The following is a 143492-nucleotide window of genomic DNA, read 5'->3' as shown; positions in this document are numbered from 1 at the left end:
ATATTTGTTTAATAGCGTAAGATATTAAATTTAATTTGAAAATTTTGTAAATGTAAATTATCTGAAGAATAACTTCAAGATTTTTTTTTATTTGAAGAATTAGTTTCTGTGTGGATATTTTGTGCATTTTTTATTAATAGCGAAAGAAATATGATAATTTGTCTTGAAGATATTCCAAATTTTTATTTAATTGCAGCATGAGTTTCTGATTAACAATAAATTCAAATTTAAAATAAAGCACATATTCTAGTTTTATTGCAGACCGTTTAAAGAGAATTTAAGCAAAAAATCTAAAAAATAATCGAATTTTAATTAATAGAACATTAGCAAACGTTTTTAATTTCACTCAAAATAGGGAAAAATAGATAAACCTAAGAAATATTCTATTAATTTTAATAATAAAAAACTGCTTTTCAACATTGTTATAGTACAATATTAATAATATAATATACTATAATATATACTAAAATATACTAAAATATGTCGAAGTCTATATTCGGTATATTGATATATTAAAGTATTTATAATATACCGCAGAGTACAACAAAAATATCAATTATCAAATCGAATATACTCGTATTATGTTTCTAATAGGAAAGTTTCTTTTCAATCTTTTCATTTTCTATTTCAATTTTTAGTTTGAATTTGAAATGTTAGTGTTAAAAAAAACCCCAACAAAATTTCGCAGCAAAGATTTTGAAAAATATATCCCAATTAGCCAAACTCTGAGAAGTCTGGGAAATTGGAGTTATGGTGAAAGAAAGACAAGTGTACGTTTGGAAGTCGATTCGAAGAGAGAGAGGGAGGGAGATATGGAAAGATAGAGAAAGAGAGGAAGAAGCGGCTAACTGAGCTGGCCAGCTGGCCCAATCCCAAGCAAAGTATTTTATTTTTTGGCCAATCTGTGCCGCAGCCAAAACAACTTTCTCCCAGGCAGCGAGACAACGAGGCAACTGCAGCATCGTGCCGCATGCTGCATGCATCGTGCTGTGGCATCAAGCGACTGGCGCTGGGGATGTCACATAATCAGCGCGCGACGTCGCGTTTGCCTGTGTGGCATCCTGCGCCAATCCTATTTAGATAGAAAGTGATGTGTCCAGGCGGCAGACGAGACGCACACACACACACACACATACTGAGATAAATTGGGAAACGAGTTCCGAAAACAAATTCTAAAAATACTATAAAAAAAATAAAAGAGAAGAGAAGAGAAAAAGAGGAACAAATTTGCATGCATAGTTGGGGACAGGAGACGTGATTTGGAGCGTCCAACAACGGGCGATGCTTGCCACAGGCCATGAATACCAACGAGACTGGGGACGAAGAAGAAGAAGAGACTGCAAAGAAAGGTGGCGGAGGAGGAGAGAGAGAGGCAGATGAAAGATGTGGGCAAAGTGAGAGACGCACGAGACTTTGGTTTCATTTCGATTTTAGATTTTTTTGATGTGCGCGTGATCCGGTTTCGCAATGTTCGAATAGAACGCACTAAAGAGAGGGGGCGGGGAGGGGAAGGGGGGAGAGGCCGATGGACAGTCTCTCAAAGGTGTGGTGGCAGAGTGGACCAGCCAGCTAGCCAGCTAGCCAGTTCCTTCTGGCTGGCTCGGTGTGTGCCGCATTAAATGCTCGAAATGTGTGCCAAGTTTTCCTTTTCCTTGCCTCGCACTCGACGTGCAACAAATCGTGAGTTGCTTTTTGTTGTTGCAAGCGCCAGCTGCTAATGCGACAACAAATGATGCGGCAGCCGGAGCTGGAGACGGAACCAAAAGCTACACAGCTCACAACCTGATGCCGGCTGTTGTTGTTGTTGTCGTTGTGGTTGTCGTTGTGGTTGCTGTTGTCGTTGTGGTTGCTGCTTCATCTTGACCTCGACCAATGCTGAAATGTCGAGTTGCTGTCTGGCTCGGCAGTCTGCGTCTGCCTCGCTGTTGCAGCTCGAGTCGCGAGTCTCGAGTCTCGACTCTCGAGTCTGGCAGCGCACCAAATCGAGAGAAAGTAAACGCGAAATAAAGAGTCGACAATAGCAACAACAACGGCAACAACAACACCAACAACAGCAACCACAGCCGACAGCTTCTCTCTAACCAGAGAATGCGAACAATTTTTTCTTTTATTTTTTTTTTTTTTTGGCAAGCAGACAAAAGCTGGCCAAGATCTGTTTGAGAGTTCAAAGGTGAACCCAAAAGATGCGAGAAAAAAAAAGGAAGAGTTTTGCAGCAGTTGCTGTTGCTGGCATTGTTATTGTTGCTGTTGCTGATGCTGCTGCTGCTGTTGTCGTGCAGCCAAGGAAAGGGAAATCATCTTTGAGCACATTGGAAAATTGTGTCATAGCTGAGGAACGTGAGACGCCCACATGCTAAAATACAAAAAAAAAAGCAAGCAAGCTAGCAGGAAAAACATAAAGCAAGCAGCTAATTGACGACTTTCTAACAAACAACGCTGACAAAGACATTCTTTTGTGGCATCCATCATAGATCATTATTACAATTATGATGCGACCTCAAATAGTAGTTGCCTATTGTAATAGAAGTGCGACCATTATCTATTATCTATTATCTATTCAATTCAATTGCTTGCTAAATGCTTGCAGAGGAATCTAAAAACTTTTGAGGTAGCTCCTTTAAAATATACAATTTTATAGTTTACTTTTTCAATTAAATATAGTAATTCTTTTTAAGAAACTATTTGATAAACTGTTTGATTTCTTGATAGCATATTCGATTAAGTATTAAATATTATAATTTTGTTGCTGTCATTTAAAATAAATTTGAAGTTTCTACATTAATTGTCTAACATATCTAATATTATCTAATCTGATCAAATGAAATACTGTAATTAATAATAATAAGTATACTTAATATTAATACATTTAAAGAGCGAGTTAGACCCTAGTCTAAGGCCTTTAACTATTTACTTGCTCATTTCAAACTTATTTGTATAGAGTTCTGATTTCGGGAATCAAATTTATACTTCTATTATTGAATAGCTGACTATTTAAAAAAAAAAAAAGTAGTTTCTTTCCGAAAAGAAAAAGACTTTTTTTTCATTGAAAAGATTTTTTTTTTTCAAGTAAACATGTCTGAGAATTTTTTTTAATTTCCATCTTTTAATCTAATATCTTACTCATGCGATTCCCATTCTATAAATGATATACTACAAAAATCTTACTCGACTTCTAAGTTCAAAACAGTTGAAAATATTAAATATAAATACTTAAGATTATTTTTGAAGTATTTTTTTTGGATTCCCATTATTCCCCTCTATTCTTTGCCTTAATATGTTATATCACAAACTCTTATTTGATTTCAAAGTTCGCTCAAGTTCAAAATGTTAAGCACTTAAGTTTATTTGTTTCCTAGCCAAAATTTTCCTACAGTATTATTTAAGTTTCCATTATTTCAACTCTAAAATGAAATTCATTGTCTAAATACTATAAAGAAAACTTATTCGCTTTTGTTTCAAAGTTCGCAAAAGTTCAAAATAGAAAAGACTATCATAAAAACTGTAAAAGAAACTGCAGTTATTCGTGTTATACAGCTGCGTATAACAGTTTTTGGCTGATATAAGACAGCAAAAGCTTCGTATAACAGTTGCTGGCTCAGCAACGAAATTGCAATATTTAGCAGTCAATTGTCGGTATTTGTGAATTGAGCTGCTAATATCGTAATGATCATAACAATAGCAATAACAATAATAATAATAATGCAATGGATAATCGAAAACGAAAATAATCGACTTATAATCTGTTAGCGGATGCGTGTTAATTCGTCTTGAAAGCTCTTTCACTTGCCGTCGATATCGATAATTATCGAAGAGATGCGTTCGAAATGAAGCTTAAATGAATTTTAATTACATGGCGAGTGTGTGTGTGTGTAAGTGTGATTGTGTTTGTGATTGTGTGAAGATGAAAAGCTTTAAGCTGCTAAGTTGTTAAGTTGTTAGATTGTTTCGCTTGTTGTGTTGTGTTGTTGTTTGTTGTGTTGTTGTTTGTTGCTCACCTGCAGTGAAAGGAAGGCAACGATAAGCGGCAGCCAAATCTGTTTGATCCCAAGACGATGACGACGATGATGGCGATAACTTTGTTGTTGTTGTTGTTGTGATGGTTGTTGTTGCTGCTCTTTGATATTTGGCTGTTGATGTTTGTGTTGCTGTTGCCGATGCATGTTGCTGCTGTTGTTGTTGTTGTTGTTACTGTTGGTGTTGTTGTTGCTCGAGTATGTAGAAATTGCAATTAATTTATTGCTTTTGTTGTTGTTGTCATGTGCGCGCTTTTGTTGTAACCTGCAAATGAATTGTTGTTGTTATTGGAAAAGCAAATGAAATGTGGCAAGAGTAGAAGCTAGACTCTGCAGCAGCCAAACAACTGGAGATGGAGTTCGGAGAAGAAGTTGGAACACTAGAAAGTGTTTGCTTTGTGGCTTTTACATGCACTCAACATGTGATTATTATTAATGTTGTTGTCGTTGTTGTTGTTGTTGTTGTTGCTGTTGTTGTTGCTGTTGCTGTTAGCATTATTATTTATTGTTGTCGTTTTCGCTTTCAGGTGTGTCCGGTTTCTATGTATCTGTCAGTTAATTATAATTTATTGCTCATTTCTGCAGTTAAATTGCTGCTTGGCTGACTGATTGACTGCCTGACTGCCTGATGGACTGATTGACCCATTCAACTGATTGATTTGCCACGCCCACCCACACATTCCAAGCAACCCACCCGCATCAGCCACGCCCCACGACAGCGACAGCAAAAAAGTGACAGTGGCCACAAAAGAAATGTCTGCAAATGAAGCAAAAGCAGAAGCAGAAGAAGAAGGAGAAGAAGGAGAAGCAGCAGCACTTTAATGACAACTTATTCACCTGTTTTGCCGGCAGGTGAAATGTGTTAATAGGTTCCATAAGCCAAATGTGGGTCAACGTCAACATGCCCAAGACAAATAGCGAGTCGAGCAATTAGAAGACAACACTCTGCAGCTCTTCTCTCCACACTGATCACTTGCAATAGGACAAGAAAAAGTGACACAAGAAAAATGACACAGAGCAGCGAGGAAAGAAAGAGACACCCTAAGAGAAAGAGAGAGCGCGAAGAAAACACTTGTTGAGCAAGGGAAAAGATAAGCCAAAGAGGTGCTTTAAATTATGCTCCAAGAAATTAAATGAAACTATAAAAAGCAGATGCAAACCAAGTTTGCAATAAAATTAAAATTAGCTTCACAAAAAAAAAAAAGATTAAATCAATTTTGCTTAGCAAAAGAAACTTTCAATTCATTAAAGTAATTTCTTAAAATAAAAGCTTTAATTGTTTAATGGTTTTATTGAAAAATAAATATATATTAATATATCTACCGCAAAAAAAGATTGATATATCGTATAAAATATATCCGGCAATTTTAAAGAAAATAATTAAAGTTTATCTAATTAAATGTTATAAAAATTTGTGAAATTTTTATGGATAATAATAAAACCATTGTAAATAATAAACTTTTTTTTGAAATTTAAAAAAAATGGTCAAATTTAAGAGATGAGAATTTTGCATATTTTCTTAATACATTAACAAAAAGAAGTAAAAGCAAGTTGAATTATTAAAAATATTGCGACAAATTGGTTAAATTTGATAATAAATAATAATAAATCTAATCAGAAAACATTTTTTTCTTTTACGTAATGTATGTTTAAATGATTTTGTTTAAATTAATTCGATAAATTGTTCAAATTTGAACTGTGACAATCATAGAAAAATGTTTGATAAAAAAATTTAATGTTTTTTTTTTGTTTTTGTAAATAGAATTTTACTTGCAATTTTAAGCAAGTATATTTTCTGAGCATGAAAATAATGAACTTTCAAAGAACCTAATTTTTGCTATTAGTTGCCTGAATAGTATTGAAATTAATTTTATTTGATTACAAAAAAAATATTCTTGGTTCCTAACCAAAAGTTTTTCAAAGTAAAATCCATTTCATCTTTTTAAACTCCAATCTTAAATGCCATTGCAAATCTGAATATTATTCTATAAATATATTATTTGCTTTTGCTTTTATAAAGTTTTCAAAAACAAAAGAACAGTTGATTAAACGAATAAAATAAAATATATATAGAAAGTATGACGAAAAATCTAAAGTTATGAAACATTATAATTGCGTCTCGAGAATTTTTTTGAATTTCCATAATTTTAATCCTAATTCATAAATGCAAGTCGTAGTCTAAACATGTTAGTATAGTGTATAACTTAGATCCATGGGGCTTATTTTGGAATAATTTAGAAAGAAATCAATAATGTATTTAAAAGTATCTTTCGGAGTTGATGTTAGAATGCTGAAGTAGGGTAAACGATAAAGAACGAAAATAAATTGAAATAAAGTAATTTCTGCTTAGGATAATAATCCTTTGCAAAGAGTTCTATAGTTTCTGTCTCTTCATCCCTTTCTCCCTCACTCTCTCCTTCTGTTTTGTTCTCTCATTTGCATTCCCTTTCGACTGTCCGTTCGTCATCCCCATTCGCCCCAAATTGTTTGCCTTGGCTCAGCTGCTGCTGCTTCTTCTTTCTTGTAGCGGGACTTACCTTCGCCTCGGACCAATTCCGCAAGCTCCGCAATTCGAGCGCAATTTTGATGCAATGCTGACAAACAGGATGTGTTTGTGAGTGTGTTTGACTTTCGAAAGCACTTGCTGTTAAAGTTGTTCACTTCAGTTGTTGTTGTTGTTGTTTTTGTTGTTGTTGTCGTTTGTCGTTTGGTTGTTCGTTGATAGTTGATTTGTTGACAATGCAACACGCGGTGCCAATTAACGAGTTTGCGGCACACAACAATAAAAAAAAGTTACCAAAAAAAAAAGACAAATGTCGAACAATCAAAAAAAAAAAAAAAAAAAAACAAGTACACAAAACGCAGACGCGACAAAAAGGACACTTGTTGTTTGTGGCACTCACGCACACACGCACATGCAACAAAAATTGCACTTGGCCAACACACACACACAAACACACACAAATACAGAGAAAATGTGGCTTATTTTGTTGCTTCAATTGTTGTTGTGATTTGTATTATTTTTGGTTTTTCTTTGTTGTTGTTTTGTATTTTGTTGTTTTTTTTGTTTCTATTATGGCGAGAAGGCGATTTGAAGGCGCAACTGAAGTTGGCAGTTGGCAACTAGCAACTAGCAAGTGGCAAGTGGCAAGCGAAGTGGTTGAAAACGCGTCTGGTCCGCGCCGTGGGTAAGCGCCGAATGCTGCATCCACCTGCTTTCTCGTAGCGAAACACTTCGCATGCGCAACGGCGCCGACAACCACGAGGCGCGCAGCGCAGTCGACGTCGACGTCGACGTCACCGTCGCAGTCGCTGTTGCCGCGTCGACGGCGAAATTTCTTCTTTTCATTGATAGGCAGCAAAAACACAGCAGCAACAACAGCAGATGAAGAAGAAGCAGAAAACAACAACAAGAGTAAAAAGTGAGACACGAATACAAATACGGCGGCAAGCTGCCAAGTTCGGGTATCGGTAACTTGGCTATCGCTATCGCTATCGGTATCGCTATCGCAATGGTATCGCTATCGGTGGCTTCTTCTTCTGCTCCTCTTCTTCTTCCTCCCCATCTTCACTTCGACTCGCGGTTTGTTTACACTGTGGCAACAGACGGCACAAAACTTTCAGTTGCAGTTGGTCAACAAGGCAGACGACGACGACGACGACGACGCGACAAGTCCTCAAACTGTTTGCACTTTCTATGCAACACTGACCCTCTTGCCACTTGCCACTTGCCACACACACACACACAAGCGCACACACTTTTTATTAACTCGCGATCAATCAAGTTCAGACCGCGTTAATATCTTTGCGTTGGTGTTCGCCATTGATACCTTGCAAGTTGCAACCGCCTCCAATTATTGCTGCTGCCACATGCAGCGCCCTAATGTCCGCCACAATTCCAATTCCAATTGCAATTCTTCTTCTTTTGCTGCTGCTGCTCCGATTGCTCTGTTTTTTTTTTTTTTTTTACGGCATCGTCGTAATGCTTAATCGATTGTTCCACTTTTCCATAAAATATTTTTCGCCAAGTGCCGCGTCGCATTTGGTTTTGCTTTGGCCAGCCAGCGACAATGGCGCGATGACGCTGTAGCTGCTGCCCCCCTCTGCCCCTCCCCTTTCGCCTTTCCACATGCAACTGCCATTGCCACTTCATTTCCCTCGATGACTTCGAGCTGCACTTGCTCTGGTTGCGTTAGCTGACTGCACACTGGAAACCAAACTGTGCTAACATCTAACATCTCGGACAATATTCTTTTCCAAAATAGTATTGCAAAACTTTTCGAGAAATTCATTCGAATTTATATTTTATATTTAGCATTTCATATATTTGCTTTATTTGCTTTATCGTTTCTTTTATCTTCTCATAAAGAAAGAAAGACTTTTCCGTTTAACTGTATTAAATTGAATTAAATTTCATATTGATTGTAAAACCATTTTTAATATTAATCATTGTTGACCTTTGGGTTTATTCTTTTTTTTTTAATTTTTCTTTATCATTTCTTTCCAAGTAACTGTATTGAATTGAATTCTATTTTATATTGATTATAAAATCATTTAAATTTAATAATACGACTTATTTTATTTATATTTTACTTTGAACATTGTTTACATTTGCTTTATTTTATTGCTCTTTATCATTTCTTTTAGCTTCTCAAAAATTTTGCCGTTTAATTTAATTGAATTTTTTTATTATGTACCATTATTATTTATAATTCATTCAAACTTTTTATTACAAAGGTTTAGTTTAGAAATTTGAGTATCAACTGAATGTTAATTATTTTTATTTGAATTTCATTAGTTTATATTTTATGTCATTTGGTGTAATTTGTCATATTTTTATTATCTCATTACGAAAGATGAAGTTAAAAATAATTAACCACTGTTTTTTGTATTTTATTTTACATGTAATTTATTTGATTTTTAACCCGCTCAAGTTTTATCCGCATCTTTTGTTAATTATTTGAATTTTTTATAATTTATGTTCACTTTTTAATACAAACATTTTGTAATTAACTAACTTTGTTAAGTTATAAAATTCATTTTATTTTCCTTTAATAAATATATTTAAAATGTAATTTATTATTTGCTACTTTCCTTTAATAAATGTATTTAAAACATAATTTATTTTTTGCTATTCTTCTTTATTAAATGCATTTAAAGTGTAATGTTCTATTTGTTATTTTCCTTCAATACATGTATTTGAAATTTAATTTGTTCAATTCATTGTTTTCAACATTAATTTTCCAGCATACACAGTTTTCCATTTAATACTATAATTTCTATATTTGCAACTTTCTTTGTATGTTCAATTTTATATGCATTATTATGATACTTTAAATAATTTGAATTTTATTTTTGTAAATTACTTCACTTATTTATTTATGTCAGCCTTTATTAGGTATTACTTTTAGTTATTTGATATTTTTCTTATTTATAAACTCTTATTATTTATATTATTGACTCGCGACCCAAATTGGTGTAATGTTCAATAGATTATAAGAACAATAAATGAATACAAATATTACGTATACGCAGCAGCTGTGCTCTGTCTATTATCTATTAGCAGAGTTCAGCATCATATTCATTAAATATTAATATACATAAAAAAAGAGGAATTACTTACCAATTTGCAGATGATTGCAATGAATTGACCACTGACCACTGTGCATTGGGTGGGCAGCGATTTCATCGCCATTTCAAGTCCAGTTGGCAGTTGGCAGATTTAGGAGCAGTGCCTGAGATTCCTGTTTGCTAAATATGACCAAAATGACTTGTCTCGAAATTGGAGTAATTTCATCGCATCGCATCGCATCGCAAAGCTGGTTGTGCCAATCGACTTGGTTCCGCCTGAAGTTGGCCAACGTTGTTGTTGGTTGCTGTTGCTGTGGTTGCTGTTGTTGTGGTTGCTGTTGTTGCTGCAGCTTGTCTATCGTTGCAAACACACATTAAGTAACACGCGGACGCGATGTGCGACGCGCCACAAAGTCTGCCACAGTCTGCTTGATCAATTATTTGCTGATCTGCTTTGCATGCTCATTGATCCAATGACTTGGCTAGTCACAGTTTTTTTCCTAAGCGCCGCCGCAACTTCATTTCCCAATCTCGCATATCAAAAGAAGGGCTGCTGAGGCAAGTTCCCAAGTTGTTGCTGCCCCGCTTAATAGCTGGGCGCACGCCGTGCGCATCTTAAGTAAACGCTGCCTCCCCTCCTTCCCCTTTTCTCTCCCCACCCCTCTCTGCGCTTCACCTTACGCGACTCTCTGCTCAGATGTCTTATTAAAAGTATCTTGTTACTTTCACCGGCCGCAGACTCGAATTGCGCTTCAATTTCACACACATGGCTGCTGCCCAAGCCAGAAAGAGACAGCAGCCACACACAGAGAGAGAGAGAGAGAGAGAGGGGAGAGGAGAGGAGAGACTATGGGGAGGTTGGTCAGTTGAGTCGCACCAAATTTGGTGCTGCGCTGCGCTGCCCCAAAGCGAAGGTCTCTCCCGATTGTCGTCAACTCCATCATCTTTCATCTGCCGGCGAGCTGAAAGAAGTCGGGTTAATTATACATGAGTATTTTTTTCTCAGTTTCTTTGTGGCACGTCAAGCAGGAAGTATATGATATACATTGTATGCTCGCTGCAAATAATATTAATATTCATTTCATTTGAATTACACAAATTTCGATAATCACAAATATTTTTGAAGACAAAGATTCTCAAGTTACAAAAGCAAGTAGAGCAAGTGAGAAAATTCCAGCCGAATGAGCTCGACTGCATTTTGAAAAAGACCAAAACACTCCCAAAATATATCAAAATAATATACCGCATAAATACTGAAATATACGAAAAGCTTTATTTTATATACCTATATAGTGCTACATCCAAAATATACCATAGACTACAAAAAATACCAGATGGTACCCATAAGAACTAAGACCCAATTGCAGTTGGGGTATTTTCCCATGCAAACGTTCTTCTTCAATAACTTCTACAATTCTCTAACCCATTAGAACCAAATTCTCAGGAACCATAAATACTATAGTTATTGTCTGTATCAAAATTCGCAACTATAGCTTCAAAATTACGCATATTAATCGAGTTTTGACGATTTACAGGGGCGGAAGTGGGCGTGGCAAACATTTGAAATAAACTTAATCTACATACAAAAATAACAAATGCTGTCAAAGAAAAATTATATCTCTATTTCGTATAGTCTCTGAGATCTAGGTATTCGTACAGACGGACGGACAGACAGACGGACATGGTTAGATTGTCTCTGCTGTTGACGCTGTCAAGAATATACATATATGGGGTCGGAGATGACTCCTTCTTAGGTAAATTCTACAATAATTTCATTCACTCATAATCTAGTTAATTTCAAAGTGAGTAAATATTTAAATAAAGTAAGTTCCCAAATTATTTCATTCACTCATAATCCACTCCAGTTCAAAGTAAGTAACTAAATAAATAAGAATACTACATTTTTCAACTTTTATTTTCCGCTAAAATAAATGTATTCAAATTCCACCCAAATTGAAATTAATTAATTAAATAAAGTAAGTTGCTTACATCGTGTGCTGACTGTAGCAAAGCGCAACAGAACAGCAACAACAACAAATCAAATATAAATAAATAAATAGTAATAAATATGAGTGTAGGGCATCTCTTCATTTGTGATTCACAAGACGAACCCATTTCAGTTGGAGTTGAACATTTCATTTTGATGCGTTCGGTCAGTTTTTGATGACTTCATTTGCATAGCGCGTTGAAGTCGAAGAATTTGGAAGACCGATTGAGATGCGGCGTTAGTAGAAGATGTCAATGTTGTTTTTCGGCTCCCACAGTTTGCAACGCCCTCGACCACGCCCCCAACGAACAAACAAACAAACACGTAGCGTTAAGAGTTGTAGTTGTAGTTGAAGTCGGAACAGAGCGCGATCGTCGTCATCATCCATCTATCCATCTATCCATCCATCCATCGCCCAGTAAATCCTCTTTGCACGCCAGTTTCTAGCCAGCTATTTGGGTCGCTCTCACAATTTATTAGTTTAGTTTTCATTGCATTGACACTCCATCATCGAGTGGCTTGTCGTTTGTCATCTGCCGCATTCAGCGTTGACGTTGCCCAAGTTGCAGTTGCAGTTGCTCTTGCTGTGAATGTTGTTGCTGCTGTTGTTGTTGCTGCTGTTGATGTTGGTGTTGCAATAACCTTTGCGCTGGCTGCAATCGGTCGCATGTGTCCATTATTGTTTGGGTTACAAGGTGGCAATGGCATTGGCAACTCCAACTTCAACTCCCAACACCAAGTGCAACCAAAGTGAAAACGCCACAAACAAGAAACAAACTAACAACAGCAACAGCAACAACAAGAGAGACAACAATGAAACAGTAGCAACGTCTGCCATTAAGCAATGAGAAGACACTTTTTTCTTTTTTTCATCATTTTTTTGTATTTTTTTGTTTTGTACCACAGCGAGAGGTTTTTTGGACGCTTGTGTCGCTTGGGAGTCGCTCTTTTGGGCCCTTTGGAGAAGTTCAGTGGCAATGCGGCGGAAATGCAGCCAAAGAATTGGGTTAAAGCTGTTGCTGTTACTGTTGCCAACAACCGCCAAGAGAGATGCCACCATTGTTATTGTTGCCGCTGATATTTGCTCGTTTCTTTTCGTTTCGTTTCGTTTCGCTTTTAACTGTCGCCGGGGCATGCGTGGTAAAAGCTGAAGCTGCAAACTCATGCAACTCATCCCAGCAGCAGCAGCCGCATCATCGCATCACTCGCTAAGATGCGGCTTAGAAAGCGGCAGCAGCGACCCCAACTTTAGTTGTTGCTGCTGCCACGGCTGCTGTTGCAACAGCTTTTGCGGCAGTGACAACAACTCCTTAGAATCCCTGTGGATTGGTATGCGGAATGTGCAAATCTCTGGCTCTCACACAGCCTCATAAATCACCAAAAGCGAAACAAAATAAATGCTTGTCTCGGCGCATGAGCCAAATGCCACTTGCCGTGCGATCAATTTCACTTTCTCAGCAGCAACAGCAACACCAACAGCAGCAGCAGCAACAACCCAAACACTGAAAGTCAATTAGCAGCTGTCCAAAAGATTCTTCGGAAAGAGAGTGCTAGAGGGGCATCAATTATGGCTATTGTTATGCTCCTAATTTATCTATACACTCATACACTTATACTCACACTTATATTTACACTTTAACTCTCACATACCAATTACACATACTTATAATAACACTTATACTCGCACATACATTTATATAGGTAAAAATAAAAAACATTAAATATAGTCTTATTTCCTAATTTAATTTATATCCTAATTTTTCTGTATACACTGATTCTCGCATTTATAGTTATACTTATCCACACACCAATTACGCACACTTATAATTAGACTTATATTCACACATACTCATCAAACACTGTCATGTATGTTTTCACACTTATACACGCACTTATACTCGCACTTACATAGGTAAAAATAAGAAACATTCTATTTAGTTTTATTTTCGAATTTAGTTTTTCTTAAATTGCTGGACGAATTGATATTCCTAGAACACACCTTTAAGACTCTTAAAAGTTAAATATTGTTTAATAAATTTACCAAGTTATTTAAGCGATTCTTTCATATTAAAATTATTTTGAAATTGAATGCAGCGAATGTTGAATGAAAACTGACCTGATATTTATAGTTGTACCTCTACTTATACAAACACTTATATTCACTTTTATACTCAGCCTACAATTACACATATCTTATATTTTATCTCTAACTCTGTCACTAGCACAAACTGATTCCCACACTTCTTTTCTGACTACTATTCTTACTTATACTACCACTTATACTCTTACTTACTCTGTTACTTATACACCCAAGCTGATTTTCACACATATCCCATACTTTAAACAAATACTATCTTCGAAGTTATACACACATATGTATGTATATTAACACTCTTACCTCCAATCACACTCTTCTACTCTCACTTCTACCCTAGCATAGACTCTCAATTATACACATACTTATACATACACTTATACAAACACTTATACTTTCGCTTATATCCCCCTTTACCGTTGTATATATCTTATACCGTATCCCTGACTTCTAGGGATAAACTGATTCCCACACTTCTACCACCACTTATACTCTCACTTATAATCTTACTTATACACTCAAACTGATTTTCACACCTTAACCCATACTTACGCAAACACTTATACTCCACTCGCATTTATACATATATTTACACTTTGGCATTCAATCATATTTCTACTCTCACTTCTTCTGCCGCTTCTACTCCCGCATAAACTCTCAATTATATGCACACTTATACTCGTACTTCTACTATACCTATGGGTATATTCACACTTATTCTCACACTTTAAGTGCCGCACATGCAAGCTCACGTTCTCTCTTATTTGCCGCACTCAAGTGCCACTTTTGCATTGATCCCACAAATAAACGCCACTTGAGTTGCGTTCAACGCTTGCAACGCAAGTTTCCTTACCCTTTTGACCCACTTTGCATACACGCATCGCAGTTCCCACTTCACTTCCAAACATCATTAGACGGTGTTCCGGATTCGGATCCCGAGGCAAATGTTGTGATCATCTGCGATCGAAAGTGAGTTTTTTGATTTAACCAGTTTACGAACGCGTTAAGAAATTATCTTTTCTTAATGATCGATCTACATTTGATCATAATTTGGATGTTTGATAATTTTATAACATTAACTTATGATATTGATAACTACGTTCCTTTTTTTAGAACTACATTGAAAATTAAATCCGTTCTCTATGTTTAACCAGACCTTGGACTAGAGTGTCTTTGCAAAACTTTCCTGGCTTCAAAAATTTCTCCTTCAGTTTGAACACAAAAATAATATATTGTTTGCAAAACAAAACCAAAAAAAAAAGGCAAGAATAATAATAATACGCACTTTCGAAATGAAAACAAAACTCGTAGATCAGCAAATAACATCACGAAGTGAAATATTTGAAACGCTGCAAGCGTTCCAGACTCCAGGCCCAACCCCAAATCTCAATGTCAGTCGCAGTCGCAGTCGCAGCAAAAGCCGCAGCCGCAGCCCAATATCCAATATCCCAATCCCAGACTCCGTCTTCGACTTTGGCTTAGACTGAGTGTCAGACGAGACGTCAATAAATGTGAAATATTCAAGCTGAAATGTGCCACGCATGCGCAAGCAAATGAAATCGACTCGTGCTGCACGATGTTGTTGTGGCAAGCAACAAAGATGAATGGTGCAACAGGTAGGGCACACACACGAGACCAATGAATGTGTGTCTGCGCATAATTTAGTTGCAACTCGGCAACAAAACAAAACAATAACACTGCACTAACAAAACGTGTGCAACTGCATGAACACATGGATTCAACACACACACACACACACACACAAGAGACAACTTAACCTAACATATGTTATATATGCACAAACACTCAACAGTCAATCAATCATATTTACCTAACTGACACACAAAGATGATATATACGCAGTTTCTATTACCCGCTGTCTCTTCAGACATAGGATCAACACTCTCTCTTAAGATTCAAAACTTCGTATCTCTCAGATACTTTATATTGAAGAACAAATCTATAACAAAATAAATAATAATGTAGTAAAAGAAATATGAATCAAAAAATATATATTTTATATATATATATATTTTATATATATATTATATTATATATATTTTAAAACAAATAAAAATAAGAAAAAGCTTGAGTATATCATTGAAAATGTATGATTGAATTTTTAAGTAAGTATTAAAAATGTAAATTCCAAAATAATATCTTTAAAATCAGAATAGTTAATTTAAAAATATAACTTCATTACTAAAATCGTTGAACTCAGTTAATAGCTATGGTATGTTATGTATTCTACTCAGATAAGAAAATTAATATTTCCGATTTAAGTACTGAGAATTTTGATCTCAAATGTGCGTCAAGAACATGACGATTCCAATGTTAGAAAACACAACTTGAAAAAAATTTAATATAAGAAACAAGTTCCAAAAAATAAGAAGAAAGAATCGTATCATTTTAAGAACATAAATCTTATTATAAGATTAAAAATCTGCAGATGTAGATACGATAGATACGAATATTTGCTATAGACACGAAAATATTTTATAAATTTAAAAAATACTTAAAACAAACCATACAGAAGACTCTGAATAAGAATAGGCATAATATTTAAATCATAATAAATATGAATATTTCTTTTACACGAATCTGAATATTTATTTGTTGCAGAATTGAACATATTTTTGATCGATGACAACAATAAAGTATAATAAATTCAATGATTTTTATTCATTTGTATAGCTATGACTCTCCTTCAATTGAGGCATTAATTTAAAGTCAAAGTTTCCCAACAACAACAACAACTACAAAGGCAAAAATTGGCTAGAAAGGCCTTCAAATGGCAGTCTGTGAAGACAGTGAGCAAAAAAAAAAATTTTTGGAATATTTGGCAGCGTCGAGACATGGAAATTGAAAAGAAATGAATGAGAGGCACAATTATGATTATTGAAGAAACAATTTGAATAGAGTTGCAGGCAAACTCATGAGTCTATTCACACACACACAGACACAGAGAGACGTTGGCAGTTAACAAATACTTGTACAAATGCCGATGGCGGTCAAAGATGATGATGATGATGATCAATGTGCTGCTGTTGCTGTTGCTGCTGCACAGTGAGCGATGTCCAGCCGCGACTTCGACGGCGACTGAGACTTTTGGCTTTACATTTGCCGCCTGCCAGCCAAACATCAATCAATTGCAAATAGAAAACAAATCTCCAATCAGACGAATTGATCTTTCGGATTGCTCTTGGGGGCCCCCGAGTTCGAGTGCGAGTCCGAGTCCGGGTATGGCTATTGGGTATTCAATATTCAATATTCACTATTCAGTATTCACTTTTTCAGTATTCACTCTTCAGTATTGGTTATTGGGTATGCTTATGCTCAATGGCCAGCGGCTGTTGGTGGGGCATGCAACATTGCGCTTGCGGGTGGGCCCCACCTGCAAAACGTTAGAGCGAGAGTGAAAGAGTTGAAGAGTGTGAGAGAGCGAGGGAGACAACATCTGGGGATCTGCTGTGGATCGAGAGAAGAAAGTGTTAAGTCCAATTCCAAAAATTTCTTGGTGAAATTTAAATCATTTTCAAATTTAATTACCGACAAATAAACGTTTGACATTCCGGGCGAGCCGCTGCCACCTGTTGCTGTTGTTGTAGTTGTTGTTGTTGCTGCTGGGCGTGGCGCATTTCAAGCATTCAAGTGTAGCATCTCAAAATCACCAATGATCATAACAACATCTACAGCATCATGATCATTTACTTATTCTACGAATACGCACGACTTTTTCTCTTTTATGTCTGCAAGCTCTTCTCTTTGTTGTTGTTGCTGCTGTTGTTGTTGTTGTTGTTGTTGTCGAAGTGATTGCTGTTGTCATTGCAGTCTTGGCATGTCCAAAACTTTAATGACAAACTCTTTTGGCTCCATGATGTTCATTGAGAAATCGGTGCACACAACTCTGCACAGTGGTTATCATCTACTCAATGCAATTGTTAAGTGCACTATGCACAGTGGTCATCAGCTGCACTTAATTGCAGCTCTTGTGCTCCGTAATGAATGTCGTGCTTCTTTTTAATTGCAATCAACTAATTCAATTCAGACAAATTTGTTTGATATTTCACAAGATTTTGATTTATTTTTTTTTTGTTTAATTCAAATTTTCTTTGCAAGATTTTGATTTAATTTTTATATAAACAATTCTTATTTTTTTTTATTGATGATTTATAAAATAGCAAAATATATTTCTACTTCTACTTTAATAATTATTCTTATGTGGAAAAACTGTTTTTTTAAATTTAAAAATACAAGTTTATTTCGATTTCGCTTCCTTTCCCGATATTCAATTTCTTAAAGCTTACTATTATATATAAGCTCATTTCTTTGAATCCTCAACAATTTTAATTTAAACTGAACCTACTTCTAACTTTAATCAATATCTCTGCACTTCATCTAATAATATTATCAGCTACTCTTATTATCAGCTAGTATTGCAGCTCTTACTATTATATTATTATTATACTATGGATCAACATTATACATCCATTTTCTAACACTCTACATAAACACTAAAGCCCACTCACACAAATCATAGTCAAGCAGTCGTTAATGGCAGACATTTATGTATTATGTTAGGTCGTTTGTTAAATAGTCTTTCTGAAGAGGAAGAAGCTCAAGTCTGAAGTAGACTCGTGCTCGTGTTCGTGTCACGAGACGCGCCCATCTGCAACGAGCGACTTGAATGTGGAATATGGGTTAGTAAGCGACTCGGCTGGGTTGGTCTACGCCCTTGGCGCATGCTTCAATTGCCCGTCATTTTCATTCATCTCCGACAACTAAGTGTGTATACACAAATACACACAAAGAGCTACCCAGTGAACCAAGAAAACGAAAATTAATCGTTTTACGGTGGCTTACACGCAATACTTTGGTGAATCATTTGCAAAGTTTTTATATATCGAAAGCGAATGTTTATTTTTTTACATCTATTATCTAAAGATTTGAAATAACTTTGCTAATAATGGCATCATGTGTGTGTATTAATTATCGATATTATATTTGAAATCAAACTATCGTCGATTGAACGAAGCTTGCTGGTGTGCTGGGCAAAGACATAAACCCACACACATGTATACATGTATGCATGTATGCATGTGTGTGTGTAAGTGTGCAAGATCAGGAGACATTTCTCGTTGGTCGTTTTCTCGCCTTTTTTGCACTGGCCGCTCATTTCTTTTCTTTCTTTCTTTTTTTTTCTTGTCTGTTTTATTTTATTTTTTTTTTAGGCGCACATAAAAAGCGGCTTTTCGTTTACTCGTAAGTGCGTCGCGCCTGGATGAGAGAGATGTCCATCTCGGTCTCGGTCTCGCTGCCTCTGCTGGTTCTGCTGGCTGCAAAGTTTTATGGTGGAGATGACCGCTAAAGCCGGAACTAGCCATGGCCATGGCCAAGTAGTGATGTTGTCGCAGCGGCAGCGACGGCGACAGCGACGACGAAAGTTTGCGCCGTTTTTGGGCTGGCCAACTGACTGACTGACTAACTGGCTAACTGGCTGGCCAAACGCAGACGCAGACGGAGATGGAGATGGAGACACAACAGCAACACACAACGCAAGGCGGAAGAAGGAAAGTGAAGACAGCACAGTGCGCGTTACGTTAGCATTGACATTTACGTTAACGTTAGCGTTTGCGTTAGCGACTTGTCGCTTACGTTACGTTGTGGATGTCAATGCTTGTCGCTGTGGATGTCGTTTGTCGTTGTGAATGTGGATGCCGAATGGCAACGGCGATGGCTGCGTGAAAATGCCGCCCAACGAGTTTCGCAATAAAGAGAAAGTGTCCAAAGCCAGGCTGTTCTCGCGATCGTAAAGAATAAATTTGTGTTTCCTGTTTGCTGCATACCTTTTTTTCTTTTCTTTTCTTTTTCATGTTGCTTCTCTCTCCATCTCCATCTCCATCTCTCTCTCGCTCTTTCACTCTCGCACAAGTCTGGATAAAAATTTCATCTTTATCAACACATCAAGGCCCAGCAAATGCCGCGAGAAAGTTATATACGTTCGCTCGCTTACGCTTACGCTTTTGTTATTGCTTTTCAGGCTGCTGCTGCTGGTTGCCTGGCAGGCAGGGCTTGGAATCCACTTGCCGAGTTCCACTTTTGGGGTTGGGGGCATGGGAACCCATAAAGGGATCGCATTGCAAACGCATGGAACCGGACTGAGATCAATGTGCGACAGCGTCAAGTGAAAACTGACTAAATTGAAAAGTGCTGCAAAATAAAAATAAAATAAAAACGCAACTTGCTAAAACTCTCAACTCCAAATGAATCCAAAAATACAACTTGTCGCCGTCTCTGCGCGGCATCCAACATATTGTCGCACAGTGGTTCAAGCATTGCACTAAATGTCACACACACGCACATATTTGTTGGCATGTTTATGTGGGTGGCTGATAAGACTGATTACTTTATGCACACTGCACTTATTTTCATTGACAGTCCACTCACATTTCAATATCATTATAACGCATATGTTGAAAGAGACAACAACGCACAGTGGTCACTGTGCGCAACTGATTCGCAAATATTCTACTAGCTCAACAGACAGGTCTATAATTAAGATATTCTTTAAGGCAAATATAGCTTAAAATTAGCTAAAATGTGTTTTAGTAGAATTTATGCATTTCATATTAAATCATTTAATTTTTTCTTTAAATATCTAAAAGAACAATTTAAATTCCAATTATTATTTTTAATTATTATTATTTCAACGCAAAATTGTATAACCGAGCTACTTTGTAATATAGCTCATCTTTTAAATTTATTTGTTATTTTTTTCCTTTTTTAATTCGAATTTTATTTAATGTTTTAAATCAAAATATTGCTTGATGAAAAATATTTTTAAAAAATCGGCTGGGATTCTACTAGATCAACAGGAAGTAAGAGTAATTTTAGGATGTAAATCTAGCTTGAAAGCAGCTAAAAAGCTTTAAGAATGTGTGCGTTTCAATTTTAATTATTCTAATTATAAATTAACTTTATTTACATATAAATGTTAATATTATTAATATAGTATTATCTTTCAAACAGAATAAGAATTAAATGAGGAATGCGAAACTACAACAACGAAAGGCTGAATGGAAAGCTGAGGAAACTCAATAATTTAATCTAACTATAAAACAGCCAGCTACTCAACACTAGCCTTGCAATACTGTGTGCGATTGTGTGTGCGCTTTTATTTTCAGCTACGATAATGAATAAGCGGCGACAGCAGCAGAAAAGAGCGACAACAACGCACAACGTTTTAATGAAATACACAACATCTATGCATATTCTGTGTAATAAATATACATACTTGTATTTCAATATCTGTATGTGTGTGCGTATTAATGTACTTAGTATAAGGCGCCTTATCCGCTAAAAGTCAAACTGTTGCTTGCGGCATCCGTTCGAGCAACTGAATGTGGCAGCCTCAGTAAGAGGCCAAGCAACGAGACGAGTGTGCGCGTTCGATTCACGGCTAAATACAGCATTCCTTATCCTTATCCGTATCCGTATCCGCATCCATATCCGTATCCGCTTTATCTGTAACGATGAATTCGCTGTGGCATTGGGCGGCAATGTTGCTCTTTATCCTGTTGCTTCAACTGTCGAATGCCTGGATGAAGTACAACAGCTACACGGCAACGAGCAAAAAGCGCACGGATCTTCGGCGGAAGTGTCCAAATGTAAGTTCACATTCCTCCCACAGGATAACAAAGTGTATTGTTAGGGGAACATTCTTTTTGAAATACTCAATTTATTGGGTTGCGACACACATTGATAACCGATGGAATGCATCACCAAAGCGGATATTACAGATAAAATAAATAACTTTTCAAATTGGATGATTCTTCTTCCCGAAACATTTTTTAAATTGCTCAAATTTAACTATTATTTTATATCATAGAATGCTCTTTAGATTCTATTTCTACAAATCGTACATTTCCGAAATCTCCCTTTCGCGCTAATGATATCGGTATAAATAGTATGACTAATCATTGCTTGATGTACAATGATTTAATGCTTATGGTACACTGTAAAAAGAACCGAGCAAAAATGTACCGCTTTCCAAGCTAGAATTTTATGTGGTTCAAACTATTTAGTGTGAAAAGTAGTAGAAGTACCATGCCTTGTAAAAATGGACCAAAGTGCACAAGCTTTACTGCTACTTAAAAACTAATTAGGTACAAATTCAAATATGGTACATTGTAATGCTCTACAAAGGTGTACCGTTTTTCAAATAATTTGTACAAATTGCTTAGAATTAAAATTATGGTACACAATCATGGTACGACTTGCAAAAAGTACCATTGCGATATATGTAGATATGCATATATGTTCATATACAAACACGTGTACCAAGATTTGAATTGGGTTCAAATGTGAATAATAGTGCAACCTTGATAATCAAACTCACCTTGCTTTCATCCACTTTTATTTTGTTTGATCGTCACGTGCTCAACGAGAGCTTCTCACATAGATCGTGAACCAATTCCATTTCAAATTTTCGGTTTCAATTGTAACTGGAATTCACCAAAAAAAAAAACTTTGTCGCATCTTTGCCTCAGATTTGGAAATGTTTTTGAGTGTGTGTGTGATCTCATTAATATGCAAGTCACTTAGGCGCACATTCAGAACGTCTGGGGCCAAAGAAATGTGCGCACACTGAACTGATGCCAAAATCAATCACACTTTCTAAGTGTCTGCTCGCATAGAATGCTGGCGTCGCTGCCAGCGTCGCGCAGTCGCCGTCGCCGTTGACGCATCGTTGACAGCGGTCAAGTAAAACTGTAAAACGCACAGCCAAAAGCCACAAAACAAATTGAACAAATGCACAAAGTTGACACACGCAACTAGGCTTTACATCAAGTGTGTATGTGTGTGTGTTTTAATTTCGTTTAGCACGCATCCGTGTCTATGTCTGTTTGTGTCTCTCCTATTATTTACATATGTATGCTCATGTCAACTTTCTAATACAATTGCATTATTCTCATTACACCAAAAACACAAAACAAAAAAACAAAAAATAGGTGCGCGCCATAAGGAACTTTGATGTGGAGCTAATGATGGGCAACTGGCACGTGGTGGAATATTATGCATCTACCGAGGAGCTGCCTGAATACGCTTGCATGCGCAGCAATTTTGCCTTCTCGAGCGAAGATCAGCATGTAATATTTAATAACTATTTAAAACACGGATATGTTTCTTTTTTTTGTGCTGCCATTATCCCGTATTTTTTAGCGCGATAAATTGGCAGCATTGCATGTACCGTGCTCCGCCATTACTAAACCTATCGAAGAGTAATAACTATTTATCGATTGCAGATTACGATGAATTTTAGTTACATTTTCGCAGAGGATCCACTACGCGAAAAGCTGCAAGGCAATATTACGTGGTTAATACCGGACTTTGGCACACCGGGTCATTGGATGCATACGGAAGATATATGTATTTTAATTGTCAAATGCACAGAAGACATTTTAATAGCACTGTGTTTAATTTGCAGATGAGGGCATTTATAACACCTATGTGCTGGATACGGATTATCACAATTGGGGTCTTATTATGCACTGTGCCGAGAAGAAGAAGCATCCGCGTTATTTATCCGCATTGTTGCTCTCACGGGAAGCGACGCTGGGCGTCAATGTGGTAACCTTTTTGAAGTAATTTATTGCAATTGCTTGGCTGATTTTCGTTGTACGCTAATAATCGTAAATATTTATAGAGAGAAATTGCCGCGGTACGATATTGATTTATCATTCATGTTTCCCATAAATCAAACATCTTGCGAGCATCTGATGGAGTCGAGTAAAGATGACCCGCTAGCTTATATTGTGAACGAACAGCAGCACACCCAAGATTCCTTTAAAGTAATCAATAAACTTGAAGATAATTAATTCAATAATCAATACATTTGCTTAATTTACTTTGAGGCGCCAAGATACAATTTGAATGTATTCTCAATTTTCGTTACGTTACGTATGCTTTACGTATTGCGCGACGTACCGCAGAAAGAGCTACGTAACGCAAGTTGCGCAACGCAGAAATAAAAGATTTGTAAAAGAAAAAGCAACCCTGGTCGGCTGCAAAGTTACTATTTTTGGTACATTGGGTACACAAATACCGAAACTTGGAGTAGAGTAAAATTAGCTATTGTGCACTTGTAATTTATCATTGCCAAAAAGAGCTATTCAAGGTGACACATTACATGTCAAAAAATGTGTTTACATTTACTTTAAAGAATAAAAATTAAACTTAATAGGAAATTCAAAATATTGCGCTACGTAAAACTAGTATATTTTCATAATGTTTTCTTACGAAACAGAGATAAATAATAAATTCTTGTATCTGAAATAGGCGGTCACACTGAGTGGCAGGCTGAACAACGCAAACAAAATTCGGTCACTCTAAAATCGTAGTTGCGAAGAAAAATTTAATATTTTTGTGTGTGTTTTTAACCGATTCAATTGGATTTGCATACGGCAAATGTGCATTATGAGCGTATTTATGAACTTGTGTTCGCTATGCACATGAATTTCACGTTTCCCACACGCAATCATTTATTTGTATGTATATAATTTAGTAGCTGTTGTTGGTACCTGATTCTCGTTTGCGATTTTCTGCTTCTGCTTCGTTAAAAGTGGTGGAAAATGTGTGCAACAAAAAACATGCAGTTGCTACTACCTATACTATGCACATACAGCGAGCAGCAACAGCAACAACAACAAAAACAACAACAGCAACAAGAAAAGCAACATCAACCGCCAGTGGCAATAGTGCGTTAGTTAATTATAATATTAATTGTACAAACAGTGCTGTGTGTGTTCGTTCGTTCGTTCGCCAAACACCAACAACAACAAAACGTATAGCCCAAAAGGTAAAGGCTAAGAATTCGCGCGTGTAACACAAAATTGCGCCAATAAGCAAACGGACGACGACGTTGCTGTCTTCTGTTTTATTGCATTCCTACTCGCACGCATACATACAGAGCAGCAACAGAGATTTGACCATACACACACACAAACAAACATATGTATGCATGTGTGCACACATACACATATATCCACATGCATTCACGCAATAAACGGAGCACAACAACAACAAACCAGAATCAACATCGTCCTCTTCAACTCAAATGTTTTGATACAGGTGAGCAGTGTATATTAAATAAACTAAAATAAATGGCAAATATGCAACAAATGAATATGGATGTTGCATTGATAGTGAAATAATAATACAAACTACACACACAAAAAATGGAAGCAAACGAAAACAGAAATAATAAATTGCTCGCGCTCTATGCGTGGAACGCAATGCGACTATATTGTGTGCTCGCTCGCACGCACGCTGCCGTTATGGGAGTTCGTTTGTTGTGCTTTGTTGTTGTTGCGTTTTTGACATTTCAGTGCTGGTGCTGCTGCTGAGACTCCTCTTTGAGTTGTTTTTCTTTGCTGGTCAAAGGAGTAAAGCACAATACTCTTAATTGCTAACTGTAATTAACATGTGTTCTAATTCTCTGTCTCTCTCCCTTGCAGTGTAATTATTGCAAAATAAACAAGACGCGCTAAAAGAGAACAACAACAAGAAGATCAATCAAGATGTCACGCTGGGGCAAAAACATCGTTGTCCCGTTGGACTCGCTCTGCAAGGAGAAGGAGAACACAAATCGCCCCACTGTCGCCCGTTCCGTTGGCACCGTGGGCAAATGGGGCAAAATGGGTTTCACCTCAACGCGCACCTACACATTGTCTGCTGCCGCCATAGCGGCTGCCACAGCCGCCGCAGCAGCCGCCAGTCCCGCCCAGAGTCCAGCGTCAACGCACGATCATGACCCGAATGATATGTCGGTGTCGGTGCCGGAGCCACCAAAGCCTAAAAAATTCTTCAAATCGCGCAATGCTGCGCCACCTGAGGTGATTGCCCAGATCATCCAACAGCTGCCCCATTGCGGTGGTGGCACATCGCCAATGCGTGGCGAGCAGGCGCCACCGATGACGCCGACGCGTCAGGAGCCCATCAAGCTCAAACTGGCGAAGGGCAGCAACTCCGCAGAGCGGAAACGCAAATCGCCCAAAAAGAAAGCAGCATCGGCGGCGGCAGCAGCGGCAACGGCAGCGACAACGCCAGGTGCGTTTAGTGGCGCCGCGGATCGTTCAGCGGATAGTTTCCTCGGTCTGGATGCGGATCAGCAACATTTGGAAGGTGATGCAGCGTCGCCGCCCATCGCCGAGCCAAAGGGCAAAAAGTCCAAGAAGGCGAAGGAGGAAAAGAAACTGAAACCAGAGGCGCCGCCATCACGAATATTGGGACGTGCCCGCAAAGCGGTCAACTATTGCGAGGTGGACGAGGATGAGAGCTATCGCTCGTCCAGCAAAGATCTGATCATTCCCAAGACGGCGCGTGTCGCCGATGCCACAGATCCCTCCTCTCCAGCAGCCGCAGCAACCGATGCCAACAGTCCAGCGCTTCCACCACCAACAACGGCTCCAAGTGCCGCCGCCGCAGCTGCAACTGCGGCAGCCGGATTGGCGTCATCAACGGCAGCGGCAATTGGTGCAGCAACCGGTGGCAATGTGCCGCCATCTGCGTCCGCCTCGTCGAGTGCTTCGCGCACACCTGAGCACCCGCCAATTGTTCTTCGTATTTCCAAAGTGAGTGTTTTCGACAAAGTGTTGGGATTAGCTTTAGTTTTTCAATTTCTTGCGTTTTTTGAGAACTGATTTCTAGCTCTTATCTTTTGAATTGTGCGTTAAAAGTTGAGATCGTCAGCAGATAGTGTTAGATGTAAAATATACAATATTAAATTCAAGTTGAACTGAACACATTGTAAAAGCGTTAGTTTCTAAAAGAAGGAAAGTTTCGAGTTCTTAAAATTATCGTCGATTTTATTAATGAAACAAATTTGGACTTTTGAACTTTTCAATCAAGAATTAATCGTGATATTCTTTGCCTTATAAAGGCACCAGTCGGATTTAAGCGATTGTTTTGCTGATCAAAATTTGTATTAAATTTCTAATTAAATTTGTTAAATGTGATATAAAATTATAATTGTAATTAAAATTTATGTTTCGAATTCACTAGAGTATTTTGCTATGTAGTAATTATTTATTTATTATTATTTTATTCAAATTTGTATTCAACTTGAATTTTATGTGTTACATCATTTTTAAAGTTATTGAAATTCAATCATAATATTAAATTATTAGTACATTTTGCACTTTATAAACGGTATAGTTTAAACTCTGCAAATTATTATCGCTATCTTAATAAATTTAGGATGAATATTGAACATTTCCAGATAGTCTGCCAATCTTTTAGCAAATTTACTGATTTCAAAAATAACCTTTTTTTAGAGAGTTCTGTCAAAGCAAATAATTTCTCAATATCAACCAAAGAATTAGTCAAAAACAATTGTTAAATTTTGTTCTTCCCGTTTCACTGCTTCTGCCCACTGTGCGTTGGCTGAACTGAGCGCACAGCTCAACAGTAGTAGGCAGCGACAGAAGTTAGAAACGCGTGCTCACTGAGAGAGTGTGTCGATCACCCCTTTGCGCCTCTCTCTCTCTCGCTCTCTCTGGTGCACGCTCTCTCTGCAGTGGCTGTCTCTGTCTGTTTTGGTAGCGCTCTTTGCGTGTCTCGCGTGTGGGAAAGAGAAAGCGACAACAACAATAACAACAACAGGGCAGTGTTAAATTACGCGCGCTTTTACATTAAACGGAGTTTTTTTTTTCTTCTCTTCTTTCGTTCGTTCTGCTTCTTCAGTGCGTTGTTGTTGTTGTTGACTGTTTTTTCTTTCATACTGATACTTTTTTTCTTCATTTTCACTTTGCTGTGTGCGGCACAGTTGCTGTTTGTTACTGTTCCACGACAGTTTTGTCGCACAGCTCAGCGAGTTTGTTTAGTTTGTTGTTGTCCAAGTGTTAATTACGGCTGAGAAAATAGGCTGATCATTTTCCACAACACGCCACATCACACAAATTCTACAATGGCATTATCTGTGCATTTCCATTCCATTTCCACAGGGCACCTCACGCTTGGTCAGCACGGACAGCGAGGAGCCGCCAAATAGTTCGCCTGCCCAGCTGCAACATCAACAGCAGTATCAAGAGGCGACAACAGCAACAAGCGGAGCAACAGCAGCAGCAGCGGAAGATGATGATGAAGAGGATGCGGATGCCACAGTGGTGCCAAGTACGCCGAAAATAACCGTAAAACCGTTGCGACCACCAGAAACGAGTCTGCCACAAGCTGAGGCAACCGCAGCAATAACGACGACAGCGGCAGCAGCTGCAAGCAACGAGGTGACGTCACAGGGCAACAGCAACAACAACAATAACAGTGCGTTAAGCAACGACGAGGAGGATCAGGAGGAGGAAGAAGGCGAGGAGGAAGAGGAGGAGGAGGACGAACCACCGGAAATCAATTATTGTACGGTGAAAATTTCACCGGATAAACCGCCAAAGGAGCGACTGAAGCTGATCATTAAAACGGACGTAATACGCAACGCCATCGCCAAAGCGGAAAAGAAATCCAAAAGCAAAAAGCACAAGCACACAAAGCATTCACTAGTCGAGCAACAGCAACAGCAACAGCAGCAAGCGGCAGCAGCAACAACAGCTGGAGCAACACCTGCAACAGCAGCAGCAGCAGTAGCAGCTGCAGCAACCACCACAACAGTGCAACCCGAAGGGGCAGTAACTGGTTCCGAGTTCAAGACGCCATCGCCGCACTTGGCGCTAAGTGAACCACAGCAGCAGCAACAGCTGCAGCATCCGCCACAACTGCAACGCGGCTCAGTCATCTCGCCCACAACACGCTCGGATCACGACTTTGACTCGCAGTCCTCGGTGCTGGGCAGCATCTCCTCCAAGGGCAACAGCACACCGCAGCTGCTCGCCCAGGCGGTGCAGGAGGACAGCTGTGTGATACGCAGTCGCGGCTCCAGTGTGATCACCAGCGATCTGGAGACCAGTCAACACTCGTCACTTGTGGCGCCGCCCTCCGACATTGAATCCCGTCTGGAATCGATGCTGATGACCATGGATGGCAATAGTGCAACGGTCGCTACGGCGGCGGTGGAGGAACCGTTGCGGGAGGACATCTTGGCGGTGCTGCGCGGCGATGTGGAGCCGCGTCTCAATGGCGCCACCACAGCTGTGACAGCCACTGAGGAGGCGGTGGCGGCGGCGGCGGACGAGGAGCCGGAGGAGACGACGGCCGCCAAGCAGCAGACGAAGCGTGCAACACGCGGCCGAGGGCGCAAGGCGAATAATAACAACAACAATAATAATGTCGAAGCTGCTGCGCCGCCTGTGGAGCAACGTGCCACAAGAACAAGGGGCAAGCCAGCAGCAGTAGAGACATCGCCCACAACAACAACAACAACGGCAGCAGCAACAACCACAACAACCGGGACAACCAAGCGTGCAACACGTGGACGCGGCGCCAAGCGGACGGGCGTCGAAGACATGGAAGTGGATGAATCACCCGAGAAGTCAGCCGTAGAGTCAACAACGACAACAACTGTTGCAGCTGCAGCAGTAGTTGCAACAGCAACAACAGAGGCCAGCGAAACGTTGCCACGTCGCGGACGCGCTGCAGCACGGGCCAACAACAACAATGTGGCAAGCAGCAATAACAACAACAACAGCAGCAACAATAACAATATCAACAAAATCGCCGCAAATCTCTCGGCCAAAGCGGAGGCGAGTCGTGCCGCAGACAACGGGGCAGGCGGCGCTGCCACACGCAGCTACGGCCGCAAGCGGAAGAATCAGCAGGTGACGCAAGTGTTGCAACAGACAAAAGAACCCGATGCGGAGGATGAGCAGCTGAAACTGAAGCTGCTCGGTCAGCTGGAGCAGCACGATGAGGATGCCCAGCTGGATGCCGACGAGGTGCAACCGCCGCCCGCCAAAGTGCCGCACACCGAGCTCGAGTCGGACGCCATGGAGCACGCGATGGACGAGTTGTCGAACACGTCGAATGGTTCGTCGATGCAACACGATGGTTCATCATCGTCGCCGCCGCCGCGTGACTACAAGTTCAAGGATAAGTTTAAGCGCACGCTGACGCTGGACACCCAAGTGGCGGCGGGTGGAGCAGCTGCCGTTGCCGCAGCCGCCGCTGCAGCCGCCGCCGCAGCAGCAGCAAGTGCAGCGACAGCAGCGGCAACAACAGGTGCAGCGGGAGCAACATCTGCGGCCAATGAAGACACGCAACGTGGCGCCGTCAAGCTGGTGATCTCGAAGAAGAAGGGCAGCATCTTCAAGAGCCGTGCGCTGGTGCCATCCGATCAGGCCGAGCAGGCGACGGTGGCCAAGCGGCATCTGTACAAGCACAGCTGGGATGCGGCGCTCGAGGCGAATGGCGGCGGGACGGGCAGCGATGCCAGCAATGCGTCCGCATCCACGACGGCGGGCAGCGGCGGCGGTGGAGTCAACAAGGCCGATGGCTTGGCCGCCGGCAAGAGCGGCAATGCCATCGATGCCATCTACAGTGATTTCGGTGATAGCAATTCCAATCATAACAATACCTGCAGCAGTGCCGCATTGCGTGGCGAAAGTCCAGCGATGGGCAAACTGATGGCGCGCCAAACGAAGCCGCAGCACAGTGCTCAATCCTCGCTTGGTGGCGCCGCCTCAGCGGATTCCTTTGATCTCGATCTCGAGCCCAGTGCGGACGAAGGCGGAGGAGGCGGCGTAAGCAGTGGAGGAGGCGGTGGCGGTAGCGGAGGTGGAAGTGGAGCAGGAGGAGCTGGCGGTGTCACTGGAGTTGGTGGCAACGCGACTGGATTGCGTGTGGATCGCAAGACAAAGGAGTACTATACGGTGGTGCGCAATGTGAAGACGGCGCATCAGATTCAGGAGATTGGCGAGTACCAGGAGATGTACGACGATGTCGAGTACATACTGGATGCACTGCAGCCCCACAATCCGCCGCCCACACGTTGTCTCTCCGCCCTGCAGCTGGCCACCAAGTGCATGACACCCGCATTCCGGATGCATGTGCGTGCTCACGGAGTGGTCACCAAGTTCTTTAAGGTGAGTAAAGTTGTGTTGAAAGACTTGCAATTATCTGCAATATGCAATTAAAGTACAGAACATTTTAAGTTCATTTAATTTACATTGTCTAAGAAATGTTCGTTTAACTTTTCATTCCACAAAATGGAATGTCTCTAAAATGATGCATTAATCTCTAAATAACAATTATGTGCAATGCAGTTAACTTAAATGCAGTTATCGACATTACTAACATTCAAATCATGCCTAGTTTTGTGATCTTTTGATATATAATTAAGTAACTGATAAATGTTGCACCTTGAGAGCTGTTGTGTAAGTTTTCAATTAAAAGAAAATTTAATGACTTCGTAAATAACATTTATATGCAATGCAATTAAGTGAAATGAAGCAGTTATCGACATTATTAGCATTCAAACCTTGCCTGATTTTATAATCTTTCGATTTTTTGCGTTTTCAAGAACGTTTATCGTAATTTCAAAGGAATTTAATCATTGGTTTTGTATTCGTTTGAAAATTAAATTTATGAATCAATGCATTCGTCAATATTATTTCATGGCCCCGTAAAAGGGTGACAAAACAACATCTCAGGTTTAAAATTTCTGCACTAGTTTCATGGGCTTAAAAAGAGTAATAATCGCCTAAGATTTACTAAATATAATTAGTATAATATAACTTTTCATCATCTTCTGTAGGCACTCTCCGATGCCAACAAGGACCTGAGCTTGGGTCTGTGCACCTCAGCCATTATGTATATACTGTCGCAGGAGGGTCTCAACATGGATCTGGATCGCGATTCGCTCGAACTGATGATCAATCTGCTGGAGGCGGAAGGTGTGGGCGTAGGCGTGGCAGCGCCCACAGATCGCGCCAACTACGAACGCAACAAGGTGAAAGTGCGCGAACTGTGCGAGGAGATCAAGGCCCAGGGCAAGGGCACGCATCTGAATGTGGAATCGATAACGGTCGGCACACTGGCGATGGAAACGCTGCTCTCGCTGACATCGAAGCGTGCGGGCGAATGGTTCAAGGAGGATCTGCGTAAACTCGGCGGCTTGGAGCACATCATCAAGACAATATCGGACTTTTGCCAGCCCATCATCTCAACGTCGTCCTCAGCGAGAGACATGGAGCTGATCAATTGGCAGCCCGCGTTGTTGGACAACATGCAAACAGTGGCGCGTTGTTTGCGCGTCCTCGAGAATGTGACGCAACACAACGAGGCGAATCAGCGTTATATGCTCACCTTTGCCAAGGGTCGGGCGGTGGACACGCTGTGCCTACTGTATCGCCTGTGTGATCGGCAGTTGGTGCTGCATCCGACGACAACGGAGGCGAGTAACAGCAAAGAGCATCCGGGTGTCGCGATGCGTGAACTGCTCATCCCTGTGATGAAGGTGCTCATCAATCTGACGCACACGTTCAACGAGGCGCAGCCATCGCTTGGCGCCGAGCTGCTCGGCAAGCGCAGCGATGTCATCGAGACGAGCTTCCATCTGCTGCTGCTCGCCTCCAACTACATTCCCGATCGCTGCGTCTTTGAGCTGAGCATACTGGTGAGTAGCAGATGGATTATAAGCTTCTATTCTTTTTGATTTATCTTCACGAAAATCGTAGATCCCTTGGTAGGGTTTAAAAGTTAACAGATAGATTATAAGCTTCTATTCTTTTTGATTTCTTTTGAAAGATCGTAGATCCTTTAGTAGATTTTAAAAGTTAAGAGATGGATTATAAGCTTCTATTCTTTTTGATTTCATTTGAAAGATCGTAGAACCTTTAGTAGATTTTAAAAGTACTTACTAGTAATCTGTTCATAATCACTTTGATCACTTGTTATTTTCTAGTTTAATTTAGAAATCTACTAAAGAAATGAATTTTTATTTGAGCCAACTTTTTAGATTGACCAATTTATACTAACTCAAATTTGAAATTTACTTTAACATACTTTTTTTTTTATTATACTCTTTGAAGTTTTAATTTATTGGTTTTGCATTGATTATGTATGCTACTTTAATTGTATTTTGTAATGTACTTTTCTCTTCCACTTACATTAATGGTATAATTCTCCTTTTCAGGTGCTGACGCTGCTGATCAATCTGTGCATGCACACGCCTCCGAATCGTGCCACGCTGATGCAGGCGCATGCGCCGGGCGAATATGTGGCCGACAATCCACCAGCCGGCGATCAGGCAGTCACTGCAGTCCAGGCTCTGCTCGAGTACTTCTACAAATGCGAGGAGCTAGCCAAGTAAGCCAATACTGAGCTCATCTCGCCAGAATGAGACACATCATTAACCAATTTGTATGCTTGTTTTGCAGACTTGTGGAAAAGAATACGGATGCGTTCCTCGAGAACAACGAGAAGGGCAAAAAGAAGCAGGAGGAGGTCGAGGAGACTGTCAATAATCGTAAGTTAAATAAGAAAAGGCACTGTTATTATATCGAATGTAAACGAAAAGCTAAGCTAGTTTATTGATAAACATTCTACCTTTTAAGTAATGAATGCTAATGTGAAGCTAAACTACCTTGTTTACAAACAAATTAATAGCAAATATTTGCAACTTGATACATCGATTTCACGATTAATTTGTGTGCTGTGTTTATTTTGCAGTTGTGCAACGCGCTGGCCACCACATGGAGCACACGCTAAAGGGCAGCTATGCGGCTATATTGATTGGCAACCTGATCACCGACAACGAGCAGTACGAGACAATCGTGCGACGGCAGCTGCGCGGCAATAGCTTTAAGGAGATCGTTGGTGTGCTGGAGAAATATCACACATTCATGAATCTAACGTCCAGCGTGAGTATCACGATATTCAATTGCAAATGCAATAAAGTATTTTAACTAACTCAACTCCTTCTTTGACAGTTGGAGGCAGCGTTTGTGGCGCATATGAAGTCGACAAAGAAGATCATTGACAACTTTAAGAAGCGCGACTATATCTATGAGCATGCCGATGATCATGCGATGCCCATGCCACTGAATCTGGAGACGACAACGCATCATCATCACCATCAGAACGATGCTGGGCAATCGGAGGGAATGCGCAGCAGTGGCAACAACACTAGCAGCAGCAGCAGCAGCAGTGGTAGCAGTATGCCACGTGTCTTTAAGACATACAGCAGTCACAGATAATTGCATGAGCAGCAGCAGGACAATTAATCAATGCTGTAGTAAGGATTGTCTGCCACCACATCACCACACGCTCCTCGTGCGCCGCCGTCGCCAAATAAAATAAACTCACAAACTGAAAGCCTGCCACCAAAATGAAACTATGTAAAAATTGTAATTGCAAATATGTAGGAGAGACAATTGCATAATGTGTAATATTTGTTAATTTTCCTATGTATGTATGAATGTGTTTTGTATATCGATGCGTAATCTATATAATCACTCACACAGACACACACACAAACACTGGATATAGTTATTAATATTATATAGTGCTCTGCCTCTGTTTGGCTTTGGTTTATACATATAGCTTAGCGTTTTTGTATTCTAATGAAGAAGAAGAACAACAACAACAAGAAAAGTGATAGCAAATTTCATGAGCATGGTCAGCGTTTGATACTACATACCGCCAACACTATAAAGAAAACAACCAACCAACCACTCAATGATCCAAATTACTACTGATATGTGTACGTTATATAGTCATAAGCAATATTAGCAACTATTATTCTATTTACACACAACAAACAAACAAAACACACACATATACAAAATAATCAATTGTACATATTGTTTATTCAACGATTTTATGAAGCGCAACTTAGGTTTTATTTAATGTTTCTATTTCTTTATTATTAACTAATTATTATATTATAATATAAAGTATATATATATATATATGAATGTATATGTATATTTACACTTGAACCATATATATTTTTTTTTAATAATTATAGAACGCTCTTTATAAGCACACACACACACACAACACATGTAAAAAGATATGAGGGTGAACAATGAATGAAGTGCAGAAAATAAGGAAAATATATAGTTATTTTATTGCAAATACTACATTTTAAGCGAAACAGAAATCTATCCATAAACAAATATGTATGTATATGTATGTATTGTGTATGTTTAACAAAGAAATGTCATATTTAGGCTTACAACTGAGATATAAACACAGAGAAAAAAACAATTTCGGGAACAAAAATATATATGTATTTATTTTTTGTTTTAAAATTGTCGATAATGTGAAAAATTATTATAAGGATACTATTACACACTATAATTATAAATATTGTTCTTGCAGAAAAAAAAACAGAAAATATTAAATAAAATTCAAGTGAAATGAATTTCGATTACGACTATTTCAAATTGGTTCAAAGGCCTTTTTACTTCGGTTTGGAAATGGATACTCATTGTAAAAAAAAGTTAATAATGACTTCAAATGGTTTCATTTGCTTTAATTAATTTATAAAAGTATATATTTAGATTGCGGGGAATCAAAAAATCCAACTAAATTCGCTATTGCCTTTAATAAATAAAATATAATATTTTCAGAACATTTTCTGAACTTTCAAGAGTGCATATTCAAATTGTATGTTTTTTTTTTATTGTATAATGTAAAAAAGACAATTGGAATAATGCGACTGAAATTGTCTCAATTTCAATTTAAGCTTTTCAAATGACGCGCCTTTTCTACATATTTTGCAAATATACCAAAAGTGGCATAAAAGGTGAATATTATTTTTCTATATTTTGGTATACTTTGAGAAATTTAGCTTGTGGTCACACTTTAACATAGGTGGACAAAGCTGCAGCTTCAAAGTTGAGAAGCTAATGCTCATAGTTCGTTTAAAAGACTAATTTGTACGATGATAAATAATTCGTATTAATTATATTGTTTGGCTGCCAACAACACCAATGTTTGCTATAAAAACATCGATTTTAAAGTTTCAAATTATCGAATCATCGATAGTGAATGTCATCGATGTTGCTCCACCACTAGCTATCTAATGCGAGAATAAAAGTACAAAAGTTTATTTTGTTTGTTTTTTTTTGTTGTGCACAAACTAAATCGAGTGTGACGACAGTCGGGTGTCAAAATTTCTGTCAAGCTAAATAAGTTTAAGAAAACTAATAAAAAAAAGCGGCAAACCGAAAAGCACGTATGAAAGAATAAAATAAAAAGCAGGGGACAACAACAAATAAAGCATAAACAAAAACACAGACGCTGCGAGCGAGACGCGAGTGTTAAGCGTAGACTGAGAGTGAATAGCATAGCAATAACATCCAAGTGTAAATAATACATTGAGGAAGTGTGTGTGTGTGTGAGGGTAAGGGGCGAATAGCGAAGGCGCCATGTCCAAGGTGCTTAGCCCACACAAGCAGGAGACTGTGTCGCGTCAACGCCCACAACGTTCATGCCCACCGCGGCACAACAACAACAGCGCAGCAAGTGTGACCAGTGCAGTCAGTGTGACCAGCATGGAGGTGGTGTCCAGCATGGATTTGGACGCTCTTGACTACACCAGCGGCAGCTCGATCATTGAGTTTCTCGCCAAGGAACAGGACTGCAACATTGAACCAGCCGACCCGGATAGCATTTTCCAGGAGGTCAGTCGCCTCTCCGACAACACAGACATGCGCTCCGTGGACGAGCTGCTGCTGGAGGCCGAACGTCTCATCCAACAGCAACTGCGTTTAGGCGGCGCCGGCGATGGCGATGCAACTGTTGTTGCATCTCCAGCTACAGCTATGGCACCTGCTGCTGCTGTGCAGCTAAAGCCATGTTCGCCATCATCCTCATCGCCGCAATCGTTGTCATCGCCACAGAATAGCATTAGGCTAAACACACGCTACACACGCTCCATAGAGCATGTGACGACCAAGCCAACATTCGCTTCTCCAAAGCAGGCCAAAGTGGAGCAAGAGGAGTCGCCAACATCAGCAGCAGCAGCAGCTGGAGTTACCCGGGCTCAGACACCACAAACGGATGGCACTTTTGTGGCATTCGTTGATAATCTGCCCTCGGAATCGGTCATCTCCGAGGAGTCCACGCCCAAGGATATGCTGCATCACACACACAATGGCAATGGCAACGAGCTACTCGCCCAGCAGCTGCAGTTGGAACAGCTCGACAATACGGACGACGACGAGGATACGGTGAGTGGATTTTTTTTTAAAGTTTCATTTACAATTCAGTTAGTGTTGCATCCTTGACTGCTGATACTTTTATACACCGTATTCATTGTACTATTCAGTACATTTAAAATTCTATCTCCTCACTCCAAACTCTAAAAGTTTTGAGTCTTTCTTTTTATATTCCTCTTAACTAAATGAAATCAATGATTAAAATTTGGCTGGCAAGCCTCGAAAAAGCAGCAAAGCTAGTGTTGTAGCTGTTAGCTTTTGTTTGCTAGCTTCGACTGTACACCTTGACCTACACCAATGGCCTATTGTATTTCTACCTTTTAGAATTTGATTGAATAGGATTCTTGTTAGAATTTTTAATTTTAATGGATCCCACTGAGCTGTGCCCTTGTATTAGAAATTGTGCAGCAAATTAAATTATATAGTGATGTAATGCTTATCAAATTCTCGTTTCCTATGCTATGCAGAGAGAGTACAGATATCTTTATATGTTGTTCAGAGTTCCAATTGGCCTTTCGATGAGCCCATTTGAATTATATGGTGTTTGAAATATCAATTTATGGTTGAAACTTCTAAATAACATAGTCTCGATATTTCATTGTACAGTAAATGAATTTTCCCTCAAATTTTCGAATAAACTGCAGTTCGAATTGTTTTAAAACGTTCCTTCACCGATAATTATTAAGTAATTTAAGTAATTGTATTTATATTTTAATTTTTTTGCGCTCAAAATAAAACTCAAGTGCTAATAATTTAATAAAAGTAACAATTTTCTATTATTGAACAATTCGGAACTTGATGTTCAAAGTGAAATTTCCATTCAAGTTTTATTTTAAGCGAAAAACCAATCATCGGGCAGCTTTTGTTTTAGTAATTTCACTTGCAATAAAAAGACTTTGAAATTAAACAATTAATTTATATAATTTATTTACTTTACATATGTACAATGTACACGCATACATAAATAGACATTCACTCTGAGACAGACATACACACACGTATATAATAAGGGACATCATACTATACAATGTATCTCATGTCCTAGGCAATGGCCTGGGCCACCGCATCGGCCACAATCCAACCCTCAAGCGCCGTATCCTTGATGTACTTCGGTGGCAGAACAAAGCCATAGGTGCCGCGATCACGCAACTCAATCGTGTACACATACTGGACACCCAAAGCGGCACGACTCCAATCGTCGGAGCCGCCGCCAGCAATGCCGAGCACCTCGTGCGTCACCGAGGCACGATACGAGGTGCCGGTCTTTTGGGCAATCCGATCGACAGCTGTGTTGGCCACACGTTGCAACACGTTCGCATCCTTAACCTTGACCGCCTTGTAGGCCCAGGGATAGACAACCATTTGACCGTAGCTGTGATACGTCAGATATGCATCCAAGTTGTGTTTGCGTTTCGCCAGAAATTCGGCAACCACTTTCGTCTCCTGTTCGGAGGCGGGCGAAGTGCCGCGATACGTGTCACTGCAGGGATTCGTCGAGGAGCCATATCCATTCCAGCCGATATCAAAGTTGCGATTCAAATCGACGCCAAAGCAGTTGGCACGTCGCGATGGCGAACGATTCTTGCGCCACAGACGATTCACCGTGCGACTGTAGACATAACCGTCGGGATTCATCACGCACAAAAAGTACCAGGTCTTTTCGCGCAAATACTTCGGTTGCGTCTCCCATTTGCTCATCAGGTGGTACAGGATGTAGGTGACGGTAGCGGGACTGATCCATTCGCGGGCGTGGATGCCGCCATCGATCCAAATCTTTTTGTACTCGCGTGGGTTCTCAGAAATGCTGTTGAATAAAAATGTTGCATACTTTTAGGAGGCGATCGACAACAAAATATGTTTAAAATAACTGCTGCATACTTTCGAGCTGCAGCTTAGAAGTGAACTGTTTGCTCGAGTTGCAAAAAAGTGTAGCATAGTTTTAGGCTGGATCAGTCAGTTAATTTACACCTACCGCAAGACTTTAATGTCACGTCCCTCGGCCGTCTGTCCGATGGTGTAGAGTCGGGCAATGTCCGGAAACTTGGCACGCACCTCGCGCATAAAAGCATAGATCGTCTCGAGATCATGATAATCCTTCCAGTGCATGCCGCTGCTGCCACTGCGCGATGCCTTCTCTATAAAGAAGAATTCGAAAATTACTTTTCGCTTTCTTTGCAACATCTTTGCAACTTACTTATGCGACTGCCCGGCAACGAGAGGGTGCTATTGATGCCATCCAGCTGCTCGGCATCGATCAGCTCCTGGACATTGCCCGACAGCACTTCGGACTCAAGGCGATGGGCATCGAGAAAACTGCGCGCCGCCTTCACATGCTCCTTGCCAATGGAGATGTCGAGAAATTTGGAATTCTCCTTCCAGATGTTGCCGCCAAACTTTTGCTCCATCACCTGGCCAACGGGAATGCTCTGTTGCATGGCGTCCGTAATGTTGTAGATGCGCCACAGCTGCGTCTCATCGAAACGCTCCGGTATGCCATTGCCATACTCGATGCCAGCCAGGGGCAGCGAGGAGCTGCCATTCAGTGCTGTCATTGTGCCGCTGACCGTGGCACACAGCAACGTTGCCGCCATCAGCAGTCCAAGTTCCATTCGCATTGACATTGCTAAAATGTTTTGTGCTATGGAATAATTTCTTATCAGTTATCTATTGTGTCTGTCGGTTAATTAAGTTAAGAGCTTCGCCCGAAAAAGTTGCCTTTAAATTGGTTTTCTAGTTATGGTTGCAAGTTGGTTATTTCTATTAAGTCTTAATTAGTTATTTAGTTTTGATCGACGTATATGCATTTTTATGATGTCAGCGTTGTAATTGAACTTTCTTTACATATTTTTGTTCGAGCAATGCTCGATTTTTCAATTGAATGTAAAATTTACAATTTGGCCAATTTAAGAGTCTCGCATGTGTTGCACGAGTTGTGTGTGTGTGTATGTGTGTGTGTGTGTGTGTGTGTGTGTGTGTGTATGTGTGTGTGTGTCGAGTGAGTCGAGTATTTGTTGGCCTTGGCCAAGAGCTGGCAGCAAAACGGCCAAGTTCAATGTTACAATATCAAGTCGCAAATCTCGCGAGTGAATTGCCATTGCCTCGAGTGCAGCATTTGCGTGCTTTGAGTGCTTTGTTTGGTTGTCTGGCGCCGATTGATTTCGTTTCTTTAATTTTTTTTTTTTCTGATATACAAAAAAATGTTGACTTGTGCCGCTTTTTATACTACATACATACATATATATACATATTTTACTTCCCCTCGTGTGTATAATAAATTCATTTGCAACATTTGTATGCATCAGGCAATCGCGTAATACCGATGCAAATGATAATGCCTTGGCTTCTTTTTATTATTATTATTTTTTATTTTTATTATTTTGGAAATTATTTCGTCAACAGAATCCGAATTACGAGTGGTCTAAATCTCGCATTTTTTTTTTTAAGCTGGATTTTTATTATTGTCTGACTAACACGACAGTCAGTCAGTTGGTTGGTTGTGGCTATGAAAATAGAAAACGTTCAATTTCGAAACTGTTGTCGCTTTTGGTTAGCACGCAATTGTGCTAATTTTCCCCAACGACCCGTTTAGATTTGTTAGTTTTGTTGTGTCGTCGTTTATTTGGTTCACTTTTTCGTACAGAGTGCAGAGAAATAGTGGAGTGGAGTGAGAACTGGTTCTAAGACTAAACAAACATACAGCATGATGCGATGCGGTGCGATGCGTGTGATTGATAGATTGATGTAGATATCGTATCGTAATTGCCCCCGACCTTCGTGCCAATCACGTGTCGTCCCCGTTGTTGCCAGCAGCAACTCTCGCTATATTAATGTATTTTTTCGTTTTTTACGTTTTTTCATTTTTTGGAAACTGGAGCGAATGCATAGTTTGCCTTGAGGTGAGTTGTAAAACTCGAAAACTTGTTGCAACCCGCTGTTGCAGTTTTTTGTTTTTTTGTTTTTTGAGAGTGAATGAGTGAGAATTTCGTGCGTGTTTTGTTCCACAGTGAAATGTTAATGCGAAATCAGAGACTGAGATGTCGAAAGGTAAACCAAGTTCACTTTAAATGCAGACAGATGCAAACGCAGACGCATCCGCATTAACTTTCTCACACACCAATACACATTTCATTTCCATTCATTTCATTTCATTTGTTTTCTTTTATGTTCGCTTACATTTTGTCTCCTTGTTGTTGTTGTTGTTCTTGTTGTTGATGCGCGTTCTGCTGCTGCAATTGCCGGTCACTTGCTGTTGTTGCTGACACACCTCTTGTTCTCTGCGTGCGTGTGTGTGTGTGTGTGTTTGTGTTGATGTTGATGTGACTGTGACTGTGACACTGGACAGGCCAGTGACTGTGCCAGACTAAATGCTGCCTTTGTGTGCGCTTCAATTTTTATATGAAGCCAAAGCCAGCCAGGCAGCAATGCGAGGGCCGTTTCCCGATAAAAAAAAATACAAAAAAAAAACCAAAATACCAAACCAAACAAAACCAAGAAAAAAAATGGAAATAAATAAAAAAAAATCACACACGCTCACAAATCAGAGAAAAAGACAAAAAAAAAAGAGACCGAATCAAGCGTTATACAGAATTACAACAGAAAGTGAAAAAAAAACAAATTTTGGAATAAAAAAATTGCGCTACTGGCTGACGACCGATCTTGGAGCGATCGGCGCGTACTGAATGAAATGACAAGCGCACCGCAGCTGCGTCGCTGTAGTCGCAGTCGCAGCGGCAGCAGCAGCGGCGTCGCCAGCAGCAGCGCTGCGACGTCGCAGTGCGAGAGAGTCACGCTTGGTAAGATTAAAGCTTACACACAAAAACAAAAAAAAAAAAATAGACAACAATAAACTTTTTAACATTATTTGTTGCTGTTGCTCTGTCTTGCACATGTCCCACGTTCACATGTGCATGTGCATATGCATGCCTTACTCTCTCTCTCTCTCTCTCCCCCCGTGTGAGTGTCTGTGTGAGAGAGCGGAGCGAGAGCGTGAGTGAGTGAGAGGTGGGTGGGATGCTAGCTGCGATGCTTCTTCGCCTACAACGACATTGACTCTCTGTTATCGTCTTTTGCATTGTGCTTCTTGGAAGCGTGAGCAGCACAGCTGCATGCACTTTGCACCTTGCACTCCCCATATCTCGGATTCACACACAGTTTGGCAGTCACAATGACAGCAAACACGCTTTAAAGTTTCCTAACATAAAATTAACACATTTATTTTTGGCGTCAATACAATCATTATTTGCTAGATTGATTATCACATCTGCACGAAGCTAGCTATTATGGAAATTTCATTGTCACCATTGATTTATGAAAAGTTTCCAACGAAATTGCATTTGGCATGCAATGAAATTAATGCCTTTTTTATAGTAATACGGGTTAAATCTAAAATTGCACTTTGTTTCAAAGCGACCTTTACTCTTCTTACATATTATTTTTTTTTGTTTTTGTTTTTTATTGTTTCGTTCTGATAACGCTTCTAATTACGCGACTAATAACCTCCAAGTATTATTCAAAATACGTGAGTATATGAAATCTATTTAGAGTGATTAACAATAGCATTCTATTATATGTTTTTTTAATACGAATAAAAAAGAAAAATCAAACAAAAAACTATCAAGCTGGTCCACTTGTTGGAGTCGACTTAAAAATACCCTATTTTAGTATTTAGTATAATAAGTATTGAAATTAAAAATTCCTGTAGTATTTAAATTATTATTATCTCTTAAACACTCTTTTCTTATAGAGTGAAGTAATTTAATCAATTGTTCATATGAAATGTGTATTATTCATTGCAAATTTCAACATAATCCGTTGGTGTGGGGAAATACCTGATGATCTGCTAACCGGTGATTGGGAATTGACCCAACAGATAACTTTAGGCATGAGACACACAACGTGCTAAGTCGAGATAGAGATAGAAATAGAGAGAGAGACGAGCTTTGTTTTCAATTGTTTAATTGACTTGATTCGTTTGCGATGCACATTGAGCACTGCGAGAACTGCGCGTCGCAACACGTCACGACACGTTGCGACTTGTCCTCTCGTGAAAGTTTTGGCATTTCTCCTGTCGCATCGAATCTTCTGATTCGTTTCACTTCAATTCACATATGAATAACATTGTGTTCTCTCAGGATGTTATTATTAAGTGTTAACAGTTAATCTGTTGATCATGGTATACAATTATGAGATTTTATGTAAATATATGCTTTTGTATCGATGTATTTGTGTACGCTCATATGACGGCGCAATTTTTGACCCACTTGTCATATTTTTACTTTCTTTTGCCTTTAATGATGATAAACATGCCCCTCTTCAATTTGGTTTATTTTTTTGTTGTTGGTATTTTTTTTGTTCATCTCTTCTCTTCGACTTCGACTTCGACTTTGGCTTCTGCTTCTGCTTCTTCTCTGCTCTTCTACTGCTTCTTGTTGTTGTATTTTGCGTATTGTTGTTTGTTGTTGAGCTCATTTAAAAGATTTTCACTTTTGTGCGTTACCCTTTTGAAACCGCAAACTGCGAACTGCTGCAGCCGCAGTTTATTGTCGGCCTAAACAATATATAATAACAATTTAAACAACAATCGGTCAGCATCTTGAAAACTTGATTGTGGCTTTTATTCTTAACAAAAATCTATACAAAAGTTAAGCATCGTTTTTGTTTTTTGTGTATTGTAGGGTATGCGTTAGTCGAGCATCGGTTGGTTAGTTGATTGGCGGGCGTCGAGTTCTCACCTGTTTTTGGGGTAACGCGTTCGACGTCTAAATCACTTTCTTTGGGGGCTTTGAGCTTTTTGCTGCAAGCAATAAGCAAGCAAGCAAGTTGCGACGCCTTTCGCCTTTCGCCTGCCCCGCATAATTTCTATATGCATGTAAAACTAAATGAATATACATATACGATTTTAAACATACATACATCCACACTGTTGTTATTCGCCCGTCGCGGCATTTGTCTTTTACTGGTTTTCAAAACGCGATTGAAAGTGAAAGTTTCACTAGCTGCCAGCTACCAGCTGCTTGCTGCTCACTGCTTGCTCTCCATCTCGCTCGCACTCGCACTCACACTCACAACTCCCACTCTCGCATGCTCTCACATTGATGATATTCTCTTGAAGTCTGTCTTGTGGTGTACTGCTTTCTATTTGTGGTCTGGTTTACATAACTCGATTGACAGTTTCGCATTACGACTATTAGCCAAAATCGATACATTGAAATCGACAATTTTTGATTGAGAAAATTGCATAGCTCACTCCTGCACTTTACTTACTAACTACAAAGTGTTTGCTGTCTGCTAAGCTGAGCTTTCCACTATGCATGTGGCGCCTAAAAGCATGCAACACTTTTTTGTTGTAGGCATCAAGCAGTGCAAATTGCTGAATTACCAAAGCAGGCGCACTTCTTCATTACGATGATGACGATGAGCATTATCTTCAATGCAATGACTAAAGGGTTTTTTCGCCCTATTATTATTATGTCACACATTTAGCACACGTTCGATAGACTGAAAGTTAAACGCTTGCATAATATCAATACATTATCTATGTATATTGCTTTCCCAGTTACGACAACAAAAGTCTCACAAATTTCCAGTTTTATGTCGCTTTTTATGGCCATCATTAATTTGCAAAATTTGCATACATGAATTCAATTAATGAACTGACAAATGAAATGCCAATCAAATTGCAAATTTACAAATATTCTGCACCGCACAAATGCAATTTGCTTTACATACATTGTGTGATGATTGTAAAGCTTAACACACACTTGAGTGTGTTGCTTAAGCTGAGCTATGTAAAAAATAATCAAAACAATTTGCTATTTAAAATGTAATGAAACCAATTTATTATTTAAAATGTGGAATATGAAACAAGCACATCACTCTCGTCTCGTTTTTTGTTTATTATGATACGCAAAAAAAAAGGCAAAATAAATAATATTAAATTATTAATGAGTAGTGAATTAAATTAGCTACTGCAGCTGTTGAGCTATTGTGCGTAGAAATTCGAATGCTTCCTCACCCGATTCGAGTATGTACTGCGGTGGCATCAGATAGCCATAACGACCCTGATCCTTGAGGAACACATTGTACACGAAATGCGGCTCAATGCGATCCTGCACCCAATCCGCCGAGTTGCCCGGCCTGGCAAGCTTCTGGCGATAGCTGCTGCCCAAACTGTATTCGGCATGGTTCAGTCGACGGAAATTGAGCATCGCCTGGCGTGCGGTGAATCGCAATTCCCGCTGATTGGGCGTCACATAGTCGGCATCGCCCCACGGATATGTGATCGTTTGGCCATAGCCACCAAACGAAACGTATGCCCCGAGATAGTCACGCATGCCCAGTAGGAAATTTCGCATCGCTCGCGTCTCGGCTTCCGAGAAACTCTTGGCGCCCTGATACAGATTCTTGCAGGGATTTGTGGTGGCTCCCGCCTGACCCCAGGCATACTCAAAGTTGCGATCCAAATTGACGCCATAGCAACCGCTGTCGCTGTCATAGTTGCGATTCTTTGTCCACAGTCGATCGGTGAGCCGCGAGTACTGATAGCCATCGGGATTGGCCAGCGGCAGAAAGTACCAATCGATGTGACGCATCGTCTTCTCCGCTCTGCCCTGGCTCCACAACCACGTTAGCTTCGAGATGGCGTAGGTGAGTGCCGCAGGACTCAACCAGTCGCGAGCCTGCATGCCAGCGTCCACAAAGACGGCCCAGTTCTTGGGATTGCCATTGGAGACTCTGCGTGGCAGAAACATTGGGGAGTATAAGCAAATTGTTTTAGTAGTGAGCAAATGATTAGTTGCAGTAATAATTGGCATAATAATGATTGATTGAAGTATTGTAATACTTCAGCATGACCTGAAAATGTTATTATTTGCTGCGCTGTTAAGTTAACAGTACTATCATTGAGTTTAGAATGTTCGGAATAGTTGTGGGAAGAAGAAAGATTTAACAGTAGGAATAGTTGGAGTAATAATAATGAAATTACAATTTATAATATTTTAAGATAACATATTCATCAACTGTTGAACTGCTTTTGCACACAAATGCTATTATTTTATGCTCTGTTCATTTGACAGCATAGGCATTTAGTTTAGTAATGTTAAAGATTTAAGAGAAACATAGATAGTTACTATCGGATAGTAAGATAGATAAATAGTTAAGTCGGAATAATAATAATGAAATTACAAATTCCAATATTTGAAGACATTCCTTAACTGTTAAACTGTTGTTGCACAAAAATGTTATTCATTTGTTGCGTTGTTTAGTTAATAGTATTAGCGCAGAGTTTTGTAATTATTGATGTGGCTATGAAATTAGCAGTAATATAGTGTGAAAGATAACAACATTTGAAATAAGAGTTATTAAATTACAAATTATGATATTAGGTGACAGAAATATATAATTAAGTTGTAGACATTCACATACCACTTCGATTTCAACATCATTTAGATTGTTCGCTTTTATGTTATTATTGCAAAATTAACTCTAAACTGTTCAAGATCGTCTTTAAACGGTTTATTATAATTTCTTGTTTATATCGATAAAATGTTTATGTACATGTGTTATGTACAGCTCTAGTAACACTGCAAGAATTTATTTTATTAGGTCAGGAGTTAGGTTAAATATTTTTTTTTTTAATTTTTCAAGAACGGTATTTTATGCTAAGTTCCTTCTTGAACTTTTATTTACATTCCAATAAGCTGCTAACACAATAAATAAAATTTCGTTAGTTTCACACATGAGAAGATTAATGTACAAATGCGAAACCAATAAATCAGATATTATAAAAAGCTTTTTAAAGGCGGTTTTGGGTACTAGTGTGTTTAGAGCAAAAATTTTGTTAAGAATTTTAATGCTTTCGATATAGGAGTAAAAATTATAAGTGACATACAAGTATTAACAGCGATAGCATTTAAAACGTTTACGAAAATTAATCAATCATTCAAATCACTTAATCAATCATTCAATCAATCACTAAATAAATCAATCAATTCTTTAGTTTACTTGGTTTATTTGCGATGCACATTGAGCACTGCGAGCACATTTACACATTAACCAATCAATCAATCAATCACTTAATCAATCAATCAATCACTCACTCAATCATTTATTCAAGTATCAATCGATCAATCAATCATACGCACCTTATCACTTCAAACACTAACGCATTAACCAATCAATTAATCAATCACTTAATCAACCAATCAATCATATATTCAATTATCAATCAATCAATCATACGCACCTTATCACTTCCAACACTAACACATTAACCAATTAATTAATCAATCACTTAATCAATCAATCAATCACTCAATCAATCACTCAATCAATCAATCATTTATTCAATTCTCAATCAATCAATCATACGCACCTTATCACTTCCAACAGTAACACATTAACCAATCATTCACTCAATCACTCAATCAATCATTTATTCAATTATCAATCACTCAATCAATCATACGCACCTTATCACTTCCAATGGCCGCTTGTTGCGCGTCAGACCGATTTGAATGATCTCGGTGAGATCGGAGTGCGTTTCGAGGATGTTCTGCATGAACTGCTGAATATCGCCCTGATCGTGATAACGACGCCAAGTCAAGAGCGATCCCTCGCGATTGAGCCAAGGCAGCGAATAGTTGGCACTCGTGCTTGGATTATCCGTTTCGCTATCAACGACATCGGTGTAGGTATCATCGATGGCCGTTTCGATGTCATCGATCATGATGTTGTAGCTGAAGCCTGTTTTCTCCATGTACTGCTGGGCAGCCTCGACATTCTTGTGTTCGACAAGTATATCGATGCCATCCTGATTGACATTCCACACTTCGCTGCCTACAAAGCAAGTTAAAAGAAGATTATGAGAGAATTATGTTTGAATACTAATGAAGAACTCGCTACCAAAATGTCGTATGAAGGCGCGTAACTTAGGCGAACCGAGACGTGTCTCGTGCAGCTTCCACAGCTGATAGCCGTAGTAGCGACGCACCGAGGCATCGTTGCGATAACGTCGATTGATCTGATACGTTGAGCCCGGCGATATGAAATCGAAACGTCGCAAGTCCGTGGGCACAAGCCACTGCAACTGCTCAAACGTTGCCTCATACAGCTCGGTGCTGTTGAGCATCCAGATTTCGGGTAGATTACCCCATCCTGGCACTTGGACGCTGCGCAAGAGCAACAAATGTGACTCCACTGAGCCCCCACCGAGTAGTTGACCTAATAGCAGAGTTAAGCATATTCTGAACATCATGCTGATCGTGCTACGCAAACAGAACTGACTCGTTGCTCTCGACAGAAGGTCAAACGCAGCTCAACATAATTTTTGACTGAATATTTCTTTTGCCTGCTGTCCAAGTTGATGTTGCCTCTCACTGTTCTTGCTGTTGTTCTTCACGTTGTTGTTGTTGCTCCATTGATTAATGCCAAATTTATGCGTAAAGACCTGGTTCTCAAGTTGCCTAGCTGACTGACTGACTGGCTGGCTGGCTGGCGCTGTGCGCTGTGTGAGTTGGCTCGCTGCCAGTGGCTGGGCGTTAAATATGCTTGACATATTCCACTATTTTGTGGTGCTACTTAGCTTGTTGTTCCCTATTGGCCTAATCACTGGCCAACAAGTCACTCGGCCAAGAGGTCAACAGCCCAAAGCACGCACTTCACCGACTGCTGACCGGCATTTTTGCATACAAATGTCGTTAGAACGCCGAGCAAAGTTGTTGCTTTGCTATACGCGGTAGCGAAACAGCTAGAAAGGTGTTTACTTAATTGCAAATCGCAAGTTGTAGGTATTATAATAAGTGCTTTACACTTCTAGTGTAATGAGTATTGCTTTCAACATAAATATAAATTAGCCAAATTAGTCTAAAAGTCAGTTTTGGCGGTTCTTATTCTTTAATATATATCAAATTAATCATTAATTGTAGCTATTCTCTATCATTATGATTTATCATGATTTTAAATCATTGAATTAATATTCAATCTAATTCTGTAAAATATAAATTTGGTTGCACACTTTTTAAAACACCTAAAACAATTTGGACGTTAGATGTAAAATTTAAGGGAGAAAGCTTTGCTTTTTGTTGCACACGAACCAAATTTATGACACGCCCACTTTTGACCATGTTAAAGTCTTAACATCAAGGCAAATAGAGCAAACTTTTGTTTTGTATATTGTCTACCCGGTATATCATAGTTTATCACACTTGGTTGACAGCTTTTCTAGGTGCTGTTGATTGCTTTATAATCGCTATTAAGAACGTCGCCGCAGGGACTTACCGAACTCTTCGACAAACTGATTGAACTGTGCATCCGGTGAGCTGTCGGCACGCCTGCGTGTCCCATTGAAATTGAGCTTCCACAACTGATCGCCCCGATAGCTAACGTAGTTCTCGTCCAGCGCCGATCGCACTGCCGATCGCCGACCTTTGCCCGCCTGTCGATCCATCGGTCGCAGGTAGCGCAAAAGCTGCGTCACACCGCCGCCAAAGAACGGCAAACGCACTAAATTATCGCGAGTGCGTGGCTGCGTAGCATTTGCTTGTATTGCCAAACACATGCATATTGCAGCCCACGTGACGTATGCGTAATGCATGCTGCTGTTGCTTCCACTTGTGTTTGCTCTGTTTGTTTATCCTCTCGAGTTGATGATGGGGCCCCACACTCGAGATTCGTCGAGATGTCTTCGAGTACCTGTTGCTCGTGTGGCCGTTGGATTCAGTTTGGCTGGCGATGCGCTGAGAGACCGGCAAATAACGGCCAAATTTCTTCTTGACCATCGTGTTCTCAATTCTCCAATTTTTCTGGGCCATACAATGGGCCAAAATTAGCATAGCTTAAATATATCACTCATGTTGCTGTTGCTTTTGTTTTTTTTCTGTTGTATATTTGTGTTGTCTGCTCTTGGGTTTGTTTTTTTTTTTGGCAAAACTTTTACTTTGCCGCGACTGTTATACGCATCGCATTGGCATAAACGATTCTGTTATATGGTCTGCAAAGTGGAATCTCTTTCGCTGTTTTGCCCTTTCTCCATGCTTCACTGCGATGGTTGACGTTGTAAGTTAGGCTTTTAAATGGGTAATGAATATCAAAATATCAAGATTTTGGCAAATGCATAATTAAGATTTGAATTTATAGATCGCAAATAGATGCACTATTATCTTCTTAAGATGTTATCTACTGATATGTGATGGAATTTCGATATAATATTCATAGGCTCTGCTAAGAATTTTTCATTTCTGGATTTCATATGTATAAATTAAGAGTGACAATCAGTACAGTATTTTAACTCCTAATTTATATCGAAGAATTGTTCTTCAGTAATTCCCCGTTTGCTTTCGCAACTAAAAGAAAAAAAAAGAACACATTTGCATTTGATTTTTGTCAATAAACATGTCTCAGTCTATTCTTTGAATGTTCAATTTGTCTAGTTACAAATAAATAAATAAATAAATAGTTTCGTATAAATAACATTAAAAAAAAATGAGTGAGTTTGGACGCGTAATAAAAAAAAAAAAAAAAAGTATTGAACTAAAGTCTAGTTGTGTGTGCGTGTGGAAAACGCAACAACTAATGGAAGCGACGGCGACTGCCAAAGCTCCTGCTTGTGTCGGTTCCATTGCGGAATTCCTGGTGGATAGCACGGGCAACGGTATCGACGAACGTGAAGCCATCCTTGCCATTGTAATCAATGAACTGGGCGGGCAGCACGAAGCCGTAGCGTCCCGTGTCACCCATCTCAATGGTGTAGGCATACTTGATGCCCGCAATGCCCTTGGCCCAATCATCGGAGCCACCGGCGGCGGGATAAAGTGTTGTGGCCGATGAGCCAACCGTATACTTGACGCCCGACGACTTGGTGATGATCTGTAAATGAAAAAAGGAAGAAGTGAGTAAAGATAAATCATTAGATAGAGAGTTGACATTGCTTACCGAGCCAGCTTGGCGTGCAACACGATCCAGATCGGCGCGATCCTTGGTTAGATGATAGTCATAGCCCCATGGGTAGAGAATGTATTGGCCATAGCTGTGGAACGAGAGGTACGCCTGGAAAGTGTTGCGTGGGAATCCGCTGATGAATTTCGAAATGTAGAATGTCTCGGGCTCAGAGAAGGCTTTGCTGCCGCGGTACGTCTGAGAGCAGGGACTGGCCGAGGTGCCCTTGCCGCCCCACTTGTAGCCAAAGTTGCGATTCAGATCGACACCGGGACACTGACGACCGTGGGCACGCATATTCTTGCGCCACAAACGATCCGTGGTGTGGGAGTATTCATAGCCATCGGGATTGGCAACAATGTGGAAATAGTAATTGACATTCTGCAAGTATGGTGGCAATTCATCGTTGCCCTCGGCTATCTGATTGGCAATGTAACTGACAGTTGCCGGACTGATCCATTCACGTGCATGCATGCCACCATCGATCCAGATGCTTGGGTTGTTCGGTTTGCCATTCGATATTCTAGAGAGAGAGAGACAATGAAAGAAAATTTACAGTCGAGAGTTGTCAGCACTTACTTGAGTATCTTCAGGGGTCGCTTCTCCACGGAGTAGCCAATGATTTCGGTAGAGCAAATGTCCGGATAGGTTTTGGCCAGGTAATCGATGAAGCCGTAAATGTCCTCGAGACGATGATAGGCCTGCCACGTGAGACGATGACCTGTCGATGGCAGAGAAGGCGGAGCGAGCATTTCGTTAGCAAAACCAAAAAAAAAAACACACACACACACACTATGGCAACCCCAAATCCAAAAGAATGCAAGCGGTTCATTCAACCCCAAAGTAGCAGGAGAAATAAAAGCGATTCTCGTGTCAAGTGGTAGGTGAAGAAATGTTGCACGCGGCGCCACGTTGCAAAGTTGCCGCTGCAACGGCTCAATTGCCCTTCCGGGCAAAGGAAATTGCGTGTCTGTCTTGCTGTCTGTCTGTTATTGATTAAACAAGTGTCTTGCAAGTCGCGGCCCCTGCCACACTTTTTCCCTACTTTCCCGTCTTGTCTGGGTGCGTGGCCATTCAAGTTCATGTGCCGCGCTTGTGTGCTTGTTGAGTGCAGTGCTCGCTGCACAGGAGCATGCAACCTGGCCTGGTGGCAAGAGAATGTCAAAACTGTCACTCAATTGCCGTCTCGATGTCTCTTTTCTTATGTGGCCCTTTCTTCCTCATTATCTGCAGTCGTGTGTCCTGTCACTTTGCTTTATGACTTTTCACACGCCCTCGCCATTAGCTGCATTAAAAGCTCGTTTATGGCAACACCCTTTGCGACAAGTTGCCGCTCCTGGTTCTTGCCCCTTTTTATTTTTATTTTTTTTTTTTTATTGCTTCCAACCCTTGTGCTGTTTTTAACCCTCTCACTGTTTCTTTCCTTCGGCTGCTGTCCCAAATCTATTCCCCTTGCAACTACTCACCCTTGCGGTTCTGCAACTCGGCGATTTTCTCCGCTGGCGGATTCTCCACTTCGATCACCTGCTGCAAGTTATCGATCAGCACAATGCGCGACAAGTTTGCGGCACGAATGTGACGCTCTGCGGCAGCCAACATCTGAGGTTTCAGCAGATAGTCCACCTCCTGTTTGACTTCCTTCCACAGTTGACCATCGTATTTCGATTGCAGCTCATCGGCCAGCTTCTTATCCTTGTCGGTTTGCACCACAATACGCCACACCTGAGCGCCATCATAACGACGCAGATTTGAGTTCACTGCAGATTCCTCAGCATCGATCTTTTGCAGTTCCTGTTCCTGGTTGTGCATAAACGAGGCATTCACATAGTTAAGCACACTGTCGAGCACCTGGATTGGCTCCGGTTTGTGTGGCACAACCGCGGGAATAATTGTCGTCAATATGGATTGTTCCGCTGGCTTCACTGCCTCGGGTTCTGGCTGGGATTGTGCCTCAGGCTGAATGGCGGCCACTTCAGGTGTTTCATCGGCTTGGATCTCAGGCTGCTTTTCCGCTTCGGGTTGCTGCTCTACAATGGGCTGCTTTTCAAACAATTCGGTTTCTTTGGGCACTTCGTTATTGATTGCGGCAGGAATAATAGCTTCCTCGGCATCGTTCTGTGTTTCCTTCTCGACGGTTGCTGGTTGAGCTTCAATCTCTGCTTGAGCTTCAGGCTCTTGTTGCGCCTCAGACTCGATTTCGGGTTGAGTTTGAGGTGCAGGCTCAGCTTCAGCTTGGGGTTGAGCTTCTGGTTCAGCTTCAGGTTGTGTTTCTGGTTCGGCTTCAGGTTGAGCTTCGGCTTCTGGTTGTGCTTCAGCTTCAGGTTGAACCTCAGCTGCGGGTTGGACCTCAGCTGCAGGCTGAGCATCTTGTTGAATCTCAGCTGCTGGCTCAGGTTGAGCTTCAGCTTCCGGTTGAGTCTCAATTTCAGGCTCGGATTCAGCTTCAGGCTGGACGATAACTTCGGGTTGAGCTACAATTTGTGGTTGAGCTTCGGCTTCAGTTTGAACCTCAGCATCCTGCTGAATTTCGGGTTGAACGTCAGCTTCAGGTTGAGCTACAGTTTCTGGCTGAGCTACAGCTTCAGGCTGAACCTCAGCTTCGGGTTGAATCTCGGCATCTTGTTGAATTTCAGCTTCAGATTGCACCTCAGTTTCTGGCTGAACCTCAGCTTCGGGTTGAATCTCAGCTTCGGGCTGAATCTCGGCCTCAGGTTGAGCTACAGCTTCGGGTTGAGCTTCGGTATCATGTTGTACTTCAGCTTCGGGTTGAGTTTCAGCTGCGGGTTGAGCTACAGCTTCGGGTTGCACTTCAGCTTCGTGTTCCACCTCAGCTTCGGGAGCAATCTCAGCATCTTGTTGCACCTCAGCGTTAGGTTCAGGTTGCACCTCGGCATTGTTCTCGATTGCAGGTTCCGATTCGGCTTGAGGTTCAACTTGGTTGTCCGCTTCGCTTTCGATTGGCTCAGCTTGAGCAACTTCTGCTTCGGTTTCTTCAGCAGCATCGTGCTGCACTGGCTGAACGGTTTCTTCAATGTTGTTGTCCTCTTGCTGCAGCAGCTGCTGCTCGGTGACGGACTCGACATCGATCTCGGGCAGCGCTGTCTGTGGCACAAACTCACTTGGCTGCTGCTCAGGCTCAGCGGCAGCGTCATCCTCTTGCTGTTGGTTGGCACTCGCCCCCAACTCCTCCTCGGGCAGCAGATCACTTATGACGGCGCTCAAACCTTCCTCGATGCCATGGGCCATGGACTCCAGCACAGATGCTTCAGTGGTGTCCACTTCGTTGTCGGCAATCGGCTCATTTTCCACCTTGGGTTCTTCTTCAACAGCCGCTTGGACTGGTGCTGTCTCCTGTTCGGTTTCCTTTTGTTCCTCCTGTTCGGTTTCCAACTTCAGAGCCTCTTCTGTGGCCGCGGCAAAGTCCTGCTGTTGTTCCTCAGCCTCATCGGCTTGCAATTCCTGCTGTGACTCCGACTCCGCGTTGGGTGCAATTGGTGCCTCTTCCGTGACTGTTTCCACCACATTCTCGGCGTTCTCTAGCTGCGCCTCCTGGCTCGTTGCCTGGTTCTGGATTTGTTCCGCCGACTGCTGCTCCACACCCTCGACTGGATGCTCGACCACATGCTCCTCGATGAGTTCCGGCGAGGCAACCGCAGCCTCGGACTCTGGCTCCGGTTCCGACATCAATTCCGATTCGGTTTGCGCTTCGGGTGCCAGTTCGGCCAAGGTAATGTCACTGGGCAGCTCCACCAATTGCATGGCGGGCGTATCATCGCTCTCCAGCATCAGCATATCAGCGTTCTCATCGGCATCGTTGTCGCTGTCGTTGGTATCGATGGTATTGCGATTCACATGCTCCGTATCGTCCAGTTGACTGGCCACCGACTCAGGGACCAGCATATACATATCCGTGTTGCCATTAGCCGGCACTGCGGCCATCTTCATGTCATCCACAACCACAGCTGAGGGCGAGGCAGCTGTCGGCTCCGCTGCAGGCAATTCGTTGCGTTCGAGCGCCAAGCGATCCAGCGACATGGACGCTGTCTGGCTGATGAAGAGCAGCAACAGTAGCAGTGGCATCCCTGTTGTTGTTGTTGTTGTTGCTGCTGTTGTGATTGTTGATGATGATTTGTTGTTGGTGTTGTTGTTGTTGGCTGTTTGCCTTGCTCTTAATCTCGCGTCGTACATCTTGGCGAGATCTAACACTAAACCGTAATGAGACATGTCCCATTGGTGGAGTGGCGCTTTTATACCAACGCTGGGAAAGTATTGCCATTTCATTTTCGATATTTTTCTCTGTGGCTGCCGTTGACAGCGCTGTCGACGTTGCTGTCCCCAGTGGCTAGCTAAAGCTTTTTACACTCTATGTGTGTGTGAGTGTATGGGTGTGTCTCTCGATGTGTGTGTGTGTGTGCGGCAATCGTGTTATGTATGTAAATGCGACGATGCCGTTGCTTATTTCTTATGGTCACACAAACAGCGACAAGTCCATCGCTGTCGCTGACTGCGATCGCTGCTGCTGCTGCGACGACGGCAGCAGCGACAACGATTGTGGCAGTGACGTTGACAGCGACGCCGACGGCGACTGCGACGCTCTCTTCCTTGTGAGCGGACAGCGTTGCCAGCTTATCGGTTGCATGAATCTTCATAAATGCGACGGACGTTGTTGCTATTGCTTTTGTTGTTGTTGTTGTTTTGGTTTTTGTTGTAATTGTTGTCATTGTTGCCGCAGCTGCTGTTGTTGTCGAATCTTTTATGTTAATTTTCAAATCTGATCGCAACAACAACAACAACAACTACTACTCAAAACAACAGCAACTCCAACGCCGCCCGCTCTCGCTTTCTTTCAGGGATTGTATTACAATAACTTTTTCTGCCGCCGCGTCTCTAAATGATAACACAATACGTAATCCCCCCTCTTTTTTTTTTTTGATTATGCCAAGAATTTCTATGCCCAAAAACGTTTTCCATTTCAACGACTATTTACTAAAAATAGATTCGTTAACGACTTCAAAATTGTATCAAAGAAATTTAGTATTCAGTGTAAGATTCCAAAAAACCTAACGCCGATGACGTTAAAAAAGTTTCATAATAACAATATTGTTATGAAGTATGGATTTATTAAAATGTTTACATTATTATTTATTGTTATAGCTGCATAGGTTCATTTTAGTTAAATTTAAAGATTCAATTTATTTTAATTTAATTACAAAGAATCTTAAACCACTAATTATTATTGCTCAATATAATTGAAAATAAAAAATAAATATAAAGTAATATTAATTCTTATTCTTATTTATAAAAACACATTTCGTTTAAAATTGGGGACATATTTTTGGTGATCGTATGAGTAATAATAACATTCGTATACTTAATATTGATTTATTCTTGTTGATTAATATAACACATATTATGAACAACTATAGCAACTTATTATTAAAGACAGAAATTGAAATTGAGTGCTGGTTAAATAATTATGCATAATTGCGAATAACTTTCTCGACATTTTACGTCAGAACTTTGCATAAATGAGCTGTGCATAACGTAAATATAATATTTGCCATCTGACATGAATATTGAATGCCAGGCAGTTAATAATATTGCTCGACTTTCTATCTATCTATGTATGTACATATGTATGTGCAACACAAAAGCCTGCCCCCAATTTGTGGCTCCTGCGATCGCAATCAATCGATCGTTTGGTGCACAGCATCAATTAGTCGAATCTTGTTATCGATAAATGGAATCGATGTCAAATCGAAAAGTGTTAATTGCCGCGTGCCAGTTGTTGTAAATGCTAACAAGATTTAACTGTTGACTGTTTACGCTTAACTGTTAAATGTGGCACATTGTTGTTTGCTATTGTTTGACTCTTGCTGTTGCACTCACTGAGGACGCACCCAAAAGGCACACGAGTGACACATTTCAGAGTTCTTGACGTGTGATGATCCATGATCAATGCGGCCCCCGCATTCACCTCTGCGATCCCCCTCGCCACGCTTGGCAACTGTGAAAAGTTTCCAATTTGTACGCATTGACATGATTACTGAAGAAATACACACAGTGAGAGCAAAAGCAACTGAGCTGTGGTTGTTGTTGCTGCTGTTGTTGCTGCTGTTGTTGTTGGTGTTGTTGTTGTAGCTGCCATTACCCACACTCTGATCTGCTCTCGCTCTCTAATCAATTGCCGCTCCTTTCACTTTACATACACACACACACTGGCACACTCATACACACGCATACTTCTGTGTTTATCAAATGACAATTGAGGAAGAAGCGAGAGTTCAAGTAATTGCAAAGCGCCAATCGACTTAAACATTACTCTGAATATCTCAAGTGATCCAAAGTGGAGCAGCAAAGCCGTCAAGTAGTGAAATTGTCCTTAATACGCGAGTACTCATCGCACTACATACACTCATTCATCAACACTCACATTTATTCATAAGCCATGAGTAGCCATTTAAGAGCCATCGCGCCTCGATTATCAAGTATGTAATTGCAAATGGAGCACACAAACCATGTGATCCAAAGATTTCTTATACTCGAGAGATTCAAATCTCAACATGCAAAAGTTGTCCTTCAAATAGAAAGCGATAAATGCTCGAAAACATCGCCAAGAACAGCAGATCTATAATCTATATATTAACTTGTATGCTCTTTGATGATTTCAAGATGAAATTAGGAATCTTTATAAATGAGAATTTAAGAAAAAAAAAAAAAACAATTCGGATATAGATATTATCTATAAAATACATTTACTATTAATGAAAAATAGAGGATATTTTTATTCTTGGAAAGTGTTTTTATATATATACATTTTATACTTTATTTTTATTTATTTCATATTTATATATCTCACATTTATATACTTCTTATTTATATTTTCATATTTCATATTTATTTTTCAAATACTTTTTTCTCAATTGTTTAAATATAATTTCATAGCAGATATTATGTTTTCTTTTCGATATAGTCTTCTATGTGTGTGTGTCTGTTTTTTAGTCCCATCAACTTTCTCATAAGTGCATTCCAAATTACGCATAATTCAGCGAATCATTGTGAATTCGCTGGCATCGCTCTGGCGAGAACTTGTCCAGTGACTATGCAAATAACGCAGAGCCAGAGCAGTGAAGTGATCACAAATTAAGTAATTATGATAAAAAAAAAGAAAGAAAGACGATAAAAAACATTGTAACGATCTCGTGGTAACCATTTAGATTTAATGTCGAGTCAGTTGACTGACAGGCTTTAGCTTTTAAATATGCTAGTTTAAAGACAAGACATGGATGATCGATTACAGCAGCAGCAGCGTGTTTGCTGCTGTTGCTTCTTGGCCCAAAAATACGAAATATCGCAAGGGAATAACTTTAAATATTTATTGCATTGCTCTTCATACTATGGTAATAACAACACACATCTTTCTAGTTGTTTTGTTTTGTTTTTTTCCATTGCTCCAGCTGTTGCTAGTAGTTGCTTTCTTGTTTCTTCGAGTGGTAAATGAAATGGAAAGTGGGGATTAGTGTTGGCGGCAAAACAGAAACTAAGCACGTACATAAAGATCATTAACATACGTGTAAATACCAGTAAATGCCAAAATAAATACCAGTTGGGAGTAGACAATAAAAAACCGAAACCGAAACAGAAACAAAAAAAAAAATAAAAACTGGGCTAGTAGTTAAGTAGTGTGTGTGTGTGTGGGGGGAGTTCCCAATTCGAGGGGCTTGACAGATGCCTTCCAGGTAGAATCTATTATTGAGCTGAGCGATGAAAGCGAGAGTGCTGTGTGAGAGTGTTTCGAGTGAACTACACACAAAAAAGATGAAATACAACGTAAAAAACACAACGGCTTTTGTAATGAGACTTGAAAAGTAATGCACACACACACACACTCACACACACACTCACACACACACTCGCATACACACACATGGATAGAGCTTGGACAAAAGGCGATGCCGGAGATGGTGAAGAGAGATGTTGGCGTGGGTGGAAACAAAGTTGGGGACAGAGCCACGAACTTTCTTCTTCAATGTTTCCGCTCTTTCAATGAGTGCATTGTTGTTGTTGTTGTTGCTGTAGTTGTTGCTGTTGCTGTTGCTATTGCTATTATTGTTATTGCTTTTGCTGTTGCTGCACACCCACATCATCGTAATTATCTTTGTCGCGCTCTTCATCGTCATCGCTTACCCTTGTTAAATACTTACTTACACGCATACAAGCACAAACACACACACTGGCAAACACACATGTCCGCATATGTGAAGCATGCTATGTGTTGGGTGTGTATGCGAGGAAAGAAGACGGTCGCACAGTGATTCCAAAGCATGCAAACGCAATTTATTGCAAATAGTTATTTTAAATCACTTCGATGGTGAGATTTGTGTGATTTCATATTATGAATAGACTCTAGAATGTACATTCATGTATTTATAAATTATTTTAAGCAGTTAGTTGCTCATAAATCATGTGTTACATTAATAATTTTTCGACTTTTCTTTTATTTTCTAACCGATCATTAGTTTTTTTGGTTGATGTGTGTATAATTGCAGATAAAGTTTTCTATATTCCAGATAGTATTTACGAAATTATTATAAAACAGTTGTTTATAAATTTTTTTCAATGTTTAAAGTTGGTTCTAATATATTTATTGTACAATTAACATTATAATTGTTTTTTATTTTTTAGTGTTTTGATTTTTGAACACAATTATTTTTTTTTTGTTTTCTTCTTTTTTTTTATGTTTTGTTTTTTCCTTTTTTTTTTTTTTTTTTTTTTCAACAATCTATTTGTGTTAGTGAAGTATTATTAATTTGTTAAGTGTTGTTAATGTCATGCTTTTATTTTAGATTAGGCAATAATATTCGGCTTTCTTTTTGGTATTTCGATATAAAATAACAAAAAATAAGCATATATTTTTATACTAGCACATCTCTAAAAGCAAGGCTTACTTTTTATATGTCAATTGTTTACAAAAATTTATTAGAAATTGAGCTGACGCAAATTTGATTTGTCAATAGGCGAAAAGTTGTCATCTTAACTTTATTAATTCGATTCAACTTTAAATATGGTAAATATAACCGCAGTTTGCAGTCCTAGCGCTCTAAATTATTAATCTATCAATTTGTGTGTGCTCTGTGACCAGTGTGCAGCGGGTTGCGTAGTTGTTGCCGTTGTTATTTCGCTTCGACTGGTTTTGTTGTTTGTGCCTACTGAAAAGGAAGCGTGTGTGGTGAGAAAGGGAGAAAAGAAGGGGGCGGTTGGTGAGGGGGTTGCAGAGCCTGGGGGTTGAGGTATTTTGGCTACGGTTCAGTTTCAGTTATGGGTTCGGTCTTCGACTTTGACTTCGCCTTCGCCTTCGCCTTTAGGTTCGTGTGGGAGCCACGCCGTTGATGCTCATTGTTTTGCCGGTGTTGCTGGCGATTGCGTTTGCGACTGTTGCTGGTTGTTATTGTTGTGGTTGTTGCTGTTGCTGTTGCTATTTTGCCGGCACAGCGCACAGTGCACAGCACTGGCAACACAGCACTTGACACACCCTAAAAGGCGCCGGCACTTGCCAGGCGCACTTTCACGTATGCCAACTAATCCGTTTTGCTCTTTTGCATTTTCCAATTTTCTTCGCCCAGATGGAGGAGATTACCGAAGCCGAGGATTGTGCCGTCCTTGGCGGGCAGTCGCGTCGCAGCTCTGGCCAGGCGGCGGTCACCACCACGGTCGCCAACTCGTCGTTGTCAGGCAAACGTAGCTATAAACCCATCGCACCCATGGCCAGCTACTGTGAGAAGGCGGTGGGCAGTTCGCCCAAGCATCTGGTGAGCACACTAAGCTCGCCCATCGAACAGATTGGCTGCAGCGTGAGTCGCGAGCATGCGCTAATGCATGAGATCGAGCAGCTGCAGGAGAAGCTCAAGGACACCGAGGAGCGACTCGCTTCGGTGCGTTTGCAAAGCGAATCGCTGTCGCAGTCGCAGCGGGCGATGCGCGAACAGAACGGACGGCTGCAGGATGAGTCCGAGATGCTGAAGCTGGACGTGCAGCATCTGCATGAATGTGCGGGTGTCTTGCGTTCGGAGCTGTTGTCGGCGCGCCGTGATCGCGATGAGGCCATACAGCTGGAGCGTTCGTTGCGCACGGAGCTGGAGGAGGCGCAACAGGAGCGTCGACAGGCGGCGGATGTGAAGGATAAGGATGCGCGCATTATACAGGACTTGCAGAGACAGTGTCGCGAAATGGAACGCATTCTCATGCGCAAATATCCCGACTCTGTGTCGGCTTTGATCGGTAAGTTGCAAGCAAAGTACAGCAATTCCTAGATAACTAAATAAAAGTTGAACACTTTGCAGTGGCATCCAAAAATCCGGGCATTTGCTCGATGAACGATCAGGAGAACATGAGCAGTCGCAAGCTGCTGGAGCAGCGCATCGCTCAACTGGAATCGGATGCCAAGGAGCAGGATCGCAAGGCACAGCAGATACTGGCCAATGTGCAGGCGCGTTTCAATTCGGTGCAGGCCAAATACGAGACGCACATCGCTGACCTGGAAACCCAAGTGCTCAGGTGAGTGTAGCAGCCAAATGGAAGTGATTATCTGTTAATCCACAACATGAATTTGTCTTTTATAGCCTGCAAGAGATCAACACGAAACTGAACGAACAGATCGAGTCACAGGTGCGCACTCTCGATCGCTACATGCAGAAGCGTGCCGATCGCTATTACAACAATTGCACTCAGACCGAGGAGCAGGAGACAGTCAATTGGCCACTTGGCCAGTTGGCCACAGTTGAAGCAAAGGCGACGGCAACAAGCACAGCGACACAAACGCCATCGAATGGCGCGATGCGTGATCACAGCACCAACACCATTGGTTGCCCCTCGCCCAGCGTCATTTGTCAGCAACATCTGCAACAGCAGCAGCAACAGTTGCACTCGGCTGGCAGCAGCAGCACGAGCAGCACGGCCAACTCCACGCCAAACACATCGCGACCGAACTCAAAGCAAAGCGGCACTCAGCGTCGCATTGCCATTGGCTCCAAGTTGCCCATCTCGCAGTCTGATTCGACGCTGTCGCTGCTCAGCCATGGCCAGGGTCAGGGTCAGGGTCATAGCACGGCCAAGGAGGATTCACAGCTGTTGAGCTCGGTGCGTTGCATGCGCGTCGATTTGGCCATCAAGAACAAGGCAATGCAGCGTCTCACCCGTGAGCTGGACGAGTGCAAGAAGACCATACGCAAGCTGCAGCGTGACAGCGGAGCAGTTGCCTCCAGTGCAGGTAAATTTTGTTTTGATATCAAGAAGTGATTGCTTACTAATTGCGTTTAAAATAAGAATAAAACAAGTGCACCACTAATTTGATGATAGCTTATTGTAACTCGATAGCTTATTTCAAAGTTATCGATAGTATGCACTTGTCTATTTAATCGATAGTATGTTTTATTTTATTTGTTTTGGATTTCTTTTAAGGAGCTCAAGTTACTAGTTGTCGATGTGTTAATTGTTTTTCTTTTTTATATCACACATCTCTAATTAATTTTGGTTTTATTTTCTATACTATATAGAGAGGCTATTTCTTATTTTAAAATTATTATTTTTATACATATAATGATCTCAAATTGGTGTATGCCATAAAAAGTTTTATATTTTGTTATCAATTTTAAGTATTTCGTGATCTTAAATTGGTGTATGCGATACAAAATTTTTTTTTTTTATCAAATTTTTAAGTATTTCGTTTTAATCAAGTAAAAAAATCAATAAGAATGTAGAAAAGTAAGTCGAAACCAAAGAGTACAGTTTTTTTTTTTAAATTATTAATAATTTTTGTTTTGTTTATTAATTTGATTTCCTTACATCAGTGATCATAATAAAATTCTATGAAAATAGTTTTGAAAAGTAGATTTTTATTTAAATCTTTTAATAATTTTGTTTTGTATTATTTATGCTAGTGTTTATTTATTTGTTATAGTTCTTATGTATTTATTTCTTTTGTTTATTTATTGATTATTGATTGATTCTTGATTATTTACATCAGTTATCAAAATAAAATTCTATAAGAAAAGTTTCTAAATTGAATTTTTGAAATTATTGAATTTATTTCTTTCATTATTCATTTTATCATAAATCAGTGAACCAGATTAAAGTGTTTTTATATTTATATTATTTTTGATTGTTTTAATTCTTTTGCTTTAATATTGACTTCAATTATATTAATCAGTGATCGAAATTAAGTACTAAAGAACTTGTTTTTATATATACATATTTATTTTTAATTAATTCTCTTTCATTTCATTAATAATGTGATCACGATGTATTTGCCTATAAGTAGCTTATCTCGATAGTATTACTGCGCAAATGTATCGATTGTGGGAAGAAATGATATCGCGAGCAGGCACCAAGCTTTAATAATAGCTCTACACAAATAATGGTCACTCTGCATGTGTGTGTCTGTTAGTGTGTCTATGTGTGTGTGTGTCACTCGGTCGCCAGTGGTCGTTGTAGAGTAATTTATGGACTTTCTCTGCTCGTCAGCACGTACAAGACACAAAGTCAAAGACGAGGCAACAACACGCAAATAAATTGCTGGAATAAATCATTGCACATGGCTGTCGACCGATGTTGTTGCTGTTGTTGTTGGTGCTTCTCCCCTCTCTTGTAGCCTCCGTCCCGCCCCGCCTAGAGATAGCTTCCTCAGGCCGGTATGACCAGCTTCGGGCGGCCTTTTGACCGAACACTTTTTGCACTCATTTCAAACGACGGGCAACAGTTTTGAGTTAGAGCCACATACCGAGTATTTAAATGCTCAGAAAAGAAAAAAAAAACACGTTTGCATGCCTAATGGCTGTCTTCTTTTGCCTCGTCTCCTCTCTCCTTTGATTAAATGCCCATGCGCCCCCGCACACAGCGCCTAGCGCCTAGTGAAGTTTGCCTCAGGCAAATGGCATCTCGGGCACTTGGTTATGTCACCTGAGTGTGCGACTCGTTTATTTACATTCGATCGATTTGAATTTGCGCTTAGTTTTAGTTGTTTTTATTTTGTTTTCTTACGAGAGAGAGACACAGCGAAAAAGTGAAGAAAAAGAAAAGAAAATTCGAAAGCGAAAGTCAAAGTCAAAGACGATGGCGACGGCGACTGCGACGGCGACGTCGCTGCCGGACCGGCCCCAATGGACGTCAAAAAGCAGCTTGTAGAGGCCGAAGGGAGAGTGAAAGAGAGAGAGAGAGGGCAGGCTGAATGGCGGGGACAAAACATAACGAGTCGTGTTGAGTCGCGTCGTTTGCTGCTGCTGTTGCTGTTGTTGTTGCTGCTGCTGCTTGGTTGTCATTTGCGCATGCGCGCAAGTTTTATAATTTCATGTCTTGTTAGTCGGCTCATCGAGTTGTTGTTGCTGGCTGCTGTTGTTACATTTGTTTTGTTCATCATTTTCATCGAGAAAGAAAAAACAAATGCCTTAAGCGGCAAACTTATAACATATATATACACATGTATGTAGATATCGTGTTAATAATAGCATCAACGGCACAACGACAACGGCAACGGCAACAACACTGAACATAAATAACTATTTTAATTTTAAGCGCGTGTAAAAATGCAAATTTTTAGATACATTTGCCGCCAGTTATGCAATCAGTCTTGGCTCTTATTTAATTATTGTATATTTACTTTTTGTTCGCTCTTATATTTTTTTTTTTTTTTGTTATTGTTCATTGTTTGCTGTTGTTATTTGTGAAAATTTCAATTCGAAATTTAGGGCCAGCGTACATTGAACCTGAGCTAAAGCGATCAAGCGTTCAAGCGATCGACTGGCACGTGACATCCCACAATCATTATAGAGGTTTATGTTGCACTTGAGAATCAGAAAGACCTCTATAAAAGTTTATGTAGCTGTTTATGGAGATCTTGATTTTGTCGTAACTTTATTACAAAGTTATACAATTCGGTTTTAAACCATTAAATTCGACTACTGTGGGTCGAATTGTATAAATAAGTAATTCGGAATGATTGATTTATTGTATTTTATTATATTAAATCTAATATTAAATACTATAGTTACTACTGGGGACTTCAACTCGAAATTTTGAATAATAATTATAATAGTTTTGTATCAAAAGATAATTTAGTATCATGCTTATAACAGAGCTATTAAGGGTAAATGAACTTCGTAGTTTATTTCTGTTTATGTCTGCCAGTTGTCTGTCTATCTTTTTAGTTAATTTCTCTACTCTTCTTTTTAGTACTCTGAATTAATTACGCATTCCAGTCACTTTGACTTTACTCTATTTAATTTAACAACTTGTTATTCGCCAAGTATTTTTATTAATGTGTAATACAATTAATATACTTTATTGGATTGTTAATGAGTTCAACAATTGTATTTCTGCTTCGCATTTGCAGCTGTGCAACGTCGTGGCCACGATCAGGGGCATTACCAGGACCATGTGCCGCCTACCACGGAATCCCAGGCCTTGAAGGAGGCACAAAACAAATACCATTTGCTGGAGGCTGATTACAAAACGTTGCACGACAAGCGACTGCAGGACGTAAGTGTTTCAATGATAATGCTCTATGTGTGATCACAATTAAATTGCTGTCGTTTTTATTTAACCCAACTCTAGTTGAAGACACTGCAGAGTGCCCATGAGCGTGAGCTGGCATCGTGCAACGAGGCGGTGCGCATACTGCAACAGCGTCTCAACGAGCGCGAAGAGGCATTTGCCACACAGAAGCGTCGCAAGGTGCCCGTCGATTATTACGCCCTCAAAGCCAAGGTAAGGGATCACTTTATAAATGTGCGATTATCATTTACATTGATTGTATGTAATTGCTGCAGGTTTCGTTGCTGGAGCGACGTCATTCGGAGCGAGAGGAACGCCTGCATATGCTTGTCGAGGCGCTGAGCAAGGGCAGACTGAATGGGGCACTGGAGGATATGCTGCAGGAGAACAACAACAAGTAGTAGAAGTGACAACAACAAATGTGACCAGTATTCAATGTGAATTTGGAATTGTTGCATTCCAATCAAAGCAAATCAAAATTCACCGAGTACCACACACAATTCGTTTGCTATTCACATTGCTACCAAAAACAGAAAGAAAGAATATTTTAATTAACACTTGTGTTTTAAGCAATTCATATTTTTGTATAACGTATTCGAGAGTACTCGTTGTTGAGCAACCAAATTGTATTATGATTTATTAATTTTCTCTTTGTTTTAAGATATTTATTTAGTTGAAGATGATGTGCGAAAAGTTGTTAGAGCCATGCCCAATACTTGTCGTATTTATTACTAGATATATGTGTAGTTCATGAGTCAATTTCGATTAGAAGTTGAGTTGAACTTTCCTCACTCACAATAATTATTTGTAAATATTTATTGATCTAGCGTTGTGTAGGGTGTGTAGTTGTGTTTTTTTTTTAATGGGCATGCAATTACAATATTAATAACAAAATGAAAATATTATAGAAATATATGTTAAGTACAAATTAAGATATTGTACGGCAATTTTTGGAAAGTGAAAGCCCTCCGCTCACTGCCTCGTTTGCAGCAAAAGGTCAACTTTTAAATAATAATGATAATTAACAATAATAATACATATTTGTAATGGTAATGCTAATAATGAAGGTTATGATAGTTTTTAAAATGAGTTAGATATGTATGTACAATATATTTTAATAACAAAAACCAAAAAGTGTTTAAAACTAGCAATTGACTAGCGTTGTAATTGATTGTAGAATTGTTCAAAGCATACACGATATCGAAAGAGACAACAAAACATGCCAAAAAATACGATAGAGCGAGACAACTATAGTTGCTCATAGCTAGCATCTATTAATTGCCTCCGATAAAAATGAAATGAAATGAAATGAGATGAGATAGCAATATGGAAACAAAACAATCGCGTCTCCAGAAATTCTGCCAATAAAGTTGTTCCGTCAGAAATGCTGCGAATTGCAAAGCGATTCTCAACAAAATGTTTGCAGAGGCAGCATTCAGTCATTTGTCCATCCAAAAAAGTATTATCTGTGTAAGCAGCAGCGTTCGGTTATAACTCGGAAAAGGGGCATAAGATGTGTGAAGAAATAAAAACCAACAGCAAAAGCAAAACAAATATTTCAAAGTTAACGTATCTAATATGGCATAACATTGTATTCTCCCTCTTTTAATGACCAGCCGCCTACGCTATCTAAAATAAATGTTGAGAGAGAGATAGGGAATGTGCTCCAAGTGCATAAATAGTAAAAAAAGAGGCCCAACTTTAAATTAAAAAAAAACAAACAAAAGTTATAATTATAATTGAATTACTTAATGCAAAACTGTCTTGAATGTTTGATGTGTACCAATCTGATGAAACTTGTTTTAACTTACAACTACACAACTCTTCTAAAACAGTCAACAAAACATAAATGTATAAATCTGATATTGATCAAAAGATATATCGAAGATTTAAAGCATCTCTGAACTGAGCAAAGGATGTCCAAGCAGTCGTAATAGGATCGACTATAGTGTTCTTATTAGTTTTTAACAAATGCATAGTTATGCGTGTATTAGTGTACTCCAAGAACACTTTGAAGCAAAGGAAACAAAAATAAAATCCTAGCCGATTAAACTTCAAGTCGAATGTCAAATTGCAAAATTGTACAACAAAGAAAACCAAAAAATATAAATAGCTGAAACCAAAACAAAAACAAAGAAATACATTAAACCATATATGGTAATTATCTACATACGAAATAAATCTTAAACCAATAAATATTTGTGTTACTTTTTTCAGAATTCATAAATTGAATTGCAGTCACATTGTTTATTTTTCATTTTGCAGAGGATTGTAGTTTCCTCACACACAATAATCACATCTTTCCATAGATTAAAACTACAATAAAATAATAATTCATTTTGTTCGTTTGCTCAACACATGGATAAGGTAAGTTTATTTTGCGATTTACGAGTATACATAGATCTTGTCTGAGATTTGCAGTGTGATTATATTATTACAATAATAAGATACATAAGTGCCGAAAAGAGAGTGACACCGATTTTAGTTATTTTGCATTAGATTATCATATGTGCTTCTGGTTATCGTCTTATAGCATGGCATACATATAACAACTTGTAAGTGTAATATGGTTAAGTACATTTCTAAATATATATGTATGTAGATATATAATTACGAATTGTGGATAAGAAGACATCGTCATTCTGTTGACAATACGATCCCAAACAACAGCAACATTTAACTACGGCATAGAACCGATAAGGATATTCAAAACTGATTACATAACACTCAAATTATTTTGTATTATATAGTTGGTTAGTATGTTTGTGATAAGAGTAAGAATAATACACCCATTTTTATAGAACAGTTTAACTAGTTACCAAATATGTTTTGTGTGTGTCTTACAACTGTAAATGTACCAAATTTCCCCAACGCATCTTCTTAATTAAGTGAACCCATCTGCTGCCATCTGCTGATGAGTTGTCCGTCAGTTGTTCATTCGATTCACATCTTCCTTGCTAGTAGGGTAGTCTTGATCTGATCCGCCAATCGAGTTGTCACTCTGCTCCATCCTCTTCTCGTCCTGTCCAACTTGCCGCATGCCGCGTGTGGCACGACACGGCACGGGAGTGGACGTTGCACACGTCCTGGTTGAAATGATACTGCCAATAACGTGGCTGGCAGGGATTGCCTTTTATAGTACTACACTGTGGCTGGGGTCACATTTGCGCCTCGCTTGTACACAATTTTACGCCTAGATGCGCATCAATTGTGATTCATTTATTTACCAGTTGTCCGACATATTGTTCATTGCACTTTAATTTGATTTTGATTGAAACACTCTTATCGCAATTGTGCACCCACCAATCCGAGTTTCTTGCTTACGCGTTCTTCTTGTCGTCCTTTACTTGGGTCTATGTGCTATACATAGTCGGTACTTGTATTGTACTATGTTTCTTATGTTTATAGATGTGGCACATACTATATATTCCTGGTTGAGCACAATGGCAGCTGGTTAACAATAGGCTGCAGGATTGAAGAGTATGGGCATCAATGACGTCACGACGCAAATGGAACCAGTTCCAATTTCATTCATAAAATTGTGATTTAGGAACAATCTTCTGCGTCGCAACACGCAACACGCAACACAAGACAATGCGCATTGGTGCACATGTGCGATAAGCGAAATTGAATCAATCAACAGGAAATTGCTGCTCAATGCGTGGGCGTTGTCGTTGTCGTTGCCGCTGCCACAAGGAACACTTGCCACAACTTTTCGTATAAATATCCAGCATTGTCGCTGCGAAAGTCATTCAAGTTCCAAGGCTTGCTGCGAGCAGTAAACCAATCCAAACCAACAACAATCACTTCGACTTCGATTTTGACTTGCAAAGGACACTCAAGGATGGCCGCAAATCCACGATGGTTGAGGCTCAACGTACTCATCATACTGCTGCAGTTGGCCAGACCACAGCTGACACACTCTGACCTTAGTAAGCATCGCTCCGATGACCAGCATTGCGGCACTCTTGGATTGCAATGCACATCGGAGTCCATGCATCGCATGATGGAGAATCGACGCGGGCAATTGGATGACTACGACGAGCATCTGGTATATAGACAAACAACGACTATGCCAAATGAGGCACGTGACCAACGACATGGTCAAGAGCGAGAGACTCGTGTGCGTGCGGAACGAAATGACAACCAGGAAAATCGTGAACTCATTCGCCAAGCAAATGCAATGCGACGTGAGGAACGTGTTGATGTGTCTCGCAGGCAGGAACGCGAATCAGGAGAACGCAATGAGCGAAGGGGTGAACGGGTAGAGATGCGAAGGGAAGACAATGACCTCACTCGCCGGCAAGACGAAGAGAATCGGGAGCGACGAGAGGAACGTGTAGAGCGTGAGCAGCGACGAGTAGAGCACACTGATCGCCGACAAGATGAGCGTCTGATGGCCCGTCAGGAACGAGGTGAAGATATGCGTCGTGACCTCTCACGTCGACAGGAACGCGAAGAACGTGACATTTCTCGGCGACAGGAACGTGAAGAACGAATTGATATGCGACGTGAAGAGCGCCTTAACAATAAGCAACGAGAGGAACGTGATGTGACTCGTCGTCAGGAGCGTGAAAACCGCGAGGATATGCGACGAGAAGAATCTGAGTTAACGCGCAGACAAGAACGTGAGGATGCAGTGCGACGAGAACAGCGCAGTGATCGCGAAGAACGTGAAGATATGCGACGAGTTGACGCTGATCTCTCACGACGACATGAACGAGCAGAACGTGACACATCTCGACGACAGGAGCGTGAAGTACGTGAGCAACACAATAATCTGCGCCGAGATGAAGTTGAAAGTCGTGAAGTCATGCGACGGGAAGAAATGGATGACTCCCGCAGGCAGCAACGAGAAGATAGTGAGCGACGAGAAGAACGCGATGAACTCCGAAGAGAGGAACGTAGACATGAAGAAATGAATCAATCACGCAGACAGGATCGAGAAGAGCGCGACTTATCCCGAAGAGATGAACGTGAAGTTCGTGCCGATATGCGACGAGAAGATAATGAACGCTCACACAGGCAAGAACGAGAGGAGCGTGATGTTTCACGTCGAGAGGATCGGGAAACTTCAGAAGACGAGCGTCGGGTTGAAAATGATCTTGCACGCCGAGAGGAACGCGAAGAACGAGATGTATCTCGGCGACATGAACGTGAGGAACGAGCAGAACGAAGCAATCCCCTTCGAGAAGAGCGCGACGATGCTCGTGAACGACGTGAGGAGCGCAGTGATTTCCAACGAATGGATCGAGACACCTCACGAAGAGTCGAAGACATGCGACGGGAAAAGCGTGAAGTAATTCGGCGAGAAGATCGTGAGGAGCGTGTTGAGCTAATTGACAGGCGAATGAATACAGAAGGCATGCGACGAGAACAAAATGAGCGTGAGGTTTCTCGACGACAGGAACGTGAAGAGCGCGAAGATATGCGACGCGAAGATAACGAACGTTCGCGAGAGGAACGTAGTAATCTTCGACGAGAAGAACGTGAAGATATGCGACGAGAAGATCGTGACCTCAATCGCAGGGAAGAGCGTGAGGAACGCAGTGACCTCCGACGCGAAGATCGAGAAATAACACGAAGAATTGAGGATATGCGACGGGAAGATCGCAGGGAAGAGCGAGAGAATCGTGAGCGACGAGAGGAACGCGAAGATCGAGAAACATCACGCAGGGTTAGCGAGATGCGTCGGGAAGATCGTGAATCATCTCGTCGAGAAGATCGTGCTGAGCGAACAGACAGTCGCATGAATGTGGAAGGTATGCGACGAGAAGAAAATGATCTTACGCGCAGACAAGAACGAAAAGATAATCAACGGCGAGAGGACCGTAGCGAACTTGCACGAGAGGAACGCGAAGCATCTCGACGAGAAGATCGCGAAAGCCGGCGAGAAGAAAGGGACTTAACACACAGACAGGAGCGTGAGGATCGACGACAAGAACGTGAAGTGCGTGACGATATGCGACGGGATGAACGTGATGATGCACGCAGACACGAACGAGAGGATCGTGAGCGACGAGAAGAATTAAGCGATCTTCGACGGGAGGAGCGTGAAGTATCTCGACGACAGGATCGCGACGTTCGCAATGAAATGAGGCGTGAGCACCGTGATCACACTGACAGACAGGTTCGCGAAGATCGTGAGCGTCAAGAGGATCGTGAGGAGAGGGAACTTTCTCGTCGAGAGGAGAGGGAAGTTCGACGACAAGAACGAAGCGAAGGTCATGAGCGTGTCGAGCGCATGGATAGGCGATTGGCTCGAGAAGAGTTCGCTAATCTTGCCAGCAGACAGGAACGCCGCGAGCAGCGCGATGAGACGAGAAGAGAACTTCCAAGGGAGACGAAGGAACAACAGAGAGAGCGGGATTTCTCACAGCACTTTGTGCGTGATAATCGCAATAGCAATGTGCTTACAACAACCAAGTCCAACAGTTGGGTCAGCAAGGTCTGCAGCAAACATTGTCTGCTGATGATGGGACAGGCGCTTATGCTGCTGGCACTTTACTCGAAAATCAGCACAAAAGGATTTAATCTGAGGTACGTGATAGAAGCATCAATTATGTTGCCTGCAATCTATCTCTAAAATCTCTCTCTCTCAATTTGATTCACAGACATGTGGTTGGCAGTCATGTGCACGGCATTCTGCATCCCATCGAATGCTAGAAATCGACCCAGGCTGCTAACAACGAACCTGATAAACTGAAGCGCATAAGTACCTAAGAAACCGCAACAACAAAAAGAAAAGGAAAAACAAAAAAAAAGAACAAATTCGGACCATGGGCCCACATTATCGTACAACTTACTTACTATATATATATACACTTATATAAATATAAACATATACATAACATAATATAACATAGCAATTGGAGCAACGAGTTAAACGCTGAGAGTGGATCTGAGATGTGTCTGTAAATGCAAATGTACAATTTAATCAAAACTCTGTTACTAAACACAAAATGCAACAAATATAAGTTATACTTAGTTGAGCATATGCAAATATGTGCGAAGAGTATTATTATTATTATTATTCAGTTGTAGCCAGCTCCCATCTCAATTTCTATCTCTAACCATTCACAGATTGTAGCGCCTGCGGTTGCCAGAAATCTCAAATAATTGCAGTCCGAGTCCAGTCGAGCTTTGCTGTTGTGCTCTGTACTCTGTATTCTGTACTCTGTAGTTTGTACTCGGTCTCTTTGTAGTAAGCATGCAATATGCAATTGTCCACTTGGCATGCTTCAGCATATGCTGCTGGTCCGACAAAGTCCAAACGTATTACTCCACATCCACTCAACGTATGTATGTAGATCCACCGCTGCTTCTAACCCCCCGTTGTCGTTGTTGTTGTCGTCGTCATCTGAGGAGGAGGACTCTCAAGCCTGAACTGGAAAATTATTATTGCGATTTTCCATGTCGGTTGGCTTCATCCTGCCTGCCTTGTGCGCCTTTGTGTGCCAGACACAGTATCGTTGTTGATAAATTTCGCACATATTAGACTGCCGGACTGGTCTATACATCTTTCGCTTTTCAAAGGATATCCCCCAAAGGGTGTTGGGTGTGTGCTCTATTTGCTGCCGCTGCCGCTGCTGTTGCTCCTGCTTCTGCTTCTGCTTCTGCCGTTGGCTGTGCTTCGGGCCCTCCGCTTGGGCTTGAGCTTCGCTGTCGCTGCCTCTGCCGCTGCCTCTGCCTCTGCTGGCAAACAGGCCAGTAAGCCATCCTTAATCAGTGAAACCAACACAACACAAATTTTACACAATTTTCTTCTATTGGGGATTATTTCGCATGGCAAATGTGTATGCAGTCAACTTATGGGTTGTACTTGTTGTTGTTGTTGTTGTTGTCTGTTATTTGCCGACAAGATGCCAAGCAAAATGCTACAGTTGTTGGCCTAAAACACAGCATGCTGCGATACAGATACACCGGTTTATATCTGTATGTTTTGCTTGGTTTTAGAGTCAAATTTCAAAGTTCCTAAGGTTGTTAATAGTCCTTAATTTGCTCTTAGCCTTTGCCTCGAGGATTTATTTAGTTGTTCAAGCTGTTCAATTCCATATTAAAGTCTGTCAAATTGCACATTGTCCTCAGTTGTTGTGGCTTAACTGCTTATCGAAGCTTTAAGGGCAGCTGCAGATTGTATAGTAAGTATTTTACAGGGTATCTCAATCAGATATATGGTGGCAAATTTGTTGGTATTTTTCGTGTGCACACATAAATATAAAGAGCACACGCTTGCCTTTATACTATATACTATATGCGCTCGCACACGCCTGCTTCTATATGCTTGTCTGTGTGTGTGTGTGTGTGTGTCGGTGTGGTTGTCCAATACAAACACACGCGCACACAGCTACAAATGGAGACAGTCGACGGCGAAGGTTATTCGATATTAAAACACCACAAAAGCGCAATAAACCAACAAGAAAACATCATAAAAAATTGAGTTTTCAATATTTATTCGAATTAAATAATTCACGCGCTCGTTGGTCGAGGGGGCCCGCAAATATCGTCCGTATTCGGGCAGCTTAAAACCACACACACACACAACCCAAGAGAGGAAGAAGGGAAAGCTCTGTCTGTGTGTGTGCGTGTGTGTGTGTGTGTGTGTCGTGGCTAGACTACCGGAAGGGCTCAAGAAGCGTGGCTGAATGAAGGCGATGGCATTACGGAGTTTTTGAGTTCCGTGCCGGGGTCGTTTTGGGGTTTTGTACGTATGGCATTTTACGAGCATTTGAGGTTTATTTTATGCTTTTAACCACGCACACACACACACACACACACCAAGACGTTGAATGCAAAACAACATAAATTTTGTGTCAGAAATCATAAATTTCAATAAAAAATAAAAGCAGCGAAGCGCCAAATAAATACGTAACCTGCCCAAGCGAGGGAGGTAACGCAAATGATGCTGGCAATGTGTTGGGAAGATGGGTAGGGGTAGGGGTAGGGGTAGGGGAAGGGTAGAGTATAGGAACCATGACTCCTGGGAACATGTGTGGCACGTTCGCAATGCTGCAAGAAATACCAGTTGTTACTAGACCAGCAGCAAAAATAGAGAGAGAGTTGAATATATTGCACTGCTTAAGGGGCGCAAAGTAAATGCAACAGGCAAAAGTGTGCATAATTTCCAGGCTCAACTCGAGGCGCAAAAGGACTGCCAGCTACATACATACCACATTGTAGCTATCAAAACGCGTGCCACAATGCTTAGTTAACAATTACAACGTGTGACTGCCTATCGAATATCCCAGCAGACTACGAGACTAGTTGCATTATTAAAACACTTCGAAGCTGTTGGCAAATCCCGTATGATCTAGGCGATTATCCGACTGCGCATAAAATATTCGGATACTGTCTGAGGCTGGCATTATTCCAGTCGAAAGCTTTCTAACTGAGTTGATGAGATTGTTATTATATTGTAGATGTGGCAAGATAATAAGCCAAAAATGGAAATACTTATTTAATTGAGTTGTAGAAAAGAGCTTAAATATCTACATTGAACAAAAAAAGGACTTAAATGAGGTGTTTGTGTTTAGATGATGAGATTGTTACCATAGACGTAGCAAGATAAAAAACGAAGGAAGAAAATACTTATTAAATTAAATTGTAGAAAACAGCTTAATTACCAAATAATTCCAATACACTGAACAATACAATTTACTTAAATGAGGTGTTTGTGTTTAGATGATGAGATTGTTATTTTTGATTTAAGCAACTGCTCTTTGTTTTCAGTGTATAGGCATTGAAAATAGTTAACAAAAGCAAATGAAATGCATACTGTGCATCTTAGGCATATTCCATAATATAATATTACAACAATTTCTGGTGCTACAAATTTCGAATGCTGTTTTAAATGCATAAATAATGCAAATTTGATTGAAAGCGTATAATAAGCTTGACAGTTATTGAAGCATACTCGATTTGTGTAGCAATCACATCAAATTGTTATGCTTGACATTGCGTTCGTTCATTTGTTTATTAGATTTATTACGCATACGTTACTCCTAAAAGGCAATTAAGAAACGATGATGGCATCTCTGCAAACAATTGTTTTACAGTGCTCAACTCAATTTATAGATTGTGAATTGCGCAAAGGGAAGGGAAGGGAAGGGAAGGGAAGGCGGAACACAGTTTGGATCACTTTAGATTGGGTTAAAATTGGTTTACAAATACCTTTAGCTAGTGAATATCTCGTATTTTTTTTCGATTTTTTTCCGTTGCAAATTGTAGCGGCAACTTTTAACACAAATTGATGGGCGTTGTTTTGGGAACGAGCGGGGCGGGGAAGTTATCAGCTTTGGCTGCTGCGTTTGTTTTGTCAGTTATCGCTGAGTGGCGCGTTGAGGAGGGGTTGGAGTTGGGAATTGTGGGGAGAAGGAGGCGGGGAAGTGCGGTGTGGGGTGTGTGGTGTGGGATGTGGTAGGGCACATTTGCTCTGACATTTGCTAGCAATTTTATAAATTATCAATTTCATCGGCAACTGAGCAGCGAGCGAATAAATAAATACATAAATAAAAGAAATACGTGAAATGGAAAATGGAAAATCGTTGCGAAAATTGTGAAATTGCCAACTGGCGAAATTGGTAAAATTCGTGAAACCGCAGCGATGCGAACAAGCGAACAGAGACAGCAAGATAGTGTGCGAGTGCGAGGAAGAGAGAAAGACTGAAAGAGAGAGAGAGAGAAAAAAAAAAACACACAGAAGCGAATTCTCCACAAGTTGCCATTAAACGTCAATGGGAAATCGGGCCAGAAATTGTTAGATTGCAGATGCTGGCGATGGCAACAGCAATGGAGATGGAGATGGAGATGGTAGATGGAGATGGTAGATGGCAAAGAGAGATGCCAGAGATGGCTGTGAGATGGTTAGAGATGAAATTGGAGCTGCGACGCCCTAAGCGAAATGTGCAGTTAAATAAAAATCAAAGCGGTTTACGTTATCAGCGACGATTTTCTGTGGGCGTTTGTGGGTCCTCGAATCCGGATTGCGATTCCGATTCCGATTCCCCCAATCCAAATGCGACTGCGAATGCGAAGAAGCTGCGTTGACAGCCTCGAACGTTTGCATAATCCCCACCCAATCGCATACAAAACTGAAAGAAGAGCGAATACCCGATCCAAAAGGAAAAAAAAAAAGAAAATAGCAGAGAAAAACCCAAACCCAAACCGAAAACTCTGGCAAAAGTCAATGCCTAACCGAAGCCAAACCCCAGGCAAGAAGTCAGTCAGTTAGTCAGTCAGTCAGTCAGTCAGTCGCCCAGTGAGTTGCATTTGTGCGAACAAATGCGAAATTGGTTTATGCAACAGACTTTTATGGCGCACGTCAGACCTGGCGAGGAGCATTTGGAAATGGCAAACTTTGACAGCGCAACTCAGGCGCATTCACAGGCAAATTTCTAAATAGAATCGAGAGCTGGAGTGTGTGTGTGTGGAGTCGGTACGATCTGGTTGCCCTCATTCTCTTCCCCTTTCCCTTCTCCCCACTTCTCTCTTCCCTCTCTCTACTATCGAATGGAACCAGCATCCATTGCACTCGTGCAAATAAATTTGCTGTTCACGTACATGAAAGCCGTTTGCACAAGCATGCAATCATCCACAAATATTGTCTAAACGAACACACTCACTCGCACTCATGAGTGTGTGTCTCCCTCTCTCACTCTCTCTCTCTCTCTCTCTGTGTGTGTGTGTGTGTGTCGCGACTGACGACTGACATCGAAGTTTTGATAATCCACGGCTCGTTGTTGAATTGATCAATTGGAAAGCAACCACAGCATTGCAACCGCATGTCAATTGGTAGGCATTGCCCTACCTTCCCTTTTGCTGCCCCCCGCGTCCTTTTGCTGCCACGCCCCAGCACTCAAACACTCTCAAACACACACACACACTCAGTCAGCCGCTCAGCCATGTGAGTCTCTAAAGTTGGGTGCACACACAAAAGCAATGATGACATTTACTGGCTCGCCCAGCAAGCAAGCAAGCAAGGAAGCAAGGAAGCAAGCGAGCTCGTTGCAATGTCCCTTTCAGCCTCTTGCCACCTGCCAGCTGCCACCTGCCACCTGCCACGTCCTTGAGTTTTATGGGATTTTTAGATATTTATAGATTGCGCTCATACAATCGCTGTGCTTTGGCCTGAGCTTAGAGTTTGGATCTGGGTGCTGGACAAGTTTGAACTCCGCTCCGATTGTGGGCAACTTGCAAAAGTTGTTTGTGCTTTGCTTTTGCAACAAATGCCTAGCGTATACGTATTTGTGTGAGTGTGAGTGTGCGAACTGTGGCGCAACGAAGCATAAAAAATGGCTGCATTCAGGACACGGCCAAATGCCTTCATCCTTGGTCAGTGCGATGCAGCCAAGGAGCTGAGTGCGAGGGCGGCAAATCAAAGTCAATTTGGCAAAGATCTTGGAGTCACCCTCGAGTGGAATGTCCTTGTTGCCACAACCACAAAGCGTTGCATGCTGCTGCTGTTGCTGCTGTTGCTGTGGCTGTTTCTTCTCCACACTGACCCTGCCCCAAAATGCTGCCTCAAGCGACCAACAGCATCTTGTGGTTAGTAGTTGATGGGTCTAGACCCAATTCTCTTCACCTCTCCGATTCTCTTCTACATTTTGCAGACTGCCAACGTATTGCAATTTCCTTGAGGAGACGACTTTCCACATGCTGCACAGCCACCGTGTAGGTTGCTTTTGCTACCTGTCGCTCTCTCTCCTCTCTCTCTCTCTCTCTTTCTGTTCGAAAATGGGCAAACATATTCATCCATAAACATTTAATGGCCGCTTCTTTTACTCTGATTGCACTTTCAAGTTTTAAGGCGCCGACTAATCTGCAAGTCTCGCTTGAGTGTCTATAACCCATTTTTCTTTTTCTTTTTTTTTTTGCTGTTGCTGCCACATATTCTCAGCATTGCGTAGAAATCGTAAATTGCAATTGCACTCACAGTTACAGTTACAGTTTTGAAAGCATATGAAGGCTTTAATAACTCTTTACAGTTTTTGTGTCGATGGTTTTAAAGTCTGCAAGCAGTCAATAGTTGTTAAGGTTGTAATCAAGTAAGTATATAATATATAAACCAACAATTTTATTAAAGTAACAAAATTATAAACCAACTATGAATTATTGATAATATGCATTCAAAGCAAATTTATACTCACATTTTTTTAAGGTAAGGGATCCCTAAAATTCATTAGGATTTATTTTTAGTGGATTAATGAGTTCCAATGCTACAAATTTAATTTCTTGTTAAAATACAACAAATATTCTGTTTGATTTTTGTAATCTCATTTTTCTTTCAAAACCGGTTAAAATCCTGCCAAGTTAAACAACACTTTTCTGAAAGAATTTTAAATGCATAAATATTTTGTGCATACAATTTACTATCCCAAAAATGTCCAACACTTATTGTTTACCACAATTTCAAGTATTTTACAAAGCAATATTTCTAGTTACTTGCTTTTGTGTAAGCGCATTTTATAACACATTAAAACACTGCGCATATGAAACTATGAAATTATGTTAATAATAATGACTCGCAAATTTTTACCGCTGCCGCAGCGATTCCGCTGTGATTTATTTGCTTTACAATTCAGTTAACAGGCGAAGCAATGTGGATCAAGTATACGCCTAGTGTTCACTTCAAATAAATAGATATATTGTGACTTGAACATTTAATTCCAGATTTGAATTACCTTATTTCTTATATTTATATTTTTTTGGTTTTTACATGTTTATAATCTAATACTTCTCGAGATATAGTATGTAAAAAATAATAGCTCGTAAATATTTATATTATTTTCCACGCATTTTAAAATATATTTTTAAAAACTGATTTAATTATATCACCGAATTGGAATAGAATTCTGCCAACTGGCAAAGCAATGTTGATTAAGTATACGCCTAGTGTTGTTTTTAAAAGAACAGGTATTTTCTTCATCTTTGGTTGACAATCTGGTATATTTAAAAACTAAAATCAAACATAGCCGCGGTACATTTTTAGCATTTTTGCGGTATTTAAACTTGGTATATCTTGTTATCGGTTTTGAATACCGCACTATATTTGAACTCTTTGAATGTAGTACTTCATTAATATACCAAATACATATAGACTTTGGTGTATTTCTAGTAGTATATTTTAAACGTAATACCGCACTGTTTTATTTTAGTTAAAAATGGATAGCTGGTGTCAGCTTGCTTACTTGTTATTTTTATACTTTTTAATGACTACTTGCAACAACTTTAATTGTATGTTTTAAAGGAATTACAATACAACTCGGTCAACATGGGGCTAAGCAATGCTGATCAAGTATACGCCTGGTGTTGACCCATGTAAGTGGCAGTCTGCGAGTAAAAAAGGTCATAGTTCGCAGTACTCGCACTTGCACTCGCCAACAGTCGAATGAGGCGTTGATGTCGCCAACGTTGGCACCAAAAGAGCCGCCGGCCAGGTGCCCAGTGTCGATGTCAGGCTTAGGGAGTGTGGCCAGGGTAGAGAGGAAGAGAAATTCAATTAGAAATTTACATAGAGTCGCTCTTGTAGGGTATTTGTTGCAGCGCTTCGAGGGGCGCGCTTGACTCACGTTGTTGTCGAGGGCAAAGCGCTGGCTGCGTGCCCCATGGCGTATACGTATTCACAATCGCGACAATGCATATCACATTCGCATTCACAATCACAATCACACTCGAACTTACATTCTCTACTCGATGCAGAGTATGTTTGTGTGTGTGTGTGTGGCAGGGCGTGTGGCAATTGAATTTTTGTGGCAGCAGACACAGCAGTGGGAGCGATATTGTGGACATCGCTGGTTGCAAGCGGCGACAAATAAAAAGGTGTTGATGGAATGCAACATGGCTGCACAAATTGCATATTGCATCAGTTGCAGACACGAATTTGGCATATGGCCAAAACAACGGCGATGCGATGCGATGCGATGCGAAGCGATGTGCAATGCGGCCGCATGACGTTGCAGCTAATTAAACGCGAAAATTGCATGAGGCCAGCGACTGTGGCACATTGTTGAATTTGTAACCAAAGCCAAATGACTGCAGAGTCTGGGCCAAAAATGGGAACAACCAAACGCCAAACGCCACCCGCTGCTGCTGCTGCGGCATTTTCGATGCCAATTGAAATTCAATTCGGACTGCAACTAAAATGAAATTGAATATAACAACAGCGAGCGAACCTGAACGAGGTTACGAATTAGAAGCGAACGCGAATTCGAATGCGAATGCGAGTGCGGTTGCTGAAGCGTGAGTTGAAATGGAAACCAAACGTGGGCAATTGCCAAATGGGTCTGGGATTGGGCTCAGTTGGTTGCTCCTGCGCACTGCCCTTGCCCTACATCCTTTCCTTCTCCCTTCACCTTCTTCTGCCTTCTCTCTTCTGCCTTCCCATCGGTCAGACCCAGAGGAGCAACTCGAATTAGAATGAAAAATAATTGCAGCTGGCGCTCGTTTCAATTAAGTTCAGCGCACAAAATGCCCCGTCACGGAGCTCTAACCGAGCTCAACTAGAACATTTCGCCAGCAGTCTGTAGTCTGCAGTCTGAAGTCTTCCCAGCTTCCCACCCCCCTCCCTCCCCTGGAAATCTCCGCAAAAACCACCTTCCGCAGTTGTTGCTAATTATTGCTGTGCTGCGCTGCGCTGCGATGCGCTTACGGTCAGCTGAGTGCACACGATGGACTCGCAACTCCCAATCCCTCTCTAACCAACTAAAGGATTGCAACAACACACACACACACACACAATACATACATATATAGTGAAACAGATGCAACAACGGCAACAACTGCACCCGAGGGATGCATTTTACTGTCCGCCAAAGCCGCAGCTGCAATCGTTGCTGCCGCTGCCGCAGTTGCTGTTGCTGTTGTTAAACAGTTAACTGGTTTGGGGCATGGGCTTGGGCTTGGGCTTCGTGGCGATGGCGATGGCGATGGCGGTGGGCGTGGCTCACTAAACAGCTGTCAGCATTTTGCTACACTTAACGATTTTTTGCCACCTTCGACAGTGCCATAAATCAAGCCACACCACACATTGCCACAAATCAGTCATTTGGATATCCATTCGCATTTTGGACTTCATTTGTGCCCCATTAGCTGCCACATAATTCATAAGCATCACCTCCAGTCCTCCACACACACACACACACACAGTCCAAACATTCTCTGCACACACTCTACAGTTGGGATAATTGAATTTCAGCGAAATGATTGCAGACGGTCTCCTTTCCTTTCCTTTCCTTTCCTTTCGTTTCGTTTCACTTTTTTTTTGTGTGTGTTTGTCTTGGAGGCATTCACTTGAATTTCTTGGGCCAATGTGTTCATTGTCCTTGTCCAGTTCGTGCTTGCCTTAGCCTCTGCCTGTCCACTTGCAGCTAATTAAAGCTAATCGTGTTGTCGACTCGACTCAACGTTCAACTGCTCTGTTTGCTGCTGTCGTTGCCGTTGCCGTTGCTGTTGCTGTTGCTAGCCACTTTGGTTGCTCAGGCTCTGAGTGCTTGACACTGTGCGAAAAACGTAGCATACTATTTGGGGTAAAAGATAATAGTTACTTCACTTTACTTTATTTTCAGGAAAGCTTCTTTGTGGAATATAGAAATATATATATACATATAAACATTTATATGTCTTACAATGTTATATTCCATACATGTGTATTATGAAGCTAGTTTTTTTTATCGATGCGTCACCTTTATCTGGTTTCTGGTAAGTATCTCACCTGGCTTTAGTATTTTGCCTCAATGTAAAACCAAATAAAGATGCCGCATTGATAATAAAAACTAGTTTAATGGAGAAACAAAGTGAATGGATTCGTTTTAATTAGCAGAAATCATATATACAACATATTAAATATATAAAATATTTAAATGAATCTCGCTTTCAATGCATTACATGCATTTAAATTTATAATCATTCGTTTAGCTTTTTTATTTATAATTACAATTAAAGTAGTTTCTCAATAGTATTCTCACTTATGAAATTTGAATTATTTATTTGATTTATCATTTAACTTATACAGTATGTAATTAATTCAAAGTGAATATACAATGCATGAAACAAAGTTCTTCCTTATTGGTTGGCAAATCATTTATAGATTTTATTTTACAGTTGGTGTAGTTTTTAAATTCGAAACTAACTTGTGAAAAGCGCAGCTTGAAATAATTTTATTTTAAATTCATTCAAATAAGTGCAATAAGCTTTCAATTATTTCATTATTAAGCCATTTTTTTTTTACTTTAATTAATATTAAAAAGTGTAAGTAAATAAATATTTGATATAGTCGAAGACTCCCTTAAATTCGATTAAGTAGAAACTGAAACGTAAATATATTACTGTATGCATTTAATAAATTTAAAGAAGGCCAAATCGATTATAAATTTGTATAAATTTGGAATTTATACTTTGGAAATACAATTATTTGTTTTGCTTGCCATTTGAATAGATTTATGTTTATTTGGTATATTTGTTTTGTCATTACGTTAGCTTCCTATTTCTGTCTGTGTAGTTGCGCTTTTGCTTAGCAATCTCAAAGCTTGCCAGTGGACACTAAGGGGGTGGTGAGGAGGTAAGTGGGGAGTTGCAAACATAGTCGATTTGTTGAAAACAAAACCCCATACAAACGCCGTCGAACCCGAAACCAAACCCGAGCGTGTTGGCGGTGCGTGAGCAACAACTTCGCCCTAACAATTTGCGGCGAATTGGGAAAGCTTTGCGACACGGCTTCAGTGGCGTTCAAGAGGGGGTGTAGAGAGGGAACGAACTCATGCTGTGGCTAGTTTGGCAGAGCTTGGCAGTGGAATGGTGGTAGAGGTGGGGAAGGCGGAGGTAAGAGGTAGGAATTAAGTCTAAGTCAAGTCGACACCACTTCCGCCACGCGTTGCTTCAGCTCAGCTCAGTTTAGTTGACGTTGGAGCAACGACAACAACACACAGACTCGCTCTCTCTCAGTCTCTCTCTATCGCTCTCTCGCTCTCACTCTCTCACTCTCTCTGTGGGATGGCTTGGCCATCTCGAAAGTTGGCAGCATTTACTTGGCTGTGCTTAACACTTTCCGCTTGCAAGTCGCATCCGCATCTCCCAGACTGCCATCCACCGCCATCCAGCATGTTGCAAAGTTGTGCGGCTTGCTGATGTATGCTCATATAACTTTGCCACTAACGAGACTCATGAGCTGCATAGTAATGAGTACCATGGCTCAGGCGTCAGCCAGCAGCCGCTAGATCGTAGACTTAGTCCGCAAATAGGCGCCACCGGGCGCTGTAATCACTGAGCTTCCCCAGCGACCAACATTCTCCCACAACTGTAGCCCCCAACTGTGGCTGTCCTCATTCCTCATTCCTCATTCGCTATCGCAATCGCAATCGCAATCTGGCTCGTTCTTTAGCCGCCAGATGAAGCTCACAGAAGTTGGTGGTTGCCTATGGAACAATGCTTCATTTGGCATTTATCGCAAAAATATCCAGAGCCATCAATCAGACAGAAAGAGAGTGGGAGAGGAAGAGGGAGAGAAAGAGAGCTGCGCAAATGGAGCCAAGACGACCGGATGGATGGCTTCGTGGCCGCCAATGAATTCAATACGATTAATTTAGCAACTGATTTGCCGATGACGAATAACAATGCAACATAATGTGCCACAATTATTCATTTCATCGGCACACTTTTGCGCTTGTTTCCCTCTCTCTCTCTTTCTACCTCCCCCACTCCCCATCCTAATCACAGAGTTGACGATTGCGGTGAATGCCAAAATGAATGATTTGAAGCGCGAAGCTCTGCTGATGAGCAAAAATGTTGCATACACAGTTTTGTCTTCTTTTTGTAGCTATTTTTATATAGTATGCGAGTATTTGTTGACACTCTGTTGAAGGTCTTCCTTGGCCCACAATTTGTAGGTATTCTCTGACATAATATTTTTTAATAATAAGTATACGCCTATTGAGCCAATTTATTTTTATATTCAATTGCAGCTTAAAAAGTGTAAATGCGCATTTCATTTCGTAAATTTATTATAAATTATTTCTGCTTTTTAATTTTTTTTATTTAATATTAAGTATACGTCCGTTGAACCACAAATTGAATACTTTAAGCACTTTTTTTCATGTTCAATTGCAGTTTAAAATTTAGAAGAACAGGATTTATTTTTCAAATTTATTCGAAAGTATTTCAGCTCTGCTATAACTGAGATATTCTCAGGCATATTTATTTTAAATAATAAGTATACGCATATTGAGCCATTTTATTCACATTTTTAATTGCAGCTTAAATAGCGTAACTCCGTATTTAATTTCTTAAAATTATTCAAAATTTATTTAAATTCAGCTAAAACTGAGATATTGTTTGCCACATTTTCTTTTTATTAAGTATACGCCTATGGCACCAAATAATAATAATAATATACTTTAAGCACTTTTTTTCGTTTTCAATTGGCTTAATGAATGTCACGAGGTAAGTGCGAAATTCATTTCTAAAATTTATTCAAAATCATTTTAACGCAGAAAATTGTGCAATATCAAGCATCATAATTTCTAAAATGGGCGTTTGTTTATTCAATCAGTTTTTGGAAATGATTTCAAAATGAAACTGCCATTGAATAATATGCGTGGATGACATGCGATTTTGCGCGTTGAGAACACGAGACATAAATTTAATTAAAATGAGCAATTATAAAATAGAAAGCTTGCTAACACCGGCAATTTTAGTCAACAAATTAATCGATAATCGATATGGCAAACAGCATCTATTTATAGCTTTTGTGTGTGTGTGAACGTTTATGGAATATGCGATTTAAATTTCGAACAAACAACGTGTGTGCGTAGCGTAAATATTTATGAAGAGGGCATTGAACCAATGTTTAGTCTGATGAACAATTCACTAAACTGTGGTGTTTAACTGGCAATTCCTTAGATAGATGACTTTAGTTATTTATTCATAGTATTTAAGAAAGCAACTCAGCCGCTGTTATATGAGATTTATATGTATGTATATATATGTATGCTGCTTGTTAAGGAAATGATGTTGACAAGTGGATTTCGTTGCTTTTTTGGTTTTTGTTCTCTTTTTAGTTTCATATTCGCTGCTTGTTGGTCATTTTCTTACTGGCCAGTTGTCTTTTCAATTACCAACAGAATGCAGAAACTTAACCGGCAATTCACAGCTTCCCCAACCAACCAACTAACATACTTTCAACCGAAACTGAAGCGAACCCAATCTCCAGACTGTGGCCGCATCCCGGCCCGACTCGTCCCCATCCCCGTCCCCGTCCCCGTTTCCTCTTTTTCGTTGCGTTGCAAGTGCAAATTAGTCGAGAGTGCCAACAAATTTAACGAGCAAATTTACACTCGAGCAGCGGCCACGGAACGGAATTCAGTTTGAAAAGCGACTTGCCGAGGGTGGCGAGGGGATGTGGGATGTGGAAGGGGAGCCGGAAACATGGGCTGGTGTGTATCTGCTTCTGTTAGCAGAGACCAAGTCCCTGCCTGCCAAACTGTTGCCAGATCAAAATGGGACTTCAGTAGCAGCAACAGCAGCTTGGCAAAAAAGCGGAGCATCGCCAGCCAGTTGTAAATTTTGTGTTTGCGCTTCCGGACCTCGAGGCAAAGCCAGTTCCCTTCCCTCTCCCTGTGTGTGTGTTTGTGTGAGTGCCTGTTTTAATTTAGGGAACACAGCACAGCAATTGCCCCCAAAAAAAAATGAAGAAGAAGAAGAAAAAGCCGTGGAACCTTTCTCTACTCCTGGTTGTCTTATTACGCCGTGTCTGCTCCTGTTGCTGCCCAAAGGGGCCAAAGGCCGAGACTCAGCATCAGCATTGGAATCGGAATCGGAGTTGGGAGTTGGAGCTTGAAGAGCACACGGCCTGCTGAGCTGTGTGCGTATCGTTTCAGACGCCATGCCACGCCCATTTGGCCAGCCAGCCCGCCAGCCAGCCAGACAGGCAAACCTTAATGGTCGGCTGCAGCATCTTTTACGAGTCTCTTTCCTTTGAGTTTGCTTTGCTTTTTGCCTCGTTGCTCGCCACTGTCAGTCTGTCTGTCTGTCTGTCTGAGTGTGTATGTGTGTGTGTGTTTGTCGTTGAAATTGAATCAAAAATTGGATTCACTCAGGTCGTGGCGGTCATTGGGACTGCAGCGCTTTGGCTTTCAACTAAGAGTGGAGCACACACACAAACACAAGACTCTCGCTGCTTTAGCTGCTTCAGCTACTTCTCTCACACTCCAGCGGGACGTCAGCTTAGCCAGCGGCTCAGCTCAGCTCCTTGGCTTGGTTCTGTCTCTGGGTCTGGGTCTGGGTCTGGGTCTGGGTCTGTCTCTGGGTCTGTTCCTTGCCAGCTGTGAACCCATGTCAACTTTAATTGAATTTGATAGAACAAATATTTAGCAGCATCGCGCACCATTTACACCCCGGCATACTTAACAGACAGCTTTCTCCACCTAACCCAAGCTACATTAACAACAACAAAAAAAATGAAAAACGAAAAAAAAACCCATATAAAATATATGTATATAAAAAAAAGAGACAACAGCAATAATGACAACAACGGCGGCGGCATTTGGGCTTCCTGATAATCGATGAATTGTTATGTCATAATTAAGGCACATTTTGTTTTTTTTTTGTCTTCTTTTTTTGTGTCTTTTTAACTTACTACACCGAGTTTATTTTTTAGGGATCATTCAACGCTTTCCGCTGATGCTTTTATCTTTTGGTATTATTTTTCATTGTTCTGTGTTTATGGAACTCTAAGAGTTTTGTTGTCATTTTATTAAAAATCAAGCAACAGTTTATTAAGAGTAAACAGTAAAATATTTAATACGATAATAATATCGAAGTATAATTTTGATTTAACGTTAGCAAATAAGAAAACTACAGTTGATCGTGCTAGACTATGTGATGCCCGGTACCCATATTAATGAATAGAAAAACAGTTCGGTATAATAAAATACACTAAAATACATCTTTGCTATATCGTTCGAAATTTACCATAGTAGCCAAAATTTATCAGATGTTTAGCGGGCATAAAAATGCATTCACATCAAAATCTGTCAATTGTGTAATATTGCTTATTGATTTTTCATCCGATTTTATTTATCTTGAAATGACAAAAAATGTTTTAAAGCGAATTATTGTTTAAAGTTTAAGGTTAATTAAATTTTCTATAGTTATTAAAATCAAAGTATGATTATTCTTTTAACCATGGTCAAGAATAAAATTTACATTTATTATATATTATGTACATATATATAATACGATAATAATATCAAAGTAAACTTTTCACTTTTTTAAAATCTGTCAATTGTGTAATATTGTTATTGATTTTTTGCCCAATCATATTCGTTAATGTTACACTATTAAATTTCACGTGAACTCGCGTAAAATGTTTTTCAATTTAAATTTAATTAACCATAGTTATTTAAATCAAAGTATGATTATTCTATATTAAAAGTTGCATTTGTTGCATACTCTGTAGCCTTTTTGTTCATTTGAAAGCATGCGAATGGAGACATTAAATGAAATGAGCGCTTGCAACAACTAGTTAGAGGTCATCGAAGGGCATTACGAGCCACTATATAGCTGCGATAGAAGTTGCATGTAGCATGTGCTGCTAATGGGTTTTATATCACTTTATTACACAGCACTCGTGTGTGAAATGTACTTCAATCACAAGTTGAGTGCTAAAAATACCAAATACGTATTCAAATAACCAGATCCAGCTACTCGACGACTGTCTGACTGTCTGACTGTGTGGAGCGAGTGTGGAGAATGATGCTATGCAGCATGCTGCATATGCGGCATGTGGCATCCATAAGGGGTAAATCAAAAGTGTTGTCTTCTTCACTGTTTGTGCTGTGTTCTACCATTTTTCTTCTCCCTCCCCTTCCCCTTCCCCTCCTCATTCACTTCACTTGTTCCCTCTCTGCCCTGTTTCAACATGCCGTTTGCTTTCGTTATTAAATTGCCAGCCACATTGCGCACACTGCGAAGTATTTATTAAGTCATAAGCTTCAGCCAGCTACGGGCACCATGCAACACGGCTGTTGCACACACACATACACACACATTCGCACACTGCAGTAGTCTCCCATACTTCTACTCACACCCACACCCACATCCACACCCACACTCATACATATGTATGTAACTGCTATGAAAGCAAGTATGCGGCCATTGCAACCTTGCCTGGCAATATTGTGGCACAGTGCTTTAAAAAAGTTGTCTATTGGTCAGATATTTCATTGAAATGCATATGCATTAATAAGTGTTTCAGTTTCTTATTTCTCATATTAATAAATGTTTCAGTTTCTTATTTCTCATATTTATTTGGCTTTGGTTTTTTCTACCAAACTTAATTCTATCTTCACTTAACTACATCAAACTTACATATTACACACATTTCTCCCTTAACGGCCTCGGTCGATTGGTCAGATATTTTATTTTGATCCATATACATCAATTATAGAATCAGTTTCATATTTTTCAACATATTTCGATTTAGTTAGTTCTAGATTTTCGAGATTCACCCATATCCCTCCTATCGACTTCGGTTGATAAGTCAAATATTGTATTTAAATTCATATATGTACATCAAAAGAAAATTCAGTTTTATGCTTTACAACTAATTTCGATTTATATAATCTTGGTTATTTGGCTTTAGCCTCACATAACTACACTTTTTTTACATAATACACCAGCTCAACTTTTGTCCAAAACATTAAATTGTCGCTATATAAAATGAAATTTATATACATATCTGATTTAATATGTGAATAGTAAATATTAGATTTTAACTGTAACTTTATAGGCATGTGATAAAAAATGTATGTGTGTTCTATTAAAATATATGTTATACTGGAAAACTTTGTCATTAAATGCGTCTTTTAAATTATTAAACTATATTTTAACTATTAAAATGTTCTCTATAAAGTGCTACTCGCAAATTATTAAAATATATTGAACTTACTACTTATTTACTATTAAATTTGTTACGGTCAAGTGTTTCTCTCAAATTATTAGAATGTATTTTATATATTTTATATTTAACTATTCCAAGTAGTTGCTTCTTATTAAAAGATATTTCTCTTAGCACTTACCTAACTATTCAAATTGTTACATTTAATTGTATCTTTCTTCAATTAATGAATAAATTTATATTCTTATATAAAAAACTTAATTTTTTCAATACATTTTTTAATGATGTGCTTTAATTAACTGGCTGTGATAAAGTATTCGAAATTAGGTGTATTCAATTGAACCACAGTGCGCGAAGCGAGGTGCATTTCACACCTGGAGCAGCCAAAGGGCAACGTAGCCACAACCACGGCGAACGCAACTATGGCAAAGAAAGCACACACAGGACACAGTCAACTGGATGGGTGTGTGTGTGTGTGTGTGTGTGTGTGTAAGAGTGTGTGTATTGAGGTGTGTGTGCTTGCCTGAATGAGCAAGGCAAGGCGAGACAGGGCAATGCGAACAAGTCTCTCAGAACATCAACAATGAACACTGAACTTATGGCGAAGCAACTTCGCAGCTATTTCTCTCTATGTGTGTATGTGTGTGTGTGTGTGTGTATGTGTGTGTGTGTGTGAATCTGATGTAGTTGTGGAGCAGAAAGTTTTGCGAATCTTAACGATTTGCTTATTGTTCTTTCTCGTTATGCATTTACTGAGTATTTTTGCAGTTTGCCTCGTGTCTCTCAGCATATGAATATAACTGCAACTTGGTCTAAGGTCATGGCGAATGGCTCTCGCTCTCCTTCTGACTCGCTCTGACTGTGGCTGTGGCAAGCTTTATGCGTGTGTGTGTGTGTGTGGCAAGACTCCGACACTTCGGTGCCAACCACAGATACAGCTTCAGCTAGAGAACTACAAACGTTTGCTACATACCAAGTAACCGCCATCGCCAGGCATCCGTGACTTTGGGAGCCATTTGATGGTGCATGCTCTAACCAAAACTGAATTCCGCTTTAATTGTTTCACACATGTTGTACTCACATACCACCACATACCACCTCCTGTCCCCTCATTCCTCTACGGTCACGTAAATCGGAATAGCATGTGGCCAGATCGAAATTTGCAATCGCAGAGTAATTCAATCTACACTCAAATTAACTTTCAATTCATTTCAATAGAATAGAGGGTAGCACATTGTGTGTCAGCCCCTGTCCAGGGTATCAAGAGTATCAAAGTAATAAAGAAAAGAAAAGCTCAGCAATAACTAATTTAATTATGTGGCCAAATTGCAGCGTCAGTTGTTGTTGTTATTGTTGTTGTTGTTGTTGTTGCTCTCGCTGCTGCTTTGCTTGCATAAATCATTTGGTTGAGAGTCGGAGGAGTTGGCATGGGATTTCTTTGACGGCGGGAGATATCGCGATTCCAAGCCATTGACTCAAATTTGTCGACTGGCTTCTCTCTTTCGTTCTCTCTCTCTCTCTCTCTCTCTCTTTTTCTCTCTCCCCTCCCTCAAACGCCAAATGACTATACTGAGCTCGCGTTGCGGACATTAAACCAAGGAAAACAGTCAAGCAAAGTTGTGGAACGAGCTTGGGGGCAAAAGCACATCTCTGTTTTTGTTGTTGCTGCTGTTGTTGTTGTTGTGGGGGAAGCATCGCCGCGTCTAGACTGGCAGTCAAGCTAATAAACTTCCAAATTTCCGACAGCAGCTTAAGCGGCATTAATGACGCGTTGGCGTCCAAATGATTTATTAACAGATAGCATAGATCCTTTCGAGCTGCCGTTGATGCTTCTGCCGTTGTTATGGAGCCAGCTATCGTTTACTGCCTTGATACATGAGCGCAATCTTGTCAAATGCCATTAAGATTGCATCTTAGATTGTGTCTAAGACCGTGACTACAGCCTAAGCTATCGCTAGATAGCTAGCTAGCTTGCTAGTTGTTGTCTGCAATTAATCCACAAATATCAAGTATACGTCGTTGGTTAGTTCATCAAATGACAACAGAGACAAAAGCCACGATCGATCGTCGTGCCAAAAGTCACAAAGTTTCATTTCGCATAAGAAATCAACTTTTCAAAATGTGTCTATTGATTGCGGCTTAATCAGTTACACTAATCAACAAGAAGAAAACAAATAGGCAAGAAAACAAATAGGCATATTACATTTTAAATTTGTTTTTAAATTTTAAATCCATTTTTGTAAATTCTGAATTTGATTTTAATTTAAATGCTGATATTACGATTGTTGTGAAATGTAAAATTTATGAAAATATGATGACAATCTAAGTTAATGTACACCTCCTAATTTTTATTTTCATCTGTTTTTGTTGATCATATAATACTAAATAATTCACAAGCTTATTTAGCTATTAATAATATAATAAAAGTAAAATAAGGATGTTATGTTGAGCGGTTTTTTTTAGTGAAATTTCTTTTTAGCGGAGACATTATTTGTGGTGGTGCGATTAAAAAAGTAGAATAAACTTTTAGTTGTGCTGTTCTCTTTACTCAGAAATTATGGTTAAAATATGTCATTTATTTATGTGATTTAGAAGCAAATTTAAATCAATCAACTACTTTATGGGTAATTCTCTAACAGAATTTATAGCTTGCGACACCAAAAAGCATACAACTGAAACAATTTTAAAAATAAGTAAATATTATGCTTTAAACTCTGGATTAGGACTATATTTTGAGCTAAGATTAATTTTAGGAACTTTTTCTGTTTAACGATAAAATATATAAATTCCTTAATTGATTTGCGAACGAATCCGTTTAATTTTGCAATTATTTTAAAACAGAAAAAAATTTCCAAATCTTAATCAAACTCTTAGCTCTAATTAAAGTGCTTATTAAGAGCTATATTATGGTGTTTGTTTTATCACTTTAGATAATGTCACATGCGACATTTTCATATATTATTTGACTTAAAATTGTTTTTAAATCAACTAACAAATCTTGCATCATTCGAATTTGTTTTTAAAGCAAATAAGTCAGCTATTTAAATATTTATTTCAGCACAAGGCCAATCCCAAGTTTGGTTTGGCAGTGTTAACACAAGAGTTTTCGATATTGAGACAAAAGTTGTTGCGGTGCTAAGTAAGTCGAGTCGTCGACGATTTAATTGAAATGCCAGTTTATTCGCCTGCGCACCTCCCTGGACAATCCCTATTAGGCACAACTGGCAACTGGGACAACGAGGACAACTGACACAACTAGGACACAACGGGCACAACTGGCTGGCTAAGTTGCTCGGCAGTTGGTCTGCTGGTCTGCTGTTGCGAATGCCAAAAGCAAAAATCTAAATTGCTCAAAAGAAAGTTGCATTTGCATTCGGATTCGGATTTGGATTCAGTTTTGTTGTTGTTGTCAGTATTCTTGTTGATATTGTTGTTGCCACTGATGTTGCTATAAAAGTTTTGGCCAAATGCAGCGCAAAATTGTTTAAGTAAACTTGCAACTTGAAGTTCGCCGGCAACTGGCAACTGGCAACTGGCAACTAGCAACTGGCGATTGGCGACTTGCTTCGCTGCAAGCTGCTGTTGTCCGGCAATAGAAGACATTCCTCTGCACCCCGCTGCATTGCTCTGCCCCCCTCGTAATTAAGTTGCCAACAAAAGTTGGCTGCCTGATTTGCAAGTCGCAACTCCTGCTTGTCCAGCTGCCTCAATCTAAATACCAATCCCAATCCCAGTCCCATCTCCATTCCCATACTTTGATTCGGATTCTGATTCTGATTCCCCTTGGCCAATCAAAGTGTGTGTCATTTGCATAGCTGGATAGGCTTCAATGCATTGTTGCTGCGGGTTCACAGAGCTGTCTTGCAGCTGTCTATCGTATCAGTCCCCCTCCCGGTCCGTGTCCGAGTGTTGATTAAAATATAACCGGGCTCTAATTAATGCTAATTGACTCATTCGACATGTGTGCAGTGGTTGTTGTTGTTCCCTATTGTCGTTGTCGTTGTCGTTACTGCTTAAGCTCAAGTGTTGTATTGTTTTATTGATTTACTTGAGATACTATATCTATCGCATTCCGTATTGCGCATTTCACTTCTCCACACTCTGCATTCCACATTCCGACACAGTTCACATTCCGCAGTTCCTCCTCGCATTCCTCATTTCGCATTCGTTGCCCCTCGCAACATGCGGGCTGCCTCATCAGTAACAACAACAGCAACAGCAACAGCCACAGTAATAGCAACAGCAACAGCCACAGCCAGAGCATTAGCATTAGCGACAGTGATGCCGATTCGGCTCTTTTCCCGACATTTTGGTCTAATTGATTAATATTGCTGAATTGCCAGGAAGTGGCAATGACAACTTTAACTACATACAAATGTATTTGTCACATTCGATTATTTGCATAGACATTAATTTGAACTTCTCATCGACTGCAAAATACCCTCTGCTTAAAAGTGCTTATCGAATAATCTCTTTTGCTCTAAAACTTTTTTTATGGTATTAGTCACTTACATTGTTTTCCATTAATCTATTTAAATAATTAGCTTATTTTCTTTTCCTATCATTTTAAATACGCAAACTTTTAAAAATGCCTTGTTATTATCCCAATGAAGTGCTCTTATTATCATTGTGATTATTATACGCCTTATTTAGAGGGTGAAAGGGTTTTAAATCATATTGAAATTAATAGTCATTATATAAGGTGTGAAATGCAGCTATGTATTAATACAGCGAGTAGTGATAGCTAAACAGCCACCTTACTGCAAATGGGTTTTTTATTTCACATCTAGGTATATATATAAAGTTATTTGTCTAGTCTTGCCCAGTCTGTCATCTAATTATAGCAACAGTTGCAACTTGAAATCGTTGTAAAGTTCTCCTGGTTGACTACGCCCACTTAACACCCACTTTCCACCTTCACTAATATCTCAGTCCCACGCCTGGTCAAACACTCAGACATGCATTTGAAACACTTAAACTAAAATTTTTGGCAAGCCATTTTTAAACACGATCGATTAAGAAGCAATTACCTGCAATGCGTGGAGCTTCTGCACAGCTGTTGAGCAACAGTTGATGAAAAGTACCCAAAATCTAGTTTGACAATCTTCGTTAAGCTCTTATGGCTGACCACGCCCACTTAACACATCCGCCTTCACTAATATCTCGGTCCGCCGCCTAGTCAAACACACACACCACATATGAAGCCCATACATCGAAATTTTTGGCAATGACTTTTTTGGGCACATGCTTAAGTTAACTGCTACCAGCTTGCTCTGACAATGCATTGCAATGCCTTTCAGTTCTGCAAAACTGTTTAAGAATAGTCACAACGGTTGATCAACAGTTGATCAAAAGTACCCTAAGCAAGCGCTCGTCAATATAAGTGAAGCTCGCCTGTCTGACCACGCCCACTTAGCCAGTCCGCCTTCACTAATATCTTGGTCCGCCGCCTAGTGAAACACACACACAAGAAATGAAAGACATAGATCAAAATTTTTGGCAATGACTTTTTTTATCCTCAAATCAATAACCAGAAATGTAATGCCTTGCATTTCTGCACAACTGTTTAGCAATAGTGGCAACAGTTGAGCAACAGTTGATGAAAAGTACTCAAAAGCTAGCTTGGCAATCTTTATGAACCTCCTCTGCCTGACCACGCCCACTTAAGACATTAACCTTCGCTATTATCTCGGTCCGCCGCCTAGTGAAACACACACACATACAAATTTCACACTTATAGCCAAATTTTTGGCAAGCCATTTTTTACATTTTTAGTCGAACTTATTACCACCAGCTAAAATTCGGTCGAAGTTCATAGAACTTTAAATTTATTTAATTTATGTTTAATAATTTATTGTTATAAAATATTTGATTTATTTTGCTTACTATGAGTAATGTTTAGTTAGGTAATTTTGAGATTTATTAATTGCTATTATAATTGTTGTTGTTGTTGTTGTTGAAGTTATTTTAGTCCATTCTTTTGTAACTCTTAGAGTAATTTATTAATTTGTAAAAGGAAATTTTAATGTTAGACTTATTGCTTCAATTTTAGAATACAAATTTGTTGAAATGGAGTTGTAGATTATTTGTTGCCTTGACCTTTTCAAAATTCACGTTCTAGCTAAGATAATATCAAGTATAGTATAATATTTATGACTTAATTTCTAATTAGAGAACAATAGAACCAATAGATGTGCAGATGAAATTCGTGTCATGGGTTAAGATAATCGTTGAAGCTGACAACTGGTTAAATTTTGCATAGTTGACACACACACATACACACACACAGACAAGAGAAGGATGCCGCAAGGACATGCCGAGTGACAGGCTGAAGATGGCCAGAGAAATGCACACATTTACCAATTAGGCGCTGTCACATTTGTTGGCCTAGTGGATATTTGCAATTTGCAAACCAAATGCAGTTTACTGCACTGTCTCTCTCTCTCTCTCTCTTTGCACATGTCAACAATTATTTATAGTAGGCGCTGTGTAATGCTTTACAGTAATAACAAAAGCAAATCCACTCGCAATAATTTTGTTCAAAGTCAGCTAAATTTCAGTGTGCAAAATGCTGTCCGAATTCCCTCTCAACAACAACTTGGATCCTGCCGATGTGGGTCGTGGCTTTAGCTTTGTCAACAGCAAACGGTGAAAAATAATGGAGATGTATTTCATTTAATTAATCACAACTTTAACCACAGCAATGGCGATCTGTTGCTGAAGGGCTACAAGCCACCGCAGGCTGTGCGCACTGGCACCTCGATTGTGGGCATCATCTACAAGGATGGCGTCATACTGGGCGCCGACACACGCGCCACCGAGGGACCCATTGTGTCCGACAAGAACTGCTCGAAGATCCATCGACTGCAGCAGCACATCTAGTAGGTAGCTTAACTTTCACTTTTTTGGATTAATCCATCCAAATTAAACTCGCTTTGTTAGCTGCTGTGGCGCTGGCACCGCTGCCGATACGGAACAGATGACACTCCTGACCTCAGCGGAGATGGATCTGCATGAACTGAATATGGGACGCCAGGTGCCCGTGATCTGTGCCAGCATGATGTTGCGCCAGACGCTGTTTCGCTATCAGGGTCACATCAGTGCCGCCCTCGTCTTGGGCGGAGTGGACAAGTATGGGCCGCATATCAATTGCATCTATCCGTGTGGCTCGATTGATAAAATTCCCTATGCGGCCATGGGATCGGGCACTCTGGCTGCCATGGCAGTGCTGGAGAATGGTTGGAATGCCAGTATTGATCTGGAGGAGGGCAAACAATTGGTGCGCAAAGCCATCTCGGCTGGTGTCTTCAATGATCTCGGCTCCGGTTCAAACATTGATCTGTGTGTGATCACCGCCAAAGGCGCCATTCCATTGCGCACCGAGACGATTGCCAGCGAGCGGGGCGAGCTGTTGGGTCAGTACTCGTTTCTGCCCAACACGACGCTGGTGAAGAGCGTCTCGATACAGGACATTGAGATCACCGAGGAGCGTATCTATCGCCCATCGCGTTCCACTTCGTTTGTGGAGACGCATTCCGAGTCAAAGTCGCTGCCAGAGACTTCGAGTGGCAGCCAGCAGCGACAATCTGCAGATAAAAAGTAATTCATGTAGCTTTTGTTGAGTCCAAAGTACGAAAATTCACTTAGCAATATTTAATAAATGCAAAAAAGTATTGAATGCAGCTTTTGACGAGTTAAAAGTACCAAAATTCACTTAGCGGCATAGTTTTCGTTACACACAATATTTAATAAATACACAACTTGTGAATGCTTTATTCAAAGTACCTTCGTGTAATGCCCAACTTGAGACCGCTATCAAAATTCGCATAGCGGCATATTTTCGATTATCACGATCAAATGAAGTGCATACAATATACGGAAATACTCCTATGCACCTGCTTCACTTAAAGTACTTTTGCTTAATGGTCAAATTGTGGCCGGTACTAAAATTCACTTAGCCGAATAAATTCTGTTTGACTAAATAAAATGTGCAGAGACTGCGCTGTTACTGCATTAACGTTTTATCGCTTGTGTATGTGTTTTAGGCTTAAGTTCTGATATACTGTGGTAAATAATACTGCACAACACCAACAATAAAATGATATAAATATTATTAATGTATTGTAGTCTGCTTTGAAATCGTATCATCAAACAAGATACATAACACATTTTATCGATTTTAGCAAAATATTTATTTATACTACATAATTTTAGCAAAATAGTTTGTAAACTAAATGGTCTGAAGCCTTTAAAGAAATATAAGCACAAGGTGGAGGAGAAATATTAGAAGCTCCAATCAAGGTACAAAACTAACTCTGTTAGTTTTCAAGGTTTCAAATTTCAACTTGATTCTTTTATGGTAATCATGAGAAAATCAATTTTAGTTCAAAATTTAAATACCAATAACGTTGTCGAATGTCATAAAATATGAAAATCCGGCAAATCAATTATTAATCATATCAATTTACTATGCATTCAATGCAAGGCAACTACAAAAATAATAAAATTGTCAAAAGGAAATTTGTAATTTCGGATAAAAGAAAACGAAACGAAATGTAAACAGATTTTCAACTGCTTTGGCTGGGTGAAATTTGGTAAAAGTCAGCATTAACAAGGAAATTTTTGGCTTTTTGCTCTGGCTCGTAATGGTTTTTTTTTTTGCCATGTGCGTTGATTACCAATCACAAGAAGTCAGTCGGTCAGTTATGCAGTTAGGCAGACACAGCTTACATAGCTGGAATTCTTGTGCTCCAGCGATAAGAGATAAGAAATAGAGATAGAGAAAGAGAGAGAGAGAGAGAGAGAAACGGACAGCAGCAACTTAGAAATGCATGTTCAGATCTGTAGATTACTTTAGTAATTAGGTATGGACTGATGAAGCTATTGCAAATTGTATTTGTTGCCGCAATCCTCACGTACACACACAGCTCAACATGTGTGTGTGTGTGTGTGTGTGTGTGTGTGTGCATGTGTATTAAGAAGAACTTCGAGCAGGTGCACAGTTATATCTACATACACATGCTATACACATGGCGACCAATGAATGCTGCACTTGATTTGCTCTTACCTTTATTGTGGCGCCAGCCATCCAGCCTTCTGTTGCAATCTCACCCTGCGCTTTCCCCCTCTCTTCCTCTCCACCTCCACTCTTCAACTCAACTGTTAGTGCTGTAACTGGCGTCCCGGGGCGTTGCTTTGAGTGTAGATCTCAGGTGGCTCCAGCTGGTGTTCTTGGGTGCTTATAAACAGGGCTCTGTGTGTGCACATTGCACATTTTAAATTAAATTTCTCTCTGTGTGTGCTGTTTGTTTCCTGTCGAGCTGTGGCTGACAGTTCTATCTCCTAGCAGCATTCCCCTCCCTACCACCCCCTCCCCCCGTTCTATCTTGCTTTTGTCTTTGTTTAACTTGAATGATTTCTTTTGCCTAGGTTTTGGCTCTGCTTAGGTTCTGTTTTGTTGTTGTTCCGGCCAAAACTGGCAAATGACAGAGCCGCAACAAATCCTTCTGGCTCTCTGCTTGGCCATCGAAAACTTTCATGGCATCCACTCAACTCAGCTCAACATTTTGTAAAACAACAACAGAAACAGAAACTGAAACTGAAACAGCAACAAGCTATTTGCTATTTATATTTTGTTCTGTTTTTTAATTAGTATTTGAATTCATCATAAATTTTGCTGCTCTCGAACTAAATGTGAAACTTAACTTTATTATTTGTGTACAAAATGGGCAGCAGGTGGCCAACAAGGTTGCTCGTTGCTCTTGTTCAGCAGTTGCCTCAAAAACCCGAATTAATTGAATCGTTGTTGGCCAGACTATATCCTGCAGTAGGTTACGTTAGGGGAATGTCCTTTTGCCCTGGACCTGCTGCACTCGGTTCGCTTTCTGCTGCTGCTGCAGGCAACTGCGTCGAGTGCAATTTAATTCAAATCGTGCGTAGCCAAGGGCAACCGTTACGCTTCCCCTATTCCCCCCTTTTGCTCCTTTGCATTCTCAGCCTCGCACTTTGTTAGTAGTAACGCACACACTCGCCCACATTTGAATAAGAAACCCGTTTTTGGTAGGGTAGTTGGGTGGGGAGGGGTGAAATAGTAAAGGCAAACTGAAGTGGTGTGTGGATGTGGCATGTGGCATGGGGCATGCCTCGCGTCGCTGCTTCACAGCTCCCTCAGGCACTTGGAGCTGGCACATTTTACATCCTGTTGTTTATGGGCACATATCCTTAAAGTTGAAACATGCAAACAACAACTCGGTCCAGCTACAAACATTTACATGTCCGTCTTCCCCACGCTTCCCCCAACTTCATCTTCTTCTCCTCGATGTTGGTCTTCATCTCCATCTCCGTCTCCATCTCCATCTCTTCTCCGTGTCCGTCTCCAGCTGCATTACTTATGTGCCGCACGGGAAATGGAATCAAAGGGCATACGACTGTGTGCAGAAAAGGCAAACCGAAACCGAAACAAACAGTGAATCCGAACAAATTTGTCGCTCAAACCAAGCCAAGTCGAGACAAGAGACGAGCGACGAGCGAGAGAGGAGAGACGAAGCAAACTGAGCCATGTGCCGCCGGATATTGACAGGCGAGCAATAAAAAGGACAAAAGGCGACAACAGCGACACCAACAGGCAGACAAAAGGACACCCAGCACATTGCTTATTTATACGCCACACACACACACACACACACACATACACAAATACATACTATATATACTTATGTATATATGTAGAGGTTTAAGGGCGACACTTTGGCACTCACTTGACGACCCTGATGGCTTTCAATTGCGATCAGGTTGCGGCTCACAAATGAGGCTCCCTCCTGCCTGCCTGCCTGCCGCTTTCCACTTCCCGCTTGCATCTGCCGCTTTCCTCCTGCCTGCCGCTTTCCGCTTGCAACTGCCGCTTGCATCTGCCGCTTGCAACTTTGGCGAGTAGCTCGTCAAGCTGGCCAGATTGCTTTCAGCTTTCTGTTTTCAACTTGCCGCTTGGCATTATCCATTACGCCTTAACTTAACATGCAGCTGCAGTCGCACACACACACACACACACACACTGTTGTCCACACGCACAGTGGGGCAAATGTCACACTACAACTATGTCGCTTCCATATTGATTCGCACAATCATTTATAATTGAAGCCAACTACATAAATTAATTGTACTCCGTCATATTTTTCTACACGAGGTTGTCCGGGGAAGTGGAGTAAAATTTTTGCACCCACTGTGGCACGCATCAAAATTCTGTGCACGGCGGTGGCTCAGTCCATGTGGATGATGCGGATGAGGAGGCTCAAGTTTGTCGTGGACCCGGACAGAGCACGTGATCTGGCATACGGACAAGTGTCCAGTTGGCCAGCGAGATGTGAACATGCCAGCCAACATGCACGAGGGCTGCTCAAAGAGTTCTCCAAAAATACAATTAAAATGTTGTGAGTGATAAACTATTGTATTCATTTGAATTTTTGTTGATTCTCAACAACTTTTTTCATTATTACATATGTGATATTAAATATTTATTCTCTTTATAAGCAACTGAACTGAAATATGCAAGCTTTATCTGTTTGTCATGAGAAATATGTGATTTCTATGCTATGTTCTTTTGCCTCGATGTTTACTATATACCAAAAGTATTTAATATTCCTAAAATTTTGATTGCATTCATATAAAAAGTATAGAAGTTACTATGGATCTTAGTTGCCTTAGTTCACAATCTAGTATATTTTTTACTCTATGGTATACTTTGAATGTAGTACTATATCAACATATATCATATTAAATTATATTATATATTTTGCTTATATTTTATTTATAGCTTTATAGTATATTCGCTCTATTGTCTTTGTGGTTTTTACAGGATATTATACTATATCTCGTGTTTATTTATTTGATGTACAATGTTAACAAATTATTTCTAAAGTTTTCCACTCCAATTTGATGATGTTTTCATGGTGAAAGTTAAATGTTCAATCCAGAAACAGATTGAGCCCACTTCGCTCACATAATCCGTTCAGCTATCCGTTCGCATATCTATCAAAAAATTGTCGCGCATGCTCCACGTGTAGCTGCATATCAAGCAGTGTCATGCGATTGGGCAGCTATTTATCGTGACTAACTGAAAACATACAGCAAAAAAAAAACAACAACAACAACAACAGGCACGTTTCGCTGAAGATGTAGAAGAAGCCCAAGAACGTGGTGCAGCGAAAGGAAGAAAGAGTGAGAGACTGAGAGAGAGAGATAGAGAGAAAGTTGTCTCACACCTCTCGTCTAACCAGCTAGTTGCCTATGTTTTTGTACGAAATTGTCACGCTGCACTCTGGACTAAGAAGACTAAATGTTTAGAGAAACTGGTAAAAATGGAATACTTGACTTTAGCACTGACATTTATAAGCATTAGCTTGTGCTCTTAGGAAATACATAAATAGATAATTAAATTAAAATTAAAATTAAAATTAATTAAAATGATCCAGACACTAAATTATAAGTTGTCAGATGTGTGTTAAAATAAATGAAATAAATTAAAACTATGCCTTTGAAATAACAATTTCTTTTTTATTATACTGATATGAATTCGTTCTTCATTTAAGAAAAATAACATTTATGACTTTCAAAAAATTTTGATCTTTCCTTACATTTTTATACCCGCTACCTATAGGGTAGAAGGGTATTATAACTTTGTGCCGGCAGGAAATGTATGTAACAGGTAGAAGGAGGCATCTCCGACCCTATAAAGTATATATATTCTTGATCAGCGTCAACAGCCGAGACAATCTAGCCATGTCCGTCTGTGTGTCTGTCCGTCTGTCCGTATGAAACACTGGATCTCAGAGACTATAAGAGATAGAGCTATAATTTTTTTTCGACAGCATTTTTTATGTTTGCACGCAGATCAAGTTTGTTTCAAATTTTTGCCACGCCCACTTCCGCCCACGCAAATCAAAAAAATCGAATAACAAGCGTAATTTTAAAGCTAGAGTTGCGAATTGGTATATGCAATATTTACTATAGTAGTTATGATTCCTGAAAATTTGGTTGCGATCAGATAAAATTTGTCGAAGTTATTAAAGAAATACTTTTGTATGGGCAAAAACGCCTACTTTCAAGGCGTCTTAGTTACTTTGGCTGACAATCTGGTATATTGTGCCGTCTATGGTATATTTTGAATGCGGTACTATGTCGATATACCAAATATACCATTTGGTATAATTTTAGTATTTTTGCAGTATATTCGGTATATTTTGAGAAAATGGGTAGCGGGTATCTCACAGTCGAGTACACTCGACTGTAGCTTTCTTACTTGTTTTACTTTGACTTAAAAAGAATTACATATATTTAGGGAGCGAGCTGCTATTAATTTATACCAACAATTAAGATATTTATATATGCGTTAACGAAAATAAAATGTTAAGATGAACCTTGAAGACGATTGTAATCATCTAAGGATCATTTCTCATCGATACTATAGAAGATATGAAAATTTATAATAAAAATTCTTTCTCTACCCCATAGTAAACTGTACCAAGTGTTTTTTTTTCGGCTGTTCACCCGCGACACGTTTGCCCAGCTAGAGCAAAGCTTGCTTCATTTTGCAACTTTTGCTCGAGCCGCTTGTTTGTCTTTGGCGTACATCAAAACCAAAAAACGAAAACATAAAATAGAAAAGAAAGTTAGTTGGCTGGCATTTAGCAGGCAGGACAATGGAGCACGCGCACAGCCAAGAGCAGATATCGCACACGGTTGTCCGTCTGTCCGTCTGTCCGTGGAATGCATGCCACGTCTGGCGACGTGCTTCACAGCTTAAACAGTGTTCGGGCATATGTCACCCGTCGACGGGCGTACTAAGGGAATCTCCAGCCCATATCTTGCTCTCTCTGTCTCTCCATCTCTCTCATACTCTCTTTCTCTTTTGCTCTTTATCTAAAGTTGTAACTGGGCGCACAATGCGCTTTAACGGAGCACTGTGCGCCACTTCATTATCGACAACACTTGCGCCTAATTAGCGGGGCAGACGCGGCGTATGCGCAATGAATAATCTCCCAGTTACCTTGGCAGCGACGTAGCACACAGCATGGCACACAGCAGGCAGGCAGCAACCTCACCGCAAAACTAGTCAACCAGGCAACCACACACGGCAATACGCATCTGCATGATTCCAAATCGTCTGCGGTCTGTTGCCAGCTGCCGTTGCGGTTCTCTGCCACTGCGGCGGCCACTTTATCAAAGCAACCACATCGCTGTGGCGAATGGCAAAGCTCGAATCGATGCTGGTTTTGTGGATGTTGTGGCGATGCCAGCAGAAAAATCGACAGCGATTGAATAATACAACAGGTGGATTTGCAATCAGGGTAATACTATACATATTGAATTACTCATAGATTTGGCCAGCCTAATAATTTGACCATCTAACAATTAATGAATGCAACTTAGGGATCCCTACTTGACAGCAAAGATACCCTGTAGTTAGTGTTAATTAAAGATCGACAGTTGATGTATAAATATTAATGTAAATAAACTTGTAATTGTATAGAACATTGAAGAAAATCATGTGCAATTCAAATTATAAGCAGCTGCAATACAAAGCCGTAACTGTAAGATTGATTCACTTGATCAACTTGTTGTGCTCGCATTACACTCATTACAGTTACGTATACGACACGTATGCCTGATTCCTCATTAAATTAATGATGTCCATGAAGGGCGCGCCATGTAATTTGCACAAAATAGGTTTCGACTTCGACATGCAAAAGGTTGAGCATTAAATGAAATTCCAATTGCACAGAATGTGCTAATTACGTATGTACATAAAATAATATCAAATGTCAGAGGAATGTGGGTGTGTGTAAGCTGCTGATTTTGGAGGCGGCAGCATAACAACCGCATTGCCATGACTCGAGCTCCTTTTTTGAAATCAGCATGCACATGTGCATCTAATTGAGTCGGGCATTAGACACGGTTCACTAATTATTCTGATATTAGTTACACATTGCGAAAGATGAGGCAAGCGCAAAGATTTCCAATTGTTTTCCCTGTATCCTGGCAACGTTTGAAATTGCATTCCCGCACATAAATCCCTTCCTCCGTTCCCAGCCGCCTCTATCGGCTTTATCCTCTTCCACATTTCATGCTTATTAGACGCATACCAATACGCCCACACACACACTCATGCGTGCACACGCACAGACTACGTATTCTCAAATTAAATTATTGTGTGGAAATTGAAGGCAGCAGTTGAAAAATACGTAAATTCCTTCCCTTTTAAGCTCTTATAGAACCACCGCAAATTTAAAATTGTTTTTCCAATGAACGTCTGCGAATTGCAATGCTTGATAGTATTTTTTGGTAGCATTTAAAATGTAACGACAATCTCGTCATATTTAGTATCGTTTTTGTTTGTCGATATTTTTAATTGCTTATCGATAATAAAAAAAATGTATGTAGGTATTTTTAGTATTTCAATTTCTCACTTGTGTTACGCTAATTGAATTTTAAAGATTTGGCCACACTAAGCTGTAGTCTGCATTTTCGCGATCACCTGTGAAAGACGAATAAACAACACGTTTATGTGATGAGTTCTATTTTACCGTTTGACGATGTTGAGTTCAAAGTTGTCACCGCCGAAGACAGTGAGCGTCTCATGCAGTTTCTGCATGTGCATTATTATCGCGAAGAGCCGCTAACTATCGGCTGCCCGCCCCCGGAGCCTGACGCCGAAGACGAGGCCTTCCTGTTGTCCAATGTGCCGCATGGCACCTGCCTGATGGCATTGTGTGGCGAACGTATAGTTGGCGCCGCCGTTGCCGGTCCCAAGATGCCGGACGAGGCCGAGCATCTGTTCGAAGAGGCCGCTCGCCTGACGGGCACCAAATGGGGTCGCATTTTGGGCTTCCTCGCAATTGTTGAACGCGATGCGAACGTTTTCCAGCGCTTTAACGTGCCCAAGGCATTGCATCTGCATGCTCTGGGCGTCGACGCAACGCTGCGTGGCCGTCGTATCGGTGAGCGAATCGTGTCTGCCCTGGGCAGCCGTGGACGCGAACTCGGTTATCCGGTGCTGACCACCGATTGCACCAGCGTCTACTCGGCACGTCTAATGGAGCGTCTGAACTTTCAATTGCTCAACACACTGCCCTATACCAGTTACGTGGATGTCGCGGGTGTGCAACTCATCAAGCCGCCTGCCCCACACGAGCAAGTGAAAACCTACGCGCTGCGATTGTAGCGTGGTCACATTTTCATACATACGCTTGTTATCGATAAAGTGTGTTATCAGCTTATCGCAGCTATTAGTAAATATGATTAGTTATTACACGACTGATGTGATTAATAATACTTACACATGTTTCTCTTGATATCTTTTTGTGGCATTTATGAGCTAAATTTTTTTGTGGACTGAATTTATGGATATTCCAATATGCATTTACAACTTACGATCAACTCTAAATAAAATGACAAATGGATTATAACTTATTATGGATACTTGGAGTCATTATTTCATATTTTTATAAGTTAAACAAACTTGCTAGACGTTTATAACGTACTACGGATAATTATTTTATTCAAAAAGTACCATCAACATCTAAAAAATGTAAGTACACCACTCTTTTTAATAATAACAATGATAGTACTCTAATAAATATTAAATTTCTTTTAAAATGCATACTATTAAAATTGTCTTGGGTCCGCACTTTTAATTATTTCACGGCCAAGAAATAATTTAGTTTGTTATAATTCCAGTCCGCTTAAAAGAAGTTACCAAATGAGAAAAGGGTCCGCCCAAGAGGGATGTTGGTGTACTAGAATTGTCCGCTAAAGAAGATATGTATAATGAAAATCGACAAAATTATTATAAATGATGTTGAGAAACACAATACATAGTTACTGATGTGACAAATTTGTTTTTATTTCCATGCTTTGAATTTAAGTTGTATTCCGAATATCATCTAAAATAAGTACACACATATAAAAAACAACTTGTAGAGAGTAATGTTAAGCAATAAGTAAGCTAGAAAGAAAAACCGAGGCCTTCAATAAGCTGCGTTCAAAAGTATGCTATGATTTTCAAAATCAACTTGCAAGTTCTGTTTAAATGAATGAATGCTTGCAGTTGTTTCGAAGAATATATTTAAAATTACTTTTTTTGTTGAATAATTGAACACGAAAATGAATTTTGAAAAGCTGTCAATGTAGTGATGTAGTTAATAGCTAAATACCACGTTTCACTTTCTTTCTCTTCGTCTCTTTTGCTCTGAATATTTGCATCGCAGTCTCGCTCGCATATTTGGCTATTTATGCTGAGCTGTGCTGTGTGCACTGATTAGGATAATGTATTCCTTGTGTCATGGGGGCAGCGACAAATGTAATCCGCAAAGTGAACTACCATCAGAGCGACGTGGCAGGAAGGAAGTGGCACTGGCTGTGACTATAGCTGTAGCTGTGGCTGTGGCTGTGGCACTAAAAGTGCCAATGCGACTCGGATGGGGCCATCATGGGGTAGGGATTATGCCAGTGAAGCTTGTGGAAGTGAAATCGAGCGCGTGAAGTTTAAGTGGCGACCATTGTCCATCGAAAATGGTTGTAATTGGAGCAAAGTTTGATGGACTCCTGAGAGGATACAGAGGGAGGGAAATGCGCTAGGGGTTTGTCCAAGGTCAGGCGAATGGGCGAAAAGAACTAACCGAAAGTGTCCAAACAAATCAACTAAAACTAAAGAAATGCTGCACAATAAAAGCATTAACTTTCGAGTGTGTGTGTGTGTGTGTGTCGGTGTCTCTGCCGCTGTCTGTGTGCGTGTGTATGAGTGTGTCCTTGAGCATTTTGTGCCAAATGCATAGGCAGTGCTTGTTGGCTGCAGAGGGCTCTGGCGAGGGACGGAAGCAGTAACAGTACCAGCAGCAGCAGCAATGGCACCAACAACAACGAAAACAACAACAGCGACAGCGACAAGAAGAGCGGGCAGCAAAGCTTAACACACACTTCAAGCGCTAAGCGAGCCACAGTCACGTACATTTTATAAACTTCATGGCACGCCAGGCCCTTTGTCTGTCTATCTCGCTCTCGCTTCCACTCGCAATCACATTCTAGCTCTGTCAGTCGCCTCGTCTCGTCTCGTCTTTTCGCTTCGTTCGTTCGTTCGTTATTGCTTCTTCGCCTCGTTCGTTCGCCTGGCACACTCGCACACACACTGAGCTTGTGTGCACTTTGTCTCGCTTGCGCTCGTCGGTATGCTGCACTGTTAGTGGCGAATTTGCCGCAAAGCTTTCGCTTTCGCCGCAAATCCTCGTAACGTTGTCACTGGCGCCATTCAAAAGCAGCTGCCATCGCCGCCGAGACGCCAGAACAATTCGTGCCGCGTGCGCGTTCGGTTCGTTTCGTTAAACAGTGGCTTCATTAGCTGCTGCTGCTGTTGCTGTTGCTGTTCACTGAAGTTGCTGGTGTTGTTGCTACTGCTGCTTCTGCTGATTCCGTTGGCTTTTGTGCTCTTCTCGCAATTGCGAAATACATGGCGCCAGTTTTGTTATTCCTCCACTGCCTGTCTGTGTGTGTGTGTGTTACAGAGTGTATGTGTGTGTGTGTGTGTGTGTGTTCGTTTCAGTGAAAGTAAACAAGCCGCATGGGCGCCGGCAATTCGACAAAGCACAAAAAACCATCTAACTCCACTGAGTAGCAACAACAAGAAGAAGAACAACAACAGCGACGACAACAGCAACAACGGCAGCAAGTGAAAACCCAGCAAAGAAAAACTCGGGAATCCAGATTGGAATCCATTCATTCATTTCATTGAAATTCGTCCTCGTTTATCAGAACTGTTTTTTGTTGTTTTTTGTAGTGCAAATCGCTGGCAATTCACAATAAACGCCAACCACAAACTCGCAAAATAAAAAATACAAAAAAATACGAAAAAGAATTACACCGAAAACAAACATCGAGCAAACACAAAACCATACAAAAATCCAAATAAAAATTCGGTAAAAAAACGAGGGAGAAATACAAAAACAACTAAAAAAAAAAGAAGAAGGAAATAAACTGATAATGCTGCGAGAGGTGCAACAAAGACGTACCGCTGTCAACTACAGCCGGCTCTGGATGTTGCCCCTGTTGGGCCTATGCATCGCCAGCTTTGGTCTCCGCTGCGATGCACGTGCGGTAAGTGGCCCATTGTGGTCGTCGATGTTGTTGTTCTCGGTGTGCCCTTTACTCTTTTTGCCGCGGGGGGCATGCCTCACGAACATTGCTACACATGCCACACATTCCGTCCGCATGCCGCGCGCACGAGCTAAGCTCTTGGCTCGTGGCCACATTCACCGCTATCCGTTAAACTCTAACAACACAAACACAATCGCAATAACAATCGCGATTACTTCATTTCGCACAAAGTCATCGACATCGATAGTGAAGTAAATACGGAGAGCGTTTGTCAGTGAAGCGTTGAAGAATGTCGCACAAAGAGGAATTGCTAAATTAAGTGCTCTCAAGAGAGGAAATGCAGTTTGGCTTGGAGCGCGAGCCTCAAAAGTTTTTTCATTTATTTTTCTCCTTTTTGTTCGACTTTTGTCTTAAAGTCTTAGATAATAAAGAACGAAGCTTTTCAAACAATATTCTAAAATAAATTTAAAATGATTTATAAAAGAATCTTACAAAAAAAAGTCTTAAATGCAATTTGGTTTTAATCGCCAACCTCAACAGTATTTTCTTTCTTCATTCCTTTTGTTCAACTTTTTGTTGTCTATGAAAATTAACGAAAAGCTTTTCAAATAATGATATATATACCAAATTAAAAATAATTTAGAGAAGAATCTTACAAAAAAGAGTATAAAATGCAGTTTGATTTTAAGCGCCAACCTCAACAGTTTTTTCGTTTTCTTCTTCTTTATCTTCAATGGCTAGTTGTCTAAAAAAATAAACGAAATACCTTAAGTCTCAGATGATATTGAACAAAGCTTTTCAAATAATGATATAAAATAAATTGAAACTTTAACTAGTTTATAAAAGAATGTTTCAAACAAAAAGTAAAAGTTGAAAGTTAAGTAAAATATTTAGTCTTATGAGAAACATACATATGCACATATGTATATGTATGTGTTATAATATGTATCTTTATGTTACGCATTTTGGAAACTTACCCAATAAACTTGGTGTAAAGCTCTCACATTAATGTAGCTGTCAATTAATGAAATTGGGAACACATATCGAAGAGCGTCTCGGAAACTTAACATGTAATATGCTCATCCCCCCCTCAGCAAATGGCAATGACACTGACAAGCCCAATGACAGGCCCTTTTTGCTGTTTTGTGTAATAAACCCGAGAGAAGCGGAGACAAAGGGAAGCAACAACAGCTTGGGGAACCTTTGCAGAAAGCATATTCTAGACGAGTCTAGATTTAGTTGTGACACGAATATTCTATGCGACGACGATGCTACCAATCAAATGTCCTTGGAACTGGAACAGTTTTAATACTTTTTTTTCGTTCGTTTTCATTTTTTTTTTTTTTTTTTTGCTTGTCTTTTTGCGTTGAGTATTTGTGAAAGTTCTTGATGGCGAGTGATGGACTGGTTTCGGGGTCAGTGAATAGAGCGATTTAAGCGTTACTCACCAGCAAAAATTGTTTTTCATGGCTGGCGCCAATGTTGGGTGTGTGTGTGTGTGTGTGTGTGCGTGTGTCCAGTGTCCTCCGTTCTGTGTCCGGTGGGCGTAGGCCACCAACGATGACGATGATGATGATGTTGTTGATGGTGCTGCTCTGCTGCTGGCAGCACTTCGAATTGCCCAATTTATATGCGCAAACTGGCGACTCTTTCTCTTTCTCTGACTCTGACTCTGACTCTCTTTGTGTGTCTCTCTCGCTCTCTGTTTGTGTGTGTGTGTGTGTGTGTGTGTGTTTTGGAAGTAAATCAAAAACGTGAACTCTTGGCTAGCCAAGCCAAAAAGTTTTTTCTTCTGCTCGTTTTTCGTTCTCGTTTGTGGGGGCAGCTAAAAGCGGCGTCAATACGTCGCCGTCGCCGTCGCTGTTTCCATTGCTGTGTCGTCTGCCAAAGCAATTCGCCCAGTCTAAATGCCAGATCCTTGCCTGGTTGACTTGTTTTGCTTGCTGCGAGTTTATCCTTTCAACTGGACCTCGTCCGTCCGTCCCATCAACCGTCTACCAGTGCCATTTTTCTTCCGTTTGTTTTGCTCTACCTCTTGTTGTTCCTGTTGTTCCCGCTACTGCTGCTGCTGCTGTTGTTGCTGCTGCTGTTGTTGCTGTTGCTGTTGCTGTTGCTGTCCACCCGCCCGTAAGCACGCTGCGAAATGAATAATTTCTGGGAATTTACTAGAAAATTTTATTCATATAAATCACAAATTAAATAAGTTTTTACGACGTTGTTCAGCGGTTGCAAGCCACTACAAAACTTATTTGTGTTCTCATTCCCCCGTGTTGTAGACTCATTGTTGTTGTTGTTGCTATTGCTGTTGTTGTGGTTCCTTCATGTTGCCGGAGCCTAAAGGACTAGCTGGGTTTGCCTTGCGGTGCCATTTTATATGTATCGCCGTCGTTGCCGCCGCCGTCGCCGTCGTCGTTGCCTCTCCACCGCTCACCCCGCTCATCAGTTTGCTATTCCCTTGCCGCACTGTTTCCCCTTTCCCCTCTGCCCGTTGCCCCGCCGCACAGCCTTTTGGCATTTGCCCTTTTTTTATGGTCGTGTAATTTTTTGTTGGGCTTTTTATTTATGCTTATTATCGTGATTGCTTTTACCCGTAGCGAGAGCCATAGCCATAGTCGCCGCAGGAGTTGCCTCTACAGCATTACGCACTTACACACACACACAAACATACCTTTTTTGCACTCGGGGCAGTTCCAGCAGTTGCTCTAATTCAATCAACAATACTTTTTTGTTCTCGACAGGAATAGATTCAAGTTTGCATAGATTAAAAAGAGTCGGAAAAATACTTTTGCCAGAAAATTGCAATGTAAATACTCGCATATTTAAACGAAATTTCAATGCTGTTTAATATTGAGTATACTAATTTTGCTAGAAAGTTGCAATGTAAATTTACATACTGAATATAAATTAACTTTCTAGCAAAAAAATATAAATTTACTAATTTTAAAATTACTACAGGAAATACTGTGAGAATTTTGTTAAGTTGAAGATTATTTTAGAAAGTTTGTGAATTATTTGAAATAAATATAGCTAGTTGCCAAGCAACCCTCGTTCTAATAGTAGAGTAGACTGCCATGTTTATACTACATTCATTCACATTGCTGTGGTGCTGTGGTTGCTGCTGCTGCTTTGCTTTTTGTGTTGCTCATTTTGCTTTTTGGTTCGTTGGTTGCCTGGGCTTGGCTTGGCTTGGTTTCCATTCTGGCTTAAGACAAAAATGTTGCCTAGTTTTTGGGGGGCATGCGGCAAGCTAGTTGCAGATGCATTAATAATGCAACATTAGCAGAGCAAGAAAGAGAGAGAGAGAGAGAGAGAGATAGCGACAACAACATCTACAAATACTATGTCTGCCGGTTGCTGTCTGCTGTCTGGTGTCTGCATCCACCTAACATACATAGATGCCCGTTGGCAAATGCTTTTCATTTTATTCATGGCATCCACGTGCGGGTGACACGACTGAAAGCAATTTACGATGTGGTCGCCGCAACAACATGCAATTAATCATAGCAGTTGCCCACCTACTTCATCTCCTCCTCCTACTCCCCAGCTGGCAAACACATAGTCATTGCCAAAAGAGCCACTGGCTGCTCCACTTTCACTTTCAGTTTCAGTTTTTACTAAAACACACACACACACCAAGGACGCCTCGCCCAGGCGAAGGCCAGCACAGCACAGGACATGGTAGAGAGACACACGGACAACACACAATATAAAAGTAAAAAAAAAAAAAAACAAAAGTAAAAAACTACTGTCGAGTGTGCTCGACTATGAGATACCCGCTACCCATTTTGAATAAAAGCAAAACTGTGCGATAATCATTTTAAAATATACCGAATTAATATAACGCAAAAAATACTAATAATATGCCCAAAGTTATATTTTGGTATATTAATACTGTGTTACGAAATATGCCAGATTGTCAGCCATAGCAACTGAGACCCGTAAAATATTTGGTATATTGATTTAGTACGACATGCAAAATATACCATTGTGTGCAAAACTAAGACCCGTAGTAAGTAGGCGATTTTTACCACATATAGTAAAAGTATTTCTTAAATAACTTCTACACTAAATACATAAATACTGGCGTTAATATTGTAAGTACCAAAAAATCACGGCACCAATTTCAAAATTAAGCTTTCTATTCGATATTTTCGATTTGAGGGGGCGACAAACAAACTTGATCTGCGTGCAAGCATTACAAGTGCTGTCGCATCTCTAATATATCTCTATATATTAAAGTCTGTGAGATCTAGGTGATCATACGAAAGAACAGACAGACAGACGCACATGGCTATTTCGTCTCGGTTGATCAAGAATATATATACAATATAGAGTCAAAAATGCCTCATGTCTGTTACATGCACTTCCCGTAGGCATAAAGTTATAATACCCTTCTTCTCTATGCGGTACCGGGTATAGAAATGAAAGAGAAAATGAAGAAAAATCCAAAAAACTGGCAGTTGAAAAACCAAAGAATTCGACCTTGAGCCAGCTGCAACTATTTCGCACATCAAATCATAATTTATGGCTCCAACCAACAACAACAACAAAAAAAAAAAGAAGAAAGAATCGAGCGTATGGCAATCAAAGTGAGCCTGCAACGTGCCACCTCTCGCTCTCGTATGGCAAGTGGCAAGTGGCAACTGGAAACTGGCAACTGGCGGTACGCAGTCGCCCACATAATTATCACTTTGATTTATGGCAGCATTTTCGCAGCCAATTACTTCGCGCCCAGCTTGGCAAAAAGAATGAAAGGCAAAAACAACAACAACACATAGAAAGAGAGAGAGAGAGAAGAGTATGGCAAAAGCGGAAACGGAAATCGCATGGAATGTGCTGTGCTGTGTGCTGTGTGCTGCATGTGGCAGGCAATGTGACGCAGACCTTCCACGAAGCAAAGATCAAACATTCAACTGGCAAAAACTAGAGGAGGCCTTCATCGCATGGCTTGCGTGCCATGCAAATCACCTTCAGAACTCACTCATCATCATCATCGCCATCATCTAAATAGCTTTCCCCCCAATTACATTGTAATCCAGCAATCGAGTTGCAACGTCTGTTCAGGCTGTGCAACCTTCAGCTGAACAAATCTAAAAGAAATACCATTACATTACATTGATGAGCTATGAAGTGCACTTTTTCATATGGCGAAATTACAAAATATGATTCAAGTGCTGTCAATTTAAAAAGTATTAAAACAACGCTAAGGAGGGATAGTAATTGATATACATATATGTATGTATGTATATATATGAACAAGTTATTTTCAAATTAAAACTAATACTCAACAGTTTCGAGTAGTTATTATATGTATGTCTTAATAGCGTGTAATTAATCTTTTATGAACATACATACATATGTAGACAACTATTCGCTTAAGTGAATATGTGATTGGCTTCAGTTATCGCACTGACAGTAAAAATATAGTCCAATAAAATAAATAATTAATTTTAAATAATAGTCCCCAATGCTGTTTGTAACTTAAGTGAACTTGAATATAATTATTTAAAACTTCATGTTTAAATTAACAGTTTTTTATACCCGCTAAAATTGTAGAAATTAAGTATTTAAGAAATATTTTTGTATGGGCAAAAACGCCTACTTACTACGGATCTTAGTTGCTTCGGCTGACAATCTGGTATTTTTTTGCACTCTATGGTATAATTAGAATGTAGTACTATATCAATATACCTATATTATACGTTGGAATATTTTTAGTAATTTTGCAATCAATTAAATTAGTATATTTTAAAATGAATACCGCTTTTAGCTATTTAGCTTTTATTCAAATTGGGTAGCGGGTATCTCGCAGTCGAGCACACTCGACTGTAGCTTTCTTGTTATAATATATTAGAGCTGTTTATATCTTAAAAGAATTTGCTTAAAAATAATTTAATTAAATTTTACATTAACAGCGCTGCCAATATATTGAAGCTGTTTATAGCTTCAGCGAATATTGAAGATGTTTTTAAGTATACGAAATTTCTTAATAATAAATGAATTAATTAAAATTCACATTAGAAGTATTTCATCTGTTTAAAACTTCATTAGAATTAGTTCAACATAATTTAATAAAATTCTACTTAAAATTAACAACTCCAATACATTCATCGGAATTGCTTTAAAATAAGTAAATCAAATTCTAAATAAAAACAACATATCAAATATATTGAACCAGTTTATTACTTCAGTCGAGTTGCTTAAAGCGAACTAGTGCAAATATCTTTTTCAGGTGGCATAAATTTCATTTCTGTAGTTCAGTTGCTTGAGGCTTCTCTGCTCATGCTTAAGATTTGCACTTAGATTGAGCTGAGATTGTGCAGCATATGTATGCATTATAGTATTCTCAGTAGACAGATGTCAGCGCATCTATTTACTATATTTATTGCCAGATAATTGTCAGGCCATTTATTTTATGGAGCATTCAATCGACTTGCTGCAGCAGCAGCAATGCAGTTTTGTCTTTGTCTTTGTCTTTGTCCTGGCAAGCGGTAATCAACTCAATTGCGCTCGTCCTTGTCTCCTTTGACCCGATTCGGGAGTCCCTCAGCGCCTTGCAACATTGTGCAATGCATTGTGCATTGCGTACTATATGCGTATGCGGGTGTCGCCGTCTCAGTCGCAGTCGCAGTCGCAATCGCAGTCGCAGTTGGTTGATTTCCCTCCCATTTCCCACTTTCCACTTCGTCTGCGCTCGCTCCCTCTCTCTCTCTTTTGCAAAGCGAACGAGCTGGCACAAAGCAAATGCCCTCTGCATTCCCTTTCCCTTCCCTCATCTTTTACACACACACACACACAGAGCGAGTCCTTTTCCCATTTTGGCACTGCTGGCGCCTTTCGGTCCGGGTGCTTTGTTTAACGCGCCGCACGCCTCGTTATGCACAAACAAAGCGTCTCGCTTCAATTTGGCAGCAAATTATAAAAGTCAGCATCTCCAGCAGCAGCAACTGAAGCAGCAGCAGCAGCTTTGTGCAGCACGTGCCGCTTGAAACTATCGACAACGATACATGGCGAGGCGCATTTTAAGAAGTGCTTTAAGCTTACACCAATTACCATTTTCAACTCTGCGCATTTCAATTTTAGTTCTAGTTAAAAAGCAGTTGTTGCTGCCCTTTGAACTTCATTTCAATTTACGAATAATAATAGTGAAATAAATATGCAGTTAACCTTACCGAATGCTTAATTATTAAACAGTCGCAGTGAAATTTGAATTTTAGTTCTAGTTTTAAAGGAAGCTCTTTCTGCCCTTTCAATTCATTTCAAATAGCGAGAATAAAATCATAGTATGAAATAGAACAGAAATTTTAGCTTGCAAGTGCCAGAAAACTTTGCGCATTTCTATTTTGAGTAAACAAAAGTAACTATGAACATTTTACAATACTTCATAGAATTATAAGCTAGCAAGTTTTCAACTGCAACTTTCTCTATATGCAAATTTGAAACTGTATTTTCAAATAATGAATGTTGAAATTCTGGTAAAGACTCGTTTACTGCGTGACGAAATGTCGTAAACTAAATTATTTTCAAATTGTAGATAGTGAGTAGATTGATCAAAGTTTAATTTTTAGAAAGTAAAAAACATGAATAAGAATAATTTTAAATTAAGCAGCAGATTTATCTAGCTTTATAGTGAAAGGAACAAATATAACTACGAATTATTTGAACAACAAAATAAATTCCTTTAGGTGCAACAAATTTAAACTTTGTGTATTCTCAATGACAAGAAAATAAATGTTGTCGCTCTGAACATATTTCACACATCTTTAACATTTTTGTAACATTTCTGCTAGAGTGCAAGAATATAATTGACTCTCCAAGCATACAAAAATATGCAAGTATTTGCAGCATTTAAATAAATGCATGAAGTCAGCAAACCGAACTATTAATATTTTTAGTAAATTTAAAACAATTTGAGTTGAGCTCTCACAATTTATTGCGCAAATATTCAAAATAGTTCACTTGTCGAATTGATAACAATTTATGTGAAAATACAAGGAAATTAAATATTTTTACAAACACTCGCACACAAATTTGTGTGTATTTCTTTTTTGAGAAAAGCTCGAAGAATAGCAGTAGAATATTATTTGGATGATGGAATGTTGTGTGTGCTATTCGCTTTTCTAATTACTTGGGGGCCAGCCGCAGACAGTGGAAAACAATGGGCAACAACAACAATCATAATAGGATGAAACGAAGAAAAAAATATGAAAACAGCAGCTGGTGAAGCAATGAAGGCAAATTAATTTGCGGACATTTGAGACGGCGGTCAAAGTTCAGCGCATAGAATGAATCCGGCTGACGATAATGAGCATAGGCGTAGCAGCTGTAATGAGGCTGCTCTTTTCTCCCCATCTCTCTCTGTGTATGTGTGTGTGTGTGGTTGTCGATGGCAACAACCATTGATGCAATGCTGATGATGATGATGATAATGTTAATGATGCTGTTTCTGCTGTTGATGAGCGGCTGTTGGGCGATGCTGGCGTTGAAACATTATCGTTCACTTGGGTATCATTGATAACTAATGTTTGCCCATTAATCGAGGCAGTCAGCAGTTGTTGTTGTTGTTGCTGTTGCTGGCCGTTGCCTGCCTGATTAAGCCAAGCTCATACAGCACGCAAACAACAACAACAACAATGACCGAAAACACGCTGGCCAAAAATGGCAACTGGCAGCAATTGGGCTCTAATGCGTGTTAAACTTTTTATGTTGCCCATGTCCTCTCTGCTTAATAATTGAACAATAAAGAATGTCATTAAGTAATTTGTGTATGTTCAGCCATAAAACATACACCCACCCACACACACACACACACATTCAAGCATACACACACGCACCCATGTGCATTAATTGTTAATTTAGTGCTCGTTTAAGTTTAATGATTCGTGGGCATGAAATTTTAAAGTTTATTGCCCAACTCTGCCTCAACAAATTACAGATGTGCGGCATTTGCAGCAAATGAAATACTTATCCCATCAACCAAGCACACACACACACCCTCGCACACACACACACACACTCGCACACACCCTCAGCCGCTGGCACAACACATATCAAAAAGCCCTTAACCCCCCTCGAAAAATAAAACCAGTGATTCATGTTAATTAAATGTGACACAACTTTAACAACTTTTCTTTTCGGCTTCGGCTTCGGCTTTGGCTCTCTTTCTGCACCCTGTAATCTCACGCTCACATCGGGTATAATGATAAGCATCTAACACATACTTAAAGTAACACTCAATGATTATGATAATTGTTTTTTATTTCACCAAGTTTAGAGATCTTTTAGATGTCCTTGCTTACTGTGCAATTTACAATTTTAGAGTTGTTTAGTTTTGTTTGGTAAAATGCAAATTTAATTTAACTGCTGTATGCGATGTCACGTGTCGTATACTTGATTATTATCATAATGCCCCGAAAAGTATGCTACACATTTTATATAATTAAATCGAAGCTTTGTTTTACAAATCGAGAGTAGATTAGCAAATCGTTGACAGTTAACAAATGTAATAGTTTATGCCATTTAACTGCTCATATATGAAATAAGTTTAACATGTGTATGTAGATCTAATTAATAGCGAAGCTATTCCAAATCGATTCATCATGCAATGCAACTCCTGCTTTTAAACATTGAAGCACACGGCTTACTTTAGTAAAATGTAAATTTAATTATACTGATGTATGCGTTGACACGCGTCGCATACTTAATTATTTGCGTAGTGGCCCGAAAAGTATGCTACGGTTTATTGTATAACATTTAAACGAAGGTTTGCCTTAAAAATGAACAGTTTATTTTAAGAACCAATGCAATAGCAACACAAAACCTTAAAAGTAGATCAACATTTGCATAAACACAGATAAAACGTTATGACATTTAACAACTTATATGTAGAAGAGCTTTAACATAGCTATTCAATTAATATCGAGATATTCAAAATGGATTAAACCACACGGTTTACTTTAGTAAAATGTAAATTTAATGTAACTGCTGTATGTGCTGTCACGCGTCGTATACTTAATTATTTGCATAGTGCCCTGAAAAGTATGCTACACTTTTTTAACGCAGGTTTAATTTGAAAGTAGATTAACTTGCACCTAATATTTGATTAAGGTTGCAGTTAGTGTCGATTCCTGTTCTGTGTAGTAATCTTTATGAACGGCCTTAACATAGATATTCAATTAATAGCGAACATCGATTCATTATCCAACTGCAACTGCTGCTGTCTTTGTGTCTCTTTTGAGCTTTGAACCGTACAAAATGCGACGCCTCAGCAATTGTTTCTTTTGTGGCTACCGTCTAACGGCCTGCAGGTTTATCTCAATGCTCACATCATCATTCCGCTGTCCGTTAAGATAGCGTTCGACTGCGACGATTTTGATATTGATATCGATCAATGGCCAAAAATTCGTGTAGCCGAAAGTTTTGTGCTTTTAATTAGAAATCGACTCCTCCGGCAATTCATGTGCAAGTTTTATCTCATGGCTGAGCTGAGCACACGCGGCACATTTTTGTGCTGTCGCACGGTGAACAGCGAATCGACGGAGCACGGGATGCGCAATCAAAGTTTGTCAACGTTGCCATAAAAGGCAAACTCCCATAGAGTGCCGTGTGTGTTGCGTTTGTCGTGTGTGTGCAGAGAGACCGCACAATAAATGACATGATGATGATACTTCAATATTAAGCACATGCACATGGTCGTGTTTGTGGCTGTTCAAACTTTTCAGTTGCCAATTTAATTGAGCCAAAGTTCGGATAAGTATCAACAAAGTTCGCTCCAGTGGCGAGCACAGAAACTATTCAATTATTGTGCACAGCACAGCAATTGAAAAACCTTAAGATATTAAATGGTTTACAGCAACTTTAAAGAAGAACTTAATTGCTTTGGCTGCATTTAGTTTCCTGCTATTAATATATATTTCATTTGGCGTGGAATTTCATGATGTTTTCATAAGGTATCTTTGCGGGTCTAGTTTCTAGTTTTGTTATTTTTGCTGATATTTTCTTTGTGTCGGTAACAATCGCAGTCGGTGCATTTGATGTTGAGTCGGCCATTTTCGTTGGCTTCCTTCCCTGTGTGAGTGTTCAAGTTTAACTGCTCCCGTCCGTCTCTCTCTCTCCCTCGCTCTCTCTCTTTCTCTCAATTTCAATTAGAAACTTTAACTGCCTCTCACACCAAAAGCAGAGTCTCAGATGTGTTGCTGCTGCTGCTGCTGCCTTTCAAATTGTCGTCAGCAATGGCGAATGGCTTCTACTGCTGCTGCTTCTGTTGCTGCTGTGGCGCCTCAGTTTGTGTCTTGGGTGCAGCAGCTGCTGGCAGCGCATTGCTGTGCGTTTCTTTTACCGTTTTGCAGTCTCAACTGAGATAATAAGAGTGAGAGAGGGCTAGCGACTAAGTGAAAGAGAGAGAAAGAGAGCAATTTAATTTCTTTTCAGCTGGCATTCGTAGCGTCTTGTGATGAAGCTGCAACGACTTGGCAATTCACCAGCAGCAGCAACCAAGTTGAATATAACTGCGGCATATATGTATACACACACACACACACACGCATACACACACACACAAAGAGTCGCATATATATGCAGCACACTATTAGAGTAAATCACTTAAGCCGGTTGCAAAATAAGATGAAAAAATAGTAAAGAGCGTAGAAATTCGCACACTGCCAACTGTGGCCTTTTCCCTCAGATAGAGATCTCTAGATAGAGAGACACAGGCACTTGCAACAGCTTAGAATATTGTAGTATTCGAAATGACTTATGTACATAATATATGTATATAAATGTATATGTGTTGTATATACACTATACTTGTACAATATGCTTAAGTGCGACTGTTAATATTTTGAGTCTTTGCGTTGAGTGCATTATTCAGCATTGGCTCGAAAGTAGCGCAAGGCTTTGAGGATGCACACGAAATTACGTTAGTATCCTTGGGCTTAAAACGCATGTCAAACGCAGACCACCGCAAATAACTAGAGAAAGAGACACAGAGAGAGGAGAGAGAGAGAAAAAGTGAGGAAGAGACCAATTGCGAATTAGTGATAGAAAGCCACAGCAGATGAAAAGATAACTGGCAAGTAAACTTGCTGCTTACTTGTCGTAAACTGCTTGCTTAAGCGCTTTATTTCCCATTGTGTTTTGGCGACACTTTCACTCTTAATATGGCAAATATCAGCAGTTGAAGCGAGACAGCTCGATGCGATAAACACAACAACAACTAGCTACTTTCAACGACTGCGAGATACCTTCTATGCAGCGCAGAAAAGTATGCTACAAAATTGTAGGAATGTAGTGGGAAGTAGGAAACGAAAAAGAACCAATTCTTGTGTTTACCTTATTTGAGTTATAAGCTATTTTTGAAGTCACGAAAAGTATTCTTGCTTACTTTTTAGACTATTTTGGAGATCTTCAAAAGTATTCTATAACAAATAAAATTAAATTTAATATATTTTTAGTTTTACAAAAAATTCTCATACATTAAACTACAATTAACTACAGCAAGATAACCTATTTGACTGCGAGATACTTTCTATGCAGCGCAAAAAAGAATGCTCAAAAATAAAATAAATGTCAATGTGCAGTAAGAATCAAGGAAAAAGCAGAAACAACTCTTTTATTTAACTTATATATATTGTAATCCACTTAAAAGCTCTAGAAAAGTATATATAAAGAATTTCAATATGTAGTTGGAAGTAAGAAAAAAGCAGAAGCACCTCTTTTATTTAACTTTAGCTAAGAGACTCAATCACATTTTAAACAAATGCTTAAATACTTACTTATTATTTCACAAACGCTGCGAAAACTTTAAGACAATTGACATCGATGCAGGGAAATGCAATAAGACGAAGAACACATAAACAATTGAAATTGCTAATTGCTCTTCACTTTGAGTTAAGTTAACTTTTGTGTTTTCAAAATAAACTAAAGTTCAATAAAGAGACGACGAACGAAATAATAAATAGTCATTAGCAGCCAAGCGTTCAAAGAACTTGAAGTGAAAACTTTAAGAAGCATTTGGCAAAAATGTCAAATGCATGCCAAAAGGATGCAAAAGGCGCCTTGACTGGGTGACTGAATGACTAGATGACTGGATGACATTCAAGTTGTCTTCAATTTTAATAAATTTTCGGATGCATGTAGCAAGCGCGACAGTTGACAGCTACATGAGAACGCGGAGACGATGATGGAGATGCTGGCTGGCGAAGGAGACGGAGATGGAGACGGAGACGGAGACGGAAAAGAAAAAGGACAAGAAGCAACGCTTCGGTGTCGACATCGACAGCGATGTGGCGTCACTTTGTCCACAATGCTGCACGCTTGACGCAGGCAACAATGTTGCCACATTTGCTATTGCTGTTGCTGGCTGCCGCTATTGTTGCCACAAACTGTTACAGTTAGAGCTGCGTTGCGTTGCGTTACGCTCTTTTGCTTGAGTCTTCTCTCTATGTGGAGAGGGGGTCACGCCAAGGACAATGCAGCGCCTGTAAGTCTGTGTGTGTGTGTCTGCTTGCGGGTGTCGCTTTATTTATAAGTCGTGACACGCCCATTCTATTGGGCAACCAACGATGCCCACCCATGTGCTCATTTCACACATAGATATTTTTGTACATTTTTCTCTCTCTCTCTCTCTCGAAGCGTCAGCGCTATTTATCATTTGGGGTCAGATCTGACGCTCCCTTCCTTTCCTTTCTCCCTCCTCTAGCCTCCTGGCGCCCTCTTAAACATTTCACCTGACTGTCAGAGAGACTATCAGGCTGTCATGCCATCAGAGTCTCTCCCACTCCACACCCCCCCGCTTGTCACTCGCTTCCTTGTGCCTTGTCCGACTGTCGGAGTCGTTGTACCGTTTATCAACGATGCTCCAAACAAATTGAGCGTCCAATGCTGTAGCAGCTTTGGCAGCTCTTGATTCCTGATTGTTTGACTAAAATAAATGTGAATGCTACAGTTTTGATAGTCCTCCTCCTCCGGCCACCTCCACCCCGAAACATTTGTTGTCTTGCTCCCATCTCTTTCGAAAATTACGCATACGCAACGTGAAAACTTTGGTGCTGTAAAACTTGCTTGCTTATTGATATCAAATTTGGCATTAAAATTCAGTTATGCTCATATGTAGTTTCCACATGAATTCGCCATGTCATCCAAGTAATCAAATGTCAGACTGTTTCGTGAGTGAGGAAAGGAAAGGAAAGGAAGGGAAATGACTATGCCAATATCAATTGTCAGTTAACGAGCTTTCAATTTGAGGATCTCTGCTCAAAGTTTAAGGCGCTTACCATGCCAAGGCATCTCTTCTCATTTTATTGAAGCATCTCTCGTCCTTCAATTAGTAGCGGAAATATTCAGGCGCTGCTCTAAATTTAAACAGCACTTCAAGTGGCTGCCTGACTGGCTGGCTGGCTGGCTGGCTAGCAACCAAGGGGACGAAGACATAACCGAATGAATGCTACTATACTATATATTGTATATAGTACAAGTATATAGTATATTTTATTCAGAACGTAACATTCACTCAATGTCGCGCTGCCATCGTTTGGCTTGGCTACAACGTTTTTCTTCATCGCATTTATTTTCGCTTTTTATACCCGCTACCCATAGGGAAGAAGGGTATTCTAATTTTGTGCCTACAGGAAATGTATGGACAGCAGAAAGAGGCATCTCCAGTATAAAAGATATCACACAGATCAAGTTTGTTTTAGATTTTTGTCACGCTCCCTTTCGCCTTCACAAAACGAATAGAAGATGTCATTTTGAAACTAAAACTAAACTATTTTTGGGTACATACATATCTTTTCTGAAAATTGTATCTTTGTGCTACATTAATTTAGTATAGTTTAGGAATAATACCACACTGCGGGTATCTCACCGTCGATCACACTCGATTGTAACTTTCTTATTTGATTTTTTCTTCTTTTTTTTTTGGGCTACATTTTGCCCTAATGGCCATAAGAAGCACTCAGCAATCAGGGACGTCGCGAGTGAACGCAATGCGACAATGTAACGACAGGTGTTGCATGCGTGTTGTATGTAGCAGCATGTAGGCAAAAGTGTAGCTATGTGTATATCTTTGCGAATGACATGACATTTGACACAGTTAAGTGTACTTAGTAGCAGCAGCAGCAGCAGCAGAAGCAGCGCAGCCTCCACACAGCACAGAGGTGGGAGTTGCCCAAAAATAAGTAGAAAGCGTTGGCATGCATAAAATATTACAATACATCAAAAGGATTGCTAATACAGGTGTGTGTGTGTGTGTGTGGGTGTGTTCGCTCTGCTATCTGTTCGGCACTCGACAGGCAAACTTTAACTTCAACCCCGAATAGCAAAAAGCCAATACTCAATACCCAAAACACAGAGGCAGCCGACTCCCCTGGCATGTCGGGATGACGCTGTCTATCGTCGTTCCGTTTGCCTATCTCTGTGTGGCATCTAGTGACAAGGATGCTGCGCACTTTTGATTTTTAAGCGCCACTTGTTCACCTGTCTGTCTGTGTGCTGAAAATTTGAATATACAAAAGTGCCTTTGGAAGCCAATCGAGCTTATGCCAGAGGGTGTGTGTGTGTGTGCGTTGGGGAGGAGACAGCACAATCAAAATTATTGCTACTCGTGAATGCAAAGCACGCTTATCGTGACCCACTCTATATTGCGTATACGTATACACCCGCAATTATGTTGGCTTAATTCAGCCATTATTAATCGACAATCGTGTAGGAAGCTATTTATTTGGCATTCAAGCATAAAACTCTCGAATGCTTATTAAGCTATTTACTTACCGCAGCACGTTGGATTTATTTATTACGCTCGCCAGGCTCTATTTAGATTAGCCCAACAACAAAATAAAAATGAACAGAAATGAAAAAATATATAACATAATCTTGTCTTAATTTGTACATTCATTCAACTTGCAACAGCTCTTAGCCAAGTGTCCAAGCATATAGACGACAAGTTTCCTTCTTTTATTCAGTTTTTAGTTCGCGACTCTTGGCCTGATTCCCAAAGACAAAGCCAAATGGAAATGGAAATGGAAATGGGAATGGGATTGAAATGGGCGCTGACTGCAGTTAGCAAGCGCCCATTGTCCTCTGTCCCCCTTTTTTGACTTCGCAGCACAAATACAAAGCGCAACGCGCTCGCAACTTGTCCTTGAGTGCAGCGCAAATAGAGACAGAAAAAAAAACTAAAAACAAGTGAAGAAAGGGGTAAAGCACGGAAATGCAAATGCCCAAATTATACAAGAGAAATCAAAAATAAATGCATCCACGTTGAAGCAGTATCAACAGTGAAGATACTCTCCATTTTGAAAGCAGCGCAGCTGCAACAAACTACTGAACATACCCGATTGGTTTATACCCTCTTTTTACAGGGTATGTGCCTAGGAATTGTTTAGTGTTTTCACTTATTCTTTTGTTTAAATTGTAACAGGCTCGTTTTGCAGCAGAACGCGCCCTTTGCCTTTGCCTTTGCCTTTGCTTTAGCGTCGTCGTCGTCTTCATCATAACTGCAAACAAAGAATAACGAGGCAAACAGTCAAACAAAACTGAAGAACCTGAACTATTTGCACTGCAACTTGCTAAGTGGTCCCCTCTGTATCTCTCTCCGCCCTCAACAGCTACGAAAAAACCAAAAAAAATATATATAGTACAATAATAACAAAAGGCACAAGAGTCAACAAACTGCTGAGATCTTGTCTAGGCAGCAACGCATTCATTGTATTTGTTGCTCTGTTGATTTTTACACACAAAAATTCGCATATATGTACATACTTATATGCGAAAATAATATTTATTATATTTCCTTTAGCCAATAAAGAATTTAACCATTTGTGTATACAGTGTTAATATGAATATTTCATGCATACAAATTTCATTACATTTTTGGTGAAATCGTGTGGAGACTCGGCGTATGCGTAATTTCAGTTAATTTTTTAGCCAATTCATGCGAATCATGCGAATTATTCATGCCATTTTTCTGTGTTGCGTTGTGTGTAAATAAGTAATTGAATAATTACGTTTACCTTCGGCGAAAATGCAAGCCCTCAATAATTGCATATTTTTGCAAACAGTAAAAAAAATTATGTTTGCAATTATTTAGATTATGATTCAATTTGTAGCTGTCAACGCAATGCTGATCAATTTCAAATGTAGAAAAAACTTACACACACACAAATGATTAATGAATGCGAGTCAAAATAAAAAAAAGGAAAGAAAATTACGTGTATTGTAAAATGCAAAATTCGAAAAAGTGTTCATGCTGATTGATTGACAATCAATTTCATTTCTTTGGTTAAACGATAGTTTAAGAAGTCAACTTGCAAAATTTTTGGTAAAAATAGTTGTTTTAGTTTTTATACCCGCTATCCCATAGGGTAAAAGGGTATTTTTTATAAATTTATGCCTCCGGTAATTGTATGTAGCTGGTAGAAGGAGGCATCTCCGACTCTATAAAGTATTTATAATCTTGATCAGTGTTACAGATCAAGACGATATACTTACATATATGCATATACTTATCTGTCCGTATGAAAAACTGGATCTCAGACAGAGCACTTGTAACTTTTACACACAAATCAAGTTTGTTTTAGACTTTTACCACGCCCACTTCTGCCTCTGCAATTCAAATGGCAAGTTCAATTTTGAAGCGATTATTGGTATATATTCATTATACCTGCAAATTTGATTGCAATCAGATAAGAAATGGTGAAGTTATTTAAGAATTTTATATGAAAAAAAGCTTATACAGACTGGGCTTTGTTGATTTGGTTGACAATATAGTATACTTGGTTACTCTGTGGTATATTTTTATTGTACTACTTTATAAATACACAAAATACAACCTTCGCAATATTTAAGTATTTTGTCCGTATAATTCAAGATGAATACCATATGGTTGCTGTATATTTTTAATGTAGTACCATATCGATATAACAAACATAGTCATCGAAATATTTTATAATATTTTCCGTATATTTAAATATCAATACCGAACTACTGTAGTTGGGTTAGTCAGTTTCCTTGGTTGACAATCTTGTATATTTTTATTGTAGTACTATACTAATATATGAAATATAGTCTTCGATATATTTTAAGATTAATATCAGGGTAGCTTTCTTACTTGCTTATTATGTATTTTAAAATTGCATTTCTAAAATCAGCATTTGCTCAAATCAAATTTAGCTAACAAGAAATTATTGTGATATCTAAATATTGAAAATTTGCAAACTAAAATTTGCTAAAAGTTTAAAATTGATTGGGAATTGAGAAAAACTAAAAATTTGTTGGCAAATAAATTCCTCATTAATTGCGTTTGTCTAGTTCGAAATGAAATAACATATACTATAAATTTAGCTTATTGGCTTTTAATACACGATATGAAATACTTGGACTAATCAGCAAGCTTATGGCAACCTGGTCTTCGTCTGCATATTTATGTTGAATATTGAAATTCTTGACATCGTTTTCCTTCCCGCTTTTCCCCCCTGTATGAGTGTGTGTGTGTGTGGAAGTGTGTTTGACTTTTTGCTTTGTATGCCACGCTCTGTTCTTGACGTTATGCACGCTCTTAAGTCAACAATTTTATTGTTTTATTCTTCATTTTTTATGTTGACTTTTTGTGTTGTTGCTTCCGTTGTTGCTGCTGCTGCTGCTGCGGATTTTTGATATTTTTATTTCTTTTGGCGAGTGCTCGCTTTCAAATTGCAATTAAAAGATGAAAGTACACCGCCGCGTGCTTTGCGCGTCTGTCAAACAATTTCAATTAAAAGTTAATTAACTTAATGAAACGTTTGGCTCGTTTTTGCACTTTGTTGCCTCACACTCACAATCATTCCAGGAGTGTGCTTTGGCCTACGCGGCGTATGCGCAATGCACATTCTTAATACCATCATCACCTTGTGGCGCACTTGATATGGAAAAACTTGTGCATCGAATGCAAGTTTATGCAATTTGCAGCACTCGAATGTCGTTTCAATTGCTACTCAAACATTTCCACAATGATTATTGAATTCTATACGAAATTGCATGCATTACGTATACGTAATGTGAGTCGCAAAGAAATGCATAAACTGTATGTATGTATATGGCAATTAATTAAAGCGCATTTCACTTGACATTGCACACACACACACACACACACTGGGTACATAAACAGTTATTTAATGCAGTCTACAGTCTTCAGTCTGCTTCTGTTTCTTCTTCCTTTACCCTTTTTCCTGTTGCTGCTGCTTCGTTTAACCGTTACTTTGTTCTCGCTTGGCCCCTTGCGACGCCTTTGATAAACCTCAACGGGGCATAAAAAGATTTGATGTGCTCTTAATCTTGCTCTGGCTTATGTTTATATGCATATTTATTTTCACACACCCCTTCCGCTCTCCCCCTCTGCTGTCTCTTTGCTTTCTTTTCGCCACCTTTTAGCAGCTTCTCTTTGTGTGTGTGCCGCCTGTGTGGCTGCGTGTGTGTGTGTGTGTGTGTGTTTTTGGCCTCTACTTTCATTCGTAATTAGTTAATGTGCCGCCGTTGTCAGTCGCATTGGCATTATACAGCGCCTAAGCACCGCGACAGTCTGTCAGCCAGTCAGTTCCCCCTCTCTCCCCCTCCCCCTCTCCATCACCATTCCCACCTCATGCCTTGCTTGTTACAAAAGGGAAAAGTCGCTGCTGTTGCTGGAGGAGGTCTATATTATGGCCTATGCAGGGCTTTATAGCAGCTGTCCCATTCGTTATTCAGTTGCCTCTGCAGCACCCAAACACATACAAACACACACACACACCCCTCCTTCTCCTCCCTCTGGCTTTCTCCCTTTGGCTGTTTTATGCCAGCATCCGTCCATGTTGCGGGCCAACCTCCCAAAGCTTCCTCAACCGGCTGCTGCCTCAGCTAATGAAGTACATCTACTCGTACACATGCCAGCCTTCAAAGTAAAATTTTCTTCTCATTTTTTTCAATTTTTTTTTTTTTAGCCGCATTTACACATAAGCACGCACCACACACACACACACACACATTTGCATACATAATACGTGAGAGTGTGTTGGTGTATTTATTTTTTATGTCGCTGCCTCGTTTTTGCTCTCTCTATGTATGTGTGTGTGTGTGTGTGCGCAACAACATTAAAAATGAAGGCGTTTTACGTAGCGTATGCTTAATACATTAAGTATACGCCGCGTTGAGTGCGTGTGCCACAGTCAATCCTCAAAGGTTTTGCGCTGACAAGAAAAGCGGAAAACTCTCTGCTTCTTCTACCGCTGCTGGTTTTTCATGCTGTTTTTTTCTTCTTTCTTTCTTTTTTTTTTGTGCTTTTTGCACTTTGCAGGTGAACGTGAGCAACACCTGGACAATGCCACAGGAGGGCCTGAATGTGTTCTATCGCTTCTTTCGTGATCGCATCTCGTGGTTCGAGGCTGACGCCGTTTGCCAGTTCCATCATGCCAATCTGGTGACAGGTAAGCGAAATGAATAGAACAAAAGCTGAGCTGCAGAGTGAGACATGAAACACACAGCAGCAGCAACAGCAGCAGCAGCTAGTTAGCCAACAAAAACAACAAAAATCAAGGTTGGCACGCCAATGCCTTACGCTTATTAGAGACTGCAATATTCAAAAGCAGCTGTAGCAGTAGAAGCAGCAGCTGACAAAGAGGATGTAATGGAATACTAAACGCCAACACAAAATGTGAAATGCTAATAAGCCCAATGACAGCCAAGAACAAAAAGCCAACGCATAGAGATAGAGCAAAGAGCAGAGAGCGTGCAAGGCGGAAGTGTTGCTAGAGAACATTATTGCAAATGTCCGGCAGCTGTCGTTGCTGTTGTTGTTGTTGCTGTTGTTGTTGTTGTGGGGCACAAGCTGCTGCACCTTGACTGGACACTGCGCTGCACGGCGCAAATGAATAGAAAGCACTGCAAAATGACATCAGACCCAGACCAAGGGCATTTGGGGTCATGTCCCGTTGTCCATGTCCATGCTCTATTGTCCGTTGCCGATGCCAATCCCAGTGTCATCTGCATGCGCCTGTCCATAGCTGCATAGCTCATCGTTGTCGTTGTCCTTCTTGTTGTCGTTGTCGCTATAAATCCTTGTGACAAAATACCAACCACTGCAGTGCAGAGATCAGAGTTGAGAGTTGAGTTCAGAGGATCACAGCAACAACAGCAACAGCAACAACAGCAGCCACATGGCAAACAGTTCAGCTGTGGTCATCCATATCGTATGCACACTGTACGAGCACAACAATGTGTGTTTGCTTCACAAATAGCAGATATAAATTCTCTGTTAGATATTGTGTGCATATAAATTGTGCATGCCACTCAATGACAATGGCAATTCAAGTTTTGCATATCTCAAAATATGCAAGTGTGTCATTGGGACAACTCTTCCGCTCTCTCTCTCTCTCTCTCACTCTCTATTCTATTCTCCCGTTCTCTTACAAAAGTATTCTTTTTGGTATCGAGGGAATACCATTTTGTCTGGCTCCCAGTTTCCGGTTCAAAGTAAAAGAACATAATCTTAGCAACTTTCGCTTCAATATATGTAGATATGGATAGGTCCATGGTCTTGGCCACCCTTAGACAATACACTAAGTATCCCTTTTGCCTGTGTTCTACACACACAACAACGGAAATAACTCTGTGTGTGTGTGTGTGTGTGTGTGTGCGGCAGACAGTGCGCATAAATAAGTTGCAGCAGGCAGCTGAATCCATGGATCCATGTAAATGTGTGAAACAGATGAACAACAAATAACAAGAAGAACTCGGAAAGTACACAGCTAAATAACCACAAGAGTATGACCAAATAAATAAATAGATATATCAAACAGACAAGCGACACAGCATACACACACTAAAAAGGTGGCTTAACTGGCTGAGATGCCTTTGAAATGTTTTCTTTTCTTTCAACATTGCCATAAAGTACGATAATTAAAAGCAAATAAAATCTAGTTTGCTTACGAAGAAAATATATAGAAGAAAGTTTGCAATTTTATTGCTGGAAAAGATTAAAGAGCAAATAATTGTATTAACAAATTTGAAAGAGATTAAAATTTTCTTGCGGAAAACTAAACACAAATTGAAGACTAAAACTGGAATAGGAAAATATAGAAAAGATTCAAATTTTTGCTAAAAAACTAAGCAAAAGATTAAATGTAAAAATTGGATTTAAAAGTGTAGAAAGAAATTGCAATATTATTGCTGAAAAACTAAGAAAAATTAAAAAAAAAAAATATATATATAGAAAAGAAATATACAAATATAAAAAAGATTGCTGAAAAACTAAGCTACAATTTAAAAGTAAAAACAGTTTAAAGATATAGAATAAATTGCAATTTTGGTTGCTGAAGAACTAAATCAAAATTTAAGAGTAAAAACTGTCATTAAAATTATTTCGGTTTGTTATACCAAACTTTTAGTTCTATTGCACAAAATATAGGATATAGGAATAGGATTCAAACTTTTACGATGAATTAAATTATATATGTTATACGAATAGGATTCGAATCTATTACGATGTGTAAATCAAATCTTATACGATATTCGAATAGAATTCAAATTTAATACAAATAGAATTCAATGTTAATTTTCCGACTGCAATGCAAATCCATCACAGGGTATTACTTAGTGTCAACACTCTGTTCTCTGTTCTCTGTTGTCCGATTCCGAGTCGGCTTGTGTCTGTTTCTCTCACTCTCTCTCTCTCATTTTTTTGTTATGCTGTGTGTGTTACGACAATTTGTGTTGACACAAGCTGGGAGCAGGGACGACCCAGCGATCGGGTTCGAGTTGGCAGCTGGCGTGTTGTTGGATTGCTCAAGGGATAGAGGGAGGATAGAGAGAGAGAGAGGGAGTCCCCTCTCAATGGATGTATTTGGGATGTATATTTTTTTTGTTTCTGGGGGTTTTTTTCTCGTTTTGGTCACTGTCCCAAATATTCAACATGAAAAAACAATGCGCTTGGCAAATTTAATAGAAATATATTCGTATCGTACAAATAAAAACCATTTGTCTCTTTTCCCTTTCCCTTTCTCTTTCTCTCTCTCATTTTCATTCGCTTTTGCTGGCTGTCTGCTTGTGTATTTTATATTGTGTTGTGTTTGTAACCCTTTTACCCATTTCTGTTGTTGTTGTCTTTGTTGTTTTTGCCAGTCGACAACAGTTTTCAATTTGATGCAACGCGCGACCTGCTGAGGGAATTGGATGTGAACGACATCGTTTGGATTGGTCTCATGCGACCGCAGAACTCGGATCGTTTTATGTGGTCGTAAGTACAGTAGCAACACCCTAAACGCGACACCCCAACCCAACCCAGCCAACCAACAACAACAAACAAAACAAGAGCAATAAACAGCAAATATTGTGTTGTAATTGTTTTGTTTGTGTTGTTCATGCACACACACATGTGCGTGTATGTGTGTGTGTGTGTATTTGTATTTATGGTCTGGCATTATAGTTGCGAGTACGTGCATATTAACGGACTAACGGTCTAACCGTTCGCTCGTTAAGAGCAAGTAACGAGCTCTTCAATCGAATAATCGACACGATTAACATATCAAATGCAACGACTGAATTTCCACCAACAACAACATGTTCGAAATGTCTTCAATTCTTTGACGGGCACAAACACAAATACAAAAACAAAAGCTAAACGTTAACGTTAACGTTAAAGTTGAACACGAAAAGCAATTAAATTTATTTTTTATTTGCGAGTAATGCGAGTTTAACGTGACATTTAGTGTGCGATAATAACTGGCGCCGTTAACATTTTTATTTGTACTCGTATTTATTTTTTTAATACTCGCACACGCAATTCAATTGCAAAATCATTTGTCCATTAGCCAAGGTCTTCCCAGACAGACGTAGATGCATTAGCTTTGACTTTCAATGAATCTAATCAAGTCTGCTTATGTATTAGAGTTCTACATAAATATTTGATGTAAATTTAATTACTTCTTATAAAATATAAATTTTACACAATAAAATAACAAGATGAATTTGTCTGATTGTTAACCCAAATTTATATTTTCATTTCAATAACAAGAATTTTCTTCAATAAATGGAATTAGTTTTCAGTATTAAAAGGAACAATTTCCTTGCCTTTAATCAGAATAATCGAATATTCATGAAAATGTTTAAAATTTGTCTATCTACTAAAGATAAGTTACGTTAAATAAGGCACAGGTTGGAGACTCATAATATCTTAAAAAAAAAGAACATATTCAATGTAAAAGTTCCACGAATTGAACATTTTCCATTACTAAACCTTTTCCCTAGTTACACTTTGCTTTATTTTTTATCAGACAATATGAATTGAATTAGTTTTCGTAAATTAATTTAGCTACTCATTTTGCCTTTAATGAGCCACTGATTTAAAATTCACATTATGGTAAAATACCAAATAAAATTTTATATTAAATTCATCAATAACTAAAGCGACTTTACAGAATTTTCATAAATATTAAATCATTTAATAAATATTAAATCATTTAAAATATTAAATCATATTAATATATAATTGCAGCGCAATTTATTATGCCATATGCTATTGAATTTCACTTTCTAAGCTGCTTGACAACAGAGTATTAATAATGTTTTATTTTTTGCTTTGGCTTTAATAATGGCTTACAAATAAAATGATTATTTTTGTTGTATTTTTTTGTGATGAGAACTTTAAACACATAGAATATGAAATCATGTAACTATTGCTTGGCAGCAACTCACGTCCCTTGGTTGCGGATACCGGCTACTGGGCCGAATCGTTGCCCCTCATGGATGCTCCGCTGTGCGCTGTCATCGATCCCATACGCGACTATCGATGGCACGCACTGCGTTGTGGCGGACCGGAAACCGCTTCGTTCCTCTGCGAGATGCCCGGTAAGTTTTTGTGGATTCCCAAAGGGATCAACGATGGCAGCTAAGAGAATCTATTTCTGTTTGACTACACACACACACACGCACACACACACAGTGCCTAGCTGGGCCGACGCTTGCATATTGAAGGAGATGCCCAATCTGACGATGCAGTATATGGCGGACACGGCGAGCATTGAGCTGATCCGGAACTGCCAGGAGGAGGGACTCTTGCGACACACTTGTCGCGGCAAAGAGGTAAACACGAAGGCGAAGCTTACTTTTATATCAACTCTTTGTATACCCGATACCTATAGGGTAGAAGGGTATTATAACTTTGTGGCTCCACGAAAGAAAGGCAGAAAGACGCATCTTCGATTGTATAAATTATTTATATTCTTCATCATCGTCAACAACAGAGACTATTTAGCCATGTTCGTCTGTCTGTCTGTCCGTATGAACATTTCCGACAGCAGGAGTGTTGATTTTTGGTACACTCAATAATAAATATAGTATTTCTGATTCCTGAAAACTTGGTTGCGATCAGATATGTTCAAAAACGGCTCCTTACTACGGGTCTTAGTTTCTTTGGTTGACAATCTGGTATATTTTGCACTTTATGGTGTATTTTGAATGTAGTATGTCGGTATATATAACAACGAATTATATCATTTGGTATATTTTTGTAGTATTTTTTAATATAGTATATTTGAAAACTTATACCGCACTGGTTTGCGTCTATTCACAATATTTTATTCAATAAACCTAAAAAAAAAACCTTTGGTATATTTTTAGTATTATTGTAATATGTATATTAATTTGGTATATTTTAAAAGTAATACCGCACTATTTTGCTTGTATTCGCAATGGGTAGGGGGTATATCACAGCCGAGCACACTCGACTGTAGCTTTGTTACATAGCTCTTTTGTCTTTTGATAGGATCGTGAACGTGCCATACGTGAGCTGATCTGCCCGAAGGAACGTCTGGAGGCGCAACGCATCAATGACATCACCAACTCGCACTTCAAGTCGCTGCAAATCATCAACAACATACGCACCGACAACAACGAGAACAACGACATCGAACTGTTGCCCCTGGTGCCCAATTACGGAGGCAGTGCCCTTAAGCTTGAGGTGGCCACCGCAGCTCCAGCTCCAGCTGCCGCAGGAGAACACTTCAGCCTCGACAAGCTAATGCTGGCCGATGGCCCAGTGGCACACTATCACATACCGGATGAGGTGCCGATGCCGGTCAAGAAATCGGCCAAGAAGGTGAATGCACACGACGATTATCAGGCCAAGAAGTTGAAGCAGCAACAGCAACAGGAGAAGCAACTGCTGCTGGAGAAACAGTTGCAGATGGAGAAGCAACAGCAGCAACAACAGCAGGAACAGGAGGAGAAGCCCTTGTCGCATCTTGACATGATGATGGGCGACCAGCCGGCGTTGAGTGAGGAGCAATTGCCGGAGGATGTCAGCGACAGCGATGTGTCTAATGAGATACTCGAGGCGTTGCCGCATAAGAAGAAGACATTGCCACAGGATTTGCGCACGATGGCGCCAATACCGGAGGAAACATTGGCAACCACAACAACAGTTGCACCCTTGCCAACCACTAAGAAAGCAATAGCTACCAAGAAGACAACAACAACAACAACAACTACTACTACAACAACAGCTGCACCGCCAACAACAACCGAGGCAGCGGCGGCAACAACAACAGCAGCAACAACTGTAACTACAACTACAATTGCAGCGCCAGTAACAACACCAGTAGCAGCAACCACTACAGCAGCAGCAATTGCATCCACAACCGAAACAGCAAGTGTCACAACAACAACAACAGCAGCAACAACTGTAGGCAGCAGCAGCAGCAGCAACACGCCAGCGGCAACGACAACAACCAAATCAACGGCGCCATTAACGACAGCAACAACAAAAGCAACCACTGAAATTAACATAATGTCATCAACAAGCAAAACAACAACAACATCGACAACAACTACAACTACAACTACAACAGCAGCACCAGCACCAGCGACAACAACAACGGAAACGGAGGCGGTAGCAACTACAGTTGTCGCCAACTCTAACAGCAACATCAACATGAATCCGGCGCCGACAACAGCAGCAACAGCAGCAGCAATGCCGATAGCAACGTCGACGGTCAGCATCGCACATCCGATACATCCGGCACAGCAGCAACGCGTTGATGAGCTGCTGCTACCCCAGCATCCACACATTAAGGAAACGGCGGACAATTCGCATTTCATACCACCAATGTTGCTAGTCAAGTCACACTATGTGCCGCCAGCCAAACACGGCGAGCACTCGGAGCACTTGGAGCATGGCGAACATGTTGAGCATGGTGAGCACAAGTTGGAGCACAAGCTGGAGCACGTAGAGCACATTACAACAACTCCGTTGCCGGTGACAACAACCGTGAAGATAGCAGCAACAACAACAACCGCTAAGCCAGCAACAACATCAACAATCACAGCAACAACAACAACGGCAGCAGCAAGAGAGTCTGAAATGTCAACATCGAGTGGCATCAATATTGCTGGTGTGACAGCAACAGCAGCGCCATCATCACCAACAACAACAACAACAACAGCAGCAACAACAACCATTGCCAGCAGCACATCAGCAACAACAGCAGCAGCAGCAGCTGGAGTTGCAGCAACAACAGCAACGCCAAAATTGCTGACCACTGAGATGCCTCATCTGCCTTCAACGACCACAACAAAACAACCAGCCACATCTAATGAAAATAGTTCAAATGCAACCACAGCAGCACCAGCAGCAGCAGCCTCAACAACATCAACAGCAGCACCAACAACAACATCATCAGCAGCAGCAGCTTCAACTCAAATGAAAACTGATACCAAGAAGCGAGTGCACAGCGAAGAGTCAGAGTCAGAGCCAGAGGCGGAGGTGGCTGCTGCTGCTGCGGGTGCAGCTGCCACTGATAGTGATGCTGCTGATGATGATGATAATGATGAAATTGATGCAAGAGGCGCCACAACAGCACGACACAACTTCCTACAGGAGGAAACTGAGGCGCCATTTAAGCCAAATCGACGACGCTCGCTAACAAAACCGGAAACTGTTAGCTATTTCAAGAAGATCTTGGGCTAAACTGTAACTGAACCAACCGACTTTTACAGTTAGCACACATTTCCGTTAGCAGCAGCAGCAACATCGACAACAACAACCGAAGGCCCTTTCCGCTTCCCCACTATCACTCTCTCTCTCTCTCTCTCTTTCTCTCTCTGTCTCTTGTTCTCTCTTGCTCTCGCCCTCTCTTTGGTAATTGGTGTGCAGAAATCAAAGCTGCAATGCCAATAAATTGAATCAGTTGATGTCGCTGCCTGATTCGACTTCCCAATCCCAATCAGATTCAGATTCACATTCCCAGCAAACGTCATCATCAGCAGCAACATCAAACATCATCATCATCACCGTCATCGTCATCGTCGTCATCACCGTCATTCACATGCTGGCCAAAGTTTGTAAAACTTGGCTCCACGAAATGATTCCCCTTCGACCGGAAACTCAAGCTGTTAGTCAACGCCAAGCGGAAACGCAAAGCAGCCAAAGAAAACTCAAGCTCATCGAGAGTGGAAAGTGGAGAGTGAAGAGTGAAGAGTGTAGAGTGTAGAACGTAGAGTGTAGAGAGATGGCAAAGACAACAACGGTGGCAGGAGAAGAGTTTCAGTTCCAGTTGGGCGCACCAAATATGTCAATTTTTCAGCACAACCCACAAAATAACCAACCACACACACACACACATACACACACTAGAGAAAGAGAGCGGAAAAATTCAGGCGAAAGTCTTGTCAAAGTAAGTAGAAAAAGCAGCAGTAAAATGTTTGATGGAGAGTGCGGGAAAAGAAGCAAGCAAGAGAAGCGAGTGGCAGTAGAAGCAGAGAGAGAGAGAGAGAGAATTGCAGAGGCCAAATCTAAAGTATGATAAATACAAAAGTGTGTTTACAGAGCTAGCAAACTACACACATAAGCAGGAGAGTCTGTTTCAAATTTCGCTTACATTTACCATTTACCTTTTACTACCCATCTATTTGCGATTTACCTTTACCTTTTGCCAATAGCACAGTTGATACTCGACAGTCAACAGTCGACAGTCGACGCTCGACGGTTGTCAGTTGGCCATTTGTGTGTGGCAGCCAAGCACTTAGTTGGCCACAATTCAAAATGTTGCACTCGAGTAGTCGATAGTAGTTTTCATATTCATACGACGAGCACTCAGTGTACTCAGTACTCATAAACATGGCGCCAGCCATTCAGTATTAAAACACACAAGTATTATATTCAACTATAACTTCAATTTGAACTTTTTGCAACGGAATGCGAAACAGGCCTCGGTATAATACAAATATTGATAAAACCCAAAAAAACAAAAAAAAACATAAACAAAATTGATGTATGCAACAATTATGAAATAGTTCATATTGTTTTTTTTTTGTCCAAACAAACAAAAAGAAATACAAAATAGTGATTATATATAAATCTATATGTATATGAATGTACTCGCATGTAAGACAAGGTTTTCGAAGGTTGGCATCGTTAATAATAATAATAATAATACGAATAACATGCAGCACGCGCACAGTAAATGGATTTTAGGCCAAGCGATCGTATCGTATTTACTTAAGATTAAGATTAACACACGCACACACACACACCCCCTCGGAAAAGATCTCGCAAGAAAAGTCCCCAAAATCCAAATTCTGATCTTAAGAAAACCCTAGAAAATTATGTACTCACAAAAGTATGAAATGAAAGTAAATGAATGGAAACGAGAAGTAAACAAGGCGAAGCAAACAATCAGTTTGCAAGTTTTTTTGCGGTAATGAAAGTCAATGCGAACAATGTGGACAAAGCAAAAATAGTCTATGCGTAAATAGTATAAATATAAACCAAAAATAAATTATTAAATATGAATAAAACCCCATTCAAAAAAAAATAATAAAAAAAAAACCAAGCAAAAGTTTTTTATTTATGAAGGAAAGCGAATTTTATTTCCAGCAAATCTTGGTAAGCATTGTGTTCATTTTATTTCGAATTGAGAGTGGAGAGCTATCACTTGAAAGAATACTTCCACAGACGAAAAATTTATTTTATATTTAAAATTGTGTGGCATACTTTTAGGGTGAAGATTAATTTAATGACAATCAGAATTTCTTAGGTGGTCCTAAAAGTATGCAATACAAATTTTTTCACCAAGTGACTTTCTGTAATTCTGCTTGCTGCTGATTTATGTTCGCCTGGTATTTCAAATGCTAAGCGGACACTTTTCAGTCAATCGCCCGGTTTCAAGTGGCCAACAACAACAACAACACATCAATGAAACATACAACAATTACAAGTTGAAAATTATGAAAATTACAAGTGGAATAACTCGAGAACCACAAGGACGATTTGAATGTCCTTTGGCACGATGATAGATGTGATCAAAGGACATCGTTTGTGCCAGGTCCTGCAAGGATCACAAAGGATACGCCCGGAATTTACGTAAATTTCTGTTCACAAAACAATCGTTTTATCTCGAGTCCTGTAAGGACTTTCGTCCTTTTATGAACACCAATTAGTTTGCATTTATGAGAGCAATCTTTGTGCAGAAGGACATCATTATTGCTCTTTAAATGACCAAGATACTGGGTAATTTTCATGGTGACAGGCCACCAATTTCACAAAAATTGTGTGGCATACTTTTAGTATGAAGATTAATTTAATGCCGAAGATAATTTCTTAGGTGATCCTAAAAGTATGCAATACAAATTTTTCCACCAAGTGACTTTCTGTATTTCTGCTTGCTGCTGATTTATGTTCGCCTGGTATTTCAAATGCTGAGCGGACACTTTTCTGCCAATCGCGCTGGTTTCAAATGGCCAACAACAACAACAACAACACATCAATAAAACATATGAAAATTACATATTGAACATTACGAAAATTACAAGTGGAATAACTCGAGAACCACAAGGACGATTTGAATGTCCTTTGACACGCTGATAGATGTGATCAAAGGACATCGTTTGACCCAGGTCCTGCAAGGATCACACAGGATACGCCCGAAATTTACGCAACTTTCTCTTCACAAAAAAGTCGTTTTATCTCGAGTCCTGTAAGGACTTTCGTCCTTTTAAGTACACCAATTGGTTTGTATTCATAAGAACTAACCTTGTGTTAAAGCACATGATGATCGTCCTTCAAATGAGCGCGATACAGTGGAATTTTCAGGGTACCACAGGCAACTAATGGCATAAAAATTGTGTAGCATACTTTTAGTATCAACGATAATTAACGAGCGTTGAGCATTTTGATGCGACCCTAAAAGTATGCAATACAAATTTAATCCACCAAGTGATTTTACCTATTTCTGCTTGCTGCTGATTTCTGTTCACCTGGTATTTTATCTGCTGAGTGGGCAATTTTCAACTTCTCGAGATGGTTTCGTGTAGCCAACAACAACAACAAGACTTTTATTAAACATACGAAAATTAGGATAACTCAAGAACTACAAGGATGACTGTAATTTCCTTTGGCCAGTCGATATGCCTCATTCATACGTAGTACGCACCGTTTAAAATGTTACTAGGATAACATGGGACAGCCTTTTTTCGACCTGTAAGGATTTTCTCCCTTTTGAAAATACTTATCGGTTTGTATTCACTATTATTGCGCCAAATAACTTCGTCGTCCATCAAATTTCCGAAATACAAAGCATTTTTTAGATGTATGCTAATATTTTCACACTTACCTCTTCTACTTATCCTTTTTACTTACCTTTCCAGATGTTTAAGGATTCTGCCGAGATATGACTATAAAATGTTCTCAATGTTCTGATGCATTTTCGAAGGCCACATATTGCTAAGATCGCAAAGAGTTTACCGATCGGCATCAAATCAGACTAAAGCTAACATTTGCAAATCATAAAATTCATTTAAAATTCCACCTTAATTGTAAATTAATAAATATGGTACATTAAAATAATATAAAAATCAAACATCGAAATATAGAAATATAGTAGAACTATATATGAATGTAAAGCAAAATAAGCAAAATAAACTGAAATTGACATAATTCATTTATTGAAACCAAACCAAGAATTGGAACCAAATAAAGTGCATTTTTTTCTTGTTATTTCGACTAGCCATGTAGTGTTGAAAGGGATTGATTTTTTCTCACTATGTTTGAGTACTCGCACTCTCGCGTGTACTCAAACTCGCATTTGTAGTCGGTGTACAAGTGAATGCGAGTTCTCATGAATATTCTATGGATGCTCCGTTACATATCTGAAATTTCTCTTAAAGTGCTTAGCATGCAACAAAGTGAACGCCGTCTGTTTTGGTTCGCAACCGCCCACGGAATTTGCCCGGCTCCCGGAGAGGGGAATGTGCGGAGGCGATAGGGTGTTGGTGGTACATGGAATCGGGAGCATTTTCTACAACTGAAAGCTCTGCCAGCGTCAACACTGCTTTCCGGCTTCGTTTGTGGTAGCCATTGGCCTGCCAGGCCACCCCTCGAACTCCTGTTCCCTCGACCTCCTGCTTGTTGCTTGCCAGCATTGCCCGTCAAAGAGCTGGGCATTTGCCGCAGGGACTCCCGCTTTTTTGCGGAGCATTTCCTTTTTAGCAAAATGGGCAACGCAGATGGACAGCTACGAGGCTACGAGTCTCGGTCTCGGTCTCCCAGTCGCCAGTCGCCAGTTGCCAGTTGCCATCGGACAGCAACTGCGTTCTACTTATGATTGCCTAAAATCCAATGAAGCGTTGACGCTTGCTCCTGGTTCGGGGCAATCGCTGTCATCGTCGAACTGCTGTTTGAATGACCAGCGGAAGCTTTTCGTTCGTGCTGCACAGTGGGGCGAACATCAGCAGCATCAGCAGCAGAAGCAGCAGCAAATAAAACATCGAAATGAAGCCAAGCATCCAACCATTCACTCACCCACTTAACCAACCGACCACGAACCACATTGATTTTTAAAGAGCGCTTCGCTGTCTGTCTTTAAAGAGATGATGAATGTTCTGTGAGTGTGTCTTCTACTTTCTATCTGTGTGCGTGTGTGTGTATATATATTATGTGTATGTGTGTGCTTACTCATCCACACATGTTGGTTGCAATAATTCTTATGCTTAAAATTGTAATTTCTCTGTTTACTGTTAATCCTTTTGCTTGCGCAAACCTCAAGCTCATTTTGTCTGTCTGTGTGTGTACGTTTATGTAAGCGCATGTATGTATGTGTATGTGAGTGTGGTTCTGTATGTAAAATACAGCAGAGATGTGTGTGAGTGTGGGTGTTAAGTTACATTTGACAGACGAGCACGCAGCAAATTTATTCCAAGTGCGAATGCTGTGAGCGCTTTTATTTTTATTATACCCTGTGCTCATAAACTGCCTAAAAGGGTATCATAAACACACACAAGCAAATTTCACGCCATAAAAACAACAAATGTGTGTGTGTGTGTGGGGAAACATTGAAAAATATAAAGAAATATTCTGTGTAGAGGGTATGTTGTGGTCGTAACGTAATGCTCAGATAGTTGCTGGGGGTCTGTCTTGTTATACCCACTACCCATAGGGTAAAAGGGTTTGATAACTATGTGCCGGCATAAGGACGAATCTCTGATCCTTGTTATATTGACAACTTGATGTATGTTGTACTCTATGGTATTTAAATATATCAAACATAGCTTTTGGTAAATTTCAGTATTTTACTGGTATATTAATTTTGTATTTTCTATTAATACCAAATGTAGCCTTAGGCATACTTCAGTATTTTAGCGATATATTAAATTTATATTTTCTACGGATAATGAATGTAGTGATATATCAATATACCAAGTATGTCCTTTGAAATATTCAAGTATTTTCCTGGTATATTAATTTGGTATTTTTATGAATAATGAATGCAGTATAATGCTATACCAATATACCCAAAACAGCCTTTGCCATATTTTAGTATTTTCCCGGTATATGAATTCGGTCTATTTTAAGAACTGTTTTGTTTTTATCTAAAATGGGTAGCGGGTATCACACAGTCGAGCACACTCGACTGTAGCTTGCTTACTTGTTTTTATTCCGCTTTTATTTGCCTCGTCAACGACGCGTTTTTACAGTCAACTTGGGCAGCAAATTAAATGCAACTGACAAACAAACTGAAAGACGGACGGACCTGCAAAAGTGCGGATAAAAAGATGGACAGTTGCCGGAGTGAGCGCAGAGGTCAAGGGAAAAGAGACAGACAGACCGACCGAGAGAGAGAGAGAGAGAAAGAGAGAGAGAGAGGGATAGCAAAGGCGTCCGACAAATGAGAATCATTTGGCATGAAATAAAATGTTTTATTAAGAATGAAAGCGAGATGCAAGTTCGTTGGGGGTGGCAATAAGAGTTACCTGAGTGGAAAATATGCCACATTCGGAAGGGAGGGGTGACAGGTAAGGCAAGGTGACAGCCAAGGCTTTATCTTGTTGTTTGATTGAATAACTTAAGCCATCGATCTATGCAGCTCAAGTGTTGACTGAGTTGCGTAATAAATGAAGCATTTATTTAATAATAACTCGAACGAATAACGAGAACAATAAAAACATGACTGCGGGCATAATTCGATTTGTAAACACTCACACACACACAAATTGAGAAATGCAATAAATCAACAAACATTACGTATACGCAATGAAAGCAGCAATTACTTTTAATTCAAAAATAACAAACCTCAAAGTTCAATCCTTTACTTAATTAATTGAATTAAAATGTTACAACACGATTTTTTCTCTCATGTTTTGTGTTCTGTGAACAAACACAAACAGACAGAAATACGTACATATAATAAAATGTATCTCGTGGGTGAATTGCGTTGGTAAATAAATGTAATAACAATTATTGATTACGTATACGTAACATTAAACCCTTACAGAGCAATTTAAATGCCTCAGCACACACACAGAAATTGTTTGCCACGAATAATTGCTGTATTTAGCTGTACAAATAGGAATTCCCATCTCAGTTGAGCAGCAGCTGCACCTTGGAATTCCCAACTCTGCCGCTGGGTAAAACGTGTACTTCGAACTATGTTATGTAATATGATTCTATTATTCGCTGTCTTGTTGCTTGTTTCGCTGAGCGAGCGCCAACCTCAGCAATTACACTTTAAACTTTAAATTTTAGCTAACGAAATGGATCTTTTGCACAGCTGTGAAAAGCGCTGCAAGGCCTGAGTCTTGATCCGATCTGAGGAGTCGAGACTTGGAATGGTCTGCTTGGACAGCTCTTGGTTTTTATGAGCTGATTACTTTATGCTGGAAGTGTATAGTTGCCACAATCGCTTAAGTGTAAGTAACGCATAGTCACCGACTATTCCAG

General features: G+C 40.0%; 11 protein-coding genes across 13 annotated transcripts in view; 7 read left to right on the top strand and 4 right to left on the bottom strand.

Annotated features, from left to right (window-relative positions):
- LOC133849509 (uncharacterized) overlaps positions 1–6822 on the bottom strand; it is a 10680-nt gene extending 3858 nt beyond the window's left edge. The window contains exons 1-2 of the mRNA XM_062285643.1: positions 6551–6822; positions 3996–4278 (exon numbers count right to left, since the gene is read on the bottom strand). Of these exons, the coding sequence (XP_062141627.1) occupies positions 3996–4160 (165 nt within the window). The 5' untranslated portion in view covers positions 4161–4278; positions 6551–6822. The remainder of the gene's footprint in view (positions 1–3995; positions 4279–6550) is intronic.
- Positions 6823–21074: 14252 nt separating this feature from the next.
- Positions 21075–23552, top strand: LOC133849510 (apolipoprotein D). Its single transcript, XM_062285644.1, has 5 exons — positions 21075–21333; positions 22678–22815; positions 22972–23095; positions 23154–23310; positions 23373–23552. Exons 1-5 carry the CDS (start codon positions 21199–21201, stop codon positions 23542–23544), a joined length of 726 nt encoding a protein of 241 aa, XP_062141628.1. The 5' UTR covers positions 21075–21198; the 3' UTR covers positions 23545–23552.
- A 481-nt stretch (positions 23553–24033) lies between these two features.
- On the top strand, positions 24034–34980 carry LOC133849508 (protein wings apart-like). Of its 2 annotated transcripts, none has more exons than XM_062285642.1 (8): positions 24034–24213; positions 25183–26298; positions 27670–30690; positions 31362–32222; positions 32742–32914; positions 32986–33074; positions 33278–33468; positions 33538–34980. In XM_062285642.1, exons 2-8 carry the CDS (start codon positions 25246–25248, stop codon positions 33802–33804), a joined length of 5655 nt encoding a protein of 1884 aa, XP_062141626.1. In that variant the 5' UTR covers positions 24034–24213; positions 25183–25245; the 3' UTR covers positions 33805–34980. The 2 variants fall into 2 exon arrangements, with proteins under 2 accessions (XP_062141626.1, XP_062141625.1); XM_062285641.1 differs by having other exon boundaries at positions 24034–24796.
- A 651-nt stretch (positions 34981–35631) lies between these two features.
- LOC133847912 (centrosomal protein of 162 kDa) lies at positions 35632–67440 on the top strand. Of its 2 annotated transcripts, none has more exons than XM_062283205.1 (7): positions 35632–36789; positions 60333–60987; positions 61050–61263; positions 61329–61975; positions 65093–65238; positions 65314–65466; positions 65529–67439. In XM_062283205.1, exons 1-7 carry the CDS (start codon positions 35986–35988, stop codon positions 65652–65654), a joined length of 2745 nt encoding a protein of 914 aa, XP_062139189.1. In that variant the 5' UTR covers positions 35632–35985; the 3' UTR covers positions 65655–67439. The 2 variants fall into 2 exon arrangements, with proteins under 2 accessions (XP_062139189.1, XP_062139190.1); XM_062283206.1 differs by lacking the exon at positions 35632–36789 and adding an exon at positions 59700–59776 and having other exon boundaries at positions 65529–67440.
- LOC133848093 (carboxypeptidase B) lies at positions 37680–41281 on the bottom strand. Its single transcript, XM_062283484.1, has 4 exons — positions 40951–41281; positions 38972–39415; positions 38750–38912; positions 37680–38581 (listed from the first exon to the last, which is right to left on the bottom strand). Exons 2-4 carry the CDS (start codon positions 39396–39398, stop codon positions 37819–37821), a joined length of 1353 nt encoding a protein of 450 aa, XP_062139468.1. The 5' UTR covers positions 39399–39415; positions 40951–41281; the 3' UTR covers positions 37680–37818.
- LOC133848580 (carboxypeptidase B) lies at positions 44735–49551 on the bottom strand. The gene is made up of 3 exons (XM_062284208.1): positions 49054–49551; positions 47247–47613; positions 44735–45510 (listed from the first exon to the last, which is right to left on the bottom strand). The coding sequence occupies exons 1-3, from the start codon at positions 49367–49369 to the stop codon at positions 44742–44744; spliced, it is 1452 nt and encodes a 483-aa protein (XP_062140192.1). The 5' UTR covers positions 49370–49551; the 3' UTR covers positions 44735–44741.
- LOC133848702 (retinitis pigmentosa 1-like 1 protein) lies at positions 50153–54930 on the bottom strand. Its single transcript, XM_062284358.1, has 4 exons — positions 52176–54930; positions 51289–51430; positions 50707–51232; positions 50153–50640 (listed from the first exon to the last, which is right to left on the bottom strand). The coding sequence occupies exons 1-4, from the start codon at positions 54895–54897 to the stop codon at positions 50344–50346; spliced, it is 3687 nt and encodes a 1228-aa protein (XP_062140342.1). The 5' UTR covers positions 54898–54930; the 3' UTR covers positions 50153–50343.
- Positions 67441–69004: 1564 nt separating the features above from the next.
- Positions 69005–72046, top strand: LOC133848251 (trichohyalin). Its single transcript, XM_062283744.1, has 2 exons — positions 69005–71793; positions 71868–72046. Exons 1-2 carry the CDS (start codon positions 69098–69100, stop codon positions 71917–71919), a joined length of 2748 nt encoding a protein of 915 aa, XP_062139728.1. The 5' UTR covers positions 69005–69097; the 3' UTR covers positions 71920–72046.
- A 23580-nt stretch (positions 72047–95626) lies between these two features.
- Positions 95627–96801, top strand: LOC133848820 (proteasome subunit beta type-7). The gene is made up of 3 exons (XM_062284516.1): positions 95627–95788; positions 95842–96021; positions 96083–96801. The coding sequence occupies exons 1-3, from the start codon at positions 95709–95711 to the stop codon at positions 96741–96743; spliced, it is 921 nt and encodes a 306-aa protein (XP_062140500.1). The 5' UTR covers positions 95627–95708; the 3' UTR covers positions 96744–96801.
- A 7822-nt stretch (positions 96802–104623) lies between these two features.
- Positions 104624–105610, top strand: LOC133847789 (arylalkylamine N-acetyltransferase-like 2). The gene has a single exon (XM_062283013.1). It carries the CDS (start codon positions 104703–104705, stop codon positions 105354–105356), a length of 654 nt encoding a protein of 217 aa, XP_062138997.1. The 5' UTR covers positions 104624–104702; the 3' UTR covers positions 105357–105610.
- A 1831-nt stretch (positions 105611–107441) lies between these two features.
- LOC133848020 (mucin-5AC) lies at positions 107442–137619 on the top strand. The gene is made up of 7 exons (XM_062283385.1): positions 107442–107498; positions 107964–108280; positions 128583–128712; positions 131405–131519; positions 132969–133129; positions 133224–133363; positions 134046–137619. The coding sequence occupies exons 2-7, from the start codon at positions 108167–108169 to the stop codon at positions 136245–136247; spliced, it is 2862 nt and encodes a 953-aa protein (XP_062139369.1). The 5' UTR covers positions 107442–107498; positions 107964–108166; the 3' UTR covers positions 136248–137619.
- Positions 137620–143492: the final 5873 nt, after the last annotated feature.

The sequence above is a fragment of the Drosophila sulfurigaster genome, chromosome X, assembly GCF_023558435.1.
Source record: "Drosophila sulfurigaster albostrigata strain 15112-1811.04 chromosome X, ASM2355843v2, whole genome shotgun sequence".
In the NCBI taxonomy this organism is placed as follows: domain Eukaryota; kingdom Metazoa; phylum Arthropoda; class Insecta; order Diptera; family Drosophilidae; genus Drosophila; species Drosophila sulfurigaster.
The sequence above is the reverse complement of the archived record's forward strand: the minus strand, read 5'-3'. Positions and strand labels throughout refer to the sequence as shown.

Bases quoted from the DNA above. Each gene is read 5' to 3' on its own strand.
- LOC133849510 (XM_062285644.1), top strand. From the start codon at position 21,199: ATGAATTCGCTGTGGCATTGGGCGGCAATGTTGCTCTTTATCCTGTTG. The intron at 22,816-22,971 runs GTAATATTTAAT...TATCGATTGCAG, and splicing joins TCTCGAGCGAAGATCAGCAT to ATTACGATGAATTTTAGTTA. The intron at 23,311-23,372 runs GTAATTTATTGC...AAATATTTATAG, and splicing joins AATGTGGTAACCTTTTTGAA to AGAGAAATTGCCGCGGTACG.
- LOC133849508 (XM_062285642.1), top strand. From the start codon at position 25,246: ATGTCACGCTGGGGCAAAAACATCGTTGTCCCGTTGGACTCGCTCTGC. The intron at 26,299-27,669 runs GTGAGTGTTTTC...CCATTTCCACAG, and splicing joins TTGTTCTTCGTATTTCCAAA to GGCACCTCACGCTTGGTCAG. The intron at 33,075-33,277 runs GTAAGTTAAATA...TTTATTTTGCAG, and splicing joins CGAGGAGACTGTCAATAATC to TTGTGCAACGCGCTGGCCAC.
- LOC133847912 (XM_062283205.1), top strand. From the start codon at position 35,986: ATGTCCAAGGTGCTTAGCCCACACAAGCAGGAGACTGTGTCGCGTCAA. The intron at 36,790-60,332 runs GTGAGTGGATTT...TTCTTCGCCCAG, and splicing joins CGGACGACGACGAGGATACG to ATGGAGGAGATTACCGAAGC. The intron at 61,976-65,092 runs GTAAATTTTGTT...TCGCATTTGCAG, and splicing joins AGCAGTTGCCTCCAGTGCAG to CTGTGCAACGTCGTGGCCAC.
- LOC133848093 (XM_062283484.1), bottom strand. From the start codon at position 39,398: ATGTCAATGCGAATGGAACTTGGACTGCTGATGGCGGCAACGTTGCTG. The intron at 38,913-38,971 runs GTAAGTTGCAAA...TCTTCTTTATAG, and splicing joins GTTGCCGGGCAGTCGCATAA to AGAAGGCATCGCGCAGTGGC. The intron at 38,582-38,749 runs GTAGGTGTAAAT...TTTATTCAACAG, and splicing joins CGTGACATTAAAGTCTTGCG to CATTTCTGAGAACCCACGCG.
- LOC133848580 (XM_062284208.1), bottom strand. From the start codon at position 49,369: ATGCATTACGCATACGTCACGTGGGCTGCAATATGCATGTGTTTGGCA. The intron at 47,614-49,053 runs GTAAGTCCCTGC...CTTGCTTTGTAG, and splicing joins TCAGTTTGTCGAAGAGTTCG to GCAGCGAAGTGTGGAATGTC. The intron at 45,511-47,246 runs GTGCGTATGATT...TCTGCCACGCAG, and splicing joins CGGCCATTGGAAGTGATAAG to AGTCTCCAATGGCAATCCCA.
- LOC133848702 (XM_062284358.1), bottom strand. From the start codon at position 54,897: ATGTACGACGCGAGATTAAGAGCAAGGCAAACAGCCAACAACAACAAC. The intron at 51,431-52,175 runs GTGAGTAGTTGC...TGCCATCGACAG, and splicing joins CGAGTTGCAGAACCGCAAGG to GTCATCGTCTCACGTGGCAG. The intron at 50,641-50,706 runs GTAAGCAATGTC...TTTCATTTACAG, and splicing joins TTGCACGCCAAGCTGGCTCG to ATCATCACCAAGTCGTCGGG.
- LOC133848251 (XM_062283744.1), top strand. From the start codon at position 69,098: ATGGCCGCAAATCCACGATGGTTGAGGCTCAACGTACTCATCATACTG. The intron at 71,794-71,867 runs GTACGTGATAGA...TTTGATTCACAG, and splicing joins ACAAAAGGATTTAATCTGAG to ACATGTGGTTGGCAGTCATG.
- LOC133848820 (XM_062284516.1), top strand. From the start codon at position 95,709: ATGCTGTCCGAATTCCCTCTCAACAACAACTTGGATCCTGCCGATGTG. The intron at 95,789-95,841 runs GTGAAAAATAAT...CTTTAACCACAG, and splicing joins AGCTTTGTCAACAGCAAACG to CAATGGCGATCTGTTGCTGA. The intron at 96,022-96,082 runs GTAGGTAGCTTA...TCGCTTTGTTAG, and splicing joins CGACTGCAGCAGCACATCTA to CTGCTGTGGCGCTGGCACCG.
- LOC133847789 (XM_062283013.1), top strand. From the start codon at position 104,703: ATGAGTTCTATTTTACCGTTTGACGATGTTGAGTTCAAAGTTGTCACC.
- LOC133848020 (XM_062283385.1), top strand. From the start codon at position 108,167: ATGCTGCGAGAGGTGCAACAAAGACGTACCGCTGTCAACTACAGCCGG. The intron at 108,281-128,582 runs GTAAGTGGCCCA...TGCACTTTGCAG, and splicing joins TCCGCTGCGATGCACGTGCG to GTGAACGTGAGCAACACCTG. The intron at 131,520-132,968 runs GTAAGTACAGTA...ATTGCTTGGCAG, and splicing joins TCGGATCGTTTTATGTGGTC to CAACTCACGTCCCTTGGTTG.